Raw genomic sequence first — 128,244 nt, 5'->3', positions numbered from 1 at the left:
CTTGGCGACAGTGGGAATAAAAAAACTTCCTTTATCAGGAATAAACCTCCAGGAGAACCAGGCTGAGTGAGGGGTGACGGGTAGGGAGATGAGAGGAGGACAGGACAAAGACATGCTGTGGAAGAGAGCCAGAGTTTAATAATAACTTATAATTAAATTTAGAGAGGTGTATAAAACATAGTGATTGAAAAAGGTGACTGAAGAAGAAACACTCATGGGAATCCCGCAGCAGCCTGTTGCAGCATAACTAAGGGAGGATTCAGGATCACCTTATCCAACCATAAGTATGTGCTTTTATCAAAAAGGAATGTTTTAAGCCTAATCTTAAAAGCAGAGAGGGGGTCTGAAGGCTCTGCCTCCCATTCTACTTTTAAAGGTCATGAAGATAAGATGTGAGGAGCAGGATTTTAAATTCAATTCAGGATTTAACAGGGAGCCAATGAAGGGAAGCCAGTATAGGAGAAAGATGATGTCTCTTTGTAGTCCCCGTCAGTACTCGTGCTGGAGCATTTGGGATCAACAACTCCAAGATGTTTGTAACCTGCACTAAAGCTGCTTCTTTACTGTGACGAGCTCTGAAACCTGACTGAAAATCTTCAAATAAACCATTGCTCTGCAGATGATCAGTTGTTTTAAAATTACTGAAGAATTTCTAATACAAAAGTACATAGCCAGATAATACAGACAATTTGATCATGTTTAAAATTCAAACATTAATTAATGATAGAACTTATTTGAGCAGCTGCTCTATGACAACCCCCATTAATGTTTAAATAGCTGGGACTCTCCACCATTTGGTTTCAGAACTGAAAAAGATTCTTTGATGAGAGGTGAAACCTCTTCATGGACCCAAAGGAGTCCAGTAGGTTTCTATCAAAGCTCCTTGGACTATCATGACCTGGATTAGTGAAAACCTACAAAGACAAACTCCTGTTCAAGCCTTTTATATATGAGGGGCAGCCAGTCAGAAGACAGCTGAGGATTAAATTGGGCCTCCAAAGCCCCAGTATAAAATGTATTATTTTATTTATTTGTTATTTAGGATTTATTCCATCTCCTGCAGTTGAAGTTGGTTATTATGTACTTTTTCAAAGTACTACTGAATTCCCTGACTATAAGGGGAAGGTTTCTGCGTTGACTGTTTTTCTTAATGTTTCTACTTTTTATGTGCAAACAGTTCAACTTGTAACAAAGAATCAATCCTCTGGGGATCCGAAACAGTTAGAACAGAGGTTTTAGAATAACAGTAACAAGGACATATTTTACTTCTGTTTGGTAATTTGCTACCTAACAGTCCCATCAGCAAACTTCATTTGCTAATAAAAATAAAGCTAGATCAGTAAACCGCGTAAGGCTACTTCTGCTTGAAGTGCAATTATTATGGCAACTGACAGTGTTCGTTTAATGGGAACTTAAATGTTGAGCAGTGAGAAGTAAAACACAAAGTAAAACCAGAAAAAGGAAGGAAAGCATCACGCTACGGTAAATACTTTATTCCATGGTAACAGTATAAATCATATACTGAACTTACTGGAAGCAGACCAAGGAAAATAGTACAAGTTGTGTAAAAACAGTGTGGGAATCTTCACCTGAAAAAAGGTGTTTAAAAATAAAAGCTAAGGGAATGGAGGAAGAACGTGTTTTAGTCTTCTAGCTGCAGCAACCACTCAAAGCTTTTTTCTTTCTTTCTCTTTTGCTTCCTACTGAGATGTAAAAGTGCTGCTGTTTCTGTTGTAGCGTTTAATAGTAGAGTGTGAATTTCATAGGTGGTGCCTTAAGGGACGTGTCCTTTTCCGTGATGATGTAATAATGGAGGGGTAGGGGTGGAAAAAGGGTGGTTATGCTTAATAAGCATGATTAGCCACAAACAGTGACTCTCCACCAGCAGTGCTGGCTCCAGTGGAAACATATTTGCCCACACTGGCCTGGTTGTTAGCCTGTAAGATAGAAAATATGATATTATTTAATGCACAAGAGGACTCTAGAGCATGAGTTTGATGTTAATAATAATAATAATAATACAACTCTTTCATATAGCTTTATATTTTAGTTACACAGTTCATATTCAGACATACCAGAGCTCTCTTTACAAACTCTTCTTGGCATGCCTTTCCGTTCTCCTTCTTCCCACCCCAGGCTTTCAGGGCAGAGGCCTGCAGTGCACGGCCATATGAGAAGGTGAGTGCCCAGGGCTTGCGCAGGGGGCACTGGTTCATGGCGTTCAGGTTGACAGAGGCCTCCTCCTCACTCTGACCACCAGACAGGAAGGTAATACCTGCAAAGCAGGTAGAGTTTAGCAACCCAGATTGCAGATCTAATGCAGATTAGTCATAAAAGATTATGTCTAAAAAAGTGTAAAAGTGTGCATATCAGCAAGCGTGTGATGTACTTTCTTACCAGGAACTGCAGGGGGAACGGTGCGGCGCAGGGCAGTAACAGTTGCCATGGCAATCTCCTGGTTGGTGTACTTGTGTGAGCAAGAGTGTCCAGCGGTAACCATGTTGGGTTTGAGCAGGGTACCCTCCAGGTAGACGTGGTGGTCGGACAGGGCCTTGTAGACGGCAGCCAGGACCTTCTCAGTGACGTACTGACAACGCTTCAGGTCATGGTCACCATCAGGAAGAATCTCAGGCTCAACAATGGGGACAATACCGTGCTAGGAAAGGCAAGGACACAAAGACAGGGTAAAATAGGAGCTCATATTAAGAAGACAAGACCTGAAATCCAAAAGTGAAGACTTTAAAAATTTAATGTTATGCTGCCTTGATAATACTATGACATAGCATTAATTTGGAGAAAAGTTTTTTGAGCTTGTTGGCACATTATGAGGTTTCCTCATTGTGTGTATTTACCCATGCAGGAAGTATGCGTGTGGCATGATCATATCAAATGCACAAGCAAAAACAGCAAAAATATTTTAATGTTTTTTTTTTTAAATAGACCCAATAATAGATCTTGTAAAATTCAGTTAAACTGGGTTATCTGTCTGTTGTGTCTTACCATCTGGCAGATGCTGGCATAGCGAGCCAGGACATTGGCATTCTCTATGATAGCCAGTCTTGAGGGCGTGGTGGGGGTGATCTTCAGAACACAACGCCACTTGGCGAAGTCAGCACCATCCTTCTTGTACTGGGCGCAACGCTCATAAAGCCCATCGAGACCTGTTAGGAAGGACAAACATACACAATACGTTAGATAAAGATATTAAAAGATAATTATGTAATACGGATGATGTCTGGATCTTTTCTGTGCTCACCCTGGGTGGTTGTCTCGCCATTGGTTCCTGCCAGGGGGACAACACCTTTGTCGACCTTGATACCCACCACCATGCCTCTTTCTTTGAGGTATTGAGGGAAAGGCTTGCCATTGTCGGTCTTCTGGTACATGGTCTCGTGGAAGAGGATAACGCCACCAATACAGGGATTGATGCGGTCGTCAGCAGTGAAGAGGAGCTGGCGGTACAGCCTCCTGTTCTCCTCAGTGTTCTCAGCATTGATGCTCTGGAAGCGCTTGGCCACACTGCCTGGAGGTTATAGAAACAGATAAAATCAGATTGACTATAAAAACATAGTATATTATTAAGTGTTGGAAGCCACAGTCTGTCTGCACGTTTGCAGAAATGTTTCAGTTCAGGTCTGAGAAAACACACACAGTGAAACCAGTTTCAACTGTAGCCTAACTGCAATCCTTTAAGCCATAGTTTTTGGCAACTGTTGAGTTGACTGTCCCAAAGAACTGATTGTTAGTATATAGGTTCATTTTCTTACCAGTTGACTCATCTGCAGCAAGGATTCCTTTGCCTGGAGCCACAATCTTCAGAGCAATATCATTGAGCTCCTTCTTTTGCTCAGGAGTGAGGAAAGGGTATGCGTGAGGCATCCTGACTCTTGATATAAATAGAGGGAAGACAAAAATTTGAGAAATTAATAATGAACATGACACAGGGGTTATACATTTTTACAGTGCGCCAAGGCGAAAGGTTATACTGCACTGCATATCTGCTTTTGAGTGTAACAGTTTCAGGGTATATGTGTGGGAAACTGCTAGATGAAAGGAGCACAGAACATCGGGTTGATTGTGTGAAGGAAGTGGTAAAAAAAACAAAAACGTCTGGCTCATGGTTTTATGTTTTCCTGTCAGACTATCTTTTGCTAAAACAACCCAGACCAGCTTGTGTCCTACATGCGACAGCAGCTGTTTAAGCTTTAACTGCTGCAGCAGCTTGTGCGCTGGTTTCACACTATTCCCCAGGCACAATATGTAACCTCACAGAGGATCCAGTGTCAGAGAACTACCACAAATCCCCCTCCACCACCATCACATGCCCCACCCTCCATGCATCTGACCACCCTTAAAAAATCGTGTGCACGTCCGTGACCTATTCCATTTTCTAGCCTCTTATCCCTGACCTTTCCATTCCCCTCCACAGCCCCCCTTCCCTCACCATTCCTCTTGACTGGCCTCTATCGCATACCTCCTCCAACTGTCACCCTGTTGCCACTATCAATACGTTAGACTAAATATACCCAGTGTACCCAGTATACTGCTTGCATGAGGCAGTGAGTGCACTGTAGCTCATGTAGCATGAATGGGCTGCATAAAAGAAAATGTGCAGCGTTCCACCCGGCTGTTGATGAGGCATGCCACATTGCAGAAGGCAGTCTAGATGAATTTATCTAGTAAAGCAAGAAATTAGTCAGACTATTGAGTCACCACTGACCAACGATTCAATGGAAACTTTGCATCAGATAAAGGTAGGTGACTGAAGTTTACCAAAAATGATCAGCTTTGTTTAATATCAAGGGAGAATCGTTCTCACAGTTCATCACAATCATTATTTAATGTTGTTATACTATAGAAAGTGATGAGATATTTTCATCTGTCTAGCATCTGGTTCATTGACGTTGAAGTAACAAAAAAAAAAAAAGACGCACACTTGCATTTAACCAACAGACATGAACCTGCGGGTTACACTGATATAGTTCGAGTCATGTTAACCACACAGTTGTGAAAGCTACAAGAAGATGCATAACACTGTTTTTATTTTATCTCTGGTATACAGGTCATAAGCCTCTCATTATGCCAAGGCTTTATAACATAACATTCAATAGCTAACCAACAAATCCACTTGAAATGCTGTTTTTTTCATGGGCATGAATTCAATCTTTTACCTTTGAGGTTGCGAGGAGAGCTGAGAGAAGAGAGAAGAAGGGAGAAGATCCGGCCTTCGTCTGCGACACCCCTGCAAGCCTGCTGGCCCTTGTATTTATCCTCCCATTGTGACCCCTCACATTTCAGCTGCCCAACTATAAAAAGAACAGGATGCAACCAGAGATGGCTTGTGACATTCAGCAGGACTGGGGCTGGAGTAACGTGCTAGCAAGCAGCCACTCAAAGGGCAAAGAGTGTTTCAGTGAACGGCACAAAATGCGATGGAATAACAGGCAGTTAGGGTTTAGGTGAAGTCCACATAGAAGGGGTTGAGTAGACGATATTATCCAGAAATGTGCAGGGAAGAATGGCCTACTATGTAAGTGTTTCTTACACTCTCCTTAAACGAAATTATGCATCTTCCAAGCACATCCTTTACATTCTGTCTTATATTAAACATTTTATTTAGCTGCAGTTATTGTAAAATATGCTGCTCACCAAAGAAGAACATCTAATATCTGGAGGTCATTTGAAATAGTATGTGAAGGAAGATAAATTTGGGGGTATATGTAGAATGCACTAAATGTGTGTGTCTGCGTGCACACAGACACACAGAAACAGAGTGAGAGTGAGAGAGGGTTGAGCATGTTGCAACATTACCAACCTGCCCTTAGAAATCCAAACCAGACTCAGCAACACAGCACACTGATCCTTGACCTTTTCTCGACCTTTCTTGATCGTCTGTGCTCTGCAGGAAGAGGTCAACCGCCAAGCTAGGGAAAGGTTGCAGGTTCATATTTTCGGGGCACATTGCACTTTGCATCTGTTTCTGTGCCTCTCACTCAGCTCATGGGAAAGCACAAAACAGACAGTTTCAGACTTTGGGTTTTGTAGTGCACGCTACACTTTTTTTAGTGGCACACACTTATCGTAAAAGAAGCCAACTTCCTGACAGGAGGGCTTGCGGGCTGAACAATGCAACAGGAATAGATGTGTTAAGTAGAAATCTGAAGAAGCAAATTCAACTTGCTAGTCAACTACAGGGAAAGTAATAGTCATAATGTCAGATGCTCAACATTCCCTTTTCTTATTTACAATTTAATGTGATAACAAAAAGAATTTGATTGGACTGACCTCAAATTTTCAGCAAAAATTTTTATCTTAGACCTGCTAATGAGGCAGATGGTTTTATTTAAATGTTAACATTTTAATTATATTTAAAATAATTTCATCTGGTTGTCCACATGCCAATAAACTTTACTGTTATACTATTGTTTAAGAAAATTAGAGCTTAAACTAAATTAGTTGGCCACCCACCACCACAATCTCTCTTATATAACACAGCGCTGCCGCTATTGAAACTCCTCCTTCATCGAGTTCCTCTAAAGATGCCTCGGCTTTGATCAGTCAATTGATTATTTCTGCTTTTTGGCTCCTTCTTACATGCTTTCAGCAGAAGTGGCACCTTGCTCAGCAGTGAAAATTAAAAATAAAACCAAATATCACAGTTAAAATGATTTTCCATGGGAGTAACACAATGAACTGGCTAATTAGTGCTACAATATTCTTGTCAGGTAAGGCAGTTTGTGCCTTTTATCTTTCATTGTCTAGTTATGCCTTCATTTTAAGTTAAATATTATGGAGCAGTATGTCTGTTGTGCTCATTTCCTTTTTTTTTCTCTGTGAATCAAACTTACTGAGACGTGTGATCAGCCCAGTTAGTTTCAGAGTGTAAAAATAGCTTAATGAGTACAATATTTTGATTGCATTTCACCTCTAGCATGCACTGAGTGAAAAAACCCTTTCATAAATAATTTTGCAAAATTTAATTCTTGATTATTAATCCATAAATAATTCTGTGCTAATGCAATCATCACATATTTGAGGCCTGTTTCCAGTGTCACATTGTACTTTTTGATCCTGTGATGAATAATTTAACTAACACTGTGTTGACAAGAAAAAAACTTGAGGACATGGCATTGTAATAAAATGTTTTAATAAATTTACTTTTCAGGGGGTTATGAAACCATTTAATGTTTTTTCTTTATATTCATCACTATTTACATTAGATTCTCACTGAAGGCATCAAAACTATAAATGAGCACATATGGAATCAAAAACATGTTTTATAGTTTAGATTCTTCAAAAATCGCCACCCTTTACTTTGATTACTGCTTTGCACACTCTTGGCATTCTCTTGATGAGCTTCATGAGGTCGTCACCTGAAATGGTTTTCCAACATTCTTGGAGGAGTTCCCAGAGATGCTGCGCACTTGTTGGCCCTTTTGCCTTCACTCTGCGGTCCATCTCATTCCAAACCATCTCAACTGGGTTTAGGTCAGGTGACTGTGGAGGACAGGCCATGTGGCGCGGCACTCCATCAATCTCTTTCTTGGTCAAATAGCCCTTACAAAGCTGGAGGTGTGTTTGGGGTCATTGTCCTGTTTACAAACAAATGATGGTCCAACTAAATGCAAACTGAATAGGATGGCATGTCGCTACAGAATGCTTTGGTAGCCATGCTGGTTTAGTGTGCCTTAAATTTTGAATGAATCCCCAACAGTGTCACCAGCAAAGCCTCTCCCATACCATCACACCCCCTGTTTCACAGTGGAAGCCATGAATGTAGAGACCATCCGTTCACACTCACCAAAGACTCAGCAGGTGGAACCAAAGTTCTCAAATTTGGACTCATCAGACCAAAGCACAGCTTTCCACTGGTCCAATGTCCAATCCTAGTCTTTCTTGGCTCAAAAAATCTCTTCTCCTTGTTTCTTTTCCTTAGTCGTGGTTTCTTAGCAGATATTTGACCATAAAGGCCTGATTCTCACACTCCTCTGAACATGTCTGTGAAGGTTCTCAGTCATCCATGTCATTGTAGTCAAAGGAGCTTGCAAAGAAAAGCGTCTGGACTTCTTTAAGTTACTTGAAGACGTTTCACCTCTCATCCGAGAAGCTTCTTCAGTTCTAAGGTCAAATGGTGGAGAGTCCCAGATATAAACCTAGTGGGAGTAACCCCCCACAGAGGGACAAAAGGACCCGCTGATGATCCTCTAATTGCCTGAGCCAAGGTGTGAAACTGGGTGTGGGTCCCAATCAGCCAGGGTTTCGGGTGTGTTCATTGTGAAACCTGGCCCCACCTTATCATGTGAATTCCTGAGGTCAGATGGCCCAGGATGTGAGTGGGCGTTAAGGCGTCTGGGAAGGGATCTCAAAACTGGATTATAGATGGCAGAGAGTTGGTGTCGTAAACCACCGCCTCTGTTCAAAGATGGTCGCTCACAGTGGACATAGGTGGCTTCTTTCACTCCTCTTTCAAACCATCTGTCCTCTCTGTCCAAAATGTGAACATTGGCATCCTGGAAAGAGTGTCCTTTATCCTTAAGATGCAGATGGACTGCTGAGTCTTGTCCTGTGGAGGTGGCTCTTCTATGTTGTGCCATGCGCTTGTGACCACCTCCACAGGACAAGACTCAGCAGTCCAACTGTCTTCAGTTCTTGAAGTAATGATGGACTGTCAATTCTCTTTACTTAGCTGATTGGTTGTTGCCATAATATAAATTCTAGCAGTTGTCAAATACGACTGTCAGCTGTGTATCAACCTGACTCCTGCACAACACACTGACTGATGGTCCCAATCTCATCAAGCAGGTAAGAATTTACCCAAATGAAACCTGACAAGGCACAGCTGTGAAGTGAAAACCATTTCAGCTGACCACATTATGAAGCTCATTAAGGGAAGGCCAAGGGTTTGCAGCGCTGTCAGCAAAGCAAAGGGTGGCTGCTTTCAGGAATGTAAAATATAATACATATTTAGTTATTTATATTTTTTTCTTTGCTATATAATTCAATATATCATGTATATATTTGATGTCTTTAGTATGTCTTTACAATGTTGAAAGTACTAAAAATAAAGAAAAACTATTAAATAAGATGTGTCCAAACTTTTGACTGTATATATGGAATTTAAGACATAAAATTGACTCCAAATTGAAGTCTTGAGTGTGTTTTACAAGACAATAATTGCTCTGAGTTCTTAGAATTTAAAAATATCTAGCTTATCTGCTCTCTAGTTGTAATAAAAGATCACCCACTGAGGCAGACCTCAGTTCAAACTGCTACACTCCAACAAAAATAAAGAGAAACACAGACTTTATACAATTTTCTGTATGTGGTATTCAACAGAGGTGCTATAATCACATTAGAGTACCTTTATTACTACATAAGTAATAGATTAAAGTTGTTTATAGTAAAACAAATGGTTTTTTTTTTGCTTCTTTAATTCTCAGTGTTAAATCCTGCACTTTCTTTCAATATTGATCCTGGGGCTTGGAAGACCCTGAGTAGCTCTGCTCCTGGTTTTGGGTACAAGGTGATTCAAAGAAAATCAGAGTAAGTCACAAGGGCGATCGTGGCTCAAGAGTTGGGAGTTCGCCTTGTAATCGGAAGGTTGCCGGTTCGATCCCCGGCTTGGACAGTCTCGGTCGTTGTGTCCTTGGGCAAGACACTTCACCCGTTGCCTACTGGTGGTGGTCAGAGGGCCCGGTGGCGCTAGTGTCCGGCAGCCTCGCCTCTGTCAGTGCGCCCCAGGGTGGCTGTGGCTACAATGTAGCTTGCCATCACCAGTGTGTGAATGTGTGCGTGAATGGGTGGATGACTGGATATGTAAAGCGCTTTGGGGTCCTTAGGGACTAGTAAAGCGCTATATAAATACAGGCCATTTACAAGACACATTGATAAAGTGTGTGTATGTTAGTGTATCACACGTACACACACATACATGTTTGTTAAATCTATGCTTGCAATTGGACTATTTGCTTTTTAAGAATATTGCTATTTATTACTAATTTTCTTCTAGCAAACATCATAATAGGTTGCAAACATGCAATATTTCTTAACAGAAAAGATATGTAGTGTATTTAACCACAGTTTGCTCTCTAGACTTACATTGTGGTCTGGATTTATCTCCACAGTTTGATCGTCAGTGCCCCACTTGAACACGAGAATGGGGGAATATATAGCTGCACCACTTCTCCTCCAAAATGTCAAGATATAAAACTAGAAGGTAGGTAACCATTAATTTGTAAATGTCTTAAAACCTCAACAGCAACTATTTTACCTTTGCAAAAATTCTGCTCAGACCCTGGCACAGAAACCTGGTTTGATATCTTTGTATTGAGCCTTCAAAACTGAGATCAACTTACTTTTTAAATTTTTACAGCTATGAAATGAAGTTATAGTGAAAGTGAATTCTGTGTTGCATTCCTTTCTGTTGTAAATGTGCCGTGTAAATTGATCATGTAAAAAGGGAAGTGTATTAATTGAGGTGCTTTGTAGTCTTCGGCTTCACTGTTTCTTCCATTATCAAGGAGTTTTTTGTGTTTTAACAAATATTGCATTCTTTAAATACAGCCCCAGATTTGACAGCTAATGTGTCCCTTGGTATGTCAATGGCAAGTGATCCCTCTGGAGAAAACACTGTGGTGAGTTGCTAGCTCCAGACCTTATGTTAAGTACTTTTTAAAATCACTGATGATCCAACTCAACTGTCTTATGTATGTAAAATGTCTTGTGTTAAAAATTGCATTGTGAAAAATCACTGAACCTCCCAGTGGTTCTCCACAGAATCAGCTAATTTAAAAAAAACAACAACACATCTTACATATTAGCTTAATGTTACTGGGTGACTGTGGTCCCATCTGCACCAGAATGCATGCCACACATACTTGGGCAAGATACTAACCCCAAGCTGCACTCTGATGCATCTGTCAGAGTATACATGCATGTAAATGTCAGATAGAAAGCACTTACATGGGAAAAGGATAGAAAAAAATCATTTGTTTGAGTGGGTGTGAATGAGTGAGGTTGTATAAGAAAAGTGCTACATAAGACCCAGACCTTCTACGATTTACTGGTACAGATAATGTTCAGTGTGGTGTAGATAAAGAGGAAAAGCAGGTCTCTCTGAATGTAGAAAGATGACAAAGGAATAGAAGTGAGGTTTGTATTTTGAGTGAGCTCTGTAGCCTGGATTGAGTACCACACCTCCAGAGTTCCCACAGGTTTAACCCGTCACATATTCACACGCATGTTCCTGAAAGAGAGCAGAAGCAGAAATTCTTTTAAAAAAACAAAAACATTAGCTGATACTGAAGATTTATGTGGGAATTTATTTTTTTCAGATCTGATTGATTTTTATATGGAATAAAGGAAACAGGGACAGGAAATAATCAGCCTAATCAGAACTTGTCTTTGTCTGTTTTTAGGTGTGTTGTCCATCCATCCCAAAGCACTGCAAAAGTATCACCATGTACAACGGTGTGTGCTTTCAGATTGACAGTTCTAATTCATTTGGACCACCGATACCATCTTCTCTTGACGGTAATAGTAAACAGAGTTTGTGAAAATGTACCTACAATGAATAATGTTTTTGAGAAAAAAAAAGATTTTAAATGATGATTCCATTTATTAAGGAAAAAATGTCAATGAGTGTGTCACGTGGCTGTGGAGAAATTTTGGCCCTGTGGCGGCCCACTAGAGGGCTCCACCCACTAGAGGGCTCCACTCACACCCAAGTAGGGAGGACAGGTTTTGTCGAGTTGTGTGGCGCGACGTGTTCAGTTAATGTGTTGTGATGAATAAAATCGGAGTGGAAAGTTAGGGCTTCTGTTTTGTCTTTACTATACCTCCACAGCACACTTTTTTTTTTGAGAAGTGTTTTAATTCAGCCCGCCGGTGGGTTTTAGACTGTGAATGCCCTTTTTAATGTCATGTTAATCTGCGTTAGGTCCAGACTTTGACTAGGCAACTTCAAAACCTTTATTCTCTCAACTTGAGTTCAACTTGCTGGTTGTTTTAGATCATGTTTTAGATGATTCATGTTTTAGATCATTCTTCTGTTGCATGACGCAAATGTGCTTGAGCTTTTGACATGATCATTTTGGATTTTCTGGTCGAGAACATAATTCATAGATCCATCAATTACGCCAAATCATTAGGAAGCAGCAAAATCAGCCGTAGACACACTGCAATCACCATGTTTGATTGTTGGTGTGATGCTTTTTTAATGAAATGCTGTGTTGGTTTTTCTCCAGATTTAACTGGACTCAAACAATTAAAAAAGTTCAGGTTTTGTTTCAGTCTACAGAATATTTCCCCAGAATCTCCAAGATATTTTTTGGCAAATGTGAGACGAGTCTTTGTGCTTTTTTGGTGATTTTTCTCCTCAAACTCTCTATTTGTATGCCATTTTTACCCAGTCTCTTTTCTATTGTTGAATCGTGAACTCTGACCTTAACTGGGACAAGTGAGGCCTGCAGTTCTTTAGATGCTGGTCTGGGTATGGCTGTGACTTTCTTGATGAATCGCCGATGTGCTCTTGGAGTAATTTTGGTAGGCTGGCCACTCCTGAGAAGGTTCACCTGTTCTTAGTTGTTCTTAGTTTTTCCATTTGTAGATAATGGCTCTCACCATGGTTTGCTTGAGTCCAGAAAACTTAGAAATGACTTACAAATGTCAAAGATATATTTCACATCTCTTCTTGAGTTTCTCTAGATCGTGGCATGATGCTTTTTGAGATCTTTAGCATGCTTCAGTTTGTCATGCAGGTTCTACTTAAGTTATTTCTTGATTGAACAGGTCTAGTAGTCTGTACTAATTGTTTTGAGTCATGTTATACAAACATTTTTAACTCACAAGACGTTTGTGTAAGAAACTGAGATGTTTTGTCTTGCTTCTAAGTGACAGAGTCGATTCTGTTCATCTGGATGTTTAGAAGGTTGGAAAATCCTGTAGTCACCCGAGACTGAGAAAGACACTTGGATGAGTGATGAAACCCACCGTAAACACTGCATCCACATGAGCACAATCAACCTTCTGGGATTTCAAATAATTTAAGCTTTTCTGTATTTTCATAAAGAAATAAAAATAAATGTAAACAATAAGACTAAGAATAATTGTCATGGTCGCTGTGTGGCAGGCAGGATGAGGACCCAAAATGCAAACTCACGGACTCAGGGGATAAACTCAAAATGCAGCTTTATTGCTGACAAAAGATAATAGGAAAACTAAACTGGGAAAAACTAACATAAAGTTCACCAGGAAACACAGGGGGAATCACACACAGCATGAGGGAGAACGCGACACAGAACTGAGGGAGACGCAGACATAAATACACCGAGGGTTAACGAGGGAAGTGGGAGCACATGGGGAACACAGCTGACACTGATAATCATAACGAGACAGGGCGGGGTGAACATAACATGACGTATACAGGTGCGGGAGTCCCAAAGTAAAACAGGAAGTACAGAGGTGCAAACAGGAGGAGAGAGAGCACGGGGAGAACGCAGACATAACGGGCTGGGGAAAACGTAGAATAAAACACAAGGAGAGACGAGGGCTCACAGATACACAGGGGCACACAGGAGGTAACCAAATAAGGATCATCATAACTAAATAATCCTAGGAACCAAGGCAAGACTAGGGAATAAAATACAAAACACACAAAACTGAGAATACTGGGCCAACATGGCCCAGGACCATGACAATAATTGTGGTTGGAGATCCTATACATTAACTTTGGTAAAACCCTGATAAGCATTTTTGGACCAAACTCATTTAATCCCTTAATCTTCTTGTCTCTCTTGTTAAACTAACATAGACAACAGCGACTGAGCTATGCCACTAAATAGACAAACATACGTACTTTAGTGATTAACTAGCAAATGCATACTACATAGATTGTCTTTGTGTTATTCATAATGCCTTTACTGAGGTGCAAAATTCTTTTGCTTTGCTTTTTATATGAGTGAAAAAATATAAAAATCACCCCATAAAACTAAATCTAATTTTGAATCCATTTCTTTGACAGACTGTGAAACACAAGCCGACCTTGCCTTTCTGTTGGATGGTTCAGGCAGCGTATCTGGTCCTGATTTTCGAACAATGAAGAAGTTTGTGAGAGATCTAATTGTATCATTTCTCTCAAGTGACACACAGGTGAGACACTGTTGTCCCTCTGCTACTTAAATAACAGCAAATCATGACATAGATTACATCTTTGTTTGCATTTAACACCATAAAATATAATCTAACACATGTTTCACATATTTTTTCTTTCTTTCAGTTTTCTGTTTCCCAGTTCTCTAGTGCACCACAGATTCATTTTAACTTTCAAAAATTTAACTTAACTGAAATGGAAGATAAAATCAATAGAATTCAGCAACACACGGGACAGACTTTCACGGCTAAGGCCATCAAAGAAGTTGTGTAAGTGATGCAAAGATATTACTGAAGCATTGCATTTTTCAGTGAATCTGACCACAGTAACTACTGTGCATGTTCAGTATTATGTTGTGGACAAGATGGCACAAACCAAGGCCAATTTGAAATACATGCAGATCTAATGCTGCATCTGCAAAGTACAAAAATATCTGTATTTTGGAAAAATTATGAAAAATATGAATGACACTGAAATATGTATGACCACAAGGTGCACTTTTAAAAATACTTTGTGTTGAAATTTCATTTTATTATTATTTTTTATTTGATAGGGAAAAAGTTTTCAGCCCACAGCAAGGCTCCAGACCAAATGTGAAGAAGGTCTTGATTGTAATTACTGATGGAGCATCTAATGACCGTGAGAACCTGGAAGGTGCAGTAGAGCAAGCAAAAAATAAATCAATTGCTCGATTTGTTATTGGGGTAAGCACTTCAGTTATTTAAACTTGTAGAATATTGAGTTTCGTATTGATTGATGATGCTGTCACTTGTCAGACATGCTGTGAATTAGTTCTGCCATTCAGTCAACAAGAAATAACTGTTATTGTTGATTTGAGTTCTTTTCAGTGTTAGAGAGTATAATATCTGTGTGTAGATTTCATTTTAAATCAGGTGAGATTTAAGGACTGTATTTTACCAAAGTCAGCAAATGATCTTGAATAGTATGAAAACTTAATCATAGTTTTTCCAATCTCCAGGTCGGGGATGCATTTGATAAACCTGAGGCAAAACAAGAACTGCACAGCATTGCATCATCTCCCTCAGAAAAACATGTGTTTGAAGTGAAGAAATTCAGCGCACTTGAAGAAATAAGACAGAATCTACAGGACAAAATTTTTCCCATTGAAGGTACAAATATACATTCAACATTAAAGCTTTGTTAAAATTCCTGTCACATTGTATTCTTTTTATTGCATGTTACAAATTTTGTCTCATTTTAAGTTAAACAGCTTGTTGCTTTATGAAAAGAGCAATAAATACTCAGCACATTTATAATAAACAACAAAAAGTCATTTGAATTCTTTACTTTAAGAATAATTAAAATTTTGTCTTGTTTATTTTTCTGTCACAGAAAGCAGTGGAGAGTCACTGAAAATGGAAATGTCTCAAGAGGGATTTAGTACAGTTTATGCACCTGAGGTAATTAAAACTACATGAAACTCATCAGACAGTCTAGTCTGATGAGAAAGAGAGATTCACATGTGCCACCTTTTGTAACTTGAAGGCAACCAGATAATTGAACACAGTCCAGATTTTAAATAAAAAAAATTATTGTATATTAAATGTATTTTCTGTGTACACTGTAGGGAATTCAGATGTCTATTGTTGGTGCAAACCAGTGGAGGGGAGGCTACGTGCAATACACAACAGGAGGCCAGAAGGTGAAAACATATGAGGATGTGTCTTTTGAGCCTGACAGCTATCTTGGTAAGAATATTACAGCTTTAACAGTCTAACTCAAACACATGTGATCATGTATATACACAGCTCTGCTGTAATTCTTTTACACAAACAAGTGGATCAGTTTGCACATGAAAAAAATTTAAAAGGAGAAATAAGTTGTCTTTCCTTTTTTGATTACCAAATTCTAGGTTACTCCATGGCAATTGCTAGAACCCAAAGTGGTTCTCTGACAGTTCTTGGTGCTCCAAGATATAAACACAGAGGAGTTGTGGTCTCTGTTAACAGAGACAACTTTGAAAACCAAACGATTGAGCCGTTGGCATCACAGGTATGAATTTACAGCAAGACAGATCTGAATGACCTTGTAAAAAGAAAAATTACCATCATAATGCGGCTACCCCTTCGGCGCCAGCTGTGGGCTCAATGCTGGAGCCGAACAAAAACTCCCTGATAACGACTGTGTTGAGTCTGTTCCTTCCCATTCCATGCAAGGCCACCTGGGTTGGCTGGAAGACTGTTTACTTAGCCTGGCAGGGCGAAGGAAACTGTCTCAGCTGAACTATGGACATGCACACACATACATATACTGATACTGATAAGCACTCACTGACACATCACCCTCCCTATCCAACACCACCTCCAATGCTTACCTCCCCTCTGATGTGGACATCGGGTCAGCTGGAGGCGCAGTCAAAAGATTGCAGCGGTCCCAGATCAGATGTACACACTGGAACACTTTCCCATGTTGCTTGTCTGTGTTTATTGTGTTATGGTGTGTTGATACCTGTGCATTCGTGTATTATCCTTTTGTGTTACACATTTCGATGTTTCTTTTTCCTCGCTACCTAGCCTGACCTGTCTCCCCAATGTGATGTTTGTGTATTGTATGTACGGTCGGCAAGGTCTGTCATCTCGGTTGTGGGCAAAAGACCTGCAACTGAAAAATAAAGGCTATCTCATCTCATCTAAATTATATATAAATTATTTTTTCAAATAAAAATGTATATTTTTTTGCTTACACAGTATCAGACTGGTGCATATTTCGGGGCAGAGGTGTGTACCATGGACATAAATAATGATGACATCACTGAGCTAATCTTCATATCAGCCCCAATGTACATGGAGCCTGATAGAGAGGGAAGAGTTTATGTTTGCAGACTAACTGGTTTGGTAAATCAAAGTTTTATCCACTTCAATTAAATTAATTATTTTATTTGTCAACTTCCCTAATGATCATATAATATTCACTCTCCTGCTTTCAGTTTGTGGAGTGTAATTTTGATGATCCATTAGTACTAAGAGGACATGCAGCTGTCAAAGGAAGGTTCGGCTCTTCTCTTGCTGTGCTGCCTGATCTAAACTCAGATGGATTCAGGGATTTGGCAGTTGGAGCACCTTTGGAGAATAATGGTGAAGGCAGCATCTACATTTTCCACAGTGAAGGAGGCGAAAGAATCAGTCCTACTTACTCACAGGTACACAGCATCAAAGTACTCACAATGATTATTAAACTTATCTGTGATGTAAAAGTGCATCTATACAACCTGCAGCTTTATTATTTAAAATATGTTCATTCACACAGAGAATTACTGGCTCTGAGGTCCAGTCAGGACTGAAGTTCTTTGGAGTGACAATCAGTCAGTCGGCTTTTGACCAGAGTGGTGATGGACTGCTTGACTTAGCGGTGGGTTCAAAGGGTAAAGTTGTCTTGCTGAGGTAAGTCAAAGATAGTCCAGCCATGTGTTACTGTTGTCACTGGTACTTTTTGTGAAGGTTCAATTGTAATGAATAGAATACTGCTAAAAACTTAGTGTAAATGTAACATTTTCTAATTATAAAAAAGGCACATTAATGTAATTAGAAATTCTGTTTGCAGAACACAGTTTACTTCAAAATGTACAGGAAAATACAGGAAAAAATGCATTTTTTTGCAAAGAAAAAAGGGTGATGCACACATGCAGCTACACATAGAGTTTAGCCGAGCTAAATTGAACAGACAGAAAATCAGCAGTAGCTCACATAACCACTTGTTACTCCCAAGGTATGCATAAGGGCATAGGACTCACCAAAAATGGACAACAGAAGATTGGAAAAACACTCTGATGAGTCTGGTCTCTAACAACAATGGTATCCACAGTCAGCAGATCTCAGTCCAATAGCACCTTTGGGATGTGGTTGAACAGGTCTACAACACCTTATTGAATTTATGCAACTAAGAATTAAAGCAAAGGAGGGTCCATCCAAGTACTACCAAGGTGTCAGTAACAAACTTGGTGGTGATTGTAGATACTTCTTTAGAAAGCATTACAGATTTATAATGAATGCTTCCTTAAATCATTAAATTTCATTTAAAACATATCTGGTTGATGCCATATAATAAGAGAAAATGTTCTTTACTTAGAAAATTAACATCTCTCACTGACCCCAAACTTTTAGTAGCAGAGATATTGATAGAAATAAGTAGACATAGTGGTTTATAAAATGTAAATCAAAGAAAAGTGCACACAGTTGTGAAGTCTTGATCAGAACATCTACAATGAAGATTAGCTGTCAGCTTAGTAGTAATTACAAAGGTAATAGTCATTCACATGTCTAGTTCATCATCTCCTTTCCCTATTATGTCCATTTCCAGATCAAGACCCATTGTAGAGGTAAAGTCTGAGGTGTCATTCAGCCCAGACCAAATCTCTACTCAGAATGTAGACTGCTCAAAACCATTGGAGAACACAGTTACAGTCTGCTTTACCATGAGCAGCTTGTCTACGAAAGAGCTACATGCAGGTTTATTATTCTTATCTGTTTCTAAATCACTAAACCATTCATCAGTTTACTTTATGTATGCATGTGCATTTGTAACATTTAAGTCAAACTCTGATCTATTCCAGCTCAAGCAAGGATTGATTATATGTTAACATTGGATACCACTCGCAAACCTTCAAAAAAACGAGCTCACTTCAGTGTGAAAGAACAAGAGCAGTCTGGATCAATTATTGTCACCTTGGGGAAAACGTGTTTAACTGTAACATTTTTTATTGAGGTAAATTCTATTAATAACATCACAATTATCAAATGAACCAACAGATGTTTAAGTCAGTAAAGAAAATATTTTAATTTTAGTCTTGTAGTCCTGCAACACTGACATTGCTCTCTTCTTGCAGGCCTGTCCAGAAGATGCTCTCAGTCCTCTTTCTAATGAGATTAAATTCAGTTTTTATGGTTTGCCTTCTGAGAAAAATCTCACACCAAGTCTTTCCCCGCATGCTCCAACAGCAACTAATTATCCCGTAAGCAATGTGCACTATAAGTGTACAGTTAATACTTTTGCCTTTACTTTTTATGTAAGTCTGGCATTGAGAAGAACCTGTGCATTTGTCAGGTCTTCAAAGAGTAGTGACAAACACTAACTGAAAACACTGAATTAAAAATATTCAAGCCTTTCTAACTAGAGTCCTTGCACCTACAGAGGAACAAGTTGTCGCGAAATCAATCAATGTAGAGCAGTGTCACAAACCATGGAGGCCCCAGAAAAGTGCAATCAAACGATGAGTTTATTAACAGTCCGGAGAAAACATCAACATATGTCTTCTGACCAAAATACATCTTGTGGATACTTATAAACCAGTGGGGTACACGCCCCCCCATGGCGTCAATGACAGATTAAAATAGGTTCCAGACATTAGTCACAGTTAATCGTACATCTTTAATAGCTATAAGCAGACATAGAACTTCTCTTTTCTATAACACCTTCCATACAAGGTAATAAACTTCAAGCCCTCAGGGTCTCTGAGGCTAATTATTGACTCTGATCGTCTGTTACCAAGTAGAATAAAATATATTAAGACACCAAATGAGTTAAGGCCTCAGGCCTGGCACATTCCTAGATTATATGTGTTATATGTATTGTAAGCATGCATGCAATCATCCTTCTATGTTCTAGTTTCCCTCAGCATGTATCACCTGGACAGTCACGCCAGTGAAGCTTAAGACCCTTAATGAACCGAACATCAACTCAAAATAAGCACAGATATGCAATGTGTATAAAATACTTCTAACCGTACTTGTAATAAAAGTTAACATAATGGAAGGATCCTCAAATGGACATCTTCAATAAACAGCTGTAATGCAGTATCAATACTGTGAGAAATATTATTACATGAAATAATGCTGTAAAGAATGTTATTAATGCAATTATAATGATGCAGATTATATGGCAGCAATAAAAGAATTTCTGTATCTCCACAAAGTGGACCAAGAATATCGTTAGAAAGAATTTTATCTTCAGTACAGAAAGTTTTGGTTAATGTTAGTCCATTTCACAGCAATAAGCATGCAGTTGCTTAGCTTGGTGACATAACCAGCTAACACTACTCACTTAACTTATAAAAGAGAATACATTCATTGTTGCTGTGGAATACATAGTAATACATAGTAAGGTCCATAGGTATTACATTTACTCTTCAGCCTCTGAAACTGTACAAAAATGATCTGTTATTTCTGAACCATTAATGCAGACATTTGTTCAACCCTTTGAATTAAGGCTAAATATCTGCACTTCAGTCACACATTATTTGATTTAACACTGACTTCAGTGGTGTACAGAGGTATAATTACAATAAAATGAAATTATAATGAGTGAAATGTATAATGTAAATACACCATGCTTTCTTCCACAGTTAAATTTTGAGATCAACTGTGGCACTGACAAGAATTGCAATGATAACCTGAAGGTGGATTTCAACTTCACCAGGTGAGGCCCAGTTACTAAAATTAAGCTTTACTTGTGTCACAGTCAGGCGACCGTGTGGCTCATGGATTTGAAAGGACCCAGCATGTAGAACACAGGAAGCAGACACGATCAACAAAAAGCCTAATTTAATGCTAATAGCTAAGTTAAAAATTATAACACATTCCTAAGAAAAGACCAAATCCCAAAACACAAGGGAATGGGAAATACAGAAAGAAGAAAAAAATCACACTCAGGGAAACACTGGGGAGGCAAAATACCTAGAGCCAAAACCCAAAAAACAATTATGTCACAAAACTTAAAAGCATTCCAAGAATAATAAAACCAAGACTGGACACCAAAATAAAACCAAAAAAATAATCCAAAATGAAAAATATAAGTATTAAAACATCCGCTGAAAATCTAACTCAGACATATTTATGATTAAACTCAAATTCACAAAAAACCCCAGAATTTGACAACTTGTGTGCCTGGAAATGTGCTACTTTTAATTGCTTGTACATGAAGCATAAAAACACTATTCTACTGAAGCATTTGAATAAAATTTATAGCCACTCTGTCAAAATTCTCCTTCCTTATGATTAATAAGTCACAACAAAGCTGGAAAGAGAAATAAAGAAACAAAAATAAAAAGAAGAGAAAAACACTAACACAAATAATAAATCTGTTTACGATGGCGTATGAGGGACACAGAAGAAAAAATGTTATTTATTATTTTGAGAAAATTCGAAATGTGGAGATTACAATTGTTGTTTCAAGACAAACTGCCATGGCTACTGTAGGGAGGAGAGAGAAAGCGAGGGAGGAAAGAGGGCGAAAGAACAAACAAACAGACATGCATAGACATCACTAGAGAAACCGGCAGATACACAACATGAAGACATCACTCACCTAATTGGGGAGGACATACAGAAGCAACACTATGCCAAACAGAACACAAAAGGAAACAGACTAAATGAATAGGAAACTAAGAACAAGAAACAAACGATGAAACAAAGAGGCACAAAGAAGTCCAAAAGTCCTTGAACCAAGAGGAAGAGTGGATTAGTAAAAAATGAAAAGGCAGGTAATGGACAGATGTAAAGATATCGATGGTTCACTAATTCATCTACTCAAGGCATCTTGTAGAGGGTATAGCATCTGTAGCAACAACTGTTATCTGCACATTTAAACTGTTTTTTCCCCAAATAGTATTTCAACTGTTTCTCGAAATTTAGACTTAATTTTTTAATAATGAATAATATATATTTTTTGTAATGTGGCCCTAATACTCTTGCATGTCTATTTGCCTGGAGACTCCATGTGTAAAATCATTTTTCTGCTTGCTACGACGATTAAATAACCAATACTCAGTGCAGTCTGTCTTTCCCCTGTTAGTGGGATGACTGTACAAATATCAGGTTGAGTTTTTATGCTATTTCATTATGTTGTGGTGCACAATAAAGCATAGCTATTTAAAAGACTGCAATATAATGAAATACAATTGATCAGAGAATTACTCATGATGGCAGAGATTATCTGCTAAGAGACCTCCCAATGTAGATAAAAATTAACTTTTCTCTATTTGAACCCATTTTATATATTTTATTTCCAATTTTACTAGGTCATAAGCTGAAATATTGTACAATTTGATAAACACCATATTGCCTCCTAATGCCGAGTTTTAAGCATTGTCCTACCCTGTGTCAGACTGGCAATCTGTCCAGGGTATACTGCTGGCCCTTGCCCAATGTTAGCTGTGATAGCAGTAGAAAGTGAGTGGATGGCTAATCAGTAGATGCTAACATGTTAATGCAATAAGTTAATATACTACATCCCTTAGGATCTGTAAGTTGTTACCATTTTAACATTCAATTGAAAACTACCATAAATTTAGCATTTTGTGCTTTTAGCTCAGCTGTCGTCTTGTTTTCCTCTCCTTTTATTCTCATCTGGCTTCATACTCCACAGATCCTTAGAGGTTAAAGTGGGCATTGATGAGCTTTTGAATGTCACAGTCACAGTAGAGAACAGAGGAGAAAACTCCTACAACAGCCATGTTATTCTCACGTACCCAGCTGGACTCTCCTACAGGAAGTTCACCATTCAGCAGGTAAGGCATCAGGATCAAGTCTGTATCAGTTCATGACTGATCTGCTGCTCTTCCAAAGCATCTAGAATCTTTTTTTCCTAATAAAAGGGAAGAATTGAGTGCAACTCCTTGGACAGTGAAGATGGTTTATCACGAGGAAGGACAGACTGTACTATTGACAAGCCCATTTTCAAGAGCCAAACTAAGGTTTGTTTTTTAATTTTATTTGTACAAAAAATCTTTTATCAATTTGTTTTTTCTGACTTTTGCACAACTTAAGGACAAAGAGAAGTCACTCATCTCTCTCATTCCATTAAGGCTTCCTTCATTGTCTGCTATGGGATTGACACCAATAGTCAATTTGAGAGGAAGATATTTGTCACTGCAAATGCCACCAGGTACTGTTTCTCTGGTACATGTACTTTTCATTTAAGCAGTAGACCCACAGATACAGTATAAATATGTTCACCTCTCTCTTTCAGTGGAAATCAGGAGCATGCACCTACAAGTGAACTCTACAAAAAGAAATTGATTGATGTAAAATACAGCATTTTTATGACAATTAAAGGGTATGTGTTGTTCTCTTTGTAACAGAAAAGGAAACAAAAAAATAGAAAGTGACAACTATTCTAATACATGGTATTTAATCAATCTTTAAAATATGTCTGTTTAGCTCCCCCAGCTATAACAATTTCACATTTGGGAAGAATGATTTGCAGAAACCAGTCCAGCAATCAATCACGGTAGAACATGACATGTGTATATATCTGTATTTTGTAAAGGTAATTCTATGATTTAGATCCAACTATTATGCTTAGCTCTTGTTTTCTTTTCTTGTTTAGCTAACAAATGATATCAGAGCACTTCATAATTTCACTGTGTGGATCAAGGTTCCAGTGAAGCTTGGGGGAAAAGACATTTGGGTGCATCCGAACAACCTACAGGTAATATATATGCAGTAGTGTGCAAAAGTCTTAAGTCACCCTTCATTTCTTTATATTTTGCTATCAAAGATAAATGTAAGTGGTCTTGAATAATAGTTCTTTAGGCTTTCTAAAGGTTTTGCTGTGTTGAATATTAAAGGAGGAGGTCATACCAATATTGACTTTCAAGCCAAAGTCTACACACTGTGTCTTATTTACTATATATCGATGTATGTTTGCATTTTTCAGTAAATTGTTGCAACTATTTTCCATTTTCCCTGCAAAACATAGAGAAATGATGGTGGCTCAAGGCTTGTACACAGTATTGTATGTTGTTTTAGGTATTGACTACAAAAATGGCTCATGCTTAGCAGTGTAATACATGCATGTGGTAACATTGGGACCATAAATCAAATGTATTATAGATTGCAGACTGTAAGAAAGGAAGTTATGAAGAACCACATGTTAAAGACTTTGTTCTTCAGATCCAAAAAAATAAAGTAGTGGTAAGTATTAGTCTAAACATTGTAGATTTAACATTACAATGGATCAACTTTTGTTGCATTTAGTCTTCTTTAAATGATCCACAGGACTGCTCTGTGGCCATGTGTAGAGTGTTTGAGTGCCTGGCATCTATGGAAAGGCAGGAGAAGAGGACGTATGAAATCTCTGGAAACCTCACTTCACAGTGGATAGAGCAGGTAACTGATGGGACGTTTATGTTAAGTGCTACATTAGGGTTTTTTTTTCACGTCACACTTCTTCCTTACTTGGTACTACTAACTCATATATATATATTTTCCAATATATATATATTTTCATTTTCAAATTCAGCTCATCCCTCTTGATTTTTTCTTAGATTGGACTTCAATCTGCTAAATTCCTCTTGACCAGCCAAGTCAGTCTGAAGTACGACCAAAGCAAGTACGTCTACTTTTCAACAGGGTCTGACTACAATTCTCCTGTTCACAAGGTGAGCACTTGTAATATATATAGTATATAATGTTATCTTGATATAATAATAATAATAATAATAATAATAACAGTTTCCATTTTATTTACAAACTGTCACTTCATCTTTCAGATTGAGGCACAGGTAGAAGTGTACCCTGAGCCAGATTTTATCAAAGAGATCATTGGAGGATGTCTGGGAGGGTTGATTTTTCTGATTTTACTCACAGTTGTCCTGTATAAGGTGAGATGATGATCACACTTTTTCAATTAATTTTTTCATAAGAAAAGCTATTAGAGAATGTGGACAAATAATTAAATTTTCTTTTCATTAACATAATTTTTATGCACAGTTACTTGAATTTTATGTTTTTCCTTGCACTTCTAGGCTGGATTTTTCAAGAGTAAATATAGCAAGGTAAATACTGAAGAACCGGAAGATGGTCCAGGATAAAAACAAAGGTTCATATTTGTAGATCTCTATCTAATCTTCAAAGAATGTCTGAAATCCCTCCCCTGCTCTCCCATTTCCTTACAATAGAACTTCCTACCTGGTGGGCAGGACCTGACATAGCAAAATCGGTATGGCCCGGATCTGGCCCACACAGTGTGCTTACAAATGGCCCACATACCGCAAAGAATGACGGCCCTTTGGTGGCCCAGATCTGGTTTGCCAGAGGTGGCCCACACATGGGCCAGCACAAGGCCAGTGCTGGCCCAGAACAATTTCAGCTCTGGCCCCAGATGTCAGCCTAATGTGTACCTTAATCAAGCCATGTAATAACAACATGTGCCAGAACATAATAGTGCAAAAGTAACATGACGAAACTCTGTTCGGACAGCGAATGGACTGATTCTTATATAGTGCTTTTCTACTATCAGAGATTACTCAAAGTGCTCTATACGACATGCCACATTCAGCCAATCACACACTTTCTCCAAACTGAATGCTTCCTAACCACATTATACACATTAAAACTCTTGACAAGCAGACTGGAGGAGCCAGGGATCAAACCACTAACCTTCTGATCAGTTAGTCACCTGCTCTACCACCTGAGATACAGCCACCCAGTGGTAAACATGAGTAAACCCTCACTAGGTTTTGGATAAAGTTGGCTACCATAGCAGTATAGTGTTGCAACATGGCATTTGGGTCTTCTAACTAAAATAGGAAAATAGGAACATAAATAGTGCCATCATTGCCAGACCTGGCCCACATCTGGTTGACATATACCCTGCCATGACACCAGTCAGTCAGAAGTGCCAGCTTGATGCCGGATCTGGGCCAGACCTGTTTTCTATGAGCCTGGGCCACATAAACCAAACCACAATCGGGCCAGATGTGGCATGCTATCACATAAACAGTGCCATCTATGCCAGGGCTGGCCCATATCTGGATGACACCACTTACCATTCCAGAGGTCAGCCAGCAGTGCCGGCTTGACACCAGATCCGGGCCAGACCTGTCTGCTATGTGGGACTTTCGCAATGGGAATATGAAATGAACTGAAGAGATCTGAAAAGTAAATCTGAAATTGTTTATTCTCTTTTTCTGGACCCAAAAAGTAAATAAAATTGTTCAAATTAAACTGTACTTATATTTAACACAAGCACCTGAAGACCACCTGAAGACAGTGTTTTTAGAGGCCACACTATGAAGGGTTGTGAAATACTATCCTGTATAACAGACACTTATAGTAGTAAGTGTCTGCTATACAGTCATTTGCTTTCAAGTTAAATTTAATGCACAATGTGGAAAAAGGATACTCAAATAAAATGGTTGAGGTTGAATATAGTGAAGTACCTGAGTAGATGTAGAGTGATTCTGAAACAGTCCTGTAAAGAATTATGGTATGAAAGTTTTTAGAGTGACTGTACTATTTTTTTTAAAGGATAATAATAATTGCCCACCATGAAATATCTCTGTATTTATATTTTTACAAACTGTATGTTTGTAGACATTATTGTACAGCAAAAAACTTTTCATGTCACCCTGTAATGTATAATGAATGAAATTTAATATATTTTATATGCTTAAAAGCAAAGGTGGAAAGTAACGAATTACATTTACTTGCGTTACTGTAATTGAGTAGTATTTTTTGTGTATTTGTACTTTTTAAAGTCATTTTTCAAGTCGGTAATTTTACTTTTACTTAAGTATATTTTTTAAAAAGTATTGTACTTTGCTACATTTTCAATCACACCTCTTACTGAGTAAATTAAAAGAACAAACAAACAAAAAAACCCCCAACATTGCGCTTCAGAAATACTGCAGGTAATGATGGGTAGTAGAACAAATTGGCGTTGGGTCACGATAAAGATGGAGTCTGATATCGGTGGTACGGATCCAGCGAAAAAAGAAACCCCGTTGAATTCTGCTGACCCTGAACTCGAAGAAACGGATGTGAACCCCTGGCCGTATTTAAGGGACCATTTCGGCTTCAAGTGCAAGAAAGGCAACAGCTTTATTATGCAGTGTAAGCTGTGTTTGCCCAGAGAGACCGAGTTAGCAGCTTTTAAAAATTCCACATCAAACCTGCGCAAGCATGTAGAGGTACGTTAAATGAAACTTGTACATTTATTTTAGCAAAAAGGCTGTGCTCAAGTTAATCACATTAAGTTAAGACATAAGCTGTTATTGGGCACGTTGTTGTCCACGCAACTTACATTTTTTTTTTACTGGATTGGTAAATTGTCAAAAGAAAATGTGTTTACTTACATTTTTCCTGTTTGTTAATAATAATAATTTATTTTAAAAAAATAGTTAAATTAGACAGAAGACAGAAGTGGCTACTTTCTTACTTAACCCACATATGTTCACACTGCAGGCAAAAGAATAACATGTGCTATGTGCAGAGGTGTTTTTTTCTGTTCTGAAACTGATCTCCCTGTTGGAGCTCAGTCTGGGGAGAGTTATTTTTTTCTCCTTATCTTTCCTCATGTGGTGCATTTTCCATTGTTATACCTCTCTGACCTGTCTTCCCCATGTGATGTTTGTGTAATGTATGTATGGTCAGAAGGGTAAGATGGCGCTGGCAAAGGTCGGCAGCCTTAACCCAATTTCCTTCGGGGTCAACCTTCAGGATCAATAATGTTTTATTGAATTGAATTGAAATGCTCCTCAAAATTAACAGAGCAGGGCTATGTTTAAAAAACTTAAAACACATTTTTATAGCAGCTGCCGTACAGCTCAATTCAGTACTTGTTCTCTTATTTGACAGTTTAGGACACATTCTCATGTAAAAGAATTATATGGTTTTGACAGTTTGGTTGGTTGGTTTGGTGACCATTATCCATTTTGATGTATAGACTTGCACTTTAACTGCCACTGCACTTTAATTTGTAAAGTTTTTCTTTTAATTAAAAAACAACTACTTTGAGATTTATCCCATTGTCTTTTTTGCACTACTCAGAAGAGGCTGTCCTCCTGCTGACAAAAAAGTAACTATGTAACTTTTACTCTGAGTACATTTTAAATGAGCTACTTTTTAATTTTACTTGAGTAAATTTTTAGACAGGTAATTTCACTTGTACTTGAGTAAAATTTCAACAAAGTAATAGTACTTTTACTTGAGTAAAATATTTTAGTACTCTTTCCACCTCTGCTTAACTGCTGTAGATGTGCAAAGTGCCAATAACAATGTGAATGCCGTTGTTCAATAAATTGTAAAATGTGTAATATTTATAAAAGATAAAGTTTTTGCTTCATCATTATCATTCATTATATGTAGTATGTGAATAAAATTCATTTCATTTTTCATACATAACTAATCATCCAGTGTAGAAAAACAACATATTGTTGAATCCATAACTAGTTATATATTCTCTCTCTTTTTGTGATTAAAAGCTTAGGACTCTAAACATTACAAGTTTATCTTTCAGAACCATCAACACAACATTACGGATTTATATTGTTAATTAACAGAGCAGGGGTCTCCAACCTTTTTTGTTCTGTGAGTTACTTTTACACAAAAAAGCATTAGAGAGCTACTCATACTTAGCTAAATTTATTTATATAGCCAATTTCTAAAAGCAAGTGAATGCTCATTTTCTATATCTATCTATCTATCTATCTATCTATCTATCTATCTATCTATCTATCTATCTATCTATCTATCTATCTATCTATCTATCTATCTATCTATCTATCTATCTATCTATCTATCTATCTATCTATCTATATAAAAACATGTTAACCAAGAGCACATATTGTGTGTAAGAACTGCCATTCACAAATATCTGAATGTTGTACTCATTGTACTTCAAAATGGTGGAAATGAACATGAACATATGGAGAACATGCACAAAAAATAAACAGCATAGTTATGCTGTACTGTACTCCTGAGCAACACTTCAGAAAATGTGTAAAACTCAAATAATCAAATAAATTTCAACAGCATGTGATCCAAAATATTTGGAGGACTTGAACTTCTCTAAATCCACAATTTATCAAAACAAATTAACAACAAACAGTGCAGATTTCTGAGCTCATAAATCCACCATCTTTTATTAATGCTAATGAGCTGCACAGTTTCTGTCAGTGGCACTGCATAGATTCAACCTGAGAGCTTTATGCAGAAATGTTTCCACTGAGGTTCACGTCAATGAAGGCATTTAAATGTTTATCTGTTTCAGTACTTTAGGAAAGTCTGGGTTCGCTTTGCAATGTTCAATAAATCCCAAGTTGATTTTTTTCTTTTTTTCCAAAGAGTACCACTTCACTGCATTGTAAATGTCAACTCCCTTGGTGGTGGTTTTCAGTGACAGTAACGTCAAAACCTCAGTCCACAGACTCATCCCACTCAACTGAATACAAGGAGCACCTGTTCATGTCCAAATCCAGCTGTCTCTCCACATCTGCTGACAGTGCTTATACCCTCTGTGCTAAAGTGTTGGAGGAAATGGCAGCAAATAAAAGGCAAGGTTTTATTGCTTTTGAATCCCAAATGGAGACAAAGCAAAAAAAAAAACAAACAAACCAGGAGTAAAGCAAGTGAATGAGACAAGGGGAAACCAAGATAAATACTAGAAGTGATGAAAGAGGAAATATTTGGGGAATTCAGCTGTAACTAATACTACAAAATTAGACAAGGGAAGTGAAAGTAAATACAATGAACAAGAGACAAAGACTACCAAACAACCCCCAACTAGAATTAACTAAATGCAGCAACAAATACTCTAAGGCAAGGCGCATAAATGAATTATTTTTAGATGGAGTTTGTTTAGATCAGGGGTGCCCAATCCCGGTCCTCGAGAGCTACCATCCTGCAGCTTTTAGATGCATCCTTGTTCCCACACACCCGAATCAAATGAATGGCTTGTTATCAGGCCTTTGCCAAACATGATGGCATGCTGAAGAGGTAATCAAACCATTTGATTCAGCTGTGTTGGAGTAGGGATGCATCTAAAAGCTGCAGGATAGTAGCTCTTGAGGACTGGGATTGGGCAGCCCTGGTTTAGATCTTAAACTAGAAGATAACGTGAAACAGCAATCCCCATTTTTTAATTTAAAGTAGATCCATCTGAAAACAAAAGTCAGTAACTGAGTAAAGCCAATGTCTCAGCAAAATATGTGGCTTCAAGTCTGCGAACAGAAATTAAAGTTTTATTTTTCTATTTTATTTGTGAATCCAGTTATTTCATATGATTGTATAAAATAATGCAATAACCAATCTTTTTACAAGAGCTTTGTAAATATCAACACTTCACTGAGTTCTTTTGATTCCTCAGAGGCATCCGATGGAAGACAAAACACTGCTCAGTAGACCATTTAATACTTTATTACTTCTAGAAGGGAGATGCGTCCTGCATTACACGTTGTCGCGGATCTCAAAATGGTGATGTGCCCCTGACAGTTTTATTACAGAAGCTCTCTCATTCTAGTCTAAACAACTGTGTCTCAGTAACTTTCCACTAGAAATGGTGCTCTCTTATCTACATTTTCCCAGGCAAGTATGAGCGAGAGTCTGCAGCTTTCTATTCCCCAAGGACACATGGTCTCATGCCATTATTTTTCAGGGCTGTGTCCAGTTAATACTCCACTATATAACTTTATAACACTTACTAATAAAAAAAGCATAGCATTATTGAGGCACTGCAAATTATTTAATCCCAACAGTTCCTCCTTTGATCTGATCTGATCAGATCAACACTACTAAAGTCATCAAGCATCATCATGTTGTTTTCAGATCTCCAACAGCTCTGTTAACCAACCTTACCAATAATCCTGAGATAGAAGGCACACCACCACAAATTACCCAACTAGCTGTAAAAACGAATAAGGAAACCCTAATGGTACTAATACACCCCTTCCATTGCCCAAGGACAGACGTCATCCAATGGATTATCAATTCCAAATATTCATGCATTTATTAATTTTCTTAAATGATGTTCTGAGTCTTCCCTGGGCTCTAGTTACAGAACCATCTGGGGTTGTGTTGTTGGGAATGAAAGTGCAGCACATCTCTCCAGACATTACACACACCCCATTTTTACCCACTAGGTGTCAGTTCTCTATGCTTCTTTTCCCTCTTTGGCCCTCTGTCCCCCTTTAACGGGTGGACCATATATGGGATGATTGCTGTGCTTGGGCAACTGTCATAACATAAAAATCACAAATCACAGACCATTACTAAAGCTAATTCTCAGATCTCCCATTACTTTCAGCTACCTTCCGGGACGGGCGATTCTCTGCACTCTTTTCCTCTTCTTTCTTCAACGTTAGGGGTTAGACTACCCTTCGGTTCATTGCATAGATCAGGGGATTTATTTTGCCCCTTGGCCGGGATCCATGTTTCTTTTGGGGTCACAGCAGTGTCCCCCTTTCTTGGTCAGACCCTCGTTGGTCTGCCTCTGGATTTCCGCCAACCACTTCGTGGTTATTGCTGTGGTTCTGGGATCCTCTCGAGGTGACTAGCAGGAGCCCAAACGGCATGACCCTTGACCCCAATTGCTGTCTTGGCAGTCTTGGTGTCTGCTGCGAAGGATATCTTCGTGACCTCATCTGGTGTCTGCTCCTAGCTCTGTAAAAGACGGAAAAACCAAACACTTCTCTGCCTAGCCTAGATAATCTAATGTTATTATCCACTGTTCTTCTAGTGATTCAAAATTGGTTTAGAATATCATATCCGGGACCCTCTGACCTGGAAAATTAGTCTAATTATTATCTGTGTGTAAGCGTGTTTGCAGTTACCCCTCTGCAATTTAAGTCATTTCCTACAATATATCAGTCCGGACAGTCACGCCGAACGAAGCTTATGACCGTCAGAAGACTGAGTGCCAAATCTCATGAGCACATTTGCAATGTGTGTATGAAAATGATTATAATCACGTATTGTAGTAAAAGAAATCAAAAAGAAATCAAACATTTTCAATCCTAACATTTTCCCTCCTTTCACAAAAAGCATGTGTTTCATTCAACCTGCTGTCCCACAGTTTCCCCTCCAGTGTGATACTAAGCTTCTCATGAACACAGGCATTTTATCTTCTAAACGCGATTCAGTTTATTTAATCATTAACAGTTTATATTGATTTACATTTTTTCGCTTAGAAAAAAATACTTGAACAAATGGATCAAAATTAAACACCACCACAGCAGCGTGTCTTATAAAACAGACAGTGCTGTCAATACTGTAGCTCCTCCCATGAAAACGTTACCTGCCTTACCTTTCATCAGTCATCCTATGACTGTTGTATTTTGGATTAAACAACTCCTGTGACACAGAGCAGAAGTAATTCCTCACCTACTGTATCAGTCAAATTAAAAAAACAAACAGACTGGGGTTTTTTCATGGAAGCAACACAATGGATTGGATAATTTGTGTTACACTATTTTCATCTGGTAAGACAAGTTTGTGCCTTCTGATTTTGTCTTTAGTTCTTTAATTATGAATGAGTACAACCTGTGGAAAAATGACTGTAAGTATACACAGCCACATTTTTCTATTTATAAAATATTTCTTTTAGTATTAAAAACCCACAAATAAATTGACGGTAAAATATAAAGTGAAACCATATGACCTTGACATATTTTTGTGATGGCCCTTTCCTTATTTGCACTTTATCCTCTGTGAATTAAACTACCTGCTGAAATGTGTCATGAGTTCAGTCAACTTCTGACTCTAAAAATAAATTTATAACTAAAATGTTTTGATGTTGTCTGTCGTAGAAATGCAGTGTGAAAATTTCACGAAGTAATACATTCTTAATTATTAACCCCACAAAACCTGTAGAACTGGATTTATGAACCCAAATGATTTAGTAGTTTATGCAGTCATTATATATTCCTCCTTGTTTTATGCAGGGCGACACAAAACTGTAAACTTTTTACGACCACGACACACCATATTCTTCCTTCCAACTTATTCTCTCCATGTACTGAAAATCTTTAATTACAAAAGATTACAGTAATCTAAAGAGACAGTGGTGATAAGAGGAACTTGAGAGGGTGTCAGTATTATAAAATATCTATGTCTAAATACATTTGGTTTTTGCAAAACTATCAAATTAAGATTTCATTATTGAACAGAAAAATATATTGATTGTTCATAGCATGACCCAAAAAAGGAAATGTGATAAATGTAAGTTGTTTCATAAAAATAATTGGCACAAAAATTCAGGTCTAGCCTTATATAGAACAAGGGCTATGTAGTATTGCAACAATATCAGAGTTTCACTTTATGGCAACCATATAACAATACAATTTCCGTGCCTCTATACTGTTTTTATTATCTAAAGTGCACGCTACTGATTTAGATTTTCTTCTTTGGGGATGTACATTTGTGACATCAAACTTACTTCCCTCAGAGACTTCATTTCCTTTACTTGCATGTGGGTGTGGTAGGTATTGATGAGTCTGACTGTTAGGGAGGACTGGAGAATGTGCACGCAAGCAGCATTCTCCATTCTGTTATTTTTTAGCACTGTAAGTAAGCACATGCATACAAAAAGGTTGTCTATTTTTATACTGTGGAATATCCTGAAACTAATTGTAGAGTTAAGCATTGATTTTCATCCTTTAAAGCTTTAAATGTCTGTATTTTTTAAATGGAGGAAGATATAAGAAGAAAAGATAGAATCTGGTTTAAATTTTAATCTTCAATATGTTTTTTAGCTTTGTAAAATATCTGGCTTTAGAGCACTGTAGTGGTAATGACAGATTCACTGTAGCGCAGGGGTGTCAAACATAAGGCCAGAGGGCTAAAATATGCCTGGCAAAGACTCCAATAAGACCCACTGGATGGCTTTGGATCAAGTGAAAAAGGGCATAAATTTAATAAGACTTTAAAATATATTTTCATAGGTTTTACAGCATTTCCTCCTGATAAAGATAGAGAATTGTACCACACCAAAGTAAATAAGTAATAGATGAACAATGAAATGACAGAAAAGTTCCTGTTTTTTCAGTATCTTCTCTAAATCTCTATTTTTTTTATTACAATGGGTCCAGTGAAAGAAAACAAAGAAAGGATTATTTATGTGAATTAATAAAAGGTTCTCTTGTATAATTACAGGACAGTCTGCAATGATCTAATATAACTTTGTTGTTTTACACATTGATTATCTAAAATTTAAGCCCAAAGGGTCATGCTGACAAGATGTTCTTCATTAACTCCAGCAAAATTTCTTTATCATATATACAAACTGAGACATACTCTTTAAATTGCACTCTTTATTCTTATATTTAGCTATCTCAGGGAGTGTGTAGTTGTACTATGAGCTGTATGTGGTCCTAGTGTGAAGTGACTTTAACATCTCTGCTATAGTGGTAGTCTAGACATAGTATGAAAATAAAACAGACTGCGTATAATTTCCTAAATGTGATTACATTGAGAAAGGCTATAATTACATTATTAGATGACCTTAAGTAAGATTATTGATGTCATTCTTTCTTTTTCTTTTTCTTTTTTTCTTCTGCTTTTTAAAAAATATAACATTTCTCAGTGTTAAATGCTGCACTTTGTTTCAATATTGATCCCGTGGCTTGGAAGACCCTGAGTAACTCTGCTGCTGGTTTTGGCTACCAGGTGATTCAAAGACAATCAGAGTAAGTCAGGACATGCATTTTTATGTTGGATGTGGGTCTGCACCTGCGTGGTTAAGATTATTTTACAGATTTCGCATTTTTTGAACTGGCCTCTCTGTTATGCCTTACAGTAATAATTAAACAATACTTCTTAACAGAAAACATACAGTGTATTTAATAATAATAATAATACATTTTATTTCAAAAGTGCCTTTCAGAACACTCAAGGACACTGTGAAGAGCAAAGTAGTAAAAGCAGGGAATATACACAATAATGAGAAACATAATAGAACGAACAGATTAAAAGTTAGCAGGGTGGAAAGGTTATGTGGAATAAGCTATTTTGAACAGGTGAGTTTTGAGTCTAGACTTAAAAAGAGAAAATGAGATGATATTTCTCATATCAGGAAGTAGGGAATTCCAAAGTTAAGGAGCATAGCAACTGAAGGGCCTGCCCTCCATAGTGACAAGAGAGTGGGAATATGTCAGTGAAGGTTCTCAGTCATCCAGGTCATCGTAGTCTAAGGAGCTTGGAAAGAAAAGCGTCTAGACTTCTTTAAGTTGCTTGAAGACGTTTCACCTCTCATCCGAGAAGCTTCTGCCGGTCTTGGGTCAAATGGTGGAGAGTCCTGAATTTTAAGCCCTGTGGGAGTATCCCCTGAGAGGGACAATGGACCACCTAATGATCCTCTACCTAATCACATGAACCAAGGTGTGAAAATGGGTGTAGGTCACAATCAGCCAAGATTTCAGGTGAGCTCATTGTGAAACCTAGCCCCACCCTATCATGTGATTTCCTGAGGTCAGATGGCCCAGGATGTGAGTGGGCGTTCTCTGTCCAAAATGTGTAAAATGGCATCCTCAAAAGAGTGACCTTTGTCCTTTAAATGCAGATGGGCTGCTGAGTTTTGTCCCGTGGAGGTGGCTCTCCTATGTTGTGCCATGCGTTTATGAAGTGGCTGTGTGTTCTCTCCAATGTAGAGGTCTGAGCATTCCTCATTACACTGTACAGAATACACTACATTGTTGAGTTTGTGTTTAGGAGTTTTGTCTTGGGGATGAACCAGTTTCTGTGTGTTGCTGGGTCTGAAGTAAATTGCGATGTCGTGCTTGGAGAAAACTCTCCTGAGTTTTTCTGATACACCGGGTATATAGGGAATGACAATGTTGTTGCGTCTGTCTTTCTTATTCTCCCTCGCTGGTGTCTGATCTTCTTTTCTGTGCATCTTTGCTGACTTGATGAAAGCCCAAACAGGATAACCGCATGTTTTAAGAGCTTCCTTTACATGTGTGCGTTCCTTCTTTTTCCCTTCAGGCTTAGAGGGAACATGTTCTGCCCGGTGGTGTAGGGTCCTAAATACTCCAAGGTTGTGTTCTAGAGGGTGGTGGGAGTCAAAGAGGAGGTACTGGTCCGTGTGTGTGGGCTTCTGGTAAACTTCGATGTTGAGGTTTCCATTCTCTTCAATGTGCACGGCACAGTCCAGGAAATGCAAACAGTTGTCCTTTGTGTCTTCCCTGGTGAACTTGATCTATTTATCCACAGCGTTGATGTGAGCAGTGAAGGATTCCACTACTTGTGTTTTGATTTTGACCCAGGTGTCGTCTACATATCTGTACCAGTGGCTGGGTAATCTCCTTTTTAAAAGATCCAAGAGCCTTTCTTTCCAATTCCTCCATGTAAAGGTTGGCTACAGTGGGTGACACCGGGGAGCCCATGGCACAGCCATGTTTTTGTCTGTAGAAACCCTCATTGTATTTGAAATATGTAGTGGTAAGGCAGACACTGGGAAGGAACAGAGAGAGAGAGAGAAGAGGATCTGAGGCACCGAGATGGAATGGTGATCTGAACCAAATCAGAGAGATTTGGAGGGGAGAGAAGATGAATAGTCTTGAATGTATACAGAAGTATTTTAAAATTGATGCGATGTTTGACCAGAAGCCAATGAAGCTGCTTCAGGACAGGGGTGATGTGGTGAATAGAGGGAATCCTAGTGTTAATACGGGCAGCAGAGTTCTGGACACGTTGAAGCTTATTGATGGATTTTTGAGCCAGGAATGAAGAGTAAACAGGAGTCAGCTGCCATAAGCAGATCGTTGATTATTTTTATAATGGCTGTTTCTCTGCTATTGCAAGGACAAAAACCAGACTGGAACTGTTCATAGAGATTATTGTTATTTACCTACAATTCTCTGTCTGGACTTACTTCATTGACTGGATTTATTTCTTTAGTGTGCTCGTCAGTGCCCCAGTAGAACAATATTCACAAAATCGAAGGGGGAAAATTTATAGCTGCACCGCCTCTCCCCGAAACTGCCAAAATATCCCGTTTGAAGGTAAGTAATCATTCATTATTGAATGTATTGACAAGATGTGATGGAACTCTAACGGCATGTGTTTTATCGTGAGCTGCACAGAAACATGTGTAAATCAAATTATAATTAGATTTTTCAAAGTAAATATCTTAGTTTGTAACACTGAGCCTTTAAAACTAGAAATATCTTGCTAAAATAAGCAAAGAAAAAAGTCAATGGCATTAGTAATGTTAATGTTAAGATAATTCTTTAAGTGAAACTAAATTATATGATATTAAAGTGGCCTGGTTTACATCCTGGTTTGCAGTTGAGAGAAGTTCCAATGGGAAGTATTTCAGTCATGCTGCTTTGGAGTCATTGATTTAAGTCTTATTTTCTTCCTTTCAATTGCCTTTTATGAGTATTTAAAAAAATATTGCTTGTTTTTAATACAGCACCAGATTTTGCAGTCAACATGTCGCTTGGTCTGACAATGAAAAGTGATCCCACAACACAAAACACTGTGGTGAGTTGGTGAACTGCAGACATTACCAGTACATTGTCAAAATCTCTTGTTATTGTCACGTCCACTGTGGCAGACATGTGGAGGTGGAGAATTAGGACCCAAGAGTGATACAGGGTGATACAAATAGATACGGCGAAGGTGAGCATGGAAGCTAAGCAAAACCTAAACTGGGAAAACTAACTGAAACAAACCAGAAACAGAGGTGTAGGGAGACTCAGGGAAATACACAGATGAGCCAGCAACACGCACACAAGAAAACACAGGGTTTAAATACACACAGGGCAATCAGGGAATGGGAGACACGGCTGGGATTAATTGGACATAACGAGACAAGGGGAAGCGAAACTAGAAACACTGACAAGAGACACAGACCTTCAAAATAAAACAGGAAACACACTGACTGAACTCTACACATGCAAACTTAACACAGACTGCGGAGACAGAACATAGGAACGTGAAACATGGAACAGGAGAGCACAAAGGACACAAAACACTAGGGATAACCATAAAAAACAACCCAAAATAAACAAAACCACAGAATAATAATAATAAACTTAAACATAAACATGGAGTCCACAGACTCTGGACCATGACAGTTATAATTAGAAAATGCATGAAGGCCATTCCATGACAACTTAGGCTACGTTCACACTGCAGGTCTTAATGCTCAATTCCGATTTTTTTGTCTGCTTGTTCACACTACAAATAAAATGCGACAGCAAACGCGCTCTAGTGTGAACCCTCAAAGCGGCGCACATGCGCAAAAGAAAACGTCACACACAACGTGCTCTGTTTAGACCCAGAGCAAACGATATTGTTTGACTGATGGCCCTTAACCCTCTCAGACTCAAATTAAGTTTTTTGTTGCTAATGCACAACCAAGTCCTGCAGTGGTACTTCTGAGTAAAAAAACTCATAAAATATGTATGTGGGGTAATCAGGTTGTTAGTTTTTAACTGTTGTAAATCGGCAACGCCTGCCTCGAGAGGGTTAATATAAAGACTTCGGACTTTACGTTTCCCAATTTTTGCTTTAAGTTATTTTGTTATTTACATAATGTAAATGTAAATATGTAAATAACCTAATAATTATCCTTATTGCTGTTTGCTTCAAAGGATAGTTGCAGATTTCTGTCAGAATCTGCAGATTATACAGTTATAAATAACATGTTCACGTTTCTCCAACGTTGTCTTCCCAACACTGACACAGGTTTCACTGCTGGATGGCCAGGAAGCGTTTGCGATGTCTTCTCCGGAGCTGATAATTGGCGTCTGTCTTGTGTCAGTGACGTAAAAGATGGATTTAATGCGACTTGACCGTTCAAACAAGAGTCGCTTTCTAAAACATTGGATATTTATCAGATTCAGTATCACATATGAAAGTGACCCAGATCGGATTTGAAAATATTGGATTTGTGCCGTTCACACTGTCATACCATGATCGGATATGGGTCGCATAGGGTCAATGCGCTTTCGCCTGCAGTGTGAACATAGCCTTAGTGTGCCTTCCACCAACACCCCATAAAATCAGCTGATGTTTTGGGTACAATACGTTTAGCATATTTAATGAAGCCATTCAAAATTTTACCTTGTTTACTGAAAAACACTTAGAAACACTTAAGACATAGGACAGGTGTATAGGACTGGGTCTGCTTATTTTAGTTCACTTGTTTAACATATTCAAGCTCTGTGAAAAACTAAATGTATTTTTTCAGTCCTGAAATGTTAATGCAGATATATCACATACATAAACAAGAAGTTTGGAAGACTGAAAAATGTTGAAAAAGGTTATTTAAAAACATGTAAGAATTATAAATTGCTTAAATTTTGAACCAACCCCAATACTTTAAGGACTTCTAGCTTGGAAATGTTTCATGGTAGAATTTAGTGTGGCTTCTTTAAATATGTTAAAGTTGTAAAAAAAAGAAAATTTCAGCTTAATTTCAGGTATGTTTGATGTTATATCAAAGTAATCATTGTATGAAGGACAGGGAAGTAATCAGCCTACTGTATTAATGGAAAATTGACACTGTCTCCTCTCAGGTGTGTGGTCCAACCATCCCAAAGGACTGCAAAAGTATCACCATGTACAACGGTGTGTGCTTCCACATGGACCGTTCTAATATATTTGGACTACCCATACCTTCTTCTCTTCAAGGTAACAGTAAATAAAATTTGTGATGATATACCCATAATGCTTAGAGTCCTGGGGCCTCACTAATTAAAAAAAGAGCTTTTGGATTTTATACTTGAACGTAGAGTTCTAATGACTTATTTTGGTGCTTGTACAATCTCTAAATCTCAGATCAACTGAAACTATATTGAGACTTCTGTTTATACATGTCAGCAAAAAATAAGGTTTAGTCAAAACAGAAGTGGAGTAAATTAAAAAAAAGGGATTGATGCCAGGTTTTGTGTATGACTTGTATGATTTGGTGGTCTAAGATTACAGATGAGACCAAACCTCAAGATCTAAGCTTGGATGGATAGATGCATCCAAAACTGCCATACCACAAAATAACCAATAGGAAGTTGTCACCTTAAAAACAAAACAAAAAAAACAATAAAATTGTTTTAAGTTGTCAATTTACTCCTATTGGTAAGTAAGTTTTAACCTTAGGCTAAAATCCCACACACTGACACAAACCCCTATCCTAGTTAGGACACAGTCTCTTTTTTAGTGTGCTGATTGTGGCCAGAGGTAGATTCTTTTTACATGAACCTCTAAAATTAGTTTTAGATCAAACTAGTTTAATCTTTTATTCTTAATGTTTTGTCTGTCAAATCAGATTACATTTAGTATTTACTACGTAAATGAACTCAAAGGGCCATTAACGAGAAGTTTATTTCAGCATGTGGTACTGTGTGGTACTGTTAACTTTAACCCTTTGAAATTAAATTCATTTTGAAATTAATCTCTTTGATAGCATGCCCGCCGCAAGTAGACATTGCTTTTCTGTTGGATGGTTCAGGCAGCATATCTACTACAGACTTTCAAACAATGAAGACATTTGTGAAAACGCTAATTCAGTCATTTCTCTCAAATGATGCACAGGTAAGGCCCTGCAGTCCCTCTGTAATTTAAATCATGGCACATAAAATTGTTTTATCTTTATTTCTATTTATTTTCACAAAGCATGACAATTTCTTTTTCTTTTCTTTTTTTGCAGTTTTCTGTTTCCCAGTTCTCCACGTTCCCTCTAATTCATTTTTATTTTAAGAAATTTACCTCATCTGGACCATGGATTGACATAGATGGAATTAGTCAGCTGGGGGGAGCTACTTACACAGCTAAGGCCATCAGACATGTTGTGTCAGTGATGCAATAATATTACTAAAGCACTACAGTGAACTTATTGTCTAGATTTCCTGCCCAGATTATTTTCTTCTGGTGCATCTCACCACACTAAGTACTGTGTGTTTGAAAGCCTGTAAAAAGACAGACTTGGGTTTTGAAGAATTATTTCCCACAGATTTGATGAGATGAGCATAACCAAGGCTAAATTCAAATACTTGCATTAGCTGGATTTGCAAAGTGCAAAAATATCTGCAATACTAAAAGATAATACAAAAATGATGCATATCAAGACAATAATAACACATGCAATTTAGTCATGACCATAAGATGCACTTTGAAAAGTTGTTTTGTGTTAAAAATAGATTTCTTTTTTCACTTGGCAGGAACAATGTTTTCACACCACAGATAGGTTCTAGACCAAATGTAAAGAAGGTCTTGATAGTAATTACTGATGGACAATCTCATGATCGTTATGATCTGGGAGGTGCAGCACAGCTAGCAGAGAGTAAAAACATTGTTCGATTTGCTATTGGGGTAAGTACTTCCATTATTATTATTATTATTTTTATTACTCACGATGTGTTTCAGCCAACTATCAGACAAAACTCACAAGATATAACACTATATGCACAACTATAACAGTAGATGATGGAGTACACAGGAGGCAAGAAATTTCACAAATTGACAGTACCACACTCAAATTCAGTGAGCTCTTTAGAACAACCCATTCTTTCATAAATGTTTGTAAAGAAGGCCTACACTGGTAGTTGTTTGTTTATTTATATCTGTGACAATGGGATGCAAAAAACACCTGAAGGCTAACGTAGTGAAATCAAAGCCCATTTCACTGACCACATAAACTTAAAATAGAATTTCTTAAATTCATGAAAAGGCAGAATTTTTTGATGGGAACCTAAACTGTTCATAATCAAATTTATGTGAAAAATATTTTGCAGAATTACGTAACTGTTATCATGAATGTGGGTCATATTCAGTGAGTGCACAATACCTGTCTATAAACTGGGTGAAAGGTGTAAAGTTATGGACCATAATCTGTACTGAGCAAATCCTGCTGCATAGTATAACAACTCAAACATATATTTTATAACACCAGGTGGGGAGTGCATTTACTAACAGTGCAGCAAAACAAGAACTGGACACCATTGCATCTTCTCCCTCAGTCAAATACGTGTTTCAAGTGCAGAACTTCAACGCACTTGAATTAATAAGACAGAGTCTGCAGGACAAAATCTTCTCCATTGAAGGTACAAAGATAAATGTATTGTAATAGCTTTTTTACAATTAAAATGACATACATGGTATTACTTTTCATTTAGTTTTTAACAATCAATCTCATTTCAATCTCGCTTTTGTAATCAAGAGAAAAAAATAATTTGGAGCTACTACTTAACTTAGAATAATAATAAAAACAAAAAAACTTCTTTTAAAGTGAAATTTGTTGTAGTGTGTCTTTTACCTTCTCATTTATTTTTCTGTTACAGGATCTCAAAGCAGTGGAGAGTCACTGACAATGGAAATGTCTCAAGAGGGATTCAGTGCAGTTTATGTGCCCGAGGTAATTAAAACTACCTGAAACTCACCAGACAGTCTAGTCATAGAAAGAGAGATTCACACATTTATAATAACCCAAAAGCAAGCAGACAGTTATCTAGTTAAACATACTCCAGGTTTGAAATGAAAAATAAATTGTATATAAAATGTATTTCCTGTCTGCACTGTAGGGAATTCAGATGTCTATTGTTGGTGCAAACCAGTGGAAGGGAGGCTACGTGCAATACACAACAGGAGGCCAGAAGCTGAAAACATATGAGGACGTGTCTTTGGAGCCTGACAGTTATCTTGGTAAGAATATTACAGCTTTAACAATCTAACTCATACACATGTAATCATGTATTACACAGCTCTGCTGTAATTCTTTCACCCAAACACACTAATGTGTTTGCAAAATGAACACATTTTAAAAGAAGGAATAAGGAATCTTCCTCTCTTTGAATACCTAACCTCTAGGTTACTCCATGGCAACTGCTAAAACCCGAAGTGGCTCACTAACAATTGTTGGTGCTCCAAGATACAAACACAGAGGAGTTGTGGTCGCTGTTAACAGACAAAGCTTTGAAAACCAAAAGATCGAGCCCTTTTCATCACAGGTATGAATTTACAGCAAGACAGATCTGAACGGAATTGTAAACTATATATGAATTATTTTCTTAAATAAAAGCTGTTGTTTTTTTCCCCTAAACATGAATCCTTTCATTACGAATTTGTTCCTTACACAGTATCAGACTGGTGCATATTTCGGGGCAGAGGTGTGTACCATGGACACAAATAATGATGACATCACTGATCTGATCTTCATATCAGCCCCAATGTACACGGAGCCTGATAGAGAGGGAAGAGTTTATGTTTGCAGACTAACTGGTTTGGTAAATCACAATTTTATGTACTGCAATTAAATGAATCAGTTTATTTTTCAACTTTCTTAATAACCATATAATATTCACTCTCCTGCTTTTAGTTTGTAGAGTGTAATTTTGATGATCCATTAGTACTAAGAGGACATGCAGCTGTCAAAGGAAGGTTCGGCTCTTCTCTTGCTGTGCTGCCTGATCTAAACTCAGATGGATTCAGGGATTTGGCAGTTGGAGCACCTTTGGAGAATAATGGTGAAGGCAGCATCTACATATTCCACAGTGAAGGAGGACGACTCAGTCCTACTTACTCACAGGTACACAGCATCAAAGAATTCACGAGGATATATTAACACAGTTATCATTTAAGGCCCATATCTATACAATAAAGTTTGATTAATTAAAATATTTCACGTACACAGAGAATTACTGGCTCTGAGGTCCAGTCAGGACTGAAGTTCTTTGGAGTGACAATCAGTCAGTCGTCTTTTGATCAGAGTGGTGATAAACTACCTGACTTAGCGGTGGGTTCAAAGGGCACGGTTGTCTTACTGAGGTAAGTCACAGTCCAGATAGATACTCCAGTCATGTGTTATTATTGTCTGTGGTATGTCTACCAACTTTGTCAATGTCAAATGAATGCGCCAACTGTCAAACGATTAGGTCAATTTGAAGACCTGTGCATTGGTTTTATATAATATAATAATGAATCATAAATCATCATCAATGATAAAGTGATTCATGAAAAGTAATTTTTAATCTTTAATGGAATACATATGCAGGATAAAACAGGCATCTATTTTTTTCTCCCAGAAGTCACGTTATATGACTTAAAGTTTATCATGTCAAAAGCCTTTCTGATCATGAGATAAAAATTTTTTTCGTTGCGACATGATGGAACCCAGGAAAATGGCAAAACATGACATGCATGCGAACTTGCAGTAAGCTGCCGTAACAGCAGAGGGAGCGATTTTATTTCAATCCGACGTGAACATTATCACAGGAAAGCGTTTTAGCAGACATTATTAACACATTTACATGTTTATACATATTAGACACCTAGCTTAAACGTTTTTGGCAATTAAGGACCTTGAAATGTTCTTTATATGTTTTGTGTTCACTATTGATTTGTCTTTACATATGTTATCTCCCTGTGCTGGTAATACAACTTTTGCATGCAGAAATGCAACTGCATGCGTGTCCACTTCATGTTTTGCAGAAGCGTGAAATAAAAATGGTGGTCTGGTGTCTATTACACGTTTTGCCATCATATTGGGTTGCATAATGAGAGGTGCTCTGGTGACTAAAGGTGGAATAAATGTGGTTGGTTGAGACTGAAGTCTCAAAATAAAATGCGTAATTTATAACAGTAGCCTTGTTGTTCTAAAAAATAATTTCCAAGCAGAAATGGAAATGACTACATTACCCAGAAAGCTGCTGTACTAATTGAAAAACCAAATGTTGTTCATATGTGCTTTTCCTTTTTTCCAGATCAAGACCTATTGTAATGGTTGAAGTCGAGGTGTCATTCAGCCCAAACCAAATCCCTACTCAGAATGTAAGCTGCTCAAAACCACTGCAGAACACAGCTACAGTCTGCTTTACCATGAGCAGAGTGTCTACAGTTGATCGAGGTTCTTTATTCTCCTAACTTTTTCAAAATCAAAATGGCACTGCCCATCCATTTTCATTTTTTAGTGTATGTACATTTGTAACATTTTAAACTCTGATTTATTCCAGCTCAAGCTAGAATTAATTATACTTTTACACTCGATGCTACTCGCAAACCTCCAAACAACCGAGCTTACATCAGTGGGAAACAACGAGAGGAGCCTCGATCGGTCATTGTTGACTTAAGTACACCAAACTGTTCAACTGTAAACTTCTTTATTGAGGTAAAACAACATCAGAGAAAAACTAATATAACCAAAAATCAGGTTCAATTTGGTGAACAGCAGATTTTGTTTTCCATTTTGCTTTTAAGAGTCTTCCAACACGGAACCTAAATCTAACACTGCTGTCTTTTTGCAGGCCTGCCCAGACGATGCTCTCAATCAACTTTCCAATGAGCTCAAATTCACATTTGACGGTTTTCCTTCCAACACAAATCTCAGACCAAGCCTTGCTCAGCAGGCTCAAACAACAATAATTTATCCTGTAAATACCTTTAAAAATGTACTAGCTGGACATGAACTGAAGAACACAGCATTAGTTTTGACCTTATTTTTCTGAATTAACTTTTTGTTGCCATAAAATTGACTAACACTACTTCTACCGAAGAATTCTTGGGTGTGAAAAGGACTTTGCTGTTTTCCAAAAGCGTATCAAGAATATTCAATTTGTTCAGATTAACAAAAATGTAAAAGTAAAGTTAGATGACAGAACAAACAGATTATTCGTTGGATTCACCGATGTTTCATTTATTATGTAAATAATGTGTAATATACATACTTTTCACATCATGCTGTGTTCCATAGTTAGGGTTTGAGATCAACTGCGGAACTGACAACAAATGTGTTGATGACCTAAAACTGGACTTCAACTTCACCAGGTTATTATATTATATTATATTATATTATATTATATTATATTATATTATATTATATTATATTATATTATATTATATATTTTGTTGAGAACTTTACAATTCACCAAGAAAGCATCATGGTCCATTATTCTTTACACAGAGACAAATACTCAAGAAGCTGTTTTTTTGACAATTATTAAAGAAACACGAAACAAAAGAGGCATCAATCCACTTGCACAAAATTAATCAACAGCATATCAGCTCACCAGTGGGCAAATGGGCTCCTAGATGAAAAGAGTATCAAAAAATTGCCAATTCACGTATATCTCTTCTCTACACACCTTCACACTAATCTGCAGGTTAAACCGGGGTTGCATAAAAAAAAACACAGCGCAAATGCCCCCACCAAAGGCACCCAGACACCTCCACTTCAGGCCCTCAGGTTCTTAATAAAACAAAATACAAAAGTCATTCATATTTCAAAAAGATACGAAAAACCAGCAAATATGGCCTTTCACATACAACACATACATAAGTGTCATACATTAAAAGGGCTCAAAGATTTGACCAATACACAAAACATAATAAAACAGCATCAGCATTGAAGCACAGCATATATGTTACATACTACATATTTTGAATTCTAACATAGTATGTTAGAATTCAACACAAATACGTGCTATATTTAGCTTATGGAAAGTTCACCAACACAGTGCAATCTGTTTTCCTCTTCCTTTATTCTCGTCCTCTGTCAGATCCTCAGAGGTTAAAGTGGGCATTGATGAGCTTTTGAATGTCACAGTCACAGTGGAGAACAGAGGAGAAAACTCCTACAACAGTCGCGTTATTCTCACGTACCCAGCTGGACTCTCCTACAGGAAGTTCACCATTCAGCAGGTAAGGCATCAGGATCAAGTCTTTATCAGTTCATCACTGATCTGCTGCTCTCCCAGTGCATCCAGAAGTCATTTTATTTACTAATAAAGGGAAGAATTGAGTGCAAATCCTTGGACAGTGAAGATGGTTTATCCCGAGGAAGGACAGACTGTACTATTGACAAGCCAATTTTCAAGAGCAAAACTGAGGTTTGTTTTTTTTGATGCAATTTTCTCTTCTCACTTCTGCACAGTTTAGTAAAAAGATGTGAGGGAATCAAGATTTCTCTCCTTTAATTCAATTAAGGCTTTCTTCATTGTCTCCTATGGGATTGACACCAACAGTCGACTTGCGAGAAAGATCTTTGTCACTGCAAATGCCACCAGGTACTGTTCATTTGGTCATTTAGGTACTCCTTGTTTAATAACCCCACAGATACAGTACAGCCATTTCACTTCTCTCTTTCAGTGGAAATCAAGAGAACACTACTACGAGTGAAATCTACGAAATGAAAGAGATTGCTGTGAAATACAGCATTTCCATGACATTTGAAAAGTACGTGTGTTTGTATTTGTAACAAAGGAAATTATTTGCAAGCCAACATTCTTTTGTCTTACACATTATTTATATAATGTTTAAATGTTTAAATCTTTCTAGCACCCTCAGCTACAGCAATTTTACTTTTGGGATAAATAATTTGCAGAAACCGGTTCGACAATCAGTCACGGTAAAATATAATAAAATATAATAAATATTATTGTGTGAATTAGACCTAACCATTATAATGCTTGACTGCCTTTGTCCTTTCTCCCCATGTTTTAGGTAACAAATTATATCAGAGCGCTTAATTTCACTGTGGTGATCAAGGTTCCAGTGAAGCTTGATGAAAAAGAGATTTGGGTGAATTTGAGCAGCCTACAGGTAATAGAAAAGATACAAAAATGGGTCACAATTAGCTGTGTGATGGGTGAATTTGCTAAAATTAGGATCAATCACCCGGAAATTAATGTAAGTGTATTTCAGATTGCAGACTGTCAAAGAGGAAATGATGAAGCACCAAATGTCACAGATTCTGTTCCAAAGATACAAAAGAATAAAGTGGTGGTAAGTATGCCTCTGCACTTTTGCTACCTGTTAAAACTGAACCATGGTACAGATTCAAAACATAACCTTGTACTGAATCACAGATTTGTTTCATTCAGTCTTCTTTAAATCACCCACAGGACTGCTCTGTAGCCATGTGCAGAGTGTTCAAGTGCAACACCTTCATGGGAAGACTGCAGAGTAGGACATACGAAATCTCTGCCAACCTCAGTTCAGGATGGATAGAGCAGGTAATTAAAGAATAGTTTTTTTTATAAATGATTTATACATATTTGGATTATAGGTGGTCTTATGTACTTGAATATGATAACAATTTCTCCCTTAAATTGAACAATATTTTTAATTCAGCCTCATCCTAGTCTATTTTTTTTTTCCATAGATTGGACTTCAATCTGCTAAATTCCTCTTGACCAGTACAGCCACTGTGGAGTATGACAAAGAACAATACATCTACTTTTCAACAGGGTCTTACAACAATCCTCCTGTTCGCAAGGTGACTTAGCATTACTTTCTCTTGTTTGAGATGTACAAGAGCTTAAATGTCATCCACATTGTGTCTCGTCATCTCTCAGATTGTAGCAGAGGTAGAAGTTTACCCTAAGCCAGATTTCACTAAAGCGATCATTGGAGGATGCTTGGGAGGGTTGGCTATTCTGGCTTTACTCACTGCTGGCCTGTATAAGGTGAAAGACTCTTCTTACACTTTTTCAATTCATTACATAGCTTTAAGATTTTTAGAGATCATGACCAGTTAAACAAAGGTTAAAGGTTTTTATAGTCACTCATATAGTTATTTTCATTCATTTTGTTTGCAACTGCAATACACAATATCTGCCTTTTAATGTTTTTTCCTTGCACTTCTAGGCTGGGTTTTTCAAGAGCAAATACAAACAGATGATGAACGACAGTACAGAAGATGGTCCAGGGAATGATGCAAGTGCACTCACAGCAGAATAAGAAAATCATATTTGTAGTTGTACATTTACTCTATATGAAAAATTTAAGGCCCAGTGTGTGTAGCAATGTCCATACTACCACATTTGATTGAGTCAACAAAAGATAGCTTGCTGTGTTTGAAATTACTCCTTTGCTTGCTCATTTACTATTATCTAATATAGAGGCTCCTAGCTGTGTCCTTCCACTACCTTCAGAAGCAGAAAACTGCTGGAATTAAATCATCCGAGCAGAAAAATACAACTGTCAATCAATGCCTTAAACTTTAGACACCCGAGGACAAAGGAGACACAAAGTCTGCATTCTCAAATGAATTAGATGAGATTAAATTTAGTCTGTGAAAGTCCTGTGATGGATTATGGTTGGAAGTGTCTTTTCAGGGTGACTTTTTCTTTGGTGAAGAATTTTACTCTCTAATCTGATCAACAATAAAATATGTGTTGTCAGCTTTGTGATGTGAATTTTTAACTAATCATCAGTGTCTATCATGTGCAGCATGTAAACGCAACTATGCTTCCTTTTTTCATTCTTATTTGACTTATTATCTCACTTTTAATAAGAAGATAACATCAGCATATTCTTGCATAATTTATGTATTGGCAAAAGGACCATCATTTTACAAAACAATGCTATAGATGTCATGTTTCCGCTGTGTGGCAAGTAGGGATTGGACCCAAGCGCAAACTCACAGGGACACGGGGGATAAATTCAACGGAACAAAAAAAACAAAAAAATCACTGGCGTACAGTTCACCAATAACTCAGGGGGCCGACCGTGCGGGCGGCAACGGGGAAACAGTTCTGGGGCCGACCGTGCAGACGGCAACGGGGAAACAGTTCTGGGGGCCGACCTCGACGGCGATAACGTCCAGCTGGTGGCCCGGAAAGTGGCCGGCGATTCCGAGGTGCAGAATGTGGCTTGGTCGGCAGCGTGGCAGCTGCAGGACCAGGCGAGGCTGATACAGAAGCTGAGGCTGGTGCAGAAGCTGAAGCTGGACCAGGCGACGCTGAAGCAGGACCAGGCGACGGCGAAGCTGAAGCTGAACCAGGCGACGGCGTAGGTGCTGCAGGCCACGGCGTGGCAGCCCCAGGTGGTGGCTGGACGGGCTCCTCGGGCCCCCCAGCTGACGTGGCATGAGGCTGGACGGGCTCCTCGGGCCCCCCAGCTGACGTGGCATGACCAGTAGGGACAGAGACCACTGGCTGAACAGAAGGCAGGTGGTGGAACAAATGACTAAGCTGAACACTGGGGAGATGGCTGAGCTGCACAGTGGGCTAAGGGGTGAGCTAACAGTAACACAGGAAATTTAACTATGGACTGGGCTGCTAACAGAGCTAATGGCTGTATCCCAATTCAGGGTCTGCAGCCTTAAAGGCCCCATTTTAAGGCCGATTACGTCACAGCGACGCGACGAAGGCTGTCCCAATTCGAAGGCTGCTCGAAATGCGGCCCTCAAATGCGTCCTTCATTTCCCTGAATTTTAGGGATGTGGCGGTGTAGACTTCGTGGCCCAACATATCCCAGAATGCATAGCGCGGCGGTTTGTGTGGATAATTTTGCCAAAAAAAACGGCAGATGAGGGGCGCCCGAAGAGTAAACTTTAAGTAAGTACTGAATATTATGTCACTTATGTGCAAATGTTTAATAACGAAGAACATTAAAACATTACTGTTGGCCACATGTCGGCAAAGTTATGTGACATTAGTGACGTTTGTACTAACTTGGTTTTAAAGCCTTTACTTTAAAATATACGCCGTTCAATAGCTGAGCTTAATCTTACAGAGAATGATCAAAGCTCATGTAGAAACAAACAAACAAATGAACAAAAGATTTTCTCCTTCATTTCTGTCAAACAAAGCTGTATGAAACGTTTCCAGCTGTTAGTATCATGGTTGCTAGGCAACTTGGGCAGCGCGACGGAGGCTAGACTGTCCCATTTCACAAGCCTCGCATTTCCGGCCTTAGCGGTCTTTGAGTACGCGGCCCTTGTGGACCGTTAAGGCTGCGTACTTTGAGGCTGCAGACCCTCAATTGGGATACAGCCAATGACTGAGCTATAGACTGAAATGCATGCAGTAGTGATGGTGGTGATGATGGTTGTGGACTTAACTCTCCTGAGCCTCTGGAACACAGGGAGGACTGCTGGGCGGGCTTGCCTGAGCCTTCAGCAGAAACAAGAACGGGTGCACGCACCTGCCGGACACTAGCCGTTCCCACCCCAGGAGTAGGTATGGGTGCGGAGACGGGCTGTATCCTGGCTGACCTCACCCTGGGGACCGGCATGGGTGCAGGGGTGGACTGGTTCACAGCCCCCCTCACCCTGGAAGCCAGGACAGGCACCGGCAACGGCTGGGCAGCTGCCGTTCTCACCCGAGGCGCTGGTAGGGGGTGCAGAGACTGACAGAGCCTCAGTCGGCCTGGAAACCAGAGCAGGGACCAACTGGGCCCCAGACTCTCACACCCGAGGAACTGATACGGGTGCAGGGGTACGCTGGGCCCGAGCTGCCCTGGGAGCAGAAACACAAGTAGGCAAAGGATTGGGCCCAGAAAAAACAGTCTTAGAATGGGCAGGCTCAGGGTTAAAATGTACTGGGTCAGCAAAAACAAACTTATCAAAAATGAATTTTGCACTTTTTCCACCACGCTTTACAGTCTTTGTTTTAGTAGTGTTTAAAGGGTTTGAAGAGTTTGACTTGTCCTTAATTAATCCCCCCTCCCAGGGAGCTGAATGAAAATAATTTTCCCAGTCATTGTCATCATCCATAAGGGAAGTTCCCCATGGATCAGAGGTGAGTTTATCGTTCTTCTCAGTTGTGGCTTCAGGTGGAATGTGTGAAAGGCAGTCATTATGACTCACCACCGGGAGTTGCTCAGCAGGTGAAAAGTGACGGCGGCGTGAGCGTCGCTTCCTCTGAGGTGAGGAATCTGACGGGGTGTACAGCTGAGCCTCTGACGTGCAGGACGGCAATGCAGAGGCTGGCGCATGAGCATCAGAAGAAAAACTGAGCACTCCCACCTGAAGCGGCCGAGGCTTGGGTGCGAGCGGGGCAACAGGCGGAGGCTTTTGGCAACTTCGGGGACCTCCGAAAGCCAGCCGATTTCCTCAGAAAATCCGCCCATAGTCAGGAGTGCGCCACGGCCTCCAGCGGAGCTCCTCCTCCAGCTGGGCAAAGGCAGCATCCTGACGCTCACGCAGCTGGGAGCGGTTTTCTGGGTCTGTGTAATGGTCGCGTTCTACCCTCATGTTTCGGCTGTGTGGCAGGCAGGGATTGGACCCAAACGCAAACTCACGGGGACACGTGGGATAAACTTGAAAAGCACAGCTTTATTGCTGGAAAAACAGCAGGCAGGATTCAGAGACAATACTAACACAGTACAGAGGAAACAGGAGGAACATGAGGGTAGAACTAAACCTAAGAGCTAGAAATCACAACCCAGAAGGACAAGAAATCTAGAAAAGCAAAACAGGACCCAATAAACAATAATATAGAATCAAAACACTGGGCCACAGGCCCAGGACCGTGACAATAGAAGTAAAAGACTTTACAGCTTTAAATTCTAAACCATCTGTGTCAGTAACAAAATAAATGCCAAAAATGAGATTGTGCTGCTTTTTGCTTAAATGTAACATTTTAACCTAATATCAAAACATTTCATGCACATGTATTTTTAAAGAAATTGTTTGCTAGAATATCAAACTAGCTGTACTCAAAGAAAGGTGTGGTTCAGCAATTGCAATCTTACATTGAGAAACAATATGCTAAAAATATTTGACCTGCACATTTGACCTGGCCCTCAAAAGTCTTAGCAGCCAGGTTAAAATGATGCATCTTCAATGAATTTGCCAATATTTTCAGTTGATAAACAAACTTATCATTGTTCAAATGCCCTCTAAAGTCTGGAGTGGGTTTTCAGGTGGAGATATTATATAGCAGCTGGGTTTAAGGAAAAATGAGCACAGCTTTAAATATCCACACCATCTGTGTCAGTAACAAAATAAATGTCAAAAATGAGATTGTGCTGCTTTTTGCTTAAATGTAACATTTTAACCTAATATCAAAACATTTTATGCACATGTATTAAAAAACATGTTTGCTAGAATATCAAACTAGCTGTACTCAAAGAAAGGTGTGGTTCAGCAATTGCAATCTTACATTGAGAAACAATATGCTAAAAATATTTGACCTGGCCATCACAAGTCTTAGCAGCAAGGTTAGACTGATGCATCTTACAAGACTAGAAAAAAGAAGGAAGAAAGGTCTAGATGTGTAAGAGGGTAGTGGCCTCTTCAACCTCTGTGCTCTTTCTCAACTTGTATTACAAAACACAGATCAAGTCTTGTATTATATATCTTTATTCTTAAAGCATCAGAGCCTGGAATATCATCCTAAAGAATGAAATTACAATTTTCCAAATTCTTGAGTATTTAGAAAATTTTGAAATTTAGGCAGTATTAAATTAATCACATTTTAAAACATGCATCATATTATCTACTACTAGAGGTGGGAAATAATGAAGTACAGACAATTTATTTCTGTACTTAAGTAGAATTTACAGGTATTTCTACTTGAGTATTTATTTTTCTCAAATTCAAAATTCAAATTTTATTTGTCACGTACACAGTCATACACAGTACAATATGTAGTGAAATGCTTGGACAACTGCTCGTGACCTAAAGAAAACAAAAAAAAGGAAAAGGCTATGAATAAGATAGGAAATAAATATGAAAAATTAAAAAGGGCAAATTTAACTAGGAAGGAATAAAATATAAATTAAGGTTAAAAATGAAATAACTGTACAACACAAATTAGAATGAAGGGTAAATTTAACTGGGAAAGAATAAGATAAAATATATAAATTAAAGTTGAAAATAAAATAACTGTACAACAAAATACACAATATAGAACTATATAAGAATGTATGAAGAAATATAAATAAATATATACACAATAACAGCAGCTATACAAGTATTAACCGGAACTTTTGACAACTTTTGACAACTTTTGACTTTTACTCCCGACATTTTTAAACAAATATCTGTGCTTTCTACTCCTTACGTCAAAACGGGCTCGTTACTTTAGGTTTGATGCATTTGAGGAGAGTTATTATTTCATGTCACTGTGAACCTTGACACATCAAACCAATTTGACCCTAAACAGAAAAAAATGAAAAGTCAGCTGGGCATACATTGTTCGATTTTTTCAGTCGCGTTGGTCAGCTCCTGCTCAAACTGTACGATTGAATTGCAGGGGTTAGAAGTTTGTTGGTCATGATGCAGGGTCTCACACTATACAGCCCAATGCTCTGATGCGACCTGAGTGCTCGCACTGCGTCTATAACATGAAGTGATAATATGAAGCTTATAACACAAAATCTGTCTCTCGCTCTCCTTCTCTGTCTTTCACTCACACAGACACACACACCACCATCAACTTTGCTAAATTGCTAATGAAAAACATTGACCAGGCAGCTGCAATTGAGCAGCAATGTCCATCTCTTTTCACGGTTGGTGCGGCCGTGATAATTTTGTGAGGCCATATCGAAAAGGCTCGGATGAGCTTGCTAATGTTCTACAAGTTGTGCCTCCATCACTTGTGTCCAGATCACACGCTGCACTGCCGTGCTACTCCATCTGTTTCACTTCCATTCTGTGTTTGTGCGTGCGCAGTCTGAGAGGTTGCATTGATACCCTCATGAGGGGCAACAGGACTTCAAACAGGCTTGATTTTCTTGCGACCATACTGTTGATGATCGGGAGCTGGTCGTGAGGTGTTAATCGCTTCTCGTTACCCCATGCTACAAGATGCACAACACATGATTAAAGCAAGACTCGGGCCGATAGTGTAGAATATAAAGACAGCATAAACGGTGTTAGTGTAGAGGATGAAAATCAACCAGGACAACTCGTAAAACATCTGCTGACGTCTTGTTGAATTCAGGTCACAGCCTGATCACAGCTGGGACACTGAGAAAATCTACTGACCCTCTCAACTGAAATTATTGTGAAATATAATTCCTTTATTAGAATTAAAGTTTAGACTTAAATAAAATTTATGTTCTATCACATTAATGCAGTAGAAGGTTCGGTTAGCAATATTTCAATAAAAAGAGGTGGTAGAAATGTTCTTCAAGGAGCTACTTTTACTTTTTTACTTTGAGTGCACTTCAGAGCCAGTACTTTTTCCACTTTTATTTAAGTCTGGACTATTTTTAACACTAGTATCTGTACTTCTATTTAAGCAAGGAACGTTGGTACTTTTGCCACCTTTGTCTACTACATTATATATAGTAGACATTTATATTATATATAAATGTCTACTATATAGTAGAATAGTGCAAAGTATTATATTTTGCACTATTCTACTATATATTATTGTATACTTGTATTCTATTGTGCATATTGTATATCTTATTACTCTGTTCCTCTGTCTCTCTTGCTGCATTGAACATGTGTATGACAAAAGAATTTCCCTCGGGATAAATAAAGTTCTTCTCATCTTATCTATCTTATCTTATCTTATCTTACTACTGACAGTGCTGTCATCATTGTGACTCCTCCTGCCAAAGAATTGCTTTAAATGGTTGCCTTACCTTTGTTATCACACCCTATGATTTCTGCATTTTGGTTTCAACAACTGTTGTGATACTTTCAGCAGAACACTCAACTCATAAAAAACCCCCCAAAAAACCAAACAAATGCTTGAATTATTTTTCATGGGACTAACACAATGGACTGGATAATTCATGCTACACTGTTCTCATCAGGTAAGACAAATTTTGTGCCTTCGGATTTTTCACTCTGTAATAATTAGAGATGGCACGATACCACTTCTTAATGTCCGATACCGATTCCAATATCATAAATTTGGATATCTGCCAATACCGATGTGAATCCAATATAGCGTATTTTGTAATCAATAAAACTGTTTTTTATAAATATCTTGCTGCATTTTGTATAAGTTCACACTCAAGTTTTAAAAAACAAGAGACTGAAGCTATTCTGTTATACCTGTATGCAAAAAATACACTCCACCCAAAACATTTTGAAGTTCAGCAACACTGATCAATCTAATAACTTTAAACCTACACCATCCTCCCTATTCTGGTATTTTAAAGAGTACTTACCCACCTAACTAATAGGGTTGCCAACAAAAATATTAGGGAACCACCCCCCGCTCTTAATTGATGTAAACTTTAATTTAATGCAAGTGTAAAACAAATGCACAGAAATCAATTATTTTTTCTACAATAATTAAATAGATTCAAGATCTTTCTTCAACAGAATTGCAGACTGCACCTTACTAGAGTGTATACAGGGAGTGCAGAATGATTAGGCAAGTTGTATTTCTGAGGAATAATTTTATTATTGAACAACAACCATGTTCTCAATGAACCCAAAAAACTCATTAATATCAAAGCTGAATGTTTTTGGAAGTAGTTTTTAGTTTGTTTTTAGTTTTAGCTATTTTAGGGGGATATCTGTGTGTGCAGGTGACTATTACTGTGCATAATTATTAGGCAACTTAACAAAAAACAAATATATACCCATTTCAATTATTTATTTTTACCAGTGACACCAATATAACATCTCCACATTCACAAATATACATTTCTGACATTCAAAAACAAAACAAAAACAAATCAGCGACCAATATAGCCACCTTTCTTTGCAAGGACACTCAAAAGCCTGCCATCCATGGATCTGTCAGTGTTTTGATCTGTTCACCATCAACATTGCATGCAGCAGCAACCACAGCCTCCCAGACACTGTTCAGAGAGGTGTACTGTTTTCCCTCCTTGTAAATCTCACATTTGATGGACCACAGTTTCTCAATGGGGTTCAGATCAGGTGAACAAGGAGGCCATGTCATTAGTTTTTCTTCTTTTATACCCTTTCTTGCCAGCCACGCTGTGGAGTACTTGGATGCGTGTGATGGAGCATTGTCCTGCATGAAAATCATGTTTTTCTTGAAGGATGCAGACTTCTTCCTGTACCACTGCTTGAAGAAGGTGGCTTCCAGAAACTGGCAGTAGGACTGGGAGTTGAGCTTGACTCCATCCTCAACCCAAAAAGGCCCCACAAGCTCATCTTTGATGATACCAGCCCAAACCAGTACTCCACCTCCACCTTGCTGGCGTCTGAGTCGGACTGGAGCTCTCTGCCCTTTACCAATCCAGCCACGGGCCCATCCATCTGGCCCATCAAGACTCACTCTCATTTCATCAGTCCATAAAACCTTAGAAAAACCAGTCTTGAGATATTTCTTGGCCCAGTCTTGACGTTTCAGCTTGTGTGTCTTGTTCAGTGGTGGTCGTCTTTCAGCCTTTCTTACCTTGGCCATGTCTCTGAGTATTGCACACCTTGTGCTTTTGGGCACTCCAGTGATGTTGCAGCTCTGAAATATGGCCAAACTGGTGGCAAGTGGCATCTTGGCAGCTGCACGCTTGACTTTTCTCAGTTCATGGGCAGTTATTTTGCGCCTTGGTTTTTCCACACGATTCTTGCGACCCTGTTGACTATTTTGAATGAAACGCTTGATTGTTCGATGATCACGCTTCAGAAGCTTTGCAATTTTGAGACTGCTGCATCCCTCTGCAAGATATCTCACTATTTTTGACTTTTCTGAGCCTGTCAAGTCCTTCTTTTGACCCATTTTGCCAAAGGAAAGGAAGTTGCCTAGTAATTATGCACACCTGATATAGGGTGTTGATGTCATTAGACCACACCCCTTCTCATTACAGAGATGCACATCACCTAATATGCTTAACTGGTAGTAGGCTTTTGAGCCTATACAGTTTGGAGTAAGACAACATGCATGAAGAGGATGATGTGGACAAAATACTCATTTGCCTAATAATTCTGCACTCCCTGTATTAGACTTATTAGTTACTATATACAGTAATGGATTTCTATACATTTAATCAGATGACCACTTTTGTTGTAAGATTCAGACAATTATTTATTCAAAGTTTTTAAATGACAAAACACAAACAAAAATATTTCTTTGTGCCCCCCTCTCCCTGTTAATGACCAACCTGGCCCCTGACAAAACTTTGCTAGACCCGCCCCTGCACAGTTACCAGCCGTCAGCTATGTAGAAAAGGATCCTGGTGTTATTTGTCTCTCAGAAACAGTTCTTAACTTCCCTTTAACTCATTTATATCACCTAAAAGGTGAACCTGTTTCTACATCACCTGTTCAGCACTGATGATTCAGTAAGGACATCTCCTGGTTTCATCTTCATGTTTCCCTCTCACCAGATAACCAAACCGACATAATGACCAGCAGCTTTTACAGCTGTGGCTCCAGCAAACACCAGCTGATACTAGAAAGTATTATTAAATAAACTCTTAAGAACAGCTGATCACACTTAAACGTGCTGCTGTTGTTTAGCCGCTGGTTTCCTCTTTCTGGGGCAAAGTGAGCGATAAACAAACAAGAAAGACGGGACTTTCGGCAGAAAAGCCGATCAGCTGATCATTAATCAGTTTCACGTTTGAAATAATAAAATAATAACAGGAGAGGGCGGGGGAGTGAATGAGAGAAGTAGATGCAACTGCGCAGCAAAGACAGAATAACTTCAGCTTTGTGTCTATTTTTTAATTCTAGCTGATGCATGGGACAAATCGCTTCCTTTTCAGCTCAATATGGAACTCAGATGGCCAGTCCAGCTGTGGCTCAATATATCAGTTGTTAAGCTTAACGTGGAAATACTAGGAAAACATTCAGGGATGAACTTACACACTTGCTTTACTTCTCTGGGATAGTTTTCGCCAAGATGAAATGGACAGGTCTGGCAGACTTCAGCTGCTCTATCACGTGACACATACCGCTCCAATGCGCCGAGCTGGGTTACGCCAAGTAGCGCGTTTTGTGAGGTGATTTTGTGATACTTCGGATCGGATTACATTTTGTATTTCTCTCCGATATCCGATCCAGTAATTTAGGTCAGTATCGGACCGATACCGATACGTAATATCGGATCGGTCCATCTCTAGTAATAATAAATGTGTGCAAATATGGGACGGCTATGTGCCGTGCAGATGCAGAGAGGTCTATTAACACATAGTGAGTGAGAAAGGTGACTGGAAAGGAAAAACTGAGTGCATCATGGGAATCCCCAGCAGCCTACGTCTATCGCAGCATAACTAAGGGAGGATACAGGGTCACCTGGTCCAGCCCTAATATGCTTTAACAAAGAGGAAACTTTTAAGCCTAATCTTAAAAGTAGAGATAGTGTCTGTCTCCTGAATCCAAACTGGAAGCTGGTTCCACAGAAGAGGGGCCTGAAAACTGAAGGCTCTCCCTCCCATTCTATTTTTAAATACTCTAGGAACAACAAGTAGGCCTGCAGAGCGAGAGCGAAGTGCTCTAATAGGGTGATATGGTACTACAAGGTCATTAAGATAAGATGGGGCCTGATTATTTAAGACCTTGTATGTGAGGAGCAGGATTTTGAATCCAATTTTGGATTTAACAGGAAGCCAATGAAGGGAAGCCAAAACAGGAGAAATATGCTCTCTTTCTAGTCCCTGTCAGGACTCTTGCTGCAGCATTTTGGATTAACTGAAGGCTTTTTAGGGACTTCCTGATAATAATGAATTACAGTAGACCAGCCTAGAAGTAATAAATGCATGAACTAGTTTTGAGAGATGAGTCCACTGTCAGAGGCTATAAGAAGATCATCTGTAACCTTCACTAAAGCTGTTTCTGTGCTGTGATGAGCTCTGAAACCTGACTGAAACTCTTCAAATAAGCCATTCCTCTGCAGATGATCTGTTAGCTGTTTGACAACTACTCTTTCAAGGATGTTTGATATGAAAGGAAGGTTAGAAAGGAAATACATACAACACAGCAACATTCTTAATAAGAAAAACTGTAGTATCCAAAACTAACATGGACTATAAATCATTTAGTGAAATAATATCCAGAAATACTTTAGTGATGGTCATTACTGTATTTACATTTTAGCCTCTGCTAACACAAATTAAATGTGTGATTAGCTCAGTTAGCTTCTAGCTGTAAATAGCATAATTTTGTTGTTGTTGAAATTCACTGATTGAAAAAGTCTTTCATAAATAGTTTTACTGAAACAAACTAAACGCTTGATTATAAACCATTAGAAAATGGTAAAACTGGATTTAAGATACATAGATAATAAATTTATCATATCTGCCTTACTACCTTGTGCAGGGCTACAAAAAACAGGACATTTTACACCACTGTGACGTCATACTTCATCCATCCAACGTATTTATGACCCTGCACTCACCTTTGCTACAGGTGGTTATTTTTTAAATTCTTTATTTTTATTTTTTAATGCTTGTTTTATTTTATTTTATTTTTTAATTGAACACTAGTATATATTCAGATAAAAATACACCTGAAATATATAAATGCACATATGAAAAAAAGCAAACAAGTGGAGAAGTACATTTTTTCTTTAACTGATGTTGAAAATATCAAAACATGTGACAATAAGGAAAAGCAGAACTTGAGGGCGTACCACTGTTACGAAATGTATTTCAAAATAGGTTTCGCGAAACTTTGAAATCATGACACTGTCATTGTTGAATGCTGTGACATGAAGCAGGAAACAAAAAAGTGTTAGCACTATGTGACGTTTTGACTACTCTTAGCATGTCCATAAAAGGAAGGCTTTATTTGTGTGGCAAAAATAAACAACCGGACAGCTGTAGGATCGCAACAATACACGATTTTTACTGGACAGTAATCATAGCATGGATCATAGAATGGGTGTGGCATGTATTGATGAATCTGACAGACAGTTTAAGAGGAAAGAGGAATATGCACACCAGTAAAATTTTCTACACAATTCAATTTTTAGTACTGCAAAATAAGCAAATGTGTACAGTATATTAATAGTTTTTCATACTGTAGCATAGCAACAGCATCTTTTCTTGAAAGTTTTAAGTGTCAGTATTTTGCTTTTGACAGATGGAGTAAGATATAAGAATCAAAGACACAAAACTAATTCCATAATAAAATCTTAAGTATGTTTTTCAAGTGAATAATTACCTGCCAGTATGTTCAAATCTAGTATCTGACTTTGATGCTCTCTAGTGGTAACTGTGGAAAGCTGTGACTGGATTCAAGAGGTGGAATCAAACTAACACATACACTGTATGGAGTTCCTCATATGTGATTAGAATTAGAGATAATATAACCAGGTTATCATCCTTTACAGTGGCTTTAAATAAAACTACAGATGTTCTTCCTTCTTCTTTATTCTCAGTGTTGAATGCTGCACTTTGTTTCACTATTGATCCCGTGGCATGGAAGGCCCTGAATAACTCTGCTGCTGGTTTTGGGTACCAGGTGGTTCAAAGACAATCAAAGTAAGTCACATCATACATTGTTATGTCGATCTATAACTGCAGGTTTAACAATCATTTCTGTTAAGGCCCACAGTAATAAACAAACAAGGATATAATACTTCTTAACAGGAAACATATGGGGTTTATTTAACCACAGTTTGCACTCTAGACTTCATCATTGTCTGAATTTATTTCCTCAGTTTGCTCGTCAGTGCTCCCCTTGAACAGTATTCACAAAATGGAAGAGGAAAAGTATATAGCTGCACCACATCTTCCCCAAACTGCCAAAATATCCAAATTGATGGTAGGTAACCAAATGTGATGAAACTCTGACAGAAACCATGTTGACATCAAAGAAATTCCCCACAGACGCTAGCACAGAAACTTGTTTAACTCAAATCACAATAAGTAAATATCTTAGTTAGTAACACTGAAACTTGATGAAGTAAAATAAGCAAAGAAGTCAATGTTATTAATAATGTTATTGTTACAATGTTTCTTTTGTAATTATTTAAAACTTTAAAATGAAGCAATAGTGAAACTGAATCCTATTTGCATTGATATTAAAGCTGCCTGTTATACATCCTGGTTCACAGTGGAGAGAAGTTTCGATGTCTAACACTTGTCATATCAAATGGGGAAGTGTTTCAGTCATGGTTCTTTGCAGTCATCGATTTAAGTCTTGTTTTTTTCCTTTCAATTGCCTTTTATTAGTATTTTTTAAAAAAATATTGAATGCTTTCAATACAGCACCAGATTTTGCAGTCAACATGTCTCTTGGTCTGACAATGAAAAGTGATCCCGCGACACAAAACACTGTGGTGAGTTACTGAACTGCAGACACTATGAGAACTTTGTTAAAAACACTGAGGAGCAACATCCTCTATCCTTATATGTCTTGTTATTTTTGCATGAAGGTCATCCCATGAAAAACCAGTGTGCCTCCCACCTGTCCTTCACAGAATCAGGGTTTACAATAACTTCAGCATATTCAATGAAGTAGAAGTCAATGCAAAATTGTTATTTAAAAACATGTATGCGCTAAAAGTTTTTACACACCCCAGATACTTTGGTGGCCTCTAACATGGATTTTTTTAATAGCATTAAGGGACACATTTGAATGGCTTTAAATAGACTGAAGTTATTTTTTAAAATCTACATTTTTTTTTTTCAGTTTTGGTTGATTTTATAAGGATTGAACCGATGTTTATGGGACTTTATGGGAACTTGACTTTGTCTCCTCTCAGGTGTGTGGTCCAACAATTCCAAGGGACTGCAAAAGTATCACCATGTACAACGGTGTGTGTTTTCACATGGACCGATCTAATACATTTGGACCACCTGTACCTTCTTCTCCAGACGGTAACAATAAATGGAGTTTGTGAAAATGTGTCCTTAATAATTATAGTCCCGGTGCCTCCTTAATAAAAATCTCTTGCATTTTTACTTGAACATAGTCTTACAATCATTTATATTTGTGCTTGTATAATCTCAAATCAACTGAAACTGTCTCAAGACTTCTCTTATATATTCCAGCAATTAAGGGTTAATCAGAAACAGTAAATAGAAAATTATGTTTGTGTGAGATGTGATTACTCATAGATGAATATAAGTATAAGTTGTATGATTTGTTGATTATTTTTTTGTTTGTTTACAGTTTTCCCCTCTAAGCCTTATTTCAGATTGTCTGTTTGGATTCATTGTATTATAGTTTTATCCAAAGAGCTTTTCTAGACTAATTTGACCTGAATCCATCAACACTGAAACAAATTATGGTAAAATTTGAGCTAGCCAAGATTAAATCTACAGCATAAAATGTATTTAATTCTAATGATCAGAATTTTTTTGAGATGGTCTCTTCAATTATTCAGAATGAAATAACCATATCTGCATGTAAAATGAAAGTGTTATTTGAAAAACAAATACAAAAACACCCCCTTTGATTTCAAATTCATTACAAAAACGAAACTAAGCCTGGTTTTTTGGGTTATGCAATGCATGACAAAATGCAAGAAGACTAGTACAGACACACAAGACCTTTGGGGGAAAAAATTAAAAGGAGACCGAGAAGTTTACTTCCCTCTAAAGCTACTTACGACTTCTTTAAAGCTCTGTATGCAAATAAGTAATGTATTATGGTTTTCCTGGAGAAAATAATTTGTGTTGCTGTGTGTTACATCACGATGTATTCCTGTTACATAAGAACAACGTAAACATGAGGCTACTGTCGCTCACCGTAACACAATTTCCAACCGTAACAAGAACATACAGTACAGAGGGTCTTTCTTTTAGTGTTGTAAGTTTGAACACAATGCTCTATACACTCAGCTTTAACATCATTCTGGGTTGATTCAAAGCGTTGTGTTAGCATGCTGTCTGTACAGATGTTTGCAAACATCTGATGTTGTGTTAGCAGTTTAATGCAGCTGTTTATGTCCTGGATGGGGTTTGCATGTTACCATCATGCTCGTGTCCCTTCATGGTCAAAAAAATAAAATAAAATAAAATAAAATAAAAGTATTGTCCAAATCTCCACCATTTTCCTCTTCCCTGCACAAACCATTGTTTCTATGACTGTAATACAGGAAGAAAATTAAAGTAATTAGAACTGAATGCAAAAATCAAGGCTACAAATAACTAAATTAGCTTAATAACAAAATTAGGCTTCTGTAAGCAGTTTTAAGACTTCTTTAAACTAATTTAATCTCTTAATCTTAATTTCTTCTTTTCTTTCTTCTTTTAAAGGACTAATTGTCTAAATATGTGGGTATTCATAGTAGATTTGCTAAAATGTTAAAATTCACCTAAAATAATCAATTTCAATTCATTTATTTGATAGTGTGCCCGACACAAGTAGACATTGCTTTTCTGTTGGATGGTTCAGGCAGCGTATCTGTCCCTGATTTTCAAACAATGATGAAGTTTGTGGAAGATCTAATCCAGGCATTTCTGTCAGTTGATGCACAGGTAAGACACTGTACTACCTTTCAGTTATATCGTATTACAGACACAAATAGTTTCACCTGCTTTTCATTTATCTCCATAAAAAAAAGGCTATTTTATATTTTTTTATATTGTTTCTCCCTTTCTTCAGTTTTCTGTTTCCCAGTTTTCCTCGTTACCTCGGGTTCATTTTTATTTCAAGAAATTTTCCTCATCTGGATCACTAAAGACTGAAATCGATGGAATCACACAGCTGGAGGGATCAACTTACACAGCTAAGGCCATCAGACATGTTGTGTAAGGGTTGCAATGATATTACTGAAGCATTAAAGTTAAATGATCTTGACAGACTTCCTGATAATTTTCTTTTTGAGACTGACCACACTAAAAACTGTATTGACTGATGCAAGAGTTTTAAAAGAAGAACTTGCATTAACTAGATTTGCAAAATACTAAAATGTCCATGAGCGATAATACGAAACAAATGGATGCATGCAAAATAATAATCATTCATGCAATTTACTCTATGATCAAAATGTGCACTGTAAAAACATGTTTTATGTTGAAATTAGATTTGTTTATTTTTAATTTGACAGAAACAATGTTTTCACACCACAAAGAGGTTCCAGACCAGATGTGAAGAAAGTCTTGATAGTAATTACTGATGGACAATCTAATGACCGGTATGACCTGGAAAATGCAACACAGCTAGCAGGGAATCAAAACATTGTTCGATTTGTGATTGGGGTAAGTACCTCCATTATTTAAACCTGCATAATGTTGAAATTTATACTAATAATGTGTTTTGGTTATTTATTAGACTACAGTCACATGATCCTACAGTATATGGAGCAAAGTAATGAGCCACCTTCACAGAAACCATGGAAACCCGGGCCATATCATCACACTGTTTTCACACTATTGTTAATGTTAATTTCTCCTCTATTGGAGAAATTAACATTAATAATAGTTAATGTTAACAATAGCCAGGATTAAACTCAAAATCCTGCTCCTCACAAACAAGGTCTTAAATAATCAGGCTCCATCTTATCTTAATGACCTTATAGTACCATATCACCCCATTGGAGAACTTTGCTCTTGCACTGCAGGCTTACTTGTTGTTCCTATATTATTTAAAAGTAGAATAGGAGGGAGAGCCTTCAGTTTTCAGGCCCCTCTTCTGTGGAATCAGCTTCCAGTTTGGATTCGAGAGACAGACACTATCCCTACTTTCAAGATTAGGCTTAAAACTTTCCTTTTTGCTAAAGCATATAGTTAGGGCTGAATCAGGTGACCCCGAATCCTCCCTTAGTTATGCTGCAATAGATGTAGGCTGCTAGGGATTCCCATGATGCATTGATTATTTCTTTTTCAGTCACCTTTCTCACTCACTATGTGTTAATAGACCTCTCTGCATCTGCATGGCAGATAGCCGTCCCTCTTTGAACCTGGTTCTGCTAGAGGTTTCTTCCTGTTAAAAGGGAGTTTTTCCTTCCCAAAGTGCTTGCTCATCGGGGGCCATATGTGTGTTGGTTTTTTCTCTGTATGTATTATTGTAGGGTCTTCCTTACAATATAAAGCGCCTTGAGGCGATGGCTGTTATGATTTGGCGCTGTATAAATAAAATTAAACTGAATTGAACTGGACGAGGAGCTGCATTTACACTCCCAGCATTTACAGCTGATCATTGAATATGCAGGAGTGGTATCTAATTACAGTACCATGCTCAAATTTCAATAAATAAAAAAGCTAAATTAATAATGGAAACATAGACTGTATTAATCTTTGTATTAAACTGCATTAAAGTTTTAATAAAATCAGATAAATAATTTTGCATTAAATGTAAACACATGTTTTAAACAACCCTAGGTGGGGAATGCATTTATTCTGACTGAAGCAAAAAAAGAACTACGCACCATTGCATCGTCTCCCTCAGGCAATCACGTGTTTCAAGTGCAGAACTTCAACGCACTTGAAATAATCCGGCAGAGTTTGCAGGACAAAATCTTTTCCATTGAAGGTAAGTTATATATTTAACATTTAGCAAGCTTTGATAAAATTTCTGTAAATGTTACATTGCATTATTGTATCATTGCTTGAGGCTAAAGGTCGAAGCATTAGTGAAATGAAAAATAACTATTGAGGCACCTTTATAATAAACAGATATCATTACACTAAATTACTAGTGTAATGCGCTGTGTTGTGTCTATCAATAAACCTTTTTATATTTTTACAGGATCTCAAACCGGTGGAGTCTCACTGAAAATGGAAATGTCTCAAGAGGGATTCAGTGCAGTTATTGCGCCCGAGGTAATTAAAACTACCTGAAACTCACCAGACAGTCTAGTCATAGAAAGAGAGATTCAAACACTTTTTATAAAAACAAGAGTCCAGATTTTAAAGGTAAAATAAATTGTATATAAAATGTATTTCCTGTCTGCACTGTAGGGAATTCAGATGTCTATTGTTGGTGCAAACCAGTGGAAGGGAGGCTACGTGCAATACACAACAGGAGGCCAGAAGGTGAAAACATATGAGGATGTGTCTTTTGAGCCTGACAGCTATCTTGGTAAGAATATTACAGCTTTAACAATCTAACTCATACACATGTAATCATGTATATACACAGCTCTGCTGTAATTCTTTCACACAAATACATATATCAGATTTTATATCTATCTTCTCTTTTTGCCTACCTAAATTCTAGGTTACTCCATGGCAACTGCTAAAACCCAAAGTGGTTCCCTGACAATTGTTGGTGCTCCAAGATATAAACACAGAGGAGCTGTGGTCGCTGTTAACAGAGAAAGCTTTGAAAACCAAAAGATTGAGCCGTTGGCATCACAGGTATGTATTTACAGCAAGACCAAACTGAATGGGATTATTAACTGGTAGTAAATACTTTCTTAAATACAAATTGTTGTCATTTGGCTTTATGCGACTATTTTCATCAATAATGTGTTTCTTACACAGTATCAGACTGGTGAATATTTCGGGGCAGAGGTGTGTACCATGGACATAAATAATGATGATATCACTGATCTAATCTTCATATCAGCCCCAATGTACACGGAGCCTGATAGAGAGGGAAGAGTTTATGTTTGCAGACTAACTGGTTTGGTAAATCAAAGTTTTATCCACTTCAATTAAATGAATTAGTTTATTTGTCAACTTCCCTAATGATCATATAATATTCACTCTCCTGCTTTTAGTTTGTAGAGTGTAATTTTGATGATCCATTAGTACTAAGAGGACATGCAGCTGTCAAAGGAAGGTTCGGCTCTTCTCTTGCTGTGCTGCCTGATCTAAACTCAGATGGATTCAGGGATTTGGCAGTTGGAGCACCATTGGAGAATAATGGTGAAGGCAGCATCTACATATTCCACAGTGAAGGAGGAGGAAGAATCAGTCCTACTTACTCACAGGTACACAACATCGAGGAATTCAAAAAGATGACCAAACTTATTTATCAATATACAATCTGCAGCTTAATTAATTAAAATGTTTTCATGTACACAGAGAATAACTGGCTCTGAGGTCCAGTCAGGACTGAAGTTCTTTGGCCTGTCAATCAGTCAGTCGTCTTTTGACCAGAGTGGTGATGAACTGCCTGACTTAGCGGTGGGTTCAAAGGGTAGAGTTGTTTTACTGAGGTAAGTCACAGTCCAGATAGTCCAGTCAAGCATTATAGTTATCTGTGGTAATTCCACCATTGTTGTTAATTTGCAATCTTAACAAATGCACTACCTGTCAAATCTTATGTAAATTTGAAAGGTCACCATAATAAGAACTGCATATAGGTTACATATCAATAAATTCATCATAAATGATTGAGTCATTCATTATAAGGGATTTATGATTTTTCAAGAAATACAGATTGAGGGTAAAACTGTTGTCTAGAAGCATTAGAAACAAACAAAAGATAAATTGGAAGCTAGGACTAAGAAACTTGGAATTAACGACTAGGAGTGAACATGGAACAAAAGAAAAGAAAAGAGCAGACACAGCAGACGGAGATGACATGACAAAGATCGAAGGGAGACTGAGGACTTAAATACATGCGATTATGAGAGGATGCGCAACAGATGGAAGAACAGCTGAAACTACTTACACACTACCAGCACATGAGATGTATACAGGACAAGAGACTGTCAAAATAAAAGAGGAAGTAACAACACTGAGAAACAAACTAAGATGCATGAACTTGACATTAGGATTGGGAGTAACCTGACAAGAGGACACAACAGACCAGGGTAACAGGAGGGAACATAAAACACAGGGACAAGAGATAAACAAACATGGTAAGAGGTACCTAAAGGCTAGACGACAAAACAAAGACCACAAAATACAAATATTACACAAAGCAGAAACAAAACTAAAAGAGCCAAAACCAGGAACGTAAACTGAACTGTAGAATGCTAAATAAGATAGAATCAAAATGTCCAAATACATAAACACAGGATCATGGCAAAAAGTTTATGGAGTCAAAGGGATTAGACATTTTTTTCAAATTATTTTACCACATGATGAAAAATGCTCTGCTGATTTAAAAAAAGCAGTAAATGTGTGAAACGGTAACTTTGTTCATACAGAAATGGAAATGCATGCAATATAAAAAATGTTTTCATACAATACCATGTGTTTCAGCACTGCTGACATTATCAAATAGGTATCATTTAATCCACCCATTAATACTGTGAAGTTACACCACTGGCACACAAGAGTGATGGTGATGGGAAATACGTCTATGTTGATGTACATCTACATACATATTCCATTAAAAAGCATTCCTGATTTATAATTCATTATTCCATAAATCATCATCTATCATTTAAAAGGTTTCAGGACTATTAGGTGTTAAATGTCTCAAAATGTTTGAGCTGTAGTTGTTCATATGAAATGTTAGGGCAAAGGAAAGATTAGATTGAAGTCTTGTTACTAATTCAGGTCAGAACAAAAAGTCAAATCTTGTTCACATGTGTTTTCCTACTTTCTAGATCAAGACCCATAGTAATGGTTGAAGCTGAGGTGTCATTCAGCCCAATCCAAATCCCTACTCAGAATGTAGACTGCTCAAAACCACTGCAGAACACAGCTGAAATTTGCTTTACCATGAGCAGAGTGTCTACAGTCAACACAGGTTCATCATTCTTGGTTTTTCTGAACTACAAAGCCACTGCCCAGCAATTTAATGTTTTCTAAATGTATGTAAATTGCAGCATTGAAATCAAACACTGATTTATTCCAGCTCAAGCAAGGATTAATTACACTTTAACACTGGATGCCACTCGCAAACCTCCAAGCAACCGGGCATATGTTGGTGGGAAACGAGAGCAGTCAGGATCACTTACTGTGGACTTAATAAGAAAAAAATGCTCAACTGTGAAGTTCCTTGTTGAGGTAAAACCAAATAACAACATCAGAGAAAGTTCACCTTGGTGTAACAATATATTTTGATTTCCATTTTGTTTTTAAGAGTCATCCAACACTGAATCTAAACTCAGCACTCATCTCTTCTTGCAGGCTTGTCCAGAAGATGCTCTCAATTCACTTTCCAATGAGCTCAAATTCAAGTTTGATGGTTTGCCCTCAAACACAAATCTCAGACCAAGCCTTGCCCAGCAGGCTCAAACAGCAACCATTCATCCTGTAAGTAACCTTTATAGGTACTTTATTAATCAGATATCTGAGGGCAGTCTTGCGCTGAGGCCATACATTCTGGAGAGATTTCTAGTTGAAATTAGTACTAGAATATTATTAGGAACTTTATTCCCAGTACCAACAGCAGGCACAGCTACATATTTGGGGTCATTACTCTAAAAACGTTGTGTATTAGAAATTAATCGTTAGTAATCCAATATGCTACAAAATTACTAAAGGAGTTTATTACACTGATCATTACATTATTTTCTTGTTACTCCATGAAATGACCCAAAATGCATTGTCTCATAATTATAAGTTAATAATATAAATCTTAGGCTACAGTCTGACATGCCAATGCAATCCCTATCCCAATGAGAAAACACATATGATCTTTCCTTTAGTGTTTACATATAAACACAAGAGATTTTGAAATGGTTGTAACAGTGATTCTCCTTCAGAAACATTAATGAATAGAAATGGAGGCTTCAAGCTCGACTGCTAATCACTGCCTTTCTTACCTGACTGGGCTCTGGCAGCTGGGCTGGGGTCTGCATATGCTCAGCTTTAACGTTCCTCTGTTGGCTAATTTTTTTGCTAGCATGCTGTCTGCAAAGATGCTTCCAATTATCCAATTAGTGTTAGCTGTGCAAACAGCTGCTGTTTCTGTCCTGGATGCAGTTTGCGTTTTACCATTGCAGTCTTCTCCTCTTGTGCAATAAAAAATAAAAGTAATGTCCATATTTCTACTGTAGATCACTCAACTATTTCCCTCCTCCTGCACACAACCTGGAATGGGCTAATTTTAGCCCAAGTGCACACAAGAAAACACTATTTTATTAGATATTTTTTCCATTTTTATCCAACCAACCAGCAGATAACTAAAGGAAACTTTGCAACACTAGTAACAATATAATTGTAACTGAAGTGTAATTACTGAATTCAGTACCGTAACACATTACATTACTGCATTGCTGAAAAATAGAAGGCTACTTTTTACTTTATCTTACACCCGGCATTGGGTAGAACACACAAATTGTTTGCTGGATTCATCTGTAAAACGTTTACATTTATTCTGTGAATAATGTGTAATATAAATGTTTTTGACATCACACTCTCTTCCACAGTTAGGGTTTGAGATCAACTGTGGAACTGACAACAAATGTGTTGATAACCTGAAAGTGGATTTCAACTTCACCAGGTGAGGCAGAATTACAAAACTTTGTTTAGCTTTGCTTGTGTTTTTAGTCACTTGTTAGGTTTCATAACATGTACACTTAAACTTATCATGAAGTTTGAAGCACATAGATATTTTGGGACAGTTTGATATTTAGTCTCCATCATTTTATCCTAATAAAAGAGACAAACAATGACAACACACACACACACACTGGTGGTAGTATGTGATTGAGAGATCACCACCACATATTAAGATTAAAGAAACAAACCCAACAATGGCAGAGAATATTTATTTCAAAATTATACCAATCCCCAAGAAGGCATTGAGGTTCTCTAAACCTTAGACAGGGTCATGAATACTGGACCCAGAAGCAGACTCAGCACAAATTTAGCACTGAACTATATAAATTTTATTTCTTTTGTGAGAAAACAATAGTAAACTCTGAAAGTGAAAGTTAAACTCAGGCCTGAGGAAACAGGAGCAAAAATGGAGGTGAGTGTGGAGAAAATGCATTATTGAGACCGTGGGAAAACTGAAACAGAAGAGGAAACAATTACTTAACTGTGGGGAAGCAGAGGAGAGAGAGCAAAGCAGGATAATGGTGCTGCGTGTTTACTGTCCGAGCCGAGCTTGAAGGGTAAACGTTTGTGAGAGAATCTAGAGGGATGAAGTTACAAAGACTGTTATCCAGTGTGCAGGGCAGGCAGGTAGGACCACTGAGAATGGCTGAACGGAGCAGCAGACCATGCTGCCTGAAGTAGTCCTCTTATGACTGCCTGTTGATGAAATTCAGGTGCGACGCTGGTGGCCCTGCCAGAGGGCGTAACCGAAGAGCCATCCAGAAACATCCAGCACAATGCTCCCACAAACCATGACAGACAGAAACATAGCTCAAATCATTGAGATGTTGGTTTATTGACAGTAATTAAAGAAACATGAAATCAGTGAAAGGCAACGAGCAAGGCTGGGTATACTTGTATGACCGTGGTTTTGTTTTCCCAGCTAGATTAGAGGGTTGCTTTCCTACACCATTGGGTTTGAAAACATGTCTTGATTGTCAGTGTACCCAGTTTCCATGAAGTCCCTGTATGAGGTAGTTGAAGATGCCTCTCCTGGGGACTAACCAACTAATGCTGAAGGGTATGCTCCAACTATGCTGGATGCTGTACTGGTCTGTTGTAGCAAAAAAACCTATTTCCCACCCATCACCAGGAAACAGTTGAGGTGGGTCAGCATCTGACTAGGACACCTAGAGACATCCATTCTGATTACTAGATTACTCAAGATCTCTTATTGGCCTGGGAATGCTTTGATTTCCACTGGATGAGCTAAAGGAGCTGGCTGAGAGAAAGAACCCAGGGCATTTCTAGACAGAGGCCTCCATGATCCAAACCTCGATAAGTGTCCGAAAATCAATGGATGGTAACAGCTTTTTTCATAATGCATCATCAGTTATTTTTTGTGTTTTATGATCACCAGGAAATGACAGCAAATTAAAATGATATAGCGAGCTTCCACACAGCCACTATTAATATGTTAGAATTCAACACAAAGCTATACTATATTTAGCCTCCTACAAGTTCAGCATCACAGTGCAGTCTTGTTTTCTTCTTCCTTTATTCTTGTTAGATCCTCAGAGGTTAAAGTGGGCATCGATGAGCTTTTGAATGTCACAGTCACAGTGGAGAACAGAGGAGAAAACTCCTACAACAGTCGTGTTATTCTCACGTACCCAGCTGGACTCTCCTACAGGAAGTTCACCATTCAGCAGGTAATGTGTCAGGATCAAGTTCATCATTGATTTGCTGCTCACCCAGTGCATCTGGCAGTCATTTTATTTTCTAATAAAGGGAAGAATTGAGTGCAACTCTTTGGACAGTGAAGATGGTTTATCCCGAGGAAGGACAGACTGTACTATTGACAAGCCAATTTTCAAGAGCAAAACTAAGGTTTGTTATTGTGGTATGATTTTGTCTGTTAACTTCTACACAGTTTAACAAAATGAGCAATCACTCTCTCTTCTTCAATTCAATCAAGGCTTTCTTCATTGTCTCATATGGTATCGAAACAAACACTCAACTAGAGAGGAAGATCTTTATCACTGCTAATGCCACCAGGTACTGTTCATTTAGCACAGGTGCTTCTCATTTAAGCAATAACCCCACAGACACAGTACAAATCATTTCACTTCTGTCTTTCAGTGGAAATCAGGAGAACGCTACAACGAGTGAAATCTACAAAAATAAATGGATTGATGTGAAATACAGCATTTTCATGACATTTGAAAAGTATGTGTTGTTCTGTTCGTTATAAGATGAATTACACATTTTGTTTTACACAGTATGTATTTAATGTTTAAAATATATCTGTTTAGCTCCTTCAGTTACAGCAATTTCACTTTTGGGATGAATAATTTGCAGATACCAGTCCAACAATTAATCAAGGTAAAATGTAATAAAATATAATAAATATGACTGTGTGAATTAGACTTAACCATAATAGTGTTTGACTGCTTTTTCTTTACTCCCCATGTTTTAGGTTACAAATGATATCAGAGCGTTTAATTTCACTGTGGTGATCAAGGTTCCAGTGAAGCTTGGTGAAAAAGAGATTTGGGTATTGAGCAGCCTACAGGTAATATATGTGTGAGAAGATCTAAAAATGGGTCAGATTTAGCTGTGTGATGGGTGAATGAGGTAAAATAGGACCAATCACCCTGACATTATTTTAAATGTATTTCAGATTGTAGACTGTCAGACAGAAAATGATGAAGACCCAAGTGTCAAAGATTTTGTTCCACAGATACAAAAGGATAAAGTGGTGGTAAGTATCCGTCTGTACTTTTGCTACCTACCTGTTAAAACTGAACCATGGTACTGATTCAAAACACAACATTGTACTGAATACAAGATTTGTTTCATTCAGTCTTCTTTAAATCACCCACAGGACTGCTCTGTAGCCATGTGCAGAGTGTTCAAGTGCAACACCTTCATGGGAAGACTGCAGAGTAGGACATACGAAATCTCTGCCAATCTCAGTTCAGGATGGATAGAGCAGGTAATTAAAGAATAGTTTTTTAAAATTGTTTCATTAATACTTTTCCTGAGTATGTATGAGTACTTTGGTTAAATCTTCAGATATAACCATTTTACAGTTAAATCAAATAATACCTAATTTAGGCTTAACTCATTTCATTTTTTCTAAGATTGGACTTCAATCTGCTAAATTCCTCTTGACCAGTACAGCCACTGTGGATTATGACCAAAGCCAGTACATCTACTTTTCAACAGTGTCTAACAACAATCCTCCTGTTCGCAAGGTGATTTAGCATTACTTTCTCTTGTTTGAGTTACACAAGAGCTTGAATATCATCCACATTCTGTTACCTTATCTCTCAGATTATAGTCGAGGTAGAAGTGTATCCTCAGACAAATTTCACCAAAGAGATTATAGGAGGATCCCTGGGAGGGTTGGCTTTTCTGGCTTTACTCACTGCTGGCCTGTATAAGGTGAAAGACTCTTCTTACACTTTTTCAACTCATCACACAGCTGTGAAAGGGTTTTAGAGAGTATGTCTAATTTTTTAAACAAAGTTCAAGAGTTTATATTTACTCATGTAGTTATTTGCTTTAATTTTGAATGTAAGTCTAATGAATAATCTCTGTACTTTCATTTTTTCCCCTTGCACTCCTAGGCTGGTTTTTTCAAGAGGAAATATCCATAGATGATGAATGAAAATGCAGAGACCGATCTGGAACCGGGAACTGATGGAAATGAATCCCAAACAGAATAACAAAGCTCATATTTGTTGTTGTACATTTACTGTAAAGTTAAAACAAACATTAAACAAGTAAGGAAATTTGTGTTTGGTTGATTATCCCTTTGTTGTAACAGTTCTTCTTGGTAAAAAATCTTATAGTGGGGGAAAGCATTTTTATAGCTGGAACGGTCTGCTGGTGTCTGCTCCAAGCAGGCCACATTTGAGTGATCTGGATAGAGCTTTGGTGCTTTAGTGCAACCTCAAAGTTTTCCACATAACTAAACTACAGCAATATTTTGAGTGAGCCCCAGTACCATCTTCAAATTGAAGGCCAAGTTCCATACACTCTAAAAAGTAATTCAGAGGCTTAGTAAATATCACTATACAGTGGGGCAAAAAAGTATTTAGTCAGCCACCGATTGTGCAAGTTCCCCCACTTAAAATGATGACAGAGGTCAGTAATTTGCACCAGAGGTACACTTCAACTGTGAGAGACAGAATGTGAAAAAAAAAATCCATGAATCCACATGGTAGGATTTGTAAAGAATTTATTCGTAAATTAGGGTGGAAAATAAGTATTTGGTCACCTCAAACAAGGAAAATCTCTGGCTCTCACAGACCTGTAACGTCTTCTGTAAGAAGCTTTTCTGTCCCCCACTCGTTACCTGTATGAATGGCACCTGTTTGAACTCATCATCTGTATAAAAGACACCTGTCCACAGCCTCAAACAGTCAGACTCCAAACTCCGCCATGGCCAAGACCAAAGAGCTTTCGAAGGACACCAGGAAAAGTATTGTAGACCTGCACCAGACTGGGAAGAGTGAATCTACAATAGGCAAGCAGCTTGGTGTGAAAAAATCAACTGTGGGAGCAATCATCAGAAAATGGAAGACATACAAGACCACTGATAATCTCCCTCGATCTGGGGCTCCACGCAAGATCTCATCCCGTGGGGTCAAAATGATCATGAGAACGGTGAGCAAAGATCCCAGAACCACACGGGGGGACCTGGTGAATGACCTGCAGAGAGCTGGGACCAAAGTAACAAAGGTCACCATCAGTAACACACTACAACGGCAGGGAATCAAATCCCGCAGTGCCAGACGTGTTCCGCTGCTGAAGCCAGTGCATGTCCAGGCCCGTCTGAAGTTTGCCAGAGAGCACATGGATGATACAGCAGAGGATTGGGAGAATGTCATGTGGTCAGATGAAACCAAAGTAGAACTTTTTGGTATAAACTCAACTCGTCGTGTTTGGAGGAAGAAGAATACTGAGTTGCATCCCAAGAACACCATACCTACTGTGAAGCATGGGGGTGGAAACATCATGCTATGGGGCTGTTTTTCTGCCAAGGGGACAGGACGACTGATCCGTGTTAAGGACAGAATGAATGGGGCCATGTATCGTGAGATTTTGAGCCAAAACCTCCTTCCATCAGTGAGAACTTTGAAGATGAAACGAGGCTGGGTCTTCCAACATGACAATGATCCAAAACACACCGCCCGGGCAACAAAGGAGTGGCTCCGTAAGAAGCATTTGAAAGTCCTGGAGTGGCCTAGCCAGTCTCCAGACCTCAACCCCATAGAAAATCTGTGGCGGGAGTTGAAAGTCCGTGTTGCTTGGCGACAGCCCCAAAACATCACTGCTCTCGAGAAGATCGAGAAGTGTGTGCAAACCTGGTAAAGACCTATAGTAAACGTTTGACCTCTGTTATTGCCAACAAAGGTTATGTTACAAAGTATTGAGTTGTATTTTTGTTATTGACCAAATACTTATTTTCCACCCTGATTTACGAATAAATTCTTTACAAATCCTACCATGTGGATTCATGGATTTTTTTTTCACATTCTGTCTCTCACAGTTGAAGTGTACCTCTGGTGCAAATTACTGACCTCTGTCATCATTTTAGGTGGGGGAACTTGCACAATCGGTGGCTGACTAAATACTTTTTTGCCCCACTGTAAATATAAGTTAGATGAGCCTGATAAAATCTATGAATATCAAAAAAATAACACTATGGCTTGTGTCACTCAAGAATGCGAGTTTGATTGACCTCGACCTTTTGACCTTACCGGAAGTACTCCGGAAGTGTCTAATCGATTCCAGATGTGTGACTAATCGCATCCAGCGGGGAAAAAAATTGATGTTTTGTCCAGAGAGGGAGGGGTCGGTGGAGGGAGGATGGTTGAGGGATAATTCTGATCAGAGGAGGGTCATTCCAGGGGCATGGAAAGTTCAGGGGGGGTAACACAGGAGATTTCTGATGAGTCAGTGGAGATCATGTTCTATAGGGAGACAGAATGATCGCAGCAGTTAGTTTTTCACAGAAAAGAGTTGAACTCATAGTTTGAACTCTATTTAAATGTTTCACTAATAGCATCAATATTATGACAAAGATCTTGATAACCATTTTCTTGGTAAAGACTGAGAGCTATTTCTTTTTACAATAGCGGCTTTAGATGTATTTTTACTTTCTTATTACAGACGCAATAAAATAAAAACCTTTAAGATTATCTGACCTGTAATGGATTGCATTTATATAGCGCCTGGTGGAGGCAAGCTACACCAGTGCTGGTAATGAAAAGAAGGACTTTCTATTGCTTGTAACCTAGCAAAGAATTTCATAAAGGCCGCAACTCCTTGTACGTGTAAAAAAACCCTTAGTGGAAAAAAAGCACTGCGCACATATTCAGAACTCGGTCCTACTTAAACAATTAAAACACCCTGATGAGGTATTTTGGTTTTGTGCAGCCACTCCTCAGACCAAAGCAAAGAGTTTTTTTTCTTTTGAGCTACTTTTACAACAGGTTTTCTCGTAGCAGAAAAAGCTCAATAGACAGAAAAACACAGAAACCCTAAAAGAAAACGGCCTTTTTTGCACACATCAAGAAGGAGTCAACAACCCCTCTAATTAATATTAGTATTTCTGAACCTGCCCTTGTGTGGGCGTGGTGTTTTTCTCCGCCTCCTCCTCTCTTGCTCCACCCTCTGTCTCTCTCTTGCTCTCTCTCTCCCCAGGACACAGCTGCTGCTCATTGGCCTCATTTACCGCCTGGGCCCAGTCAGCAATCACCTCTCTGAGGTTATATAAGCTGGGGATGGGCTGGGAGAGTGGTGTTCTCTGGTGTCTCCGCTTTGAGTGTTAGGTGTGTGATTGTCCTACCTATGGTGTATAGTTGTAGGAGCAGTGGGGAGAGTAGCTGCTTCACGTCAGTAGTGTGGGCTTGTCGGCCTCGTAAGCAGTAAAGCTAGCTGCTGCTAGCGGCAGGGTGAGCTTGTGGGCCCCTGGAAGTGCCTCCTCTTGGTGTGGAGTTGTTTGTTTGGTTGTTGTGTTCTGTGTTGCTGCAACCTTTTTCCTTTTTCCAAGTGTTATTGATAAAACGGCGTTGCTGGCTCTTTATGTTAAGTTTATTATCTATAATAAAGACTTTTTTTATTTACTAAAAAAATCCTGTCTGTTCTCCTTTCTTTCTCTTCTGGACCCATTCGTTGCTGGTCCCCTCACTCGCATGCCTAGACCCCTTCGGGGGGGGACATAACATCGATATTCTCTCTCTCTCTCTCTCTCTCTCTCTCTCTCTCTCTCTCTCTCTCTCTCTCTCTCTCTTTTAAAAAATAATAAGTTCTCTGGGGTTTTGCTTATACGCTTATGGTACCCGACGGAGGAAGTTCAAGCATCCTGAGCTCTCGGAGGTAATTGACCGGGATGAACCGATCTTATTGACCCGCGGTGTGGGTAAAACAAGGCCATTTTCTGTCTATTGAGCATTGTCTGCTAATGAGAACCTGTTGTAAAATTACTTCTAAAAGTAAGGGTGGCTGTGGCCTCAATGTAGCTTGCCATCGCCAGTGTGTGAATGGGTGGATGACTGGTTGTGTAAAGCGCTTTGGGGTCCTTAGGGACTAGTAAAGCGCTATACAAATACAGGCCATTTACCATTTTAAAAAAAAAATGAAGAAAAACTCTACCTCACAAAACCAAAATACCTCATCCGAGAGTGAAATAGGTTTAATTGTTTAAGTAGGACCGAGTTCTGAATATGGGCACGGGGCTTTTTTTTCCACTAAGAGTTATTTATTACACATACAAGGAGATGAGTGGGCGGCCTGTAGGTTACAAGCAATAGAAAGTCCTTCTTTTCATTACCAGCACTGGTGTAGCTTGCCTCCACCAGGCGCTATAGAAATGCAATCCGTTACTAGTCAGATAATCAGATAAAAGGTTTTTATTTTATTGTGCCTGTAATAAGGTTAACAGAAGAAAGCAAAATAAATCCGCTATTGAAAAAAGAAATAGCTCTTTACCAAGAAAATGGTCATCAAGATCGTTGTCATATTATTGATACTGAAACATTTAAACAGAATTCAAACCATGAATTCAACTCTTGTCTGCGATCATTCTGTCTCTCTATACGGCAGTGACTCATCAGAAAACTTCCCTCGTTAGCGAGTGAAAAACCGGTTGAAGATGTTGTTATGTCTTGAGCTCTTCATGAGGAATATGTGTCTAAACTAGCGGGGCTTGTGGAAACACAGACCCAACAACTAGTCTCCCTTGTATCCTAATATTGCAATATAAAGGCTCGAATGCCTTTATAGGCATTCTGTTCCAAGCCAGTTCCTACTTTTGACTAAATAGAAAACAATCTAGGTGCTACAAATTTGCCACCTTTATCTTCCAATAGTAATAGAAACAAAACAACATGAACGCCAAGCACACACTCAGTAACCAACATCAACAAGGTATTTTTCATTATTTCATATCAGACCATTCCCTGTAAACCCTGGAGATGATTATGTGGGAACATCCCAGTATCATCATTGTCTGAAATACTCATACCAGCCCGTCTGACATCACCAACCATGCCACATTCAGTCGTCTTTCTTCCTTGTTGTGATGCACGGTTTGAACTTCTGCTGGCTGTCTTGACCATGTCTACATGCCTAAATGCTTTGAGTTGCTAGTGATGTCAAAGGCTGATTGGATATTTGGATTACTGTAATGAACAGTGGAACAGGCGTACCTAATGAAGTGGTTGTTAAATGCATGTAGTGTGACTTTACTGCACTATACAATAGCTGATTATAGGTTTTCAGATTGTATATATTTTCTAATATATATAGTTTCATGCAGTAGCGGTTTTTGATACGGGCGACATGGGCAGTTGCCCGGGGCGGCATCATGGTGGGGGGCGGCATCACGGGCATCGGCAAAAAAAAAAAAAAAAAAAAAAAATTGCTCATACTCATGCTGCCCCGACATCAGCCAGCACATATTGGGGATGGCATAAGCACCGTTCGGTTTTCTATCGCCCATTTGCTGGGAGTAAGGGCGCCCTCCATTTGCAAGGTACGCCTCCTGCTTGTGGCACAGGGAGGAGAGGGCGGGGCTGCGGCGGGATTCTCTGGCTGGCTGGAGCGGCATCTAATAACCAACTCGCAAAATAAAAACAAAACAACGATTGTTTTTCTTTGAAATTCTATACACGAAAAGTGAGCGCGAGAGCCCTCGGTGCGCCTGCTTGCTGCTGTGCTGAAGTCAAAGTAAACTTTATTGTCATCTCTGCTATATACAGTCCAGTATATAGAGAGACGAGATGACAAAGCTGCAGTTACAGCAGTGCAAGTAAACAAACAATAAATATAAGAAGAGCAAGAAAATAAATATACGCTTTAGGACTCAGGGTAAAGGGATCAATAACAATTTAAAATGTATAATTTACAGTTTGATGATTTAAAGTCTCACACACAACCCGTCGAAAGGGGGGGGGGCGCTGCTTCCAAATAGAGCACATTTCATTCATAATGATGTAAATCCAAGACCATTATGTATTCATGATTTGAATCCCGGGTTGTGCGAAATCCCAGAAATACACCTTAGACAAAGTAAATATGTGAACTAAGGTGTAGGTCTATTAGGTTAAGTAGTGGCGATCCTCGATATGGGGGATTTGTCTTCATACTGGAGTGCAAAATTAAAACCAATGGAAGATGGACAAGAAAAGTTCAAAGTCATCAGGTGCTAAGTTTAGAAAAAATAGAAAAGAAGAGGAGAAACGAGCAAAAGATACAGGTAAGCAGATGTTTCATTGGATAATGGCAGGTCATCCTGAAACAATCAGAATCAGAATACTTTATTAATCCCTAAGGAAATAATGTGGATTACAGTTGCTCCAAAAAGAAATGGTAAAAATACTAACAGTAAAAGACTAAACTCCAAACAATATATTATGTTACAGATTTTAATATCAATTAGTTCCGACAACAGTTTTATGTTAATGTACAATCCTTAATATGTTTTATGTATGTATATGTGTGTGTGGGGGGGTAGGGGAGCGCCAGAAGAGGGGCCCGGGAGGGGCCAAACAGGCTAGGACCGCCACTGGTTTCACGATGAAACTATATGATGAATGATGAATTTTGCTTTTCTCCATTTCATCAGTTTTGTAAAGTTTAAAAAAATTCAAAGTAAAAATTTGTACTATACGTTAGGCCTAGATGTCAGGTCAGAAGTGAAACGTTTTTATTCATTCATCACAGAGCTTAAAGGATTTACTGAGTATTCATGTTCTGAGAAATGTCAATGATTGTTGTAGTGTGACTCTTTGTTATGAAAAATGCCTTAACTGTTTTGAGAACTGCATGAAGAGTGGTTAGAACTGACTCCAATCGATTGAGAAAAACTGCAAACACAAGGAGTGAAGCCAAGGAATGCAAGAATTCATGAAACATTAGAAATGTAAAAGGAAAGAAGAAGTAGACAGCACAGGGGAAATATAAGAAAATTAGATACATTAAATTTTGTATGCTATAGGGTAGATGTACTAAACGGGCAAATTATTGTGATGCTTCAATCATAGTTAGAGGGAGTTAGAGGGCTCTAACTGCCCTATGATTTATATAATAAAACAGAACCAGTTCACTTCAGTAAAAACCAAAGTTCTGCCAAGACAGGTTTAAGATGTCGATGAAGAAATGAAATAACAAATCTGTTTACTAAGTGTTAATATTGATTTGCACATTACCACCACAGTACTGTTTTATAAAAACAGATAGATAATATGTGGCAGGAAACAGGCCGGCAACCTCATTGATTAAAAGTTTTGCTCTTAAATTTACAGTTTCGTAAAAGTAAATTTGCCAATATTTTCAGTTGAATAACAAACTTATTATTGTTCAAATGCCCTCTAAAGTCTGGAGTGGGTTTTCAGATGGAGATATTATATAGCAGCTGGGTTTAAGGAAAAATGAGCACAGCTTTAAATATCCACACCATCTGTGTCAGTAACAAAATAAATGTCAAAAATGAGATTGTGCTGCTTTTTACTTAAATGTAACATTTCAACCTAAAATCAAAACATTTTATGCACATGTATTTTAAAAAAAATGTTTGCTAGAATATCAAACTAGCTGTACTCAAAGAAAGGTGTGGTTCAGCAATTGCAATCTTACATTGAGAAACAATATGCTAAAAATATTTGACCTGGCTATCACATGTCTTAGCAGCCAGGTTAGACTGATGCATCTTACAAGACTAGAAAAAAGAAGGAAGAAAGGTCTAGATGTGTAAGAGGGTAGTGGCCTCTTCAACCTCTGTGCTCTTTCTCAACTTGTATTACAAAACACAGATCAAGTCTTGTATTATATATCTTTATTCTTAAAGCATCAGAGCCTGGAATATCATCCTAAAGAATGAAATTACAATTTTCCAAATTCTTGAGTATTAAGAAAATTTTGAAATCTAGGCAGTATTAAATTAATCACCTTTTAAAACATGCAGCATATTATCTACTACTAGAGGTGGGAAATAATGAAGTACAGACAATTCATTTCTGTACTTGAGTATTTATTTTTCTGACAACTTTTTGACTTTCACTCCCAGTGTTTTTCTACTCCTTACGTCAAAACGGGCTCGTTACTTTAGGTTTGATGCATTTGAGGAGAGTTATTATTTCATGTCACTGTGGACCTTGACACATCAAACCAATTTGACCCTAAACAGAAAAAAAAGAAAAGTCAGCTGGGCATACACTGTTCGGTTTTTTTCAGTCGCGTTGGTCAGCTCCTGCTCAAACTGTACGATTGAATTGCAGGGATTAGAAGTTTGTTGGTCATGATGCAGGGTCTCACACTATACAGCCCAATGCTCTGATGCGACCTGAGTGCTCACACTGCGTCTATAACATGAAGTGATAATATGAAGCTTATAACACAAAATCTGTCTCTCGCTCTCCTTCTCTGTCTTTCACTCACACAGACACACACACCACCATCAACTTTGAAAAACATTGACCAGGCAGCTGCAATTGAGCAGCAATGTCCATCTCTTTTCACGGTTGGTGCAGCCGTGATAATTTTGTGAGGCCACATCGAAAAGGCTCGGATGAGCTTGCTAATGTTCTACAAGTTGTGCCTCCATCACTTGTGTCCAGATCACACGCTGCACTGCCGTGCTACTCCATCTGTTTCACTTCTATTCTGTGTTTGTGCGTGCGCAGTCTGAGAGGTTGCATTGATACCCTCATGAGGGGCAACAGGACTTCAAACAGGCTTGATTTTCTTGTGACCATACGGTTGATGATCGGGAGCTGGTCGTGAGGTGTTAATCGCTTCTCGTTACCCCATGCTACAAGATGCACAACACATGATTAAGGCAAGACTCGGGCCGATAGTGTAGAATATAAAGACAGCATAAACGGTGTTAGTGTAGAGGATGAAAATCAACCAGGACATCTTGTTGAATTCTTGTTGAATTCAGGTCACAGCCTGATCACAGCTGGGACACTGAGAAAATCTACTGACCCTCTCAACTGAAATTATTGTGAAATATAATTCCTTTATTAGAATTAAAGTTTAGACTTAAATAAAATTTATGTTCTATCACATAAATGCAGTATAAGGTTCGGTTAGCAATATTTCAATAAAAAGAGGTGGTAGAAATGTTCTTCAAGGAGCTACTTTTACTTTTCTACTTTGTGTGCATTTCAGAGCCAGTACTTTTTCACTTTTATTTAAGTCTGGACTATTTTTAACACTAGTATCTGTACTTTTATTTAAGCAAGGAACGTCGGTATTTTGCCACCTTTGTCTACTACTGACAGTGCTGTCATCATTGTGACTCCTCCTGCCAAAGAATTGCTTTAAATGGTTGCCTTACATTTGTTATCACACCCTATGATTTCTGCATTTTGGTTTCAACAACTGTTGTGATACTTTCAGCAGAACACTCAACTGCTCAGTGTGTTCTCAACAAAAAACAAACCCCCCAAACAAACGCTTGAATTATTTTTCATGGGACTAACACAATGGACTGGATAATTCATGCTACACTGTTCTCATCAGGTAAGACAAGTTTTGTGCCTCCTGATTTTTCATTCTGTAATAATAAATGGGTGAAAATATTGAAAACATTACAGGCCTTTGAACAAACGAAAAGTAAATTAAAGCTATAAGTGTTCCAACTAAATACACACAAGACAGCAACATTTTTAATGAAAAAACTGTAGTATTAAAAACCAGCAAGGACTATAAACCATGTAGTGAAATAATATCATCCAGAAATACTTTAGTGATGGTCGTTACTGTATTTGCGTTTTAGCCTCTGCTAATACAAATTAAATGTGCGATTAGCTCAGTTAGCTTCTAGCTGTAAATAGCATATTTTTTTTGTTGTTGAAATTCACTGATTGAAAAAGTCTTTCATAAATAGTTTTACTGAAACAAACTAAACGCTTGATTATAAACCATTAGAAAATGGTAAAACTGGATTTAAGATACAGAGATAATAAATTTATCATATCTGCCTTACTACCTTGTGCAGGGCTACAAAAAACAGAACATTTTACACCACTGTGACGTCATACTTCATCCATCCAACGTATTCATGACCCTGCACTCACCTTTGCTACAGGTGGTTATTTTTTAAATTCTTTATTTTTATTTTTTAATGTTTGTTTTATTTTATTTTTTAATTGAACACTAGTATATATTCAGATTTAAATACACCTGAAAAATATAAATGCACATATGAAAAAAAGCAAACAAGTGAAGAAGTACATTTTTTCTTTAACTGATTTTAAAAATATCAAAACTTGTGACAATAAGGAAAAGCAGAACTTGAGGGCGTACCACTGTTATGAAATGTATTTCAAAATAGGTTTCGCAAAACTTTGAAATCATGACACTGTCATTGTTGAATACTGTGACATGAAGCAGGAAACAAAAAAGCGTTAGCACTATGTGACGTTTTGACTACTCTTAGCATGTCCATAAAAGGAAGGCTTTATTTGTGTGGCAAAAATAAACAACCGGACAGCTGTAGGATCGCAACAATACACGATTTTTACTGGACAGTAGTCATAGAAGAAATCATTTTAGGTTCTCTGTAGTATTTTTAGTATCCAAAGCAATCACATGCTAATGATTTTAATTTCTTTCTTTGGGCATTTACATTCGCAGTATCAACTTCCACAGACACTTTTTTGTTACTTGTGAATGGGTGTGGCACGTATTGATGAATCTGACAAACAGTTCAGGAGGAAAGAGGAATATGCACACCAGTGACATTCTCTACACAGTTCAATTTTTAGTACTGTAAAATAAGCAAATGTATACAGTATATTAATAGTTTTTCATACTATAGTATAGCAACGACATCTTTAACGTCTTTAAGTTAAGTGTCAGTATTTTGCTTTTGACAGATGGAGTAAGATATAAGAATCAAAGACACAAAACTAATTCCATAATAAAATCTTAAGTATGTTTTTCAAGTGAATAATTACCTGCCAGTGTTCAAATCTAGTATCTGACTTTGATGCTCTCTAGTGGTAACTGTGGAAAGCTGTGACTGGATTCAAGAGGTGGAATCAAACTAACACATACACTGTATGGAGTTCCTCATATGTGATTCGAATTAGAGATAATATAACCATGTTATCATCCTTTACAGTGGCTTTAAATAAAATTACAGATGTTCTTCCTTCTTCTTGAATTCTCAGTGTTAAATGCTGCACTTTGTTTCAATATTGATCCCGTGGCATGGAAGGCCCTGAATAACTCTGCTGCTGGTTTTGGATACCAGGTGGTTCAAAGACAATCAGAGTAAGTCACATCATACATTGTTATGTTGGATGTCGATCTATAACTGCAGTTTTAACAATCATTTCTGTTAAGGCCCACAGTAATAAACAGACAAGGATATAATACTTCTTAACAGGAAACATATGGGGTTTATTTAACCACAGTTTGCACTCTAGACTTCATCATTGTCTGAATTTATTTCCTCAGTTTGCTCGTCAGTGCTCCCCTTGAACAGTATTCACAAAATGGAAGAGGAAAAGTATATAGCTGCACCACATCTTCCCCAAACTGCCAAAATATCCAAATTGAAGGTAGGTAACCAAATGTGATGAAACTCTGACAGTAACCATGTTGACATCAAAGAAATTTCCCACAGACGCTAGCACAGAAACTTGTTTAACTCAAATCACAATAAGTAAATATCTTTGTTTATAACATCGAGACTTTAAAACTAATATTATCTTGCCAAATTATGAAGTAAAATAAGCAAAGAAGTCAATGTTATTAATAATGTTATTGTTAAAATGTTTCTTTTGTAATTATTTAAAACTTTAAAATGAAGCAATAGTGAAACTGAATCCTATTTGCATTGATATTAAAGCTGCCTGTTATACATCCTGGTTTACAGTGAAGAGAAGTTTCGATGTCTAACACTTGTCATATCAAATGGGGAAGTGTTTCAGTCATGGTTCTTTGCAGTCATCGATTTAAGTCTTGTTTTTTTCCTTTCAATTGCCTTTTATTAGTATTTAAATTTTCAATACACTTTCAATACAGCACCCGATTTTGCAGTAAACATGTCTCTTGGTCTGACAATGAAAAGCGATCCCGCGACACAAAACACTGTGGTGAGTTACTGAACTGCAGACACTATGAGAACTTTGTTAAAAACACTGAGGAGCAACATCCTCTATCCTTAAATGTCTTGTTATTGTTGCATGAAGGTCATCCCATGAAAAACCAGTGTGCCTCCCACCTGTCCTTCACAGAATCAGGGTTTACAATAACTTCAGCATATTGAATGAAATAGAAGTCAATGCAAAATTTTGTCTCCTTAATTTGAATATGTTTCTTTTTAATTCAAGTTTTACATATTTAAGCTGCATTAAAAACTAAATGTGTTTATAGGCCTGAAAACTTAAAAAGGTTTGAGGAAAAATGTTATTTAAAAACATATATGCACAAAATTTTTTTTACACACCCCAGATACTGTCATGATCCTGGGTCCTTTTGACCCAGCGTTTTGTGTTTTTCTCTTCACGATTTTGGTTCTGCTCTTCCTCTGATTAGTGTTTACCCTGTTCCCCCCGTGTGTTCCTGTATCTAGTCCGCGTTTCTTAGTTTGTGTCCTTTCATGTGTAAGTTCCTGTTTTATTGTGAAGGTCTGCGTCTTATGTGAGTGTTTTCAGTTGCCTCCCTAGTCTCGTCATGTTAATCACTCCCAGCTGTGTTTCCCACCTGTGTGTAATCTCCCTGTGTTCTCTGAGTGTATTTAAGTTGTATTTTCTGTCTTAGTAATTGCTGGTTCGTCTGTGTTGTTTCCCCTCGGTCTCCCTGCGTCTCTCCGTATGTATTTCCCCGGACCTCCCTGCATCTTCGTTTCTGGTTTGTTTTGTTAGTTTTACCCAGTTTAGGTTTTCCTGTTTCACCTTCACCCACGCCTTTGCTGTTTGTATTTTCTTTTGTTAAATAAATACTCATCTGCACCAGAGCTGCCGCATTTTGGGTCCTTTCTCCAATTCCACACGTCTGCCAGCGCGGTCGTGACAGTACGAACCAGCCAATATGGACCCAGCAGCTTGCAACCCTTCTGAGGAGCTAAAGGACGATATCATTTTCACTGTGGAGAATCTTCTCAGCCTATGGCTGGAACACCCCCCCGGAAGAGCTTCGCCGCGCAGTGGAAAATCGGCTGTAACGGCTCTTTTTCGGCCTGCCATGGCTATTGGAATCGCTTTCCCCGACCATACAGGCCTTTCTCCACCTCACACCACACCTTCTCTCAGCCACTCCTGCCTCACTGCCCGACTCGCCGGATGTGGTCTTGCCCGGCCCGCCGGGGCGCCACCCCACAGCCGGACGTTCGGACTTCTAATTTACCGGCTGTGGTGAGTGAGGACTCTGTGTGTGTTCCAGACTTTGTGACTGTTCATTCAGGGGCTGTGTTTTGTGTGGCGGATGTCAACGCGAGCTGCTTATCGCCTGTGCAGCCACTCTCAGCTCGGTTAGCTACCCCGCAGCCACTCTCAGCTTGGTTAGCTACCCCGCAGCCCCTCTCAGCTCAGTCTCCAGTGTCACTTTCTGCTCGGTCTCCAGTGTCACTTTCTGCTCGGTCTCCAGTGTCACTTTCTGCTCGGTCTCCAGTGTCAGTTTCAGTTCAGTTTCCAGAGCCTCCAGTGCCGCCTGTAGCGCAGGCCCCAGTAGCTCCAGTGCCGCCTGTAGCGCAGGCCCCCGTAGCTCCAGTGCCGCCTGTAGAGCAGGCCCCCGTAGCTCCAGTGCCGCCTGTAGCTCAGGCCCCCGTAGCTCCAGTGCCGCCTGTAGCTCAGGCCCCCGTAGCTCCAGTGTTACTGATCATACACACTCACTCCATGCAGGGAGAAAGTTTAATTTCACCTCAGGGGGCTTTTCATGGTTTAGCTGCCGTTGGCACAGCTTGCCACTCCAGGGCTTCCCCAGAGGCTAGGTCTCAGTCCCCAGCTGATTCTGGACCCCTGAAGATTAGGCAGCCCTCAGAGAACAACTCCGTGTCAGTGCTGTCTGAGCAGGGCCAGTGCTCAGCACAGCACCCATTGCCTTCGTGTTTGCCAGAGGACTCCGTGCCTGCTGGCTTTGTGCTGGCTTCGGCTGGAGGGTCTGAGGGACCGCTCCGGCCTTCGTCTCTAGTCTCCGCTGGAGGGTCCGAGGGACCGCTCCGGCCTTCGTCTCCTGTCTCCGCTGGAGGGTCCGAGGGACCGCTCCGGCCTTCGTCTCCTGTCTCTGCTGGAGGGCCCGAGGAGCCCGTCCAGCCTCATGCCTCGTCCGCTGGAGGGCCCGAGGAGCCCGTCCAGCCTCATGCCTCGTCCGCTGGAGGGCCCGAGGAGCCCGTCCAGCCTCGTGTCTCTGCTGGAGGGTCCGAGGGGCCCGTCCAGCCTCCTGTCTCTGCTGGAGAGTCCGAGGGGCCCGTTCAGCCTCGTGTCTCCGCTGGAGGGTCCGAGGGGCCCGTCCAGCCACCTGTCTCCGCTGGAGGGTCCGAGGGGCCCTTTCAGCCTCCTGTCTCCGCTGGAGGGTCCGTGGGGCCCGTTCAGCCTCCCGCTGCAGCTTCATCATCATCCTCGCCTGCTGCAGCTGCATCATCATCCTCGCCTGCTGCAGCTTCATCCGAGTCTTCATCCTCTGGTCCTTCCTCGTCTGGTCCGGCTTCATCCGAGTCTACATCCTCGTCTGGTCCGGCTTCTGCCTGTGTTTCGCCTGGTCCGGCCCCGCCATCGCCTGGTCCGGCCTCGTCTGGTCCTGTGCCCACCGGGCCTCAGCCAGTGCGCTTGACACTGGAGCGCCGCCGCTGCCTTCTGCACGGCCGGCCCCCTGAACTGCTCCGCCGTCTCCTTCGTCGCCGCCGTTGCCTTCCGCACGGCCGGCCCCCTGAACTCTTCTGTTTTGGCCTCCTGTGCTGTCGGCCTCCGGGCCAGCCCCCTGAGGAGTTGCGACCTGTCCCCTGTGCTCCTGTGCTTTTGGTGGACCTTTTGTTTTTGTGGCCTTGTTTCTGGCCCTCCGTCCTGGACCCCCGCCGCCCGCCCGTGGGGGGGCTTTTTGTTTTCGTGTCTTTGGGCGTCTGGGATCCGCGCTTGGAGGGGGGTTACTGTCATGATTCTGGACCCCTGAAGATTAGGCAGCCCTCAGAGAACAACTCCGTGTCAGTGCTGTCTGAGCAGGGCCAGTGCTCAGCACAGCACCCATTGCCTTCGTGTTTGCCAGAGGACTCCGTGCCTGCTGGCTTTGTGCTGGCTTCGGCTGGAGGGTCCGAGGGACCGCTCCGGCCTTCGTCTCTAGTCTCCGCTGGAGGGTCCGAGGGACCGCTCCGGCCTTCGTCTCCTGTCTCCGCTGGAGGGCCCGAGGAGCCCGTCCAGCCTCTTGCCTCGTCCGCTGGAGGGCCCGAGGAGCCCGTCCAGCCTCATGCCTCGTCAGCTGGAGGGCCCGAGGAGCCCGTCCAGCCTCGTGTCTCCGCTGGAGGGTCCGAGGGGCCCGTCCAGCCTCCTGTCTCTGCTGGAGAGTCCGAGGGGCCCGTTCAGCCTCGTGTCTCCGCTGGAGGGTCCGAGGGGCCCGTCCAGCCACCTGTCTCCGCTGGAGGGTCCGAGGGGCCCTTTCAGCCTCCTGTCTCCGCTGGAGGGTACGTGGGGCCCGTTCAGTCTCCTGCTGCAGCTTCATCATCATCCTCGCCTGCTGCAGCTTCATCATCATCCTCGCCTGCTGCAGCTTCATCCGAGTCTTCATCCTCTGGTCCTTCCTCGTCTGGTCCGGCTTCATCCGAGTCTTCATCCTCTGGTCCTTCCTCGTCTGGTCCGGCTTCATCCGAGTCTTCATCCTCGTCTGGTCCGGCTTCATCCGAGTCTACATCCTCGTCTGGTCCGGCTTCTTCCTGTGTTTCGCCTGGTCCGGCCCCGCCATCGCCTGGTCCTGCCTCGTCTGGTCCTGTGCCCACCGGGCCTCAGCCAGTGCGCTTGACACTGGAGCGCCGCCGCTGCCTTCTGTGCGGCCGGCCCCCTGAACTGCTCCGGCGTCTCCTTCGTCGCCGCCGCTGCCTTCCGCGCGGCCGGCCCCCTGAACTGCTCCGCCGTCTCCTTCGTCGCCGCCGTTGCCTTCCGCACGGCCGTCCCCCTGAAATCTTCTGTTTTGGCCTCCTGTGCTGTCGGCCTCCGGGCCGGCCCCCTGAGGAGTTGCGACCTGTCCCCTGTGCTCCTGTGCTTTTGGTGGACCTTTTGTTTTTGTGGCCTTGTTTCTGGCCCTCCGTCCTGGACCCCCGCCGCCCGCCCGTGGGGGGGCTTTTTGTTTTCGTGTCTTTGGGCGTCTGGGATCCGCCCTTGGAGGGGGGGTACTGTCATGATCCTGGGTCCTTTTGACCCAGCGTTTTGTGTTTTTCTCTTTACGATTTTGGTTCTGCTCTTCCTCTGATTAGTGTTTACCCTGTTCCCCCCGTGTGTTCCTGTATCTAGTCCGCGTTTCTTAGTTTGTGTCCTTTCATGTGTAAGTTCCTGTTTTATTGTGATGGTCTGCATCTTATGTGAGTGTTTTCAGTTGCCTCCCTAGTCTCGTCATGTTAATCACTCCCAGCTGTGTTTCCCACCTGTGTGTAATCTCCCTGTGTTCTCTGAGTGTATTTAAGTTGTATTTTCTGTCTTAGTAATTGCTGGTTCGTCTGTGTTGCTTCCCCTCGGTCTCCCTGCGTCTCTCCGTATGTATTTCCCCGGACCTCCCTGCATCTTCGTTTCTGGTTTGTTTTGTTAGTTTTACCCAGTTTAGGTTTTCCTGTTTCACCTTCACCCACGCCTTTGCTGTTTGTATTTTCTTTTGTTAAATAAATACTCATCTGCACCAGAGCTGCCGCATTTTGGGTCCTTTCTCCAATTCCACACGTCTGCCAGCGCGGTCGTGACAGTTACTTTGGTGGCCTCTAACATGGATTTTTTAATAGCATTAAGGGACACATTTGAATGGCTTTAAATAGACTGAAGTAATTTTTTAAAATCTACATATTCTGCTGGATCGTGTGAGATTTTTTTTTTTTTTCAGTTTTGGTTGATTTTATAAGGATTGAACCGATGTTTATGGGACTTTATGGGAACTTGACTTTGTCTCCTCTCAGGTGTGTGGTCCAACAATTCCAAGGGACTGCAAAAGTATCACCATGTACAACGGTGTGTGTTTTCACATGGACCGATCTAATACATTTGGACCACCTGTACCTTCTTCTCCAGACGGTAACAATAAATGGAGTTTGTGAAAATGTGCCCTTAATAATTAGAGTCCCGGTGCCTCCTTAATAAAAATCTCTTGCATTTTTACTTGAACATAGTCTTACTAAATCAACTGAAACTGTCTCAAGACTTCTCTTATATATTCCAGCAATTAAGGGTTAATCAGAAACAGTAAATAGAAAATTATGTTTGTGTGAGATGTGATTACTCATAGATGAATATAAGTATAAGTTGTATGATTTGTTGATTATTTTTTTGTTTGTTTACAGTTTTCCCCTCTAAGCCTTATTTCAGATTGTCTGTTTGGATTAATTGTATTATAGTTTTATCCAAAGAGCTTTTCTGGACTAATTTGACCTGAATCCATCAACACTGAAACAAATGCTGGTAAAATTTGAGCTAGCCAAGATTAAATCTACAGCATAAAATGTATTTAATTCTAAACTTATATGCTTTTCATACAAGTTTCACACAAGACAGATACAAACTTTATAAGGTTTATATATATCTTTTCCATATGGGTTATTCAGAATGAAATAACCATATCTGCATGTAAAATGAAAGTGTTATTTGAAAAACAAATACAAAAACACCCTTTGATTTCAAATTCATTACAAAAATGAAACTAAGCCTGGTTGTTTGGGTTATGCAATGCATGACAAAATGCAAGAAGACTAGTACATACACACAAGATCTTTGGAGGAAAAAATTAAAAGGAGACAGAGAAGTTTACTTCCCTCTAAAGCTACTTACGACTTCTTTAAAGCTCTGTATGCAAATAAGTAATGTATTATGGTTTTCCTGGAGAAAATCATTTGTGTTGCTGTGTGTTACATCACGATGTATTCCTGTTACATAAGAACAACGTAAACATGAGGCTACTGTCGCTCACAGTAACACAAATTCCAACCGTAACAAGAACATACAGTACAGAGGGTCTTTCTTTTAGTGTTATAAGTTTGAACACAATGCTGTTTCTATGACTGTAATACAGGAAGAAAATACAAGTAATTAGAACTGAATGCAAAAATCAAGGCTACAAATAACTAAATTAGGCTTCTGTAAGCAGTTTTAAGACTCATTTAAACTAATTTAATATCTTAATCTTAATTTCTTCTTTTCTTTCTTCTTATAAAAGACTAATTGTCTAAATATGTGGGTATTCATAGTAGATTTGCTAAAATGTTAAAATTCACCTAAAATAATCAATTTCAATTCATTTATTTGATAGTGTGCCCGACACAAGTAGACATTGCTTTTCTGTTGGATGGTTCAGGCAGCGTATCTGTCCCTGATTTTCAAACAATGACGACGTTTGTGGAAGATCTAATCCAGGCATTTCTGTCAGTTGATGCACAGGTAAGACACTGTACTACCTGTCAGTTATATCGTATTACAGACACAAATAGTTTCACCTGCTTTTCATTTATCTCCATAAAAAAAGGCTATTCTATATTTTTTTATATTGTTTCTCCCTTTCTTCAGTTTTCTGTTTCCCAGTTTTCCTCGTTACCTCGGGTTCATTTTTATTTCAAGAAATTTTCCTCATCTGGATCACTAAAGACTGAAATCGATGGAATCACACAGCTGGGGGGATCTACTCATACAGCTCGAGCCATCAGACATGTTGTGTAAGGGTTGCAATGATATTACTGAAGCACTACAGTTAAATCATCTGGACAGACTTCCTGTGCAGATAATTTCTGTATTGACTGATGCAAGAATTGCGAAAATACTAAAATGTCCATGAGCGATAATACAAAACAGATGGATGCATGCCAAAATAACAATCATTCATGCAATTTACTCTATGATCAAAATGTGCACTGTAAAAACATGTTTTATGTTGAAATTAGATTTGTTTATTTTTAATTTGACAGAAACAATGTTTTCACACCACAAAGAGGTTCCAGACCAGATGTGAAGAAAGTCTTGATAGTAATTACTGATGGACAATCTAATGACCGGTATGACCTGGGAAATGCAGCACAGCAAGCAGGGAATCAAAACATTGTTCGATTTGCTATTGGGGTAAGTACCTCCATTATTTAAACCTGCATAATGTTTAAAATTTATACTAATAATGTGTTTTGGTTATTTATTAGACTACAGTCACATGTTCCTACAGTATATGGAGCAAAGTAATGAGCCACCTACACAGAAACCATGGAAATCTGGGCCGTATCATCACACTGTTTTTACACTATTGTTAATGTTAATTTCTCCTCTATTGGGTTTCTTCACTGGCTTCCTGTTGAATTCAAAATCCTGCTCCTCACAAACAAGGTCTTAAATAATCAGGCTCCATCTTATCTTAATGACCTTATAGTACCATATCACCCCATTGGAGAACTTTGCTCTTGCACTGCAGGCCTACTTGTTGTTCCTATATTATTTAAAAGTAGAATAGGAGGGAGAGCCTTCAGTTTTCAGGCCCCTCTTCTGTGGAACCAGCTTCCAGTTTGGATTCAGGAGACAGACACTATCCCTACTTTCAAGATTAGGCTTAAAACTTTCCTTTTTGCTAAAGCATAAAGTTAGGGCTGGATCAGGTGACCCTGAATCCTCCCTTAGTTATGCTGCAATAGATGTAGGCTGCTGGGGATTCCCATGATGCATTGATTATTTCTTTTTCAGTCACCTTTCTCACTCACTATGTGTTAATAGACCTCTCTGCATCTGAATGGCAGATAGCCATCCCTCTTTGAACCTGGCTCTGCTGGAGGTTTCTTCCTGTTAAAAGGGAGTTTTTCCTTCCCAAAGTGCTTGCTCATCGGGGGCCATATGTGTGTTGGTTTTTTCTCTGTATGTATTATTGTAGGGTCTTCCTTACAATATAAAGCGCCTTGAGGCAATGGCTGTTATGAGTTATGAGTGGTATCTAATTTCAATAAATTTCAATAAATAAAAAAGCTAAATTAATAATGGATATTGTATTAATGTCTGTATTAAACAGACTGTATTAATCTTTGTATTAAACTGTATTAAAGTTTTAATAAAATCAGTAAATAATTTTGCATTAAATGTAAACACATGTTTTAAACAACCCTAGGTGGGGAATGCATTTATTCAGCCTGAAGCAAAAAAAGAACTACGCACCATTGCATCGTCTCCCTCAGGCAATCACGTGTTTCAAGTGCAGAACTTCAACGCACTTGAAATAATCCGGCAGAGTTTGCAGGACAAAATTTTTTCCATTGAAGGTAAATTATATATTTAACATTTAGCAAGCTTTGATAAAATTTCTGTAAATGTTACATTGCATTATTGTATCATTGCTTGAGGCTAAAGGTCGATTTCACGAAGTATTGGTGAAATGAAAAATAACTACTGAGGCACCTTTATAATAAACAGATATCATTACACTAAATTACTAGTGTAATGCGTTGCGTTGTGTCTATAAATAAACCTTTTTATATTTTATATTATTACAGGATCTCAAACCGGTGGAGTCTCTCTGAATATGGAAATGTCTCAGGAGGGATTCAGTGCAGTTATTGTGCCCGAGGTAATTAAAACTACCTGAAACTCACCAGACAGTCTAGTCATAGAAAGAGAGATTCAAACACTTTTTATAAAAACAAGAGTCCAGATTTTAAAGGTAAAATAAATTGTATATAAAATGTATTTCCTGTCTGCACTGTAGGGAATTCAGATGTCTATTGTTGGTGCAAACCAGTGGAAGGGAGGCTACGTGCAATACACAACTGGAGGGGAGAAGCTGAAAACATATGAGGATGTGTCTTTGGAGCCTAACAGTTATCTTGGTAAGAATATTACAGCTTTAACAATCTAACTCATACACATGTAATCATGTATATACACAGCTCTGCTGTAATTCTTTCACACAAATACGTATATCAGATTTTATATCTATCTTCTCTTTTTGCCTACCTAAATTCTAGGTTACTCCATGGCAACTGCTAAAACCCAAAGTGGTTCCCTGACAATTGTTGGTGCTCCAAGATATAAACACAGAGGAGCTGTGGTCGCTGTTAACAGAGAAAGCTTTCAAAACCAAACAATTGAGCCGTTGGCATCACAGGTATGTACTTACAGCAAGACCAAACTGAATGGGATTATTAACTGGTAGTAAATACTTTCTTAAATACAAATTGTTGTCATTTGGCTTTATGCGATTATTTTCATCAATAATGTGTTTCTTACACAGTATCAGACTGGTGAATATTTCGGGGCAGAGGTGTGTGTCATGGACATAAATGACGATGATATCACTGATCTAATCTTCATATCAGCCCCAATGTACACGGAGCCTGATAGAGAGGGAAGAGTTTATGTTTGCAGACTAACTGTTTTGGTAAATCAAAGTTTTATCCACTTCAATTAAATGAATTAGTTTATTTGTCAACTTCCCTAATGATCATATAATATTCACTCTCCTGCTTTTAGTTTGTGGAGTGTAATTTTGATGATCCATTAGTACTAAGAGGACGTGCAGCTGTCAAAGGAAGGTTCGGCTCTTCTCTTGCTGTGCTGCCTGATCTAAACTCAGATGGATTCAGGGATTTGGCAGTTGGAGCACCATTGGAGAATAATGGTGAAGGCAGCATCTACATATTCCACAGTGAAGGAGGAGGAAGAATCAGTCATACGTACTCACAGGTACACAACATCGAGGAATTCAAAAAGATGACTAAACGTATTTATCAATATACAATCTGCAGCTTAATTAATTAAAATGTTTTCATATACACAGAAAATAACTGGCTCTGAGGTCCAGTCAGGACTGAAGTTCTTTGGCCTGTCAATCAGTCAGTCGTCTTTTGACCAGAGTGGTGATGAACTGCCTGACTTAGCGGTGGGTTCAAAGGGTAGAGTTGTTTTACTGAGGTAAGTCACAGTCCAGATAGTCCAGTCATGCATTATAGTTATCTGTGGTAATTCCACCATTGTTGTTAATTTGCAATCTTAACAAATGCACTACCTGTCAAAAAGAACTGCATATAGGTTACATATCAATAAATTCATCATAAATGATTGAGTCATTCATTATAAGGGATTTATGATTTTTTAAGAAATACAGATTGAGGGTAAAACTGTTGTCTAGAAGCATTAGAAACAAACAAAAGATAAACTGGAAGCTAGGACTAAGAAACTTGGAATTAACGACTAGGAGTGAACATGGAACAAAAGAAAAGAAAAGAGCAGACACAGCAGACGGAGATGACATGACAAAGATCGAAGGGAGACTGAGGACTTAAATACATGCGATTATGAGAGGATGCGCAACAGATGGAAGAACAGCTGAAACTACTTACACACTACCAGCACATGAGATGTATACAGGACAAGAGACTGTCAAAATAAAAGAGGAAGTAACAACACTGAGAAACAGACTAAGATGCATGAACTTGACATTAGGATTGGGAGTAACCTGACAAGGGGACACAACAGACCAGGGTAACAGGAGGGAACATAAAACACAGGGACAAGAGATAAACAAACATGGTAAGAGGTACCTAAAGGCTAGACGACAAAACAAAGACCACAAAATACAAATATTACACAAAGCAGAAACAAAACTAAAAGAGCCAAAACCAGGAACGTAAACTGAACTGCATGTAGCACCCCTGACTGTGTACTCCACTATAGCCGGGTACGCCCTGAGTTCTAGTTATCTTAAACTTACTTAGTTGCCCTCAGTGAAAGTTCCCCTGATTTACACACGTATAACACACAGATACACTTTTACCTTACTTTGAACTATAGATAAGAAACAGTACTAGACACAAAATCTTATGTTTAAACCAAGCAGGTTTACTGAATGACTTGGTAAACACCCAATAAATCAATAAAGTAAGAAGTCTCTTGCAATGACAAAATACACTGAACAAAAATATAAACGCAACACTTTTGTTTTTGCTCCCATTCCCCATGGGATGGACGTAGAGACCTAAAATTCATTCCAGATACACAATATAACCATCCCTCCCAAACAGTGGTCACAAATCAGTCCAAATGTGTGGTAGTGGGCACATCTGCTATATTGAGATAATCCATCCCACCTCACAGGTGTGCCACATCAGGATGCTGATCTGACATCATGAGTAGTGCACAGGTGTACCTCAGACTGCCCACAACAAAAGGCCACCCTGGAATGTGCAGTTTTGTCTCACAGCAAAATGCCACAGATGCCACAAGCAATGAGGGAGCGTGCAATTGGCATGCTGACAGCAGGAATGTCAACCAGATCTGTCGCCCGTGCATTGAATGTTCATTTCTCAACCATAAGCCGTCTCCACAGGCGTTTCAGAGAATATGGCAGCACATCCAACCGGCCTCACAACCGCAGACCTCGTGTAACCACACCAGCCCAGGACCTCCACATCCAGCAGGTTCACCTCCAAGATCGTCTGAGACCAGCCACCCAGACAGCTGCTGGAACAATTGGTTTGCACAACCAAACAATTTCTGCACAAACTGTCAGAAACCGTCTCAGGGACGCTCAACTGCATGCCCGTCGTCCTCATCGGGGTCTTGACCTGACTCCAGCTCGTCGCCGTAACAGACTTGTGTGGGCAAATGCTCACATTCGATGGCGTCTGGCACGTTGGAGAGGTGTGCGCTTCACGGATGAATCATGGTTCACATTGTTCAGGGCAGATGGCAGCTGAGAATGTCCCAGTTCTTGCATGGCCAGCATACTCACCGGACATGTCACCCATTGAGCATGTTCGGGATGTGCTTGACCGGCGTATACGACAGCGTGTACCAGTTCCCACGAATATCCAACAACCTCGCACAGCCATTGAAGTGGAGTGGACCAACATTCCACAGGCCACAATTGACAATCTGATAGACTCCATGCGACGATGTGTTGCACTGCATGAGGCAAATGGTGGTCACACCAGATACTGACCGGTTCTGGGTCCCCAGACCCCCAATAGCGCAAAAAACTGCACATTCCAGGGTGGCCTTTTGTTGTGGGCAGTCTGAGGTACACCTGTGCACTACTCATGATGTCAGATCAGCATCCTGATGTGGCACACCTGTGAGGTGGGATGGATTATCTCAATATAGCAGATGTGCCCACTACCACACATTTGGACTGATTTGTGACCACTGTTTGGGAGGGATGGTTATATTGTGTATCTGGAATGAATTTTAGGTCTCTACATCCATCCCATGGAGAATGGGAGCAAAAACAATAGTGTTGCGTTTATATTTTTGTTCAGTGTATAACAATAATAACAGTTACACAGTTCTTTACTGTAATGGGCCCCACACACACACACACTCTCACACCACCCAATTTCCCAAGTCCCCTCGGTGCAGGCCTGGATCGATGCTAGGGTGCGTAGGAACCAACGGTCCTAAAAGAAAACAAAATGGTGCTCCTACCTGGAAACCTTAGTCTTTTGTCCACAATACACTCACGGCACGCCGAGAGGTCCGTCCCTTAGGTCGCCGAGCTGCACGCTTACTCCTTTTAAGCAGCAAACCTGACCGGCCCGCCTTGGCAGTCAGTAGCCTCCCACTTCGTGCAGGTCAGGTGACGTCCAACAAAGTCCGCCTTTATGGCTGACTACGATTAGCCAAGTTAGCACGCCGCTAACTACGGATATTTCGAGGCAACAGTGCAAACCAGTCCGGGCTGCACCAACTCACAGTCACGCTCTGTTACTCAGCCATGGGCGTAGGATGATTTATCCTCACTGTTCATTGGAAAAAAGTCTCTGTAGACGCTAGCCGTATCTCGCGCACGCTTTTCTCGTGGCTGCCTCCGCTCTCTCGTCTCTCCTTCCGCCCGCTCCCTTTCAAAGTAAAAGCACCTAAACACACTTCCTTATTACTATTACAACACAGTAGAACGAACAACAGAACTATTCAGATATATCCAACTGGAAATAAAACTTAGCCCCATAAAATATACCCGGGCCACATCCTCCCCCTTCTAATCGTCTGGAGTTCCTCATCAGACATCTCCCAAGGCGACTGAAAACAAATAAAACTCCACACATCTTGAATGTATAACAGACACTTTTAGAACTTCACTTTTTTTTTTCATTTACACATTCCCCAACTTTATCACAACCCCTCTGTGAACAATAGTAATAGGTTGGTGACTAGCCTTCCCTGGTTCATCGTAGGACAGTCTCAAAACTGGCTTTATTCTTCTCGTCCCAGTCGTCCCTGACCTAAGGCATTTGCTGACCTCTTTTCCAATACTCCGTCTTCCCCTAGACCTCTTTGAGAGAGGTCTTTGCTTCTCCTCTTCTGACTCTGTATCGGTGTTCTTTACATCACCAATGTCATCTGCTTCCTCCTGAGACTCTTTGGCATTGCCCTCAGATAGAAACATAGCTTGAGCGTCATCCTCCGATGCCAATGGAGAATTGTCACTAAATGACTCCTCCCTCAACACTTTCTCCACACAGTCTCTGTACCAGGCATGTGGCCTCTCGTATTCTACATCTGACGGTCCAGTCGACTCCCCAGTGTCTTGACTCATGTCTCTGCTTTCTACCCTCTCTTTTCCTTTTCCCATCCTGCGAGTCTGTGGTCTCGCTGGCACTTCATCTCTGGCCATGCCTTCTGGCAGTCTTACTTCTGTCCCAATCGGTAACAAATGATCTCTGTGTAGGGTTCTCACACTACCTTGACCCGTTTGTGGCTTCACCCTATACACCGGTAGGTTGGGCAGTTTTCCCACAATCACATGTGGTACAGTGTTCCATTTGCTTTCCAACTTATGTTTCCCCTTCAACCCCAGATTCTTAAGGAGTACCCTGTCTCCCACTTCCAAGGCTTGGAAACTGACTCGTCGATCAAAAGCTCTTTTGTTTCTCTTGTGTACCTTATCAGCAGCCTCATTGGCTAATGGATAAGCTCTCTGCAAATCCTGTTTCAAGTCCGTCACATACTGTGAATGAGTCTTCTCCTCAGCTCCATCATGTCATGGTCTGTGGAATGCGTGATGCTCGGGTAGCCACACCCCCGGGCTGGGCCATCACTAGCACACCTGCTCTCCATCCCGGTGATTACACGGAGATCCACTTAATCCGGCGCTGACGGATGCTCCACGCCAGTCCGTAGTCATCCCCACAGTGGTAACCAGACTTCCACGAAAAGTGTGCATTCTCTTCTGCTTGGAACTTTGTTTAACCTGCCTACTTCTGTCCAGATTTCTACTCGGCGTCTGCTACCTGCCTGTCCTCCGGCTCAACTGGATCTCGCGGCGCTCACCTGGCCCACTCGCCATTCCACGGACTTCCTGCCCCCACGGACTGCCACACTTCCCTCCCGAGCTCCCACGGTTCCGTTCTATCGTAAGCCCCTACTCTAACTCAGTCCTGATATGTTCTCCCCGCTTCCTGGCTCCCTAGTAATCATCTCCCCTTTCTATTGCAGCCCCCCGCCGTCCCGATCCCGGCTTCCTCGTGTCATTGTTTCCCCGGATTTTTAGTTTCTGTTTTGCTCTCTACTTTCCCCGGGTCGCCTTTCGTTGTTTTAATAAAGTGTCTTTTTGTTAGCTCGGAGTCTGCGCCTGGATCCTTTCGTGCCCGCGCACCACGGCGCATGACACATCAGGAGATGCTCCAAAACAAACATCCACGGGAAACCTAGCCTCCATCCCAAACATCAAAAAATAGGGAGAATACCCTGTGGCATCGCTCTTTGTGCTATTATAGGCATGAACTAGTGACCCTACATGCTGACTCCAAGTTCGCTTCTTCTCATCCCCTAGTGTCGCTAACATTGACAACAAGGTTTGATTGAATCTCTCGGGTTGCGGATCCCCCTGGGGGTGATAGGGAGTTGTCCGAGACTTCCGTATACCCAATGACTGCAAGAGCTCACGGATTAACCGGCTCTCGAAGTTTCGTCCTTGGTCAGAATGTATTCTGGCAGGCAATTCATAGTGCACAAAATATTTGTCCACCAACACTTTGGCAACCGTGGTGGCTTTTTGGTTTTTGGTGGGGAAAGCCTGTGCGTACCGGGTAAAATGGTCAGTTACCACCAAGACATTACCTATCCCCTTGGAGTCTGGCTCCATAGACAGAAAATCCATGCAAACCAAGTCCATGGGACCCTTGCTGCTCATCTGGTGCAGCCATCGGTGCCCTGTTGCATTTAGCTTTGCAGTGGTAAGGACATACGTCAGCGGATTGTTATCAGTGCTCACAGTAAACTTTGCGCCATACAAATAGTCATGGAATTTGTCCACGACGGCCCATTTCAAAGCCAGGAACTCTAACTGGTGCACTGGGTACCGCTGTTCGGGGCAGCTCAATTTCCGGCTGGCAAAAGCCACGGGCCGCAGCCCCTGGGGGTGCTCTTGGTACAACACGGCCCCAAGACCTTTCAGACTGGCATCCACATGAAGGGTGTATGGCTTGGCAAAGGCTAGCACAGGGGCAGTGGTCAGACACTGAATGATGTGGTGAAAAGCATCAACACACGACTGATCCCATCTACTCCCAAAGGGCTCTGATTCCTTCAAGTAGGTTTTTCCTTGTCCTGCCCGGCCTTTCTTACTGCGCTGCGTAGGGGCATAGCCTTTAGTGAGTTCTGTGAGTGGCCTTACAATGGAAGCATAGTTAGCTATGAAGCGGCGATAGTAGCCGCAGAACCCCAGGAAAGATCGCAGGGATTTCAAATCTGTGGGCGCCGGCCATTTAGTAACCGCTTCTACTTTACTCGGATCGGGGGCAACACCCTCTGCAGGCACAATGTGTCCCACATACTTCACTTTCGGCTGACAGAATTGGCACTTATCCAATGAGAGTTTTAATCCCACTTCTTCCAGTCTGTCTAGCACCTTCAAAAGTCGCTCCTCATGTTCCTCCAGGGACCTGCCAAAGACTATTAAGTCATCGAGGTACACTAGTACCTGCAGGAGGTTGATGTCCCCTACTGCCTTCTCCATCAATCTCTGGAAAGTGGAGGGTGTCCCTGTGATACCTTGGGGCATTCTCTCAAACTGATAGAAACCCAACGGACAAATGAACGCGGTCTTTTCTTTGTCCTCCTCCGCCATGGGTATCTGGTAATAGCCACTGCGAAGGTCCAGGACAGAGAACCACTTACTCCCTGACAAACAATCAAGTGCATCATCGATGCGGGGAGTGGTGTACTGATCAGGAATGGTTCGACGGTTTAGTGTTCGATAGTCAATGCACATTCCTGATACTGCCATTTTTCTTTCTGGCAATGACAATGGGAGAGGCATAAGGACTGCGAGATTCCTTGATAATGCCAGCTTGTAATAGGTCTTGTATGTGTCTGCGCACATCGTCAATGTCAGCTGGTGCAAGACGCCGTGACCGTTCGCGGAATGGTCTGGAGTCTGACATCCGAATGTGATGCTCTACTCCCGTTGCCAGACCGACATCCCACTCACTGAGGGTAAACACATTAGCCCTCTTGGACAACTTCTGTCGGAGCCGCTCTTTCCATTCATTTGGCAAAGGTGAGTCGCCAAAATTTATGAGAAGGGGATCTAGCTCTCTCTGATCTTTCCCCTTTTTTGAACAGACTTCAACTGCTGCAGTTACAGTATCAACCGTACACAACTGACCCATAACGGTCCTTTCTGGGAGAACGATATCCCGGGAAGACTGATTCTGCACTGCCACAACAAAATGGTCTACCTCCAGCGCAGAGCTAGACAACACCATGGGCTGCAGCAGCATGCCAGCTGGCAACGGAATGGTTGGGGATGCTTCCACCATTAATATGCCTTTGCTGAGTGGTTGTTCTAGCTCCACCCGGCATATAGCATGACAGCTTTGACCGGCTGGGAGTGACAGGGAGCTGGGCCCAACCCACTTCACCCAGCCTACTCCACCCTCATCCTCTACAGGGATCTCCACAGGAGCTGGTGGGGTTAAAACTCCAGCTGTTTGGCTTACAGTCTGCACGCTACTCACGCCTACGGTGTCCTGGCACAAGGTGGCCAATCTCTGGAAAAGGGAGGCATTGGTGCCTATGATCATGGGGTCCCAACTCCAGAGGTCCGGACCTCTGGAGTTGGGACAGATCAAAGCTAAGACCGAAATGGTCTCGTGACCTCCTTTGACTTGCTCGGGAAATTCCACATCCACAACGACATAGCCGAGATAAGGGTAACTAGAATCACTCAAACCCCAGATGGCCAGACCTGAAACTGGGTAAACTGGGACACCTGACAAGTGCTCCTTATACCAGTTCTCAAAAATAATGGTTACTCTTGACCCACTGTCTAACAAAGCATTGCACGGTTCACCATTCACTCTGACTTGCTTTACATTAGATGGACCTATCAAACCTTTAGGGATCCCTCTGTCCTCTAGCATGACTACTTCACTCCTCTTAACTGAACACACGGTATCACCTGCATCAGGGGGTTTGGGATATGATTCCCGTCGTTTGGGCTTTTTCCGTGACTGAATGAACCTCTGGATAACCTTGGCCTGGTTTGCGGCATTTCCACACTTACTAGCAAAATGCCCATTTTTTCCGCAGCGGTAACAAAAGTTGCTTTCTTTATCACTGGTGCTACCTGTCCGTGCAGAGTTCAGACCAGACCTGTACGGCTCCACTCTCAAAACTGGAGAGGACACAACAGACCTTTGCTCTCTGGCGTCCAGCTTCTGCTGCAACCTTTTAACCAGTTTTCTCAGCGCAACCACTTCGCCATCTGCTGAACTCTCTACACCGTCAGTCTTGCTTGTTGGAACAGGCTCTGCAACTTCTCTTGGTGCGGGGCATGACTGGTTTACCACGGATGAGACCATAGACTTCAGTTCTCGAATCTCAGTTTTCAGATTCTGAATTTCAATCTGTCTGTTGTCCTGTTCTGATTGTGTTTGGACTTTGTGTGCTACCAGATGCAATTTAGCCCGGGAGGCTTCATACTCCTCCTCACTTCTGATCTCACTTAAGAGCTCTACAAAACTGGGTGGGGTTTCTTTCCTGTCTCTCAGCTTGAGTTGCACTAACATCATGTCGGAGTACACGGCACCCCTAAGGAGCTGTTCTACTCCTGTCCTATCAACACGGTGGGCTTCAATTCCACCACAACTCACTACCCTGCTCAGCGACTGCTCTAATCGCCTCAGAAAGTCGGATAGTTTTTCCTGCAGTTGCTGTTGTAGTAACCGAGAAGCAAAGTACAAATCCTCACCCGTCTCAGCACTGCCAAAAGCTTTTGTAACAGCTTCTAGAAATTGTTCTGGGCTAATATCAGGATCAGCTGTCCTTACAGCTTTCACCACCGCTAGTGCTGGACCTTTAAGACTCAATGATTCTGCGCCTCTTTTCTTTAGCAGAACTGTCACTCTCCTCCACCATTAGGTGTGCTTGTTCAACCCACTGTTCGAATGTCTCTTCTCCAACTGGTGTTGGTATTGTGCCCGAGAACATTCTGAGTCTACGATAATGTAACCCTGGAGTGTTACTAAGGGTTTTAGTGTGTTATGAGTGATGTTAGTATTTTGAGTTCACTGTTAAGTTTTATTAAGTTAAATTATTTTGTTGAGAATTAATAAAATAGAAGATGTCTATAATGTCCTGATGGTCCTTGAAGTATACAGGGGGAAGTACCGCCTCCTGCCGTTCACTGCATAGCAGCTATGGATATCAGGAGAGAGGGAGAGGAAGAAAAGTCCGTTTTTTCCAAGTGGAAAGCGTGGTTGTTTTTATCCAGTCGGACTGTACGGTGGAAATAAGCTATCTAGAAATTGTTGTTAACCAGAAAAGAGTTTGTTACTGCTCGGATTCTTCTGCGTCAGGTTTTTTTTACTTGGGAGTACAGTTCAGTGATGATCCAGTCCAAAGATGGCGAGCCACCCCTCCAGGATCCTTGAGATGATTGCTTTAAGAAGAGAACTAAATTCTTTGGACGAACTGTGAACTGTACAAACTCTACTAAAGTGGTAGGACAGATTTGCACGTCATTCCTCCTTTGCACATCCTGCAAAGAGAATCCTCATTGCTGGACTCACACTTAAGGGTGTCGGCTGACACGAGAGAGAGACTGAGTCAAATCCCCCGGGGTTGTGTGTGTTTTGTTTATTATTTTCCATGACTTGGGCCCAATTTTTCCTTTCATGCACTGTTATTGTTTTCATTGTATGTATGTAAGATTCTTTAATTGTGAATACAAATTGATCAAACCAAGTTCTCAGAGCGTTTCATTAGTCATCCACTCTGCTCCAGTAGTCGAACCTCAGCTATTGGCCCAACACACAGGTAACCATTTAAATCTGTATCCCAAGTGTTGAAAGGGGTGTTACAATAACTATTGCCTTCACTGGAGGGTCTCTCCATCTTTGCCAACAAATCGCCCACAGCACGGATTATCGACTCTGTTACCATTACCATTCTCCTGTGCCTCTGCCCCGCGTTTCGATTTACTCTGGGAAAAATCCTCACGAGGCGAAGCTTCAGCTGTCACTATGATGGACCACGGCTCACCAGCCCCCGTAGGGTACACTTCAGGTGGGATTCTTGTGGCATCTACTTTCTCTTTGGTTTCACACAGGACAGTTAGCCTATCAAGCGCTTTGTTGTATCTCCGGCCTCTGACCCACACTCGACCCAAAGCTTTAACACTCTCCAGAGTGTGCTCTATTTGGTCTAGCTCCACTCCTTTGGGAGTAAGCACCATCAGTGTGTGAGCCTCATCTAAGGTCTCTCCACGACTCCATTCCTGAAGCTCCTCGAACAACTCAGAGTGCATAGCTTGAACATCCATGACCAAACAATATCAAAGTTACTGCTTTTATCTCAAAATACACGTGTTTGGGAACTTCAGACTTAAACAACAAAATATCCCAGCGGTGCCTCCATTTTATGTAGCGCCCCTGACTGTGTACTCCACTATAGCCGGGTACGCCCTGAGTTCTAGTTATCTTAAACTTACTTAGTTGCCCTCAGTGAAAGTTCCCCTGATTTACACACGTATAACACACAAATACACTTTTACCTTACTTTGAACTATAGATAAGAAACAGTACTAGACACAAAATCTTATGTTTAAACCAAGCAGGTTTACTGAATGACTTGGTAAACACCCAATAAATCAATAAAGTAAGAAGTCTCTTGCAATGACAAAATATAACAATAATAACAGTTACACAGTTCTTTACTGTAATGGGCCCCACACACTCTCACACCACCCAATTTCCCAAGTCCCCTCGGTGCAGGCCTGGATCGATGCTAGGGTGCGTAGGAACCAACGGTCCTAAAAGAAAACAAAATGGTGCTCCTACCTGGAAACCTTAGTCTTTTGTCCACAATACACTCACGGCACGCCGAGAGGTCCGTCCCTTAGGTCGCCGAGCTGCACGCTTACTCCTTTTAAGCAGCAAACCTGACCGGCCTGCCTTGGCAGTCAGTAGTCTCCCACTCCATGCAGGTCAGGTGACGTCCAGCGAAGTCCGCCTTTATGGCTAACTACGATTAGCCAAGTTAGCACGCCGCTTACTAGGGATATTTCGAGGCAACAGTGCAAACCAGTCCGGGCTGCACCACCTCACAGTCACGCTCTGTTACTCAGCCGTGGGCGTGGGATGATTTATCCTCACTGTCCATTGGAAAAAAGTCTCTGTAGACGCTAGCAGCATCTCGCGCACGCTTTTCTCTCTCCTCTCTTTTCTCGTGGCTGCCTCCGCTCTCTCGTCTCTCCTTCCGCCCGCTCCCTTTCAAAGTAAAAGCACCTAAACACACTTCCTTATTACTACTACAACACAGTAGAACGAACAACAGAACTATCCGGTTGTTCAGTGATGACGCGACGAATCCTACTTCCGGGTCTAAAGTAGTCTGCGTTTAATATGGATTTTGTGTTGTTAACATGTTTAATGTTTTGTATTTTCTTATATTTGATCTCAAAAAGCTCCTAAAACAGTCAGTGATCACTGCTGACCTCCCTCGGCTTTTATTACCACTAATCATTTATTTAAGCTCAGTTTTTAAAACCTTAGGATGTAACTACAGCCCAGCCCATGCAGCAGTATATGAATGACTAACCTCGTATTGTGGATGGATTATCTCAGTTGTTCTCCTGGCTGAAGTTTGGTCCTTTTACAGCACCCTGCCATGCGATTACATTTGTTCCTGACCACCGAAAACACTCACGTTAACTTTTATCGAGTGGAAAAAAAGTTAGCTTGTTCATATTATGCTAGCATAGCTGTGTCGCTAGCGGTCACGTAGCACATCATTATATACCAGCTAGCCAAACTTCAGTAACCCTACAAACGTCACTGCTGTTTCGTTTTCTGTCTTCATTTATGTTGGAAGTGATAACAGAGATGTACGTTTTAATTTGTTTCCAAAACCCCGCAGTCAGGACATGCTATATTGTATTTAGATAGAAGCTAGCGAGCTAACTTCCTGCTAACTTCTAACTCCGTTAAATGTCATAAATTCCATTTTCATGGATGCCTGGATGTTAAACTCAATTGTTACACCTGGTAGAGCAGAACGCTGATCATTTTATTAAAGATGAAAGACTTTAGACTGTTTTTCCAACTCTCAGTAATGCCATAGTGATCGTTGGATATATGGACCTGCAGCGGAGTTTAGACCCAGACACGGCTAGTGACGTCAGACTGAACAACCGGATTCAGATATATCCAAATAAGATAGAATCAAAATGTCCAAATACATAAACACAGGATCATGGCAAAAAGTTTATGGAGTCAAAAGGATTAGACATTTTTTTCAAATTATTTTACCACATGATGAAAAATGCTCTGCTGATTTAAAAAAAAAAGCAGTAAATGTGTGAAACTGTAACTTTGTTCATACAGAAATGGAAATGCATGCAATAACAAAAATATTTTCATACAATACCATGTGTTTCAGCACTGCTGACATTATCAAATAGGTATCATTTACTCCACCCATTAATACTGTGAAGTTACACCACTGGCACACAAGAGTGATGGTGATGGGAAATAGGTCTATGTTGATGTACATCTACATAGATATTCCATTAAAAAGCATTCCTGATTTATAATTCATTATTCCATAAATCATCATTTATGGAATGACTGTGGCTCAGGGGGTTGGGAAGCGTATCTGTAACCGGAAGGTCGCCAGTTCGATCCCTGGGATCTCTGTCCTGGCCGTTGTGTCCTTGGGCAAGACACTTTACCGTACCACCTACTGGTGTTGGCCAGAGGGGCCAATGGCGCGATATGGCAGCCTCGCTTCTGTCCGTCTGCCCCAGGGCAGCTGTGGCTACAACTGTAGCTTGCCTCCACCAGTGTGTGAATGAATAGTGGCATTGTAAAGCGCTTTGGGTGCCTTGAAAAGCGCTATATAAATCCAATTCATTATTATCATCTATCATTTAAAAGATTTCAGGACTATTAGGTGTTAAATGTCTCAAAATGTTTGAGCTGTAGTTGTTCATATGAAATGTTAGGGCAAAGGAAAGATTAGATTGAAGTCTTGTTACTAATTCAGGTCAGAACAAAAAGTCAAATCTTGTTCACATGTGTTTTCCTACTTTCTAGATCAAGACCCATAGTAATGGTTGAAGCTGAGGTGTCATTCAGCCCAATCCAAATCCCTACTCAGAATGTAGACTGCTCAAAACCACTGCAGAACACAGCTGAAATTTGCTTTACCATGAGCAGAGTGTCTACAGTCAACACAGGTTCATCATTCTTGGTTTTTCTGAACTACAAAGCCACTGCCCAGCAATTTAATGTTTTCTAAATGTATGTAAATTGCAGCATTGAAATCAAACACTGATTTATTCCAGCTCAAGCAAGGATTAATTACACTTTAACACTGGATGCCACTCGCAAACCTCCAAGCAACCGGGCATATGTTGGTGGGAAACGAGAGCAGTCAGGATCACTTACTGTGGACTTAATAAGAAAAAAATGCTCAACTGTGAAGTTCCTTGTTGAGGTAAAACCAAATAACAACATCAGAGAAAGTTCACCTTGGTGTAACAATATATTTTGATTTCCATTTTGTTTTTAAGAGTCATCCAACACTGAATCTAAACTCAGCACTCATCTCTTCTTGCAGGCTTGTCCAGAAGATGCTCTCAATTCACTTTCCAATGAGCTCAAATTCAAGTTTGATGGTTTGCCCTCAAACACAAATCTCAGACCAAGCCTTGCCCAGCAGGCTCAAACAGCAACCATTCATCCTGTAAGTAATCTTTATAGGTACTTTATTAACCAGATATCTGAGGGCAGTCTTTATAAAATTATTTTCCTCAATTGTGTTTTTTATTGGCATACACTTGAAGAATACCTTCTGGAGAGATTCAATTGAAGTACTGGAAGTACATGCATCAACATCCCTGCAGTGGAATCCCACTGCAATAAATGCAAGCTGCTTTCCAGAATATTATTAGGAACTTTATTCCCAGTACCAACAGCAGGCACAGCTACATATTTGGGGTCATTACTCAAAAAAAGTTGCATATTAGAAATTAATCGTTAGTAATCCAATATGCTACAAAATTACTAAAGTAGTTTATTACACTGATCATTACATTATTTTCTTGTTACTCCATGAAATGACCCAAAATGCATTGTCTCATAATTATAAGTAAATAATATAAATCTTAGGCTACAGTCTGACACGCCAATGCAATCCCTATCCCAATGAGAAAACACATATGATCTTTCCTTTAGTGTTTACATATAAACACAAGAGATTTTGAAATGGTTGCAACATTGATTCTCCTTTATAAACATTAATGGATAGAAATGGAGGCTTCAAGCTCGACTGCTAATCACTTCCTTTCTTACCTGATTGGGCTATGCTCAGCTTTAACGTTCCTCTGTTGGCTAGTTTTTTTTGCTAGCATGCTGTCTGCGAAGATGCTTCCAATAATCCAATTAGTGTTAGCTGTGCAAACAGCTGCTGTTTCTGTCCTGGATGCAGTTTGCATTTTACCATTGCAGTCTTCTCTCCTCTCCTCTCTTTCTACTGTAGATCACTCAACTATTTCGCTCCTCCCGCACACAAAGTGAAATGAGCTAATTTTAGCACAAGTGCGCAGGAAGAAAACCAATTTTCTTTGATATTTTCTGTCCAACCAACCAGCAGATAACTAAAGAAAACTTTGCAACACTAGTAACAATATAATTGTAATTGAAGTTTAATTACTGAATTCAGTACCGTAACACATTACATTACTGCATTACTGAAAAATATAAGGCTACTTTTTACTTTATCTTACACCCGGCATTGGGTAGAACACACAAATTGTTTGTTGGATTCATCTGTAAAACGTTTACATTTATTCTGTGAATAATGTGTAATATAAATGTTTTTGACATCACACTCTCTTCCACAGTTAGGGTTTGAGATCAACTGTGGAACTGACAACAAATGTGTTGATAACCTGAAAGTGGATTTCAACTTCACCAGGTGAGGCAGAATTACAAAACTTTGTTTAGCTTGAAGGCATTGAGGTTCACTAAACCTTAGACACTGTCATGAATACTGGACCCAGAAGCAGACTCAACACAAATTTAGCAGCGAACTATATACATTTTATTTCTTTTGTGAGAAAACAATAGCAAACTCTGAAAGTGAAAGTTAAACTCAGGCCTGAGGAAACAGGAGCAAATATGGAGGTGAGTGGGGAGAGAAGCTGTGATTGGGACCGTGGGAAACCTGAAACAGAAGAGGAAACAATTACTTAACTGTGGGGAAGCAGAGGAGAGACAGCAAAGCAGGATAATGATGCTGCGTGCTTACTGTCAGAGCCAGACCGCGGAGCTCGAAGGGGGAAAACGTTTGTGAGAGAATCTAGAGGGATGAAGTTACAGAGACTGTTATCCAGTGTGCAGGGCAGGCAGGTAGGACCACTGAGAGTGGCTGAACGGAGCAGCAGGCCGTACTGGTTGATGTAGTCCTCCTGTGATTGCCTGTGGATGGAATTCAAGTGCGATGCTGGTGGCCCCGCCCAAGGGTGTAACCGAAGAGCCATCCAGAAACATCCAGCACAATGCTCCCACAAACCATGACAGACAGAAACATAGCTCAAATCATTGAGATGTTGGTTTATTGACAGTTATTAAAGAAACAAGAAATCAGTGAAAGGCAACGAGCAAGGCTGGGTATACTTGTATGACCGTGGTTTGGTTTTCCCAGCTAGATTAGAGGGTTGCTTTCCTACGCCATTGGGTTTGAAAACACATCTGACTGTCAGTGTACCCAGCTTTCTTGAAGTCCCTGTATGGGGTGGTTCAAGATGCCTCTCCTGGGGACTAACCAACTAATGCTGAAGGGTATGCTCCAAGGGACCACACTCTTCATCCCTCCTCCACGAAGGTGGAAAGTAGAGCTCATCTATTAGTTGAACTGTGGATCCAGGAAAAAAAAATGCAGTTGTTCTCATAATCATGGAACACCGGACCAGCTCTTGACCCAAGTGAGGTTGTGTGAAAGTGTAATGGGACCAATGGGTCCAACCTGTCTACATATGCTTTGGAGAACTATTGGAGAAGGCATTGATGCGTATCCCTTGGGGAATCTTATGGGGGTTTGGTTTGGCTGCTACTGTTACGGGCCATTCAGTCCCTGCACAACCATAAGAGTAGTATGCCAGACCGTTTCCTGGTGAGCATTGAGCTCTTCTAGGACTGTCCTTTGCTACCAATTCTGTTCACAACTTTTATGACCTCATCAGGTGATGACCTCCAGTGTACACTATGGTGGTTTGCAGTTGAGTGTGAAGTAGATGAAATGAGAATCAACATCAGAAGTCTGAGACCATAGGCCTCAGCTGAAACAGTGGGGGTGTGCTCACTTTGTGTTAGGGGCAAGTAATAGGAGAGTGGAGAGGGATATTGACAGGCGGATTGACATGGCAACTGCAGTGATGTGGATGCTGTACTGGTCTGTTGTAGCAAAAAAAATCTATTTCCCACCCATCACCTATGGCTGTGAGGTCTGGGAATTGCCCAAAAGAATACGGCAGAAATGAGCTTTCTCCAAAAGAGAATGACTTCTGCAGAGTCATTTGAGAGGATATCAGAGTAGAGCTGCTACTCCTCTCTACTGAAATGAACCAGTTGAGGTGGGTCAGCATCTGACTAAGACACCTAGAGACATCCATTCTGATTACTAGAGATTACTAGAGAGCGCTTATTTGACCTGGGAATGCTTTGATGACTGGATGAGCTAAAGGAGCTGGCTGCGAGAAAGAACTCAGGGCATTTCTGCCTAGACAGAGGCCTCCATGATCCACACCTGGATAAGAGTCCGAAAATCAATGGATGGTAATTAGGGGTTTTGATAATCGATTTATCGATTTAAAATCGATTCTGGCTTTGATAATGTGATATCGATTCATTAAAATCCTGAATCGATTTTTTAATATAAATTTATTTTGCCCAAAACGCCAGAATCTCAGGTTAAACCTCACAAAATTTCGACAACCACCAAACAGCTAAACAGTAAATGAGAGCAGGTACATGGATTCTGCACAAAGACGTAAACACAAAGCGCGGACCCGCCGACAGATCAAAAGCAGCGAGATGTCGCTTTTCTCACCCAACGGCATGGGCAGGGTCGGGGCTGAAAGCCGACAGCTCACCAATTCTGATCCGTCGGCAGGTCCGCGCTTTTTTGTTTACGCCCTTTTTGCGCTGATTCTGAAGCTGCAGGTTTAATCACTCACCAAACAATATTGACTGAACCAGCAGAGAAAGAAGATCCAAACTACACTTCACATAAACATCGTCATGAATTCACTCTTACTTTTGCTGTTTTGCTTCCACCACGATAAAATCACACTTCATGCACAGCTCTCTCACTCCCCCCCCCCCTCTCTCTGTACTCCAAGAACAGTTTCCCATCTAAATCTCTGTTTTCTGCATTATTCGCTTGCTTGTTACGCACAAGTCTACCGTTGTTTACAGTGCTGTCGGCCACTGTTTTTGTTCCTTTTAGTTACTTCCGAAAAGAAAACCTAATTTCTGCCGTTCAACAGGCTACTGAACAAATTTAAACTTTTACAATTATGCAAAATGGAAAACGCTCAGCAGTGTCTCTAATAAAACCGCTGTAACTTCAGAGGTAATGTTCATATGTTGATTCATGGTTTTCTTTCATTTTTGATGTACTGCAGAATATTTGTATAAAATCCCAGGCCAGGAAAATCACCTTCATGTTTTTCTGTGTTTTATCTTCAGCTACTTTGACACAAAGGCATCTGCTGTGATGCTCACACCTTTGATAAAGTCTTGCGAGTGTCAGCTTTCTTATTATAGATACAAAAATATGTAAATGTTCTGATCTGAATTATAATATTTCTGACTGTCTGAGGCAAAATTTCCCATATTCAAATTTAATTGAATCGAATCATGGATCAAATCGATTCGGGACCTTGTGAATCGGAATCGAATCGATTCTAGTAATCAGTGACGATACCCAGCCCTAACGGTAATACCTTTTTTCATAATGCATCATCAGTTATTTTTTGTGTTTTATGATCACCAGCAAATGACAGCAAATTAAAATAATATAGGGAGCTTCCTGACTGCCAATATTGATGCATGATGGCGCCGGTGTGTGTGGCTTGCCGTCTGTCTCTGTCAATTTTGTTTTGTACAATTTGTGCCACCCAAATCAACTCGCAACTGGTATATGAACGCCAAAAACTTTTTGATCTTCAATGTTTTCTGACTAATCAGCAAGGACAAACAACAGGGTATCCACCATCCCTGGCTGATGTTCCTGCTTACCTGCTACGTGGAGCACTTCCTCCTGCTCCGACGCATCGTAAATGTGCCGGTCGGCTAGTGAAGCTTAAAGCCTGCCTTGCTTTTTCTTTAGCGGCTGCTCCAGTGGATTATAGTCTGTTCCATCACATCTCAAGGCGTCTCCTGGAGCATGTTGCCCCTTGTCTGGTTCCTGTCGTAAGCTTGGGTGCACGTGAGCCTGCTCGCCAATGTTTTATACGTCTTGGGCGTCATGGAATAAACTTTGTGAATTTGCGGTCATTAACTTGGGCTTCACAGACAACTTCTTCCCAGACTCCAGTTCCAACGAGGATGGCTTTAATAAATGCCCGGTCCATAGCAAGTAAAACGTTTGTCATAAACGATTTCTTTTCTTCAAATGATTTGAATCTCCTTTTTGTGACTGAGACAGGGATGAAAATTGGTGAGTCTAGCTTCATTTCTGAACTATTGCCCTCCGACTGCTCATTTTTAAATGCTCCAAGGATATCGGGCAGAGGAGGAGGAATATTGACAGTTTTTAAAAATAACTTTAATTGCAAGCAACTCCATGTACCGGTTCCCCCCTCCAGTTTTGAACTGTTGATGTTTGAACTGGGACGTCTTCAACCGGTTGTGTGTGTGGTAATCTACCGACCACCGAAGTTTAATAAAGACTTTTTAAATGACTTTTCATGTTTCTTGGCTGACATTGTGCCTAAATATGATCGGATTTTAATAGTTGGTGATTTTAATATTCATGTCTGTTGCTCTGATGGTCTGCTTGCTCAGGAGTTTTTAAATCCTATTCAGTCTTTTAACTTTGTACAGTCCGTACAAGGCCCTACACACCAGCAGGGGCACACTCTTGACCTGGTGTTATCGTGTGGTTTATCTGTTTTTAATTTGTAAATTGGGGATTCTGTGTTTTCTGATCACAAACCTGTTTTATTTGACATTTCTCTTGTGCATGAGTTTAAAGCTCGCGCTCCACCCAGGCGCTGCCGAATCTTTAATTCTTCCACTGCTGCGCTCTTCTCCTCAACTTTTATAGAAAAAAATGCTTTTATTGACCCTGAAATTAGTTTAGGACTTAGTCTGGATGAGCTGCTATTGCAGTTCCAAGAAACCTGTACTGAAACCCTAAACATTATGGCCCCACTAAAAGTTGAAAAGTGTTAAAGTTGAAAATTTTGAGTCCACCTCAGCCCCCCTTTCTTGTGGGGTGCCCCAGGGCTCAATCCTTGGCCCTCTTCTTTTTTCATCATACCTGCTCCCTTTGGGGTCTATTTATAGAAAACATGAAATATCCTTTCACTGTTACGCAGACGACTGCCAAATTTATTTGCCTTTAGCACCAAATCGCCCAGGCTCCATCCAAATCCTTTTAAACTGCCTTGAAGATGTCAAAGCTTGGATGGCTCTGAACTTTTTGAGTTTCAATGAGAGTAAAACGGAGGTGATTGTATTTAGACCTAATAATATTTCATGCAACCCGCTTGTAAATTATGGTTGGCTAGGGTCTTATATCAAGCAGCATGTGACAAACTTGGGAGTCATTATGGACTCAGATTTTAAATTGAACAAACATATTAATTCAGTGTTGCAAAAAAGCTTTTTCCAGCTGAGGCAAATAGCAAAGCTGAAGCCAGTTTTGTCAAGACGTGACACGGAGAAGGTAATACATGCCTTTATTTCAACACAGCTTGACTATTGCAATGCACTTTATGTTGGAGTCAGCCAAGGGTCTCTTGCTCGTCTTCAGCTCGTTCAAAATGCTGCTGCCCACCTCTTAACTGGTACCCACAGGCATGATCATGTAACACCTATCCTGTCTTCTCTTCACTGGCTTCCTGTTCATCACAGAATTAATTTCAAAGTCCTAACACTGGTTTATAAATGCCTTAATGGTCTTGCTCCCCCATACCTTTCAGAGTTACTTCAGCCGTATATTCTTTCACGGACCCTCAGATCAGCTGACCAGCTGCTGTTGGTTGTCCCAAAATCAAGGCTCAAATGCAGAGGAAAGCGAGCCTTTTCAATTATGGCCCCAAAACTTTGGAATACGCTGCCTTTAAATATTAGACAGGCATTTTTGTTTCCTGTTTTTAAAGCGCTTTTGAAAACACACCTTTTTTCGATAGCGTTCAGACTGGCGTGAGTTGACATTTGTATGCGTTGTGTTGACATTGATAGTTTGTGTTTTATTATGTTTTATGTAAGTGTCAGTGGTTTTATCTTGTGTTTTACACTGTGTTTTTGTACAGCACTTTGGGCAAACCTTTCGTTTTTAAATGTGCTATATAAATAAATTGGATTTGGATTTGAATATTAATATGTTAGTATTCAACACAAAGCTATACTATATTTAGCCTCCTACAACTTCAGCATCACAGTGCAGTCTTGCTTTATTCTTCCTTTATTCTTGTCCTCTGTCAGATCCTTAGAGGTTAAAGTGGGCATTGATGAGCTTTTGAATGTCACAGTCTCAGTGGAGAACAGAGGGGAAAACTCCTACAACAGCCGTGTTATTCTCACGTATCCAGCTGGACTCTCTTACAGGAAGTTCACCATTCAGCAGGTAATGTGTCAGGATCAAGTTCATCATTGATTTGCTGCTCTCCCAGTGCATCCAGCAGTCATTTTATTTTCTAATAAAGGGAAGAATTGAGTGCAATTCCTTGGACAGTGAAGATGGTTTATCCCGTGGAAGGACAGACTGTACTATTGACAAGCCAATTTTCAAGAGCAGAACTAAGGTTTGTTATTGTGGTATGATTTGTCTGTTAACTTCTACACAGTTTAACAAAATGAGCAATCACTCTCTCTTCTTCAATTCAATCAAGGCTTTCTTCATTGTCTCATATGGTATCGAAACAAACGCTCAACTAGAGAGGAAGATCTTTATCACTGCTAATGCCACCAGGTACTGTTCATTTAGTAGAGGTCCTTCTCATTTAAGCAATAACCCCACAGACACAGTACAAATCATTTCACTTCTTTCTTTCAGTGGAAATCAGGAGAACGCTACAACCAGTGAAATCTACAAAAATAAATGGATTGATGTGAAATACAGCATTTTCATGACATTTGAAAAGTATGTGTTGTTCTGTTCGTTATAAGATGAATTACACATTTTGTTTTACACAGTATGTATTTAATGTTTAAAATATATCTGTTTAGCTCCTTCAGTTACAGCAATTTCACTTTTGGGATGAATAATTTGCAGATACCAGTCCAACAATTAATCAAGGTAAAATGTAATAAAATATAATAAATATGACTGTGTGAATTAGACTTAACCATAATAGTGTTTGACTGCTTTTTCTTTACTCCCCATGTTTTAGGTAACAAATGATATCAGAGCGTTTAATTTCACTGTGGTGATCAAGGTTCCAGTGAAGCTTGGTGAAAAAGAGATTTGGGTATTGAGCAGCCTACAGGTAATATATGTGTGAGAAGATCTAAAAATGGGTCAGATTTAGCTGTGTGATGGGTGAATGAGGTAAAAACAGGACCAATCACCCTGACATTATTTTAAATGTATTTCAGATTGTAGACTGTCAGACAGAAAATGATGAAGAACCAAGTGTCAAAGATTTTGTTCCACAGATACAAAAGGATAAAGTGGTGGTAAGTATCCGTCTGTACTTTTGCTACCTACCTGTTAAAACTGAACCATGGTACTGATTCAAAACACAACATTGTACTGAATACAAGATTTGTTTCATTCAGTCTTCTTTAAATCACCCACAGGACTGCTCTGTAGCCATGTGCAGAGTGTTCAAGTGCAACACCTTCATGGGAAGACTGCAGAGTAGGACATACGAAATCTCTGCCAATCTCAGTTCAGGATGGATAGAGCAGGTAATTAAAGAATAGTTTTTTAAAATTGTTTCATTAATACTTTTCCTGAGTATGTATGAGTACTTTGGTTAAATCTTCAGATATAACCATTTTACAGTTAAATCAAATAATACCTAATTTAGGCTTAACTCATTTCATTTTTTCTAAGATTGGACTTCAATCTGCCAAATTCCTCTTGACCAGTACAGCCACTGTGGATTATGACCAAAGCCAGTACATCTACTTTTCAACAGTGTCTAACAACAATCCTCCTGTTCGCAAGGTGATTTAGCATTACTTTCTCTTGTTTGAGTTACACAAGAGCTTGAATATCATCCACATTCTGTTACCTTATCTCTCAGATTATAGTCGAGGTAGAAGTGTATCCTCAGACAAATTTCACCAAAGAGATTATAGGAGGATCCCTGGGAGGGTTGGCTTTTCTGGCTTTACTCACTGCTGGCCTGTATAAGGTGAAAGACTCTTCTTACACTTTTTCAACTCATCACACAGCTGTGAAAGGTTTTTAGAGAGTATGTCTAATTTTTTAAACAAAGTTCAAGAGTTTATATTTACTCATGTAGTTATTTGCTTTAATTTTGAATGTAAGTCTAATGAATAATCTCTGCACTTTCATTTTTTCCCCTTGCACTCCTAGGCTGGGTTTTTCAAGAGTAAATATTCACAGATGATGAATGAAAATGCAGAGACCGATCTGGAACCGGGAACTGATGGAAATGAATCCCAAACAGAATAACAAAGCTCATATTTGTTGTTGTAGATTTACTGTAAAGTTAAAACAAACATTAAACAAGTAAGGAAATTTGTGTTTGGTTGATTATCCCTTTGTTGTAACAGTTCTTGTTAAAAAAAATCTTATAGTGTGGGAAAGCATTTTTATAGCTGGAACGGTCTGCTGGTGTCTGCTCCAAGCAGGCCACATTTGACTGATCTGGATAGAGCTTTAGTGCTTTAGGGCAACCTCAAACTAGTTTTCCGCATAACTAAGCTACATCAATATTTTGAGTGAGCCCCAGTACCATCTCCAATTCTAAGGCCAAGTTCCGTATAGTGGGGGATGTCAGAGACTGGCTGCAAAGAAGAAAACATCACAAGAAGACAGTTTTCTCGCCTTGCCAGCACTTAGGAACTGTAGACAGTCATCTACACCTCTGCACTCAAGGTTTGCAGGACAGCATGGTCAATGGCTCCCGACACAGACAATCTGGAAGGGATTGCACACAGCTAGTCTCATGGGGCTACCAGGAAGCCTACCATGCCTGCACTTAACTATCAGCCCTGTTTGCACTGGTATCTGCAACATGTGCACTAGAATCAAAACGTGGAGGGACGTAGTTTTCAGCAATGAGTCCAAATTCTGCCTACACCAGTTGGATCTTAGGATCAAAGTATGGAAAAGATTTTGACAACGCTATGAGAACTCTGTGCTGATTGCTGGTGGAGGCAGTGTGATAGCGTGGTGAAGCATCTCCCTCACTGGAAAAAGCAGTGCTTGTCATCACTGGAAGCCATTTCAGTGCAGAGAAATATCAAGATGAGATTCTGCAACCAGTGGCAGTCCCATATCTCCAAAGACTGGACCAAACTCTAGCCTCAAGAAGACAATCCTCGCCTCTACAGAGTGGGTACTTTCAACATTTGGGAGCGGAAAGGATGTAGTAGCCTACCTTGAGACTCCAAGGTAAACTTTACACAGACAGAACACACAGCAAAATAAGGGTAGATCACAACACCGACAAACTGAAACACAGGGCTTAAATACACTCAACAAAAATATAAACGCAACACCTTTGTTACTGCTCCCATTCCCCATGGGATGGACATAGAGACCTAAAATTCATTCCAGATACACAATATAACCATCCCTCCCAAACAGTGGTCACAAATCAGTCCAAATGTGTGGTAGTGGGCACATCTGCTATATTGAGATAATCCATCCCACGTCACAGGTGTGCCACATAAGGATGCTGATCTGACATCATGAGTAGTGCACAGGTGTACCTCAGACTGCCCACAACAAAAGGCCACCCTGGAATGTGCAGTTTTTTGCGCTATTGGGGGTCTGGGGACCCAGAACCGGTCAGTATCTGGTGTGACCACCATTTGCCTCATGCAGTGCAACACATCATCGCATGGAGTCTATCAGATTGTCAATTGTGGCCTGTGGAATGTTGGTCCGCTCCACTTCAATGGCTGTGCGAGGTTGTTGGATATTCGTGGGAACTGGTACACGCTGTCGTATACGCCGGTCAAGCACATCCCGAACATGCTCAATGGGTGACATGTCCGGTGAGTATGCTGGCCATGCAAGAACTGGGACATTCTCAGCTGCCATCTGCCCTGAACAATGTGAACCATGATTCATCCGTGAAGTGCACACCTCTCCAACGTGCCAGACGCCATCGAATGTGAGCATTTGCCCACACAAGTCTGTTACGGCGACGAGCTGGAGTCAGGTCAAGACCCCGATGAGGACGACGGGCATGCAGTTGAGCGTCCCTGAGACGGTTTCTGACAGTTTGTGCAGAAATTGTTTGGTTGTGCAAACCAATTGTTCCAGCAGCTGTCTGGGTGGCTGGTCTCAGACGATCTTGGAGGTGAACCTGCTGAATGTGGAGGTCCTGGGCTGGTGTGGTTACACGAGGTCTGCGGTTGTGAGGCCGGTTGGATGTGCTGCCATATTCTCTGAAACGCCTGTGGAGACGGCTTATGGTTGAGAAATGAACATTCAATGCACGGGCGACAGATCTGGTTGACATTCCTGCTGTCAGCATGCCAATTGCACGCTCCCTCATTGCTTGTGGCATCTGTGGCATTTTGCTGTGAGACAAAACTGCACATTCCAGGGTGGCCTTTTGTTGTGGGCAGTCTGAGGTACACCTGTGCACTACTCATGATGTCAGATCAGCATCCTGATGTGGCACACCTGTGAGGTGGGATGGATTATCTCAATATAGCAGATGTGCCCACTACCACACATTTGGACTGATTTGTGACCACTGTTTGGGAGGGATGGTTATATTGTGTATCTGGAATGAATTTTAGGTCTCTACGTCCATCCCATGGGGAATGGGAGCAAAAACAAAAGTGTTGCGTTTATATTTTTGTTCAGTGTACATAGAGGGAGCAATCAGGGAATAGGAGTAACAGGAGGGAAACACAGCTGGGGCAAATCAGGCCTAACGAAACAGGGGAAGCAAAACCAGATACATTAACATAAGACATGGACCTTCAAAATAAAACAGGAAACATAACACAGACTGAACTTACAGACGCAGACTCACAGGCAGGCACTACAACAGAGGGAACAGAGACATGGGACCAGGGCAGACACAGACACTGACTGGACACGGGGATATAGCAGACAGGGGAGACAGCAGCTAAGGATTACACAGAGACATAAACCATAAAAAAGAACTCTAACAAAGAAACCAAAGACTAGAAATGATAAATAATATAGTAAACTCAAAACCCTGGGTCAACGACCCAGGCATCCTAACACTGATATGCACTTACGAGGACATTATACTGCTACTGTTCTATCGAAATTTTATATGAATATCCTCATATATGGCTCTCATTTTTCTTAGAAACAAAGATTAGGTAAAAAAAAAAAAATCTGTCAATTCTTTGTTTTTACTTTCATCAGGTCCCAATCAGCCCAAATATCAAAGAGAAATTAAAAATGCATGCTGTGGAAGAGTTTGGGTCTTAGGAGGATAAAACACAAATTTCCATACTTTTTTGTATTAAGTATATATGAAAGACCTGCCTGATATTTTAAGGAATGAATATGGTGTGCAGCAGTGTCCATGCTACCACATTTGATTCTTTAAGCCAGGGGTGTCGAACTCCAGGCCTCGAGGGCCGGTGTCCTGCAGGTTTTAGATATCACCCTGTTTCAACACACCTGAATCAAATGATTAGTTCATTACCAGGGTTGTGGAGAACTTTAAGACATGTTGAAGAGGTAATTTAAGCCATTTAAATCAGCTGTGTTGGACCAAGGACACATCAAAAACATGCAGGACACCGGCCCCTAAGGCCTGGAGTTCAACACCTGTGCTTTAAGCAAACAAAAGATCACTCATTCCCTATAACCTATAACTTCTTCAAGACCGAATAATTGTTGAAATTAAACCATCTGAGCAGACAAAAAGTTTGGATACTCAAATAAAATGGACAATAATTAAATGTAGTGACCTACCTGAGCAGATGGAGTGAATTTTTGGCAAAGTCCTGCCATGCATTATGGTAGGAAGTGTCTTTTCCAAGTGACCCTATGTTTTTTGAAGAATCTTACGGCTCAGTGAAAGTTTCCATGTTTGAATGTATGCAAACACTATATGTTAATCATGTAAACTGTATTTAATGGTTCCATTCAATTCAATTTTATTTATGTAGCACCAAGTCACAACAACAGTCGATTTAGATCAGGGTGCTCTATATTGTAAAGTTAATAAAAAACCTTCCATGCCATCATGTAGACTACTGCAAAATGTATGAAAATCAACATATATGCTGAAAAGTACTAAAAAAAAAAGCTATTTTTGTTAAACTGAAGAAGGTGACTTGATTCATTCATGCTGCTTTAGGTCATGCTACCTGGGTTGTTTGCCCATTGTCTTTGTGTTTTTTGACTCTTGGACCTTGCTTTTTATTGTGGTGATTTATTTTTCTTAGTCTTTATTTCATATTATTTAGTTTCCTTGTGCTTTCTAGTTTGTGAATTTCTAGTTCTTAGTTACTTGTTTATTTAGTCTGTTCCCTTTTTGTGTCTGTCACTGTGTGTCCTCCCCAGCATCTCCTGTGTTAGTTATTTGTGCCTGTCTTGTCTCTATGTTTAGCTGTCCGTTTCCTCAGTCATATCTCTGTGTGTCTGTCAGGTTTCTCTCGCCCTCTCTGTCCCTCGCTCTCTGTCTGTTTCCTGTTTTATCGTGATAATCTCTTGTCTTGGTTGTGTTAGCTTTTCTTGTTGTTTTGAGTTTGTTCTCCAGCTTCAGCAGTGAAGTTGTTTGAGTTCAGTTAGTCTGTGTCTGCATTTTGGAGCCTCTCTCTGCCTGCCACACACCTTCACATGACAGACTGGTGAAAAGATGTGCAATTTTTCAGCTTTCTGTTGTGAATTTGTAACAAAAAAAGATTTCTTTTTTCTTCAGTGTTTATTATTTGCCGTACTGTATGTGAGCAGAATTATATGCCATTTTTTTGCATATGATATTATTTCACTTTTAAAAAGAATAAAAACACAATGATAAGATGACAGCAGTATAATGTATTGAACATACACATTCTTGTATAATTAGCTTTTTAGAATAAGGATTATATATATTATATATAGGAAAAATAATGCAGCTTTATTATTATAAATGTAAAGTGCTTCGAAATTGCTAATATAGTTTCTTCAGTTTTAACGGATTATAAACAGCTCTGTTAATACATCAATGTGGAGGCTTATTAAGAGTGTTAATATCTCAGTCACTTTCACATTTCAGTGCAATGATGAATTACATCAAATGCCCACAATAACAATTACTGACTAAGAAGAGCATGATGTGAGCAAGAATTATGAAATAAAAATAGTTTGTGGAGGTAGATAAGTATGTGTTATCTACAATAATAGCACACATGTTTAAACACACACATGCATGCATACACACACGTACACATGCATGTGTGTAAGGAATTCAGCGCAGTATTGAAACGATGTTGAAATAAAGCATTAATTAAGCATAAACTCTTAAAATATTGTAGAGCAGCGGTCCCCAACCTTTTTTGCACCATGGACCGGTTTATTTCTGACAATATTTTCATGGACCGGCCTTTAAAGTGTCGCGAATAAATACAACAAAATAAAACCAGTACCAATTTATTAATAACACACGGGAAAAGACCCAGGGAAACCAAGTTAACAATAAAAAAGATTTTAAAAGATGACAAAAGCAGATCAAAAACCCTAAAAAACCCCCATAAATTTCACACTCGAGACTCAACTCTCGCAGCCCGGTTCTTCACTTTGTGATCTAATTAAAGTTAATGTGTGAGAGAAGATAACTTAAAGGTGGCTATGCATCCGATACAAGTTAGGGACTGAGTTGTAAATAGCAGAAAAATAAATTATCCATAAATGATGAATGGAGTTGATGAATGTCTGTAAAACAGAAGACGCACAGCAAATTTGTTACATATGAGTAAATGTGAATAAGGAGTAACTGTCACCTCCAAAGCATTGTAGTGGTAAGGTGAGATTTGATTTAAGTTTTTCAGTCTGGGTTAAGATTGGAGAAGGTTGGCTACTGCTTGCGAATATCTAAGCAAGGTCCCGAGTTGTGGTGGGTATGACCCATGGCACCACGACAGCAAGGGAACCCTTTTAGCTGTTATAACATAAAGGAACTTAAATAAAATTATGGTGTTTTGTGAATCACAAAGTGGTTATAATTCCAGGGACATGTTTACTGTCTACTTTTGGCATACCACACACACTGAAGCTCTGGTGGCTTGTTGAGTTTTGTGGGGTTTGTTGTAGTGGTGTATAACTTCTAAATGTGGTCAGTTTCTTTTTCTGTTTTGATGATCTTTAGACCGATTGTTTACTTCAGTATGTAAGTTCCTGTCAGGCTTTTTGTAGGTTGCTATTTGAGTTTAGCTCTTAAGTGTTTCTTGAATAATAGTTTATTTATTCAGTCCTTGTCTCCGTGTTCAGTGTTTTCCTGTTGTTACTTCCTGTTTTATTTTCTGAGTACCCTGTCTCACAAAATAAAACAGGAAGTTTTGTTATACTTAGTAGAGTTTTACTTCCTCCCAGTTCTTGTCTTGTTTCCACTGTTCCTCCTCACCTCTTGTGTGTACTCAAAGCCTCAGTTTGCGTGTGTTTTTTTATTGGGTCATACTGTATTCCTGCATTCCTCCTAGTTTGCTTTTCCTCCAGTGCCTTTTCTATTTTATTTATTTGCATTCAAGATCTTTTTACCTGCCATAATAAAGACCCACTTTTTTGTCTCCTCTTTTCCTGAATATTATGATAGAAACTTACAAATATGTTTAAACACATGAATTCTCTTCAGTCACTTTTCACTTAACATCCTCAGCACAAACTAAGCAGAGAAGCCCCTGCAGCTGACTGACTGGAAACAGTCAGGTCTACCATCCTTCACTATGAGACTGTCAGGGTAGTTAGGGGAAAATCACTATGTCTACATGTGTCTGTATCTACGGAAGATGATTAAGGCCAAAAATCGAATTTTCATTCAGATGATTTCTTTTTTCAAATCTTTTTTCAAACTTTCAAATCTGGGCATTGTCTGTAATGTTAGGTTTTAGTCATCATCCTCGTACTTCAGGCTTAAAATGTTCAGGGTAATTTATATTATGCCTTGTTTTACTTTTTTAAAAAATGATGAGTCTTTGCATTGTTAAAACTCGATCAACCACAGAGCGTAGCATTTTATTACATTTCTATCTCTTAGATATCACATTAAGAACACACACACACACACACACACACACACACACACACACACACACACACACACACACACACACACACACACAGAGTGAAAGAGGAATACTTAAAAAAAAACTGACATGAAACCTTCACCTCGGATGTGGGTTGACAAAAGTGCTACATTTTTATCACTTGCAAAAGGAGTGACTTCCTGAAAACCAGTTGTAGTTTGCAAAGATGTGATGAAGCTTCAAATAAACTAGAGTTAGCTGGTTAGTCATGTGGCAGCCAGGCAGGGTTCAGAAATTATTTTAAGGTGCACAAAGAATTACTGAATAACTTGTTTTGTAATCCTAAACTGGATAATACATTGAGTGAGCTATGGCAACATTTGTAAAGTACATGATTTTCCTTTTGGCTGCGTTTGCACATTATGTACCACAACAGAACATCTACTTTGAGTTCTCTTTTTAAACCACAGACATGAAGAAGCCATATAAGGCCTGTTATATTGAACCCATCCTGCTGAAGACGTTTTTCTTAACCCTTACGAGACCCGTTTGGGTCCCTTTTTTCACGAGGGTCTCGTAAGGGTTAATAAAGGAACAAATTTGCAGTCACCTATATAGAGCATAGAATAAAATAGAATAACCCTTTATTGTCACTGTACATGTACAACAAATTGTTGTACTCTGTGGTCTTTCAAGCTCCTTGGTGTTGCTGAGTATTGATATGCACACTGATACTTGTGTTTAAAAACTCTCGTAAAAGTTTTTTTATTCAATCAAAAGTAAAACAAGCAAGTAACTATGAAATGTACTCAAAGCACAAATTATAAAGTAACTCTATGGATATTGCTTGGACATTTTGCAATTTTTGTGCAATTCTAATGGAATCTCTTATTACAATAATAAAATTACAGACTCTTCTTCATGATAAATTCTAATAAGTGTACAGAAGCAGAGAAAAATAACAATAATTTAAAAATAAATCTATTTGCTGTTGGCTACATTACAGATGGGTTACTGTTGGAGCTAAATTTGATGTGTGTCATCTGGTAAGGTGTGAAAAAGGTGCATGCAGCAGTGTCACTTGTGAACCAGGGTCAGAAATGCATGGAATTAGAGCGAGTAGAAAGCCAAACATTTTTTTTTTGTAGTTTTTGTTACCAGAGGTCACTTTGTGGATGAATTGTGTTTTTATCATTCAGTTGTTTACTCATCTTTCGCAGTTTTGAAAATCTAGATGACAACGTGTTCAAAGTATTGGAGAATCACAGTTTTTTTTTACCAAAACAAGTTTTAAATGACTTCACTTCCCTCCTGTGAACTGTTTGGTGGTTCGTTATCCACTGCAGTAGTAGTCTGCACACCAACACAGAAAAATGAGTTGAGGTCAGCAGGGGTGTGAACACTAAGACTGGTCGTTGTGGTGCAGTGTGGGGAAAAGAATAGTCTTAGAAACAAGTCAAGATAATTTCTCTTGTGAACTCCAGTAGATTTATTTATTTATTACTCTGTTTATTAATTTTCTTTGCTTGTATTTACAGGCTATGATTAGCTGATTGTGCTGCTGCTCTTTGTAGATTTAGCCAAATGAATTCAAAAAGATAAAAGCAGATGTTATATTTCAACTCCTACACGGTATAAAGCTTGCATGAAGGTGGAAGTGAGTGAATCATCAGCTAAATTTAAATGTGTGTCTGTTACTTGTTACACTGACCTTCTTCACCTCAGCTGCTCTTTAACAGCCTGAATTCTATAGAAGTGTAGGTTACATGAACTTAGTCATTTTGGTAATGAAAAAGGTAAGTAAACATATCACAGAGAAGATTTTGCCGACTTTGAGAAGTACTGTACCCCTCATCTCTCTTTGAAACTAATAAGGGGTCATTCATCAGTTTGCACAGTTTATTTTAAAGCATGACCCTACTCGAACATTGTAAAACAAATAGAAATATGTTGAGGTCTTCGCGTGTGGTGAGTTCACCGATCGACATCTCCGGCTACAGAAAATATCTCTCCTATACATTTCATGCTTTGTTTCTGCAGTTTAATACAGATATTATATTTTTGTATATTTATAAATGTGGCTACATTTATCTGAGAGTCTACTATGTGTGTATGTGTCACGGCTGTGGTGAAGAACGTGTGGGGTGGTGAGAGAAGGACCCAAGTGCAGGCACTGACTTTACTGCGAGTGAGCTTTATTTACAGTGGGTGAGATACAAAGAGAAGCAGAATATGGCAAAACTAAACTAAACAAAGACCTAAACTGGGAGGCAATTACAGAAACTAATACAAAGGAACCAAAAACCTCAGTGGAGTGTTGACCAGGGGACAGAAAAGCCTGAGACAAGGAACATGGAGAAATGACATAGATGAAACGCAGACGAACACACAGAGGAAGACAGAACTTAAATATTAAACAGAGGGATAACATGGGAATAAGACATAGGAGGAAAGCAGGGTTGGGAGACATCAAACATGACAAGACCAAGGGGAAGCAAAACTGAAAACATTAACAAAGAACAGGGGGCTATCAAAGTAAAACAGGAAACGTAAGACAGGCACAGAGACATAGACTTCACACTGAAACAAGGAGACATGGCTGACAGGGGAGAAAGAGGGAACATGGATCACCGGAAGAGCACAGAAACCAAGAGACTAGAAATTCTAAATAATAATAAAGGCAACACTGGGTGACCGACCCAGAACCAAGATAGTATATTTGTAATTATGTATAGCATGTATGAACGTGTGCACTAACACACTGAGCAGAAGCACAGCAATACAAGCAATTAAAAAAAATTTAATGGAAAGAA

At 39.8% G+C, this 128,244-nt stretch overlaps 4 protein-coding genes and 2 pseudogenes across 6 annotated transcripts; 4 read left to right on the top strand and 2 right to left on the bottom strand.

The window, feature by feature from the left end:
• Positions 1-1,477: 1,477 nt before the first annotated feature.
• aldoab (aldolase a, fructose-bisphosphate, b) lies at positions 1,478-5,306 on the bottom strand. Its single transcript, XM_085416280.1, has 7 exons — positions 5,172-5,306; positions 3,768-3,886; positions 3,257-3,523; positions 3,001-3,161; positions 2,398-2,656; positions 2,076-2,275; positions 1,478-1,937 (listed from the first exon to the last, which is right to left on the bottom strand). The coding sequence occupies exons 2-7, from the start codon at positions 3,877-3,879 to the stop codon at positions 1,845-1,847; spliced, it is 1,092 nt and encodes a 363-aa protein (XP_085272406.1). The 5' UTR covers positions 3,880-3,886; positions 5,172-5,306; the 3' UTR covers positions 1,478-1,844.
• Positions 5,302-28,030, top strand: LOC146663514 (integrin alpha-M-like). The gene is made up of 30 exons (XM_085416251.1): positions 5,302-6,725; positions 9,441-9,543; positions 10,125-10,216; positions 10,564-10,634; positions 11,418-11,532; positions 14,021-14,148; positions 14,276-14,418; positions 14,703-14,853; positions 15,129-15,279; positions 15,503-15,570; positions 15,738-15,858; positions 16,023-16,162; positions 16,858-17,004; positions 17,097-17,309; positions 17,417-17,550; positions 18,467-18,615; positions 18,720-18,871; positions 18,993-19,118; positions 20,508-20,581; positions 22,529-22,670; positions 22,758-22,856; positions 22,968-23,047; positions 23,132-23,218; positions 23,323-23,392; positions 23,492-23,593; positions 23,998-24,078; positions 24,163-24,273; positions 24,432-24,545; positions 24,657-24,767; positions 24,912-28,030. Exons 1-30 carry the CDS (start codon positions 6,665-6,667, stop codon positions 24,975-24,977), a joined length of 3,402 nt encoding a protein of 1,133 aa, XP_085272377.1. The 5' UTR covers positions 5,302-6,664; the 3' UTR covers positions 24,978-28,030.
• Positions 26,844-48,960, top strand: LOC146663512 (integrin alpha-M-like). The gene is made up of 30 exons (XM_085417374.1): positions 26,844-27,000; positions 34,466-34,568; positions 36,778-36,881; positions 37,295-37,365; positions 39,408-39,522; positions 40,292-40,419; positions 40,535-40,677; positions 41,046-41,196; positions 41,777-41,927; positions 42,165-42,238; positions 42,405-42,525; positions 42,691-42,830; positions 42,960-43,106; positions 43,199-43,408; positions 43,514-43,647; positions 44,583-44,725; positions 44,832-44,986; positions 45,123-45,248; positions 45,569-45,642; positions 46,374-46,515; positions 46,605-46,703; positions 46,801-46,880; positions 46,963-47,049; positions 47,152-47,221; positions 47,317-47,415; positions 47,518-47,598; positions 47,718-47,828; positions 47,978-48,091; positions 48,171-48,281; positions 48,463-48,960. Exons 1-30 carry the CDS (start codon positions 26,844-26,846, stop codon positions 48,553-48,555), a joined length of 3,534 nt encoding a protein of 1,177 aa, XP_085273500.1. The 3' UTR covers positions 48,556-48,960.
• On the bottom strand, positions 35,242-36,263 carry LOC146663513 (uncharacterized; annotated as a pseudogene).
• Positions 48,961-61,091: 12,131 nt separating the features above from the next.
• Positions 61,092-74,793, top strand: LOC146663511 (integrin alpha-M-like; annotated as a pseudogene). Its single transcript, XR_014913041.1, has 28 exons — positions 61,092-61,195; positions 61,642-61,712; positions 62,139-62,253; positions 63,731-63,858; positions 63,986-64,131; positions 64,431-64,581; positions 65,704-65,854; positions 66,071-66,144; positions 66,283-66,403; positions 66,542-66,681; positions 66,808-66,954; positions 67,047-67,259; positions 67,354-67,487; positions 68,832-68,974; positions 69,083-69,234; positions 69,358-69,483; positions 70,602-70,675; positions 72,284-72,425; positions 72,505-72,603; positions 72,692-72,771; positions 72,856-72,942; positions 73,029-73,098; positions 73,193-73,288; positions 73,397-73,477; positions 73,601-73,711; positions 73,860-73,973; positions 74,053-74,163; positions 74,349-74,793. The product of XR_014913041.1 is annotated as an integrin alpha-M-like (transcript).
• Positions 74,794-82,751: 7,958 nt separating this feature from the next.
• LOC146663510 (integrin alpha-M-like) lies at positions 82,752-118,899 on the top strand. 2 transcript variants are annotated; one of them, XM_085416246.1, is made up of 30 exons: positions 82,752-83,757; positions 85,413-85,515; positions 85,702-85,805; positions 86,272-86,342; positions 91,331-91,445; positions 92,674-92,801; positions 92,928-93,073; positions 93,323-93,473; positions 94,495-94,645; positions 94,877-94,950; positions 95,089-95,209; positions 95,348-95,487; positions 95,614-95,760; positions 95,853-96,065; positions 96,160-96,293; positions 108,920-109,062; positions 109,171-109,322; positions 109,446-109,571; positions 110,731-110,804; positions 116,546-116,687; positions 116,767-116,865; positions 116,953-117,032; positions 117,117-117,203; positions 117,290-117,359; positions 117,454-117,549; positions 117,659-117,739; positions 117,863-117,973; positions 118,122-118,235; positions 118,315-118,425; positions 118,611-118,899. In XM_085416246.1, exons 1-30 carry the CDS (start codon positions 83,721-83,723, stop codon positions 118,707-118,709), a joined length of 3,420 nt encoding a protein of 1,139 aa, XP_085272372.1. In that variant the 5' UTR covers positions 82,752-83,720; the 3' UTR covers positions 118,710-118,899. The 2 variants fall into 2 exon arrangements, with proteins under 2 accessions (XP_085272372.1, XP_085272373.1); XM_085416247.1 differs by lacking the exons at positions 82,752-83,757; positions 86,272-86,342 and having other exon boundaries at positions 85,414-85,515; positions 118,611-118,896.
• Positions 118,900-128,244: the final 9,345 nt, after the last annotated feature.

Source organism: Rhamphochromis longiceps, linkage group LG8, assembly GCF_057381845.1.
Source record: "Rhamphochromis longiceps isolate RC_006_pf linkage group LG8, R_longiceps_female_GT1.1, whole genome shotgun sequence".
Lineage (NCBI taxonomy): Eukaryota > Metazoa > Chordata > Actinopteri > Cichliformes > Cichlidae > Rhamphochromis > Rhamphochromis longiceps.
Note: the sequence above shows the minus strand (reverse complement) of the source record. Positions and strands in the feature narration are given on the sequence as shown.

What these genes read in the sequence shown, in the direction of transcription:
- aldoab (XM_085416280.1), bottom strand. Translation starts at nt 3,879, where the DNA reads ATGCCTCACGCATACCCTTTCCTCACTCCTGAGCAAAAGAAGGAGCTC. An exon ending in TGCTGCAGATGAGTCAACTG is followed by an intron (nt 3,524 to 3,767) that starts GTAAGAAAATGA and finishes TATAACCTCCAG; the next exon opens with GCAGTGTGGCCAAGCGCTTC. An exon ending in ATGCCAGCATCTGCCAGATG is followed by an intron (nt 2,657 to 3,000) that starts GTAAGACACAAC and finishes TGCCTTTCCTAG; the next exon opens with CACGGTATTGTCCCCATTGT.
- LOC146663514 (XM_085416251.1), top strand. Translation starts at nt 6,665, where the DNA reads ATGATTTTCCATGGGAGTAACACAATGAACTGGCTAATTAGTGCTACA. An exon ending in TCAAGATATAAAACTAGAAG is followed by an intron (nt 10,217 to 10,563) that starts GTAGGTAACCAT and finishes CTTTAAATACAG; the next exon opens with CCCCAGATTTGACAGCTAAT. An exon ending in TTTTCAAGAGCCAAACTAAG is followed by an intron (nt 22,857 to 22,967) that starts GTTTGTTTTTTA and finishes CATTCCATTAAG; the next exon opens with GCTTCCTTCATTGTCTGCTA.
- LOC146663512 (XM_085417374.1), top strand. Translation starts at nt 26,844, where the DNA reads ATGGAGTCTGATATCGGTGGTACGGATCCAGCGAAAAAAGAAACCCCG. An exon ending in AGTGTCTACAGTTGATCGAG is followed by an intron (nt 44,726 to 44,831) that starts GTTCTTTATTCT and finishes GATTTATTCCAG; the next exon opens with CTCAAGCTAGAATTAATTAT. An exon ending in TGAATTTGAGCAGCCTACAG is followed by an intron (nt 47,416 to 47,517) that starts GTAATAGAAAAG and finishes AGTGTATTTCAG; the next exon opens with ATTGCAGACTGTCAAAGAGG.
- LOC146663510 (XM_085416246.1), top strand. Translation starts at nt 83,721, where the DNA reads ATGGACTGGATAATTCATGCTACACTGTTCTCATCAG. An exon ending in CCGCGACACAAAACACTGTG is followed by an intron (nt 86,343 to 91,330) that starts GTGAGTTACTGA and finishes GTCTCCTCTCAG; the next exon opens with GTGTGTGGTCCAACAATTCC. An exon ending in ATTTTCATGACATTTGAAAA is followed by an intron (nt 117,204 to 117,289) that starts GTATGTGTTGTT and finishes ATATCTGTTTAG; the next exon opens with CTCCTTCAGTTACAGCAATT.